At 32.2% G+C, this 144,179-nt stretch overlaps 2 protein-coding genes and 14 long non-coding RNA genes across 63 annotated transcripts in view; 8 read left to right on the top strand and 8 right to left on the bottom strand.

Annotated features, from left to right (window-relative positions):
• LOC127070082 (uncharacterized) overlaps nt 1–795 on the top strand; it is a 61,915-nt gene extending 61,120 nt beyond the window's left edge. For all 9 annotated transcript variants that reach the window (XR_007783983.1, XR_007783984.1, XR_007783989.1 and 6 more), the window contains 2 exons: nt 1–136; nt 521–795. The exon at nt 1–136 is cut by the window's left edge and continues 34 nt beyond it. This is a non-coding gene — a long non-coding RNA (uncharacterized LOC127070082). The remainder of the gene's footprint in view (nt 137–520) is intronic.
• Nucleotides 1–8,228, bottom strand: part of LOC127070081 (uncharacterized) — a 10,253-nt gene extending 2,025 nt beyond the window's left edge. For 2 of the 8 annotated variants that reach the window (XR_007783979.1, XR_007783973.1), the window contains exons 1-6: nt 8,011–8,227; nt 7,580–7,873; nt 6,948–7,239; nt 6,627–6,806; nt 6,309–6,546; nt 1–5,643 (exon numbers count right to left, since the gene is read on the bottom strand). The exon at nt 1–5,643 is cut by the window's left edge and continues 94 nt beyond it. This is a non-coding gene — a long non-coding RNA (uncharacterized LOC127070081). Of the gene's footprint in view, nt 5,644–6,308; nt 6,547–6,626; nt 6,807–6,947; nt 7,240–7,579; nt 7,874–8,010 lie in introns of all 8 variants that reach the window. The other 6 variants (XR_007783977.1, XR_007783974.1, XR_007783975.1 and 3 more) reach the window with 6 other exon arrangements.
• Nucleotides 8,229–9,045: 817 nt separating this feature from the next.
• Nucleotides 9,046–19,969, top strand: LOC127070072 (uncharacterized). 2 transcript variants are annotated; one of them, XR_007783947.1, is made up of 3 exons: nt 9,046–9,474; nt 16,442–16,762; nt 17,137–19,969. XR_007783947.1 is itself a non-coding variant. In XM_051007932.1 (2 exons), exons 1-2 carry the CDS (start codon nt 9,229–9,231, stop codon nt 16,514–16,516), a joined length of 321 nt encoding a protein of 106 aa, XP_050863889.1. In that variant the 5' UTR covers nt 9,046–9,228; the 3' UTR covers nt 16,517–16,780. The 2 variants fall into 2 exon arrangements, 1 of the variants encoding a protein (XP_050863889.1); XM_051007932.1 differs by lacking the exon at nt 17,137–19,969 and having other exon boundaries at nt 16,442–16,780.
• A 92-nt stretch (nt 19,970–20,061) lies between these two features.
• LOC127070085 (uncharacterized) lies at nt 20,062–31,108 on the bottom strand. Of its 2 annotated transcripts, XR_007783995.1 has the most exons (7): nt 30,757–31,108; nt 30,072–30,388; nt 29,527–29,961; nt 29,302–29,447; nt 28,157–28,339; nt 27,943–28,067; nt 20,062–20,226 (listed from the first exon to the last, which is right to left on the bottom strand). It is a non-coding gene; the product is annotated as an uncharacterized LOC127070085 (long non-coding RNA). The 2 variants fall into 2 exon arrangements; XR_007783994.1 differs by lacking the exon at nt 20,062–20,226 and having other exon boundaries at nt 26,005–28,067; nt 30,757–31,106.
• Nucleotides 31,109–34,233: 3,125 nt separating this feature from the next.
• LOC127070084 (uncharacterized) lies at nt 34,234–37,867 on the top strand. 2 transcript variants are annotated; one of them, XR_007783992.1, is made up of 6 exons: nt 34,234–34,408; nt 34,845–34,857; nt 35,817–35,873; nt 36,446–36,570; nt 37,329–37,381; nt 37,469–37,867. It is a non-coding gene; the product is annotated as an uncharacterized LOC127070084 (long non-coding RNA). The 2 variants fall into 2 exon arrangements; XR_007783993.1 differs by lacking the exon at nt 34,845–34,857 and having other exon boundaries at nt 34,236–34,408.
• Nucleotides 37,076–40,054, bottom strand: LOC127070076 (uncharacterized). The gene is made up of 2 exons (XR_007783964.1): nt 39,606–40,054; nt 37,076–39,530 (listed from the first exon to the last, which is right to left on the bottom strand). It is a non-coding gene; the product is annotated as an uncharacterized LOC127070076 (long non-coding RNA).
• Nucleotides 40,055–40,943: 889 nt separating this feature from the next.
• On the top strand, nt 40,944–62,698 carry LOC127070232 (uncharacterized). 19 transcript variants are annotated; one of them, XR_007784397.1, is made up of 17 exons: nt 41,354–41,640; nt 41,759–41,786; nt 41,885–42,212; nt 42,323–42,508; nt 42,592–42,774; nt 42,971–43,032; nt 43,158–43,258; nt 55,522–55,869; nt 55,964–55,995; nt 56,185–56,404; nt 56,484–56,611; nt 57,594–57,765; nt 59,379–60,350; nt 60,596–60,807; nt 61,007–61,198; nt 61,279–61,419; nt 61,900–62,698. It is a non-coding gene; the product is annotated as an uncharacterized LOC127070232 (long non-coding RNA). The 19 variants fall into 19 exon arrangements; XR_007784396.1 differs by having other exon boundaries at nt 41,356–41,640; nt 43,194–43,258; XR_007784404.1 differs by lacking the exon at nt 43,158–43,258 and having other exon boundaries at nt 41,506–41,520; nt 41,615–41,640.
• Nucleotides 46,983–53,695, bottom strand: LOC127070235 (uncharacterized). 3 transcript variants are annotated; one of them, XR_007784415.1, is made up of 6 exons: nt 53,280–53,695; nt 49,984–50,066; nt 49,314–49,565; nt 48,949–49,133; nt 48,727–48,867; nt 46,983–48,301 (listed from the first exon to the last, which is right to left on the bottom strand). It is a non-coding gene; the product is annotated as an uncharacterized LOC127070235 (long non-coding RNA). The 3 variants fall into 3 exon arrangements; XR_007784416.1 differs by lacking the exon at nt 49,984–50,066 and having other exon boundaries at nt 53,280–53,694; XR_007784417.1 differs by lacking the exons at nt 49,984–50,066; nt 53,280–53,695 and adding an exon at nt 49,864–49,977.
• Nucleotides 62,699–62,731: 33 nt separating the features above from the next.
• Nucleotides 62,732–70,021, bottom strand: LOC127070238 (uncharacterized). Of its 4 annotated transcripts, XR_007784424.1 has the most exons (5): nt 69,452–70,021; nt 68,027–68,140; nt 67,478–67,956; nt 66,050–66,301; nt 62,732–65,193 (listed from the first exon to the last, which is right to left on the bottom strand). It is a non-coding gene; the product is annotated as an uncharacterized LOC127070238 (long non-coding RNA). The 4 variants fall into 4 exon arrangements; XR_007784426.1 differs by lacking the exon at nt 67,478–67,956 and having other exon boundaries at nt 69,452–70,013; XR_007784425.1 differs by lacking the exons at nt 67,478–67,956; nt 68,027–68,140 and having other exon boundaries at nt 69,130–70,005.
• A 5,636-nt stretch (nt 70,022–75,657) lies between these two features.
• On the bottom strand, nt 75,658–104,784 carry LOC127070236 (uncharacterized). Of its 4 annotated transcripts, none has more exons than XR_007784420.1 (10): nt 103,813–103,827; nt 103,490–103,751; nt 102,930–103,245; nt 102,753–102,826; nt 78,352–78,610; nt 77,895–78,106; nt 77,477–77,547; nt 77,257–77,397; nt 76,849–77,165; nt 75,658–76,776 (listed from the first exon to the last, which is right to left on the bottom strand). It is a non-coding gene; the product is annotated as an uncharacterized LOC127070236 (long non-coding RNA). The 4 variants fall into 4 exon arrangements; XR_007784418.1 differs by having other exon boundaries at nt 103,572–103,751; XR_007784421.1 differs by lacking the exons at nt 103,490–103,751; nt 103,813–103,827 and adding an exon at nt 104,648–104,784.
• On the top strand, nt 84,520–92,560 carry LOC127070233 (uncharacterized). Its single transcript, XR_007784414.1, has 3 exons — nt 84,520–84,902; nt 89,241–89,488; nt 90,339–92,560. It is a non-coding gene; the product is annotated as an uncharacterized LOC127070233 (long non-coding RNA).
• A 116-nt stretch (nt 104,785–104,900) lies between the features above and the next one.
• On the top strand, nt 104,901–110,276 carry LOC127070237 (uncharacterized). The gene is made up of 6 exons (XR_007784422.1): nt 104,901–105,534; nt 105,610–105,864; nt 106,286–106,682; nt 107,132–107,192; nt 107,284–107,646; nt 108,309–110,276. It is a non-coding gene; the product is annotated as an uncharacterized LOC127070237 (long non-coding RNA).
• A 6,376-nt stretch (nt 110,277–116,652) lies between these two features.
• LOC127070258 (uncharacterized) lies at nt 116,653–118,058 on the bottom strand. The gene is made up of 4 exons (XR_007784445.1): nt 117,819–118,058; nt 117,244–117,497; nt 116,899–117,066; nt 116,653–116,819 (listed from the first exon to the last, which is right to left on the bottom strand). It is a non-coding gene; the product is annotated as an uncharacterized LOC127070258 (long non-coding RNA).
• A 4,016-nt stretch (nt 118,059–122,074) lies between these two features.
• On the top strand, nt 122,075–123,398 carry LOC127070255 (uncharacterized). The gene is made up of 4 exons (XR_007784442.1): nt 122,075–122,230; nt 122,545–122,798; nt 122,976–123,143; nt 123,223–123,398. It is a non-coding gene; the product is annotated as an uncharacterized LOC127070255 (long non-coding RNA).
• Nucleotides 123,399–134,975: 11,577 nt separating this feature from the next.
• On the bottom strand, nt 134,976–138,157 carry LOC127070252 (uncharacterized). The gene is made up of 5 exons (XM_051007982.1): nt 138,140–138,157; nt 137,689–137,758; nt 135,897–136,044; nt 135,397–135,457; nt 134,976–135,305 (listed from the first exon to the last, which is right to left on the bottom strand). The coding sequence occupies exons 1-5, from the start codon at nt 138,140–138,142 to the stop codon at nt 135,207–135,209; spliced, it is 381 nt and encodes a 126-aa protein (XP_050863939.1). The 5' UTR covers nt 138,143–138,157; the 3' UTR covers nt 134,976–135,206.
• A 965-nt stretch (nt 138,158–139,122) lies between these two features.
• LOC127070253 (uncharacterized) lies at nt 139,123–143,052 on the top strand. 4 transcript variants are annotated; one of them, XR_007784436.1, is made up of 8 exons: nt 139,123–139,137; nt 139,219–139,561; nt 139,934–140,213; nt 140,324–140,508; nt 140,588–140,687; nt 141,659–141,775; nt 141,868–142,674; nt 142,743–143,052. It is a non-coding gene; the product is annotated as an uncharacterized LOC127070253 (long non-coding RNA). The 4 variants fall into 4 exon arrangements; XR_007784439.1 differs by lacking the exon at nt 139,123–139,137 and having other exon boundaries at nt 139,399–139,561; nt 141,659–141,793; XR_007784437.1 differs by lacking the exon at nt 139,123–139,137 and having other exon boundaries at nt 139,453–139,631.
• Nucleotides 143,053–144,179: the final 1,127 nt, after the last annotated feature.

Raw genomic sequence — 144,179 nt, 5'->3', positions numbered from 1 at the left:
GAGTAGAAAGGATGACCGATCTGGCAACTGTCCAAATCAATCATTTTTACTTTACAGATAGCGAACGACCGCCATTTCAAAAAGTTTGAAATTTTCATCTGTGGAAAGTGAAGGCAACCTGCAAATTCATTCAAAGGTTCGTTTTTATTGACATTACACGTAGCGATGCAACTCAGATGCAACCACTCTGAGATTAAAATTAGAAATTGTTAAAATTTTAGATTAAAATTATTTCATGTTCCTCGCGCGTTACGATCTACGAAATGTTCAAACGAATTTGTGAATGTGTGTGTATACATACATATACACATATATATATGTGTGTGTATGTATATGTATGCATAGAATCTGTCTGTCGTCTGAAAAGAATAGTGAAAATTTCATTACTGGACGTAGCAAATATAAGGAAAAATTTTATATAATTTTATCTACAACCTGACTTTAAACAATATGTAATGAACTTACAAAGTTCTAAGTGAAAGTTGTTTTATCCTCCTCTATTAATAATTACCTCTTACAGGACTGGCTGTATAATAGCAATAATGATCCCGCTGAATAATCAATTGACACTGGTAAATGAAGATAAAAAAAATTAAAAAATTAAATTAAAATATCTTATCGAGAGTGTTGTTTGAAATGATATAGACGGTATAGTCCATTATCGTGTCTGCGGAGGTGCTTATATATAGTTCCATCTTTTTGTGTCTCCAAGAACCTGTATGGGAGTTGACAAGACTCAGGATCAATATTGTACTCCTATTTAAAGAATTCAATAAATTCAATTATCAAATTAAATTTTGTCACCATTTATTCTGGTCCTCACTGTTTTGCATATATTAACGAGATATTGTGTCATCCGCGATAATCTCCTCACAATGTTACCCATAATAATGGATAGATACGATCTCAAAGGGGAAATTTCTTTTTGGCTATATACTTCTTTTTTCCATTCGATTCCGCTTATCGGTCTTTCTCTATACCTCATCTCTTCCTCTTGATTAGTTTATTTTGTAAACATCGAATTTAGTTTATCTACTTTTCAAGGAGGATCTTGTGTTTGGTACATATTTATTCATATTTATATAATTTTCGTGAAGAGAACGTCGACATTATCAAGAAAAGCAGACTTCCAAAATTGTATTTAAAAGAAAAGCGTATCTGAAAGAAGAGCTTTCTTCCTACAATATTTATTATTTTTACTTTGAGCGATGTCGACCATTTGATCGAACGACGATAGTAAGAAAACAATATAATAGATCTATACTACGTTTGGGGAATGGCCACATTATGTAAATGTTTATTATATGTACACTTATGATCATTCGAGTAAATATTAGAAAAATGCTAAATAAATTTGTCATATTATATTACTAGAAATATAACGAACTCGTTTCTATACTCGGTTATACGTAATGAGAAATAAAAAGATCGAGATAGATAGTATTTTCCGAGAAACTAAATAGTTTGGAGCGTAATATGCGAAATGTTTGACTACTCGAAGTATGATGGATCTTTCTTTGAAATTGTCCAGTCTGGAATAAATTTGTAGGAAAATGTATTCGTTCCTATGAAAGTACTAAATTAGTCGTGATACTTCGATTTGCAAATTAAATAATATATCTAAATATGTAATTAAAATGCACTACTAATATTATTATCGAATTCTCTGCTTGGTTTACTGGGAGGAAAATAAATGAAAAAATACCTTTCTTCTTGTCAAAATAAGGGAGGTGATATACGCATGCACGCCCACAGAACCGCGCACGTAATCCCACCCACATGAACTAGCTCGCATGAGCGAACACAAGAGCACAGGTGCATGGAAAGAGGTAATAACAAATCGTTTAATCGATAAGTACCTGACGATACGTATGGAGAACGTAAGACGTACATGCATTTTCAGTAAAACCCAATCAAAACTTATAAACAAGAGAATTTGCTTTACACAGCAAATTAATTCATTCAAATTTCGATATTACTAAAAAACGTACATTAAATATGATAAATTTTTTTTCATTACATATCGTGAATATTATGGTGTATAATTTGAAACATTGAACTCAAAATTTCTTCTATTTATAATTAGATAAAACAACTACTCGAGTTAAATTGATAAATAACAATGACACTATGACGTAAACATGGAATTAACATTTTTCGTATAATTTAAAAGTATTCTAGGGCTAACATTATTATCTCGAAAAGCGATGGATCTTTATATCGTTTTCGTAGATTTAATTATGTTAGAAGATAAACTTTCCTCAGTTCCATCTGAATTCCACTTTGATTCATGTTCCACCTGCAAAGTCGGACAACCTTTCAACGGCCTATTTGACTCGAATCGATTATACCCTCTAGCTAATGCTCCCCATCTATGAATCCTTTGAAAAAGGTATATTCCGTCTAGTCATACCGCTACTCGAACGAATAATATTTGGCCGAATTAAAAGAGATTGGTCGAGAAATCCATTTCCTTCCAACCGATATCCTTTTCAGCCCATTTGGCCGCGAAACAGGAAATTTTTAGTGACTTGTATAAACCGACGTTCAAATGAAATACGTAAAAGGGAAAAAGATGATATAACGAAAAAAAAAAAAAAAAAAAAAAACATATGGCGAAAGATTTTTTCTGAATCAATATTCCTTATCATTGCGTAATACAAGAAAAGAAATGATAATTTCAAGAGATAAAAAAGGGAGAAATTAATTCTTACTGATAGTCATTCTTAAGCACATAAATATGAAAAAAATTAATTGTTAATCGTCAACATTCTGTAGTTAATTTCAGATTATAAACTGTAAAGAAAAGAAGAAAAAAAAGAAAAGAAGAGGCAAAAGTAATACGTCGAATTAAAAAATATGGTACATTAATAAAACAGAAGTTCATTTTCCCTTAATTAATTTCATTTTTGACCTTTCCGTCCGTGTAAGCAATTAATGTGCGTAAAACGTAATAACCATATCTGCCCTGAGCCTTTCGGACGTCAGCTCTGAACAAATCGATGGAACTTTATCGCGCAGACATGGTATATCAGAATATATATTTTAAAAACACATAATGTATTATAAGGTTGCTTGATTTATGTTAATTCGTAGATATTGAAGAACATATTTTTTTACAAAAAGACAAAAATTTTATCCCTTATTATTTTCTACAAAATCTATGATTAGTTTTGAAGCAATTCAATTACAACATTTTCATCTCTTTCTCCACTGAGATCTCTTCGTTTTCTTGCTAGATGATAAAACTATCACTTCTATCGTTTTCTTCCGGATTAATATTTATTTTGTCTAACGTGACTGTATAAATGCCTTCCTGGAATTCTTCCTCACTACTTATATTTTATATCATGAGACTTGTACGTATTTGGACACTTTGCTGTTCTCCTAATTAAAAAAAAAGAAAAGAAAAAAAATGGAGAAATAAACGAAATGGAGATAATTGCATTTTACGAAATAACGGAATGATACATAACAATAATATAATACTTTCCTGATTTTCTCAGTAATTATTCTAGGGATCTATCATACTACTCGAAGCTTCAATACGAACTGATTTCAGCTCTGAAAATCTGTTTCTCCAGTTTTAGGATCGGTTGTTTACTTCATCAAATTTCACTATATATACAAGTTTCACTTACGAGTCTCCTTAAGCGGATCAGAGAAGGGCTCAGAGTTTGTAATATACAAGGGCTCAGTTGTGAAAGCACTTCCCATGTTCTCTTTCGTGAAATCGACTGATATTCTTTAAATAAAACTTAGTAATTGGACGATTATTTGATTTGTTTTTTTGTGCCACTTCAATAGAAAACTTCAGAGAAATGTATTTCTCAAAAAGTTGCGGTGGAAACAGTGGATTCTCCATAATCATTAAATAACTCTGAGATCCTCACGTTCAAGAAATACGTAAAAAAAAAGAAGGTAATATTACAAAAAGAAAATAAATAGGAGAAAAGATTGTATCTGAAGCCATATATTTTATTACTATTACGTAATAAAGAAAAGGAAGTCTTTGTTAACTTAAGCAATAGGTATTTGTTTACAAGAAGGAAAAGTAATATTGGATACAATGTTTTCAAGGAATGTCGAAGTAGAAAGTACAAAAATTTTTTACTTCCAAAAAAATTTTCCTCTTGTAAAAAAATGTTTTCATCGGAAATTATATTTACTTCCATATTCCGGGAAAACATTTTCTCCATATATCACTTTCCTTCCTTGTAAAAAAATACATATTGACCAAGTTATCGGAGAATTCATTTTCGTTATTGCACAATAATAAAAACATGTACTCGGAGAAAATCTTTCGTCACATTTATGCGTTCCTAATATTACCTTCCTCTTTTTCCCGTATTTCCCCTCCGAGAGAACCACTCAGTTAGTGAATCAAGAAATGGTCAAATTACCAAGTTATATGAAAAGTATATTAGTCGGCTTTACGAAAAAGAAGTACATTCACAATGGTCTGGGGGCTTCACTAAACCACTTAAAGAGAGTGATAACGAATTTTCTGCTAATGGTACGTGAGTACACCCCGTACGAGGTAGTGATATTTGATGGAGTAAACAAGCAATCATAAAACTGAGGAGATTTTGGAAGTTGAACTCGCTTCGTATTGAAACTTCAAGTGAAATAGATAGTTCCCTAAATTAATAAGCCAGAAAATCAGAAAAGTAATATTCTTTTGGTATATATCGTTTCGTGATTTCGTAATATACAATTTGAGACTACCAACGCTTTCAATTACTTATTTCATTTTCATTAAAAGAACGACAAAATATCCAAACACAAGTGAGTTTCGTGTCATAAGTAATACCAAAGAGGAATTCCAGATAGACATTTATATAGATATGTTAGAAAAAATAAATATTATACGGGAAGAAAACGATAAGAGTGATAGTGATGACATCCAACAAAAAAACGGAGAGATCTCATACATAATGCGAGGGATGATAATGTGGAAAGAGAATTGATTCAACATTTATCATAGACATCGTAGGAAATTATAAAGGACAAAATTTTAATTTTTTTGCAAAGATATATGATCCTCCATGTTTCCAAATTCTTCTATTAACGGGTATTGATCGGAATTTAACGATCTGCACGTACGCACTACCTTCTCATCCAGCACCATCATATTAAACGATTTATTATTATCTCTCTCCGTGCACGTGCGCGCTTACGTGCGCGGGTGCAAGTGGGTGGGAATGAGTGGGTGGGTATGAGTAGTGTGTCTGTACATCTCCTATCATGTTTTAAAAACAAAAAGGTTTATTTTCATTAGTTTTCCTCTCATAAAACCAGGCAGAGAATTCGATAATACGATTAGCGTTATAATTCAATTATCCATTTGGCTGAATCCTTTAATTCCCTGGTTAAATCTTTTGCAGATTCAACCATCCACGATTGATTTGATTCTTCTGCATGAACGGGTACATTTTCCTAGAAATTTACTCCCTATCGGAGAATGCAAAACAATGCTCCCATTATACTTACAGGTATAAAATATTTCATATATTATATTCCAAATCAATTTGATGCTTAGAAAATAGTCTAATGCTCTGCAGAATATGTAACCGTCTTATGAAACGATGAATCTTAATAGACAATTGAACTATAGAGCTAATTTCCAATTATCTGCTTGGTCTGTAGATAGGAAAACAAATGAAAACATACTTTCCTTATTATGAAGATAAGACAGGTGTACGCATACATGCATAAATGACCGCGCACTCAATCCCGACCACTCGTCTGACATAGATAGGCTCGCATCAGAGCACACGAAGATGGAGAGAGAGATAATAACAAAAGGTTTAAAACGAGGGTACTTGACGATAAGTACGGGTATCCATTATCATGAAATTCCTTTCAAAACATACCAAAATGGATAATTCGCGCTATGCACCAAATTACTTCGTCCAAATTTCAATATTTATGAAAAACGCTAATTACGAATATTTTTCAAGTACATGTCATGAATATTATGACAAACAATTTGAAGTACAAAATTCAATATTTCTCCATTCTTAATAATATCAATCGGTTCCTTAATTTAAATCGATGGAATAACGATGACGTAAACGTGGACTTTCTATTTCACGTATAATTTAAAAGTATTCCCCTGCTAACATTATTACTTCCAAAAACAGTGAATCTTTTGATCGTCCCTGTATGTTAAATTATTTTGTATGATATATCTCCTTCAGATTCATTTCAATTCCCTTTTGACCCTTGCCCATGGAACGTCGGACGGTCCTTCGACAAATCTTTCTGAGCATAATCGCATATACCTTCCAGCTAAAGCCACTCACCTTTAGATCCTTTGGAAAACGTAAATCCTTCCCATTTCTTCGTACCACCGCTCCAAGCTTTATAAAATAGCGCCATTGGTCTTGTATCGTCAAACACAAATGTTTTTTCTTCTTTTTCCTTTTCCTAGGTATTTTTAATCACATAATGTATAAAAGGCAATAGCTGACGATGTTCCTTTTTTGGTTAGAATTTTCAACTGTTTCTTGAACCACTCTTCTGTTTTCATGATCCAATGCGCTATATTATAAAAGATAAAATTAACATAGTAAAATTAGATAAAATACGTGACAAGTTACTTATATCTGATCTCTTCGTACCTTGTCTATTAAAATTCAATATTGAAGTCGATGGTTGCTATAGTAATGCTATAGCAATGGCAACATGTTTTTTTCCAGATAATTAGATGCCTTTCTCTTCAACTTGGGTTTCATACCATATGGAAGTTTTTTAATGAATTCACTTATCAATAGAAATACATTTGTCGACTTCATAAAATTCTGTGTCAAAATTCAATAAATTATTATAAAGCATACCTATGATAGAGATTTTATATTTCACAATACATTTTAGAACAAAAAATTTATATATTATCTCTAAAATATCTTATCATTCGATAAACAGAGCATTGATTGATTTACCATTTAAATATAAAATTAAAGAGGAAAACGTTTTCGTTTCTTAATCTGGTTGATGATCGGACATTTATATTATCCATGTTGGATGTATCGTCGGATGTAAAGAAGAACAGGAAGTGCAATGTAAATGCGTTTCACTTAGGACGTCGAATGTTTAATTATCACGTTGAGCGTGGTTGAAATTCTCGTATCTTCTCTGGAAGTAATTACAATTCAGATAGCAGTCGATTCTGCTCTTTCGCAATAATTCAAGAATATTGGAACTGCTTTCGCCTCCGTTTCGTCTTCTATATCTCTGGAAGAGTTTGCAATTCGTAGATTAGTCGAGAGTCATGACAGACGCTCAATTGTTCATTTAAATTGTGCAGTCATCAAAGGTAAATCTGGTTACGCCCTTTTAAGCGATATAAAATATCTTCTACGAGAAGCAACAAAATAATACTAAGGATGGCATTGATCACGAAAATCAGTTTCATTTCCGTAATATTGTATTGAAATTTTATAATAAGTTACATACTAACGATTACCGATAAATCTACCTTATATGGATAAGGAACAAAAGACAAGTGAGAATGAAGAAATTTTACCGTTTGGATTGCTTGTAAGTTTCCTCTGGGCGATTATTTACCACTTACTTGCACATTACTCGTTCAAAAATTATTGAAAGGATGACCTTCGAAGGCGAGACTCTTCCCGAAATCGTCACATCCGAACACCCAGCTAATTTCCGAGGCGAGGCTTGGTGGATGGGGTTATATTATCTTCTACACGGATCAATTAATACCACGTATTACACCATATAAAGAATCGAAATGTCATGGGTCCGAAGGAAGTAGATTTTCCTATGATGATCTCATTAACTGGACAAATTATTTTTATTTTCTTGTTTCTGGTTTTTTCTTATTTTCACACCCTCTGTTCTTTACAATCTACAATTAGAAATTAACTAAAGAATTTTGATAATCGGCTATTAATATTTTTCCCATTTTTATCGTTAAAAATGTTTAACAAAAAGTATAATTTGGAGCAAAGAAATATTTCTTGAAAATTTGCTTCATGATATTACCTTCTGTTCTCTTTTTATTGTTTTAGTTAACACGCGTCTCTCTTTCTTTATTACACAGTGGCAAAGTATATGCTTTCAGAGAGAATCATTCGTTATATTTATTTTTCTTTTCGGGTAATTCATTTCAATTTACGCAATACAATCAAAACTTCCTATTCCGCGATCGAAAGAGTCGAAAAGGATATGAGTGGGGGGACACGAGTGTGTCGACCAATCACTTTTAATTCGACCTTCTGTTACTCTTTCTTGTCACCACCATATGAAATAAACCACATTGCATAACTGCATATTGTAAAAAACTCTTTTGATTCGATTAATTCGTCGCGCCCTACCAAAAGATAATATTAAATGAAAAGAAATTAATTTTTTGTTGCTATTTTCTCATAATAAAGATACCATGTGAACGTAATTATACACATTTTTAATTTCCATCTGTCAACCGTCGGTCAAAAATGTTATTTATGCAAACAATATTTTTTTCCAATTTCTTTTTTTCATAATAAAAATTATTATCAACATGAGAAGTATCTAATCGTCCTTTGAAATTTTGTTTTCCCTTATAGTTCATCGCCAGGAACGTGATTCTTTATGTTATAGTTCGAATTTTAAAAAATGAAAAAAGAAAATACATATCCATATATCTCATGCATGGAGAGCACACATTGAATTACGCATAGGACGATGACATTGCATAATTTAAGATTATCAACGTCTTCCAAAACTTTTCTAGTGTTTCTAGGGAATATCATAGATCATCGTGCAGAAATCAATAGCAAGATATTTCCATTTGAAACATCTTATTCTATCTAACTTATCCGTAATACCTTGTTCAATACCATGTTCGTTAGGTGATCGATATTAACCGGAAAGAAACAAAAGGAAGAAAAAATGTATAATTGGCATGACGACGAACCTTCTCGAAATCGATATAGTACTGTTTCACTATGCTACTTTCGAATGGTGGTACGAGGCTAGGGAATATATCCTTTCAAATGATCGAAAGGTATGCAGCTTCAGTAAGAGGATATATTCGATTGCATCCAGATAGGTTCTTCATTCGGATGTGCGACAGTCCTTCATACGGATCGTCGGTCACAGTAGACTTTTTGCTCTATTGAGAGAACATTCCTTCGTAGAAAAGAAAATTTCATCGCGAAATCTTTTTTGATTTTATCTTCTTCTATCCTCTGAAGAATTCAACGCAGTCTAGATAGCAAAATGACTATCAATAATAACGTTACCATTGTTATTGAATATCGAATTAATGTTAATTACGATACCAATTTGAAAATGGTATATATCGTAAGAGTACATATTTCAATGCCACGAGTGAAATTGAGGGCGATAAAGAAGATCGATCTGCGATTAACATTTACACCCAATAAGAAGTTTTTCGAATCAATGTTGAATAAGAAGATGAAGAAGAAGAAGAAGAAGAGGATACAAGAGACAAGGAAGTCGAAGGTGAGTGTAAAGATTATGAGTCCACGCTTGTTTAAAAAAAATCGAAATGAATCTAAGGTTTAACTTTCAGAATGATTAAACCTTTAGACGTAGAAAAGATTTATCGATTTGTTCCACGTTTACGTCACCTTGTCGTCGTTATTCCATCAAGTTAAATTAAGTAATCATTCGATTAATTAAAAGTACAAGAAATATTGAATTAATTTTTTAAATTGTTTGTCATATTATTCACATCGTGTACTTCCAAAATATTCATAATATTTCATTTACGTTTTAGAGTAATATTGTAATTTCAACAAATTAATTTATTACGTAGCCAGAATTCTATAATTAATACATTTTAATAGGGATTTGATGAAAATACATCTACATATAACGATCTCCCCTACGATCGTCAAGTAGTATTAAAGGATTCGTTATTATTTCTGTCCGTCCGTGAGTGCTCTTGTGCGCACTTGAATTTGCTAGTTCAAGCCGAGGGAAATAAGTGTGCGCACATTTCCTGCCTGATTTTGCGAATAGGAAAATTACCATCATTTAATTAAATCTTCTGCACATCGATGTGCCTCAGTTCTTTTATCCGATCGACATTTATTTTCCTAAAAATTTACCTTCTGTTGGACAACTTAAATGAATGATCCAATCGTACTTCTTTTTATCAAATACTTCGTATATTATGTTCTAAACTAATTAGTTCCTATGGAAATATTATATTTCTTCAATCGTTTATTTCTTTTTACATGTAACCGAGTATAGCAGTGATTTTAATATATTTCTCGTAACATAAGATTTGAATTTTCCAAATTTATCATCGGAATGATTTAATTTCTCAATGAGCGCACTTATAACACTGATATAATACTTAGTCAATCACTAATTATCGACATAGTAGAAATCTATTATAATTTTTTCTAGCCATCTTTATTTCATCAACTATCTGACATCGCTCATAGCAACTGGTATAAATGTTGTTAAATGATAGTTTTTCTATGAAATTATCTTCCCTTTTAAACACAATCATCTGAATTGTATTTTTTGTGTAATGCTAACGATCTCTTCTCGAAAAAAGAATAAATGTGGATTAGTAAATATCAAAAAAAATTCGATTCTTAGAAAGTAAAATGATCGGAATCTATGAGTATTAAGAGTGATCGATAGGGGGAATCAAATCGGAAAAAAAGAAGGAAAAAAGCAGAGAAATTAATATCTTTTCGCTATTATCGATCGAAAATTATTGGTAACATTGTGATGAAATTATCTGGGATGTCATATCTCATCAATTTATGAAAAATCGTTGGGATCAAAATAAATGGTGGTGATACCGTGATTCGATACTTGAATTTATTACATTTTTCAAAGACAGTACAAGCTGCTTATTCTGAATCAAGTCATCTTCTAAGCAAGTTCTTGAAAGTTCAAAAAGACAGAAGATCCAGAATAATATATAAGAATAAAAGCTACGATAATGGAATCTGTATCATCGATATCATTTTGAACATCATGCTCTCGATAAGATAAATTGTATTTGAATTTCTTTTCTTTGTTTCGATCTATCGATCTCAGTGCATTAGTCAGGGCTAATGGTTTTTATACACCCAGTCCTATAGAACGTAATTATTAACAGATGGAGATAAAACTATTTTCGTTACTCCTTCGTAAGTTTATTACATCTTGTTTAAAATTAGCGTAGCGATAAATTTATATATTTTTTCTTATATATACCACGTTCATGAAAGGAATCTTCTTTATTCTTTTATATACCAATTCTATATGTATATATATATATATATATATATATATATATATATATATATCACCATATACTAAAATCTAATAACATTTATATACTTATTCGTTTATATATTTGTCTACATGTTGATAAAGTATCTACATGTATTTGTGCATCACCATATGATTCAAAATAAAATTAATAAGAAAATCAAAAGATAAATTGAAATCAAACAAAAAATTTTAAATAAAAAAGGAAGCCATTCAGGAAAAGAGCGGTCAAATATGTATCGGGAAAGTGTACCATCTGAGATCTATTTCATATTTTGATATATTTGCCTGGGATCGGTATGTGTAAACTCGGCGGTTGCTAAATGTCTTCGTCTTTCTTAATTTAACAAATTTTTGTTTTAATTTATGAAGCATGAAAAGATTAAAAAAAAATTAAAAGTAAATGAAGATAAAATTAAAATTAAGTACATATATTCGTATATAATACTATATAAGAGAATAATATTATAATTTCGATTCACCTTATTAATTTTCCTGAAAATGTATAATAAATAATTAACTTCATATAAATCACATTTCAACGTAGCTTTCATTTCTTGAAAGATAATGAGAATAATGATAATGTCAACGCATCAAAGTGAACACTCGAGCATCTTTAAATTACTCCTTTCGATTACTTCGTAGAATAAATTTTAATTACTCCTTCCGATTACTTCTTAGAATAATTATTAGAATTAAACGATTTTCACGTGGACATTAAAGAAATAATGAACCTTAATAAATTTCTATCGCTTTGATGTTTTAATTTTGCAACATATATTTCAGAATTTTCCTAAAATATTAAAAATGTTCAATTAATCTTTTAGTATATTTTCTAAGCGTTCTAATTATTTATTTCAATATTTGACTCAACATGCAGAATTTTATTTCTATCAGAAAAATATGCCAGAATCTCCTTGAAACTCTCTGAAACGGACTTTCGCTTCAAGCAAGAGGAAGTTGCGAGAATTAAAAAACGAAAACTAATAGTAACGAAAACTAATATTAATAATTAATCACAAAAACAAACAATACCAGTTCGATTGCCGATATGTATCTCTCGACAAATCGTTTCTCCATTTAGCTCTTTGTATTTTCATTCTCATTGAATTATGTATCTCTACTCTAAATGATTAACTGACCGATAAGCAAACAATTCAACTAGTATCAGCCAAAAAAATCAACCAATCTGTCGGACTCGTCAATAGGTAGTATTATAGGAATCATGCAAACACGCAATAATATCATGAAATAGTCAACAGTTATGCAACATTTGGCTCTATATACGATTATACGATTAAATCGTATAAACGTCTAAACAAAAATATCCTAAATCTGACAACTCTAATTATACTTTCTTTGTTGAATATTATACAATAGTATACCGAAGAGAAATTGCACAGTATAAAATATAGTGCAAAATAATAATAAAAAACTATACAATTTTCTATAGAATATTATAAAACGGTATGTCGTAATATTAAACACGAAATTGTATAATATGGTCTATAATGTAGCTTCGCGAATATAGGACGAACGAATTATGCGATTGTCTATAACATGGTAAAAAAAAAAAAAAAAAAAAAAATATTAAACAGTATAAAATTCAAATATGATTTATTTATCCGAGAGCATGTTGTCTAAAATAATATAAATAATTTCCATTATCGTGACTAATTGGGATCTTATATATTATTCTGGATCATCCCTCTTCAAAAACTCCTAGAACCGTGCTTGAATGAGAATTTGGACTCCACTCAGAACAAGCAAAAACTATTCAACTACCGGATATAGGCAGTAAGCTCTCTAATTGGTGGAGCGTGCAGTGTTCCCACTTGCTATTTTTCGTAACAAGGGTATCATTCCTAGTAATCCCTTCAAAATGCTCCAAATTATTTCGAATACTAACTACCGTAAAGGGAAGATACACACACACGCCCATAGGATCGCATACTCATTTCATCCCGTCTACTTGAAACATCCCGTCCACTTGATAAGCTCACGCACACGCAAATGTACACACACAATTAAAGAGAGATAATAAAACGTTCGATATGAAGGTACTTGACGATGAATATGGAGGAACGTATTACGCACCTTCAGATCATTATATCTCGAATCAATCGTTAACAGGAGAATTCGAGCTAAGCAGCAAATTAATTGGTCCAAATCCCTATATTATTGAAAATGTACCTTAAATATAATGAATATTTTTTAAATACATGTCGTGAATACTATAATTACCAATTTGGAACATCGAACTAAACGTTTCTTCCCTTTTTAATTATATAAAATAATTCTTTAAACTGACTATGGTAATCAGTTTAATAATTACTTTAATAAATAGTTTAAATAATTATTTAAACTGGTATAACAATGACATGCTGACGTAAACGTACACAGAATATTCAACGCAAAATTTAAAAGTGTTCCCGGGCTAACATTATTATCTCGATAAACGGTGAATCTTTTGATCGTACATGCAGATTTAATCATTTTCAAACATAAACCTGTCTGAGTACCATTTCAATTCCCTTTAATCCAGATTTCATTTGCAACGGCACACAACCCTTCGATAAATCTGTTTCAACATACTCGATTTTATCCTCTAGCTAAAGCCGCTTATTTTTGGATGCTTTCAATAAGATATATTTCGTCCCCTCGTACCACCATTCAAATAAAGTTTTGTAAAAGAGCGCCATCGAGGATCCTCGTCAGCGCCATTATAAACGTTTTGTTCTCTTCTTTCTCTTCTTCCTGGTTAATCTCGATCATATGATGAAGACGGGATGGAACACAATACTACGGATCACGTAAAAATAAGAACGGTGTTTGAAAGCGAAACATCTTCCTTTCAAACCCAGCACGTTGATTCATAGTATCGCTAAGAAGCATTAAAAATGTTTTGGAAGCCGTTGATAATTTTAGAGAATAGAATACCGCCGATCGATATTATGTACTTCATTGTCCGCGCATAAGATATATACATATGAATTTTTTTTCTTCCTATTTTTAAATGCGAGCTATAATATAAAGCGTGAAATCACTATTGAAGAAAAATATGAAAAAACTGAAAATATTAATGCACAACACTTTTGATGATAACACGCGACAACTTCGAAAGTTAAATGCTTAATATTCCATGATAGATGAAGAATCTGTTTTTGACGAAGGTTTCTTCGAAACTATTTTCTTATATATGTATTTGTTCATAGGAAGATACTATATCTAACGATCATAATGAAGAAGCAAATACTTCTCATACTGATCAATTTACCCACGATGTTAGTTTTATTATGATCAGAGAAAATATTGTTTACGTAAACAAAATCTTTGGTCGATTTTGTCAGATAGGAATAAAAAATATGTATATTGACGACTCAAAAGATATTTTCATTATGAGAAAATATCAATAAAAGGATTAATTTCATTTCTTCAATGTATGGTAGGGACAGATCAATAAAAATGGAGCAGAAGCAATCGTCATAATATTCGAATGGTCATGCAATGTGGATTATTTCATATGACAGTTACAAAGGAATCATAATTATATATCGAATTAAAAGAGATTCAACGAGATATTCATTTCCTCCCAACTCATATACTTGTCGGTCATTTCAGACCTGTTGGCCACGTAATAGCAAATTTTAATTGATTTACGTAAAGCACATTGAAATGAAATACATAAAAGAGAAGAAGATAATATAACGAAAAAGAGAAACATGAATATGGCGAGAAATTTTCTCCGAATCCATATTATTTATAATTACGTAATAAAGCACAAGAAATGATATTTTCGAGAGATGAAAAAAAAATTAGAATTTAATTCTCATTGATAGGTATTTTTAAGGATACAAATAAGAAAAAAGATAATTGTCAATTGTCAGCATTATTTAGTTAATTTTCAATCGAAAACTGTAAAGAAAAGATGGAAGAAAGAGAAAATGAAAAAAAATTATTGATCGAATTAAAACAGTTTGGTCGAGATATTCATTTCCCCCTAACTCATACCCATTTGGCCTTTTCGGCTCGTTCGACCGCGTAATAGGAAATTTTAATTAATTTACGTAAAGCACATTGAAATGTAATACGTAAAAGAGAAGAAGATAATATAACGAAAAAGAGAAACATGAATATGGCGAGAGATTTTCTCCGAATCCATATTTTTTATAATTACGTAATAAAGCACAAGAAATGATATTTTCGAGAGGTGAAAAAAAATTAGCATTTAATTCTTATTGATAGGTATTTTTAAGGATACAAGAGAACTGTAACAAAAAACTGAAAATGTCAATGCACAACGCTTTCGATGATAACACGCGACAACTTTGAAAGTTAACTTAAGTGTCAACTTAAATAATCGATAAAGAATAGAAAGTAATATACGAAAAAAAATACAAACAATATTCGTTGCTCAAAATGAATTCTTATTGATATATATTTTTAACGGCAAGAACAGGAAGAAAATTATTTGTCAATTTTCAAAATCCTTAGTTAATATCTAATTTGAAATGGTAAAGCGAAGTAGGGAGGAGAAGAAACGAAAGAAGAGCATAGAAAAAAAAGGATAATGATACATCCAATCAATAGATATCAATATAGAAATTTATTTCCTTACATCTTATGACCTTTTCGGTTCTTTCGATCATATAATAGGAAATATTGATTAATCTACGTAAAACCTTTTGCTGAGGGTGTCTTCTTGGTCGCTAAGTCAATCCAAAGCTTTTTGCAGGGTATTAATACCGCCTGTCAGAAGACGGCGATAAAGTTTTACGTCATTCCTTCGGTGGTTGTCGAATTAATAATATATGAGCAAGTGTTGTACAATAAATATTCGCAATATGTATACTTCATACGTTCCAAAGAGTAGTTTTTCAAGCAGTTCAAGCGGTTGAAACAATATCTTCATTCTCACTAGTCTTTTATTTATTTTATCAATATAAAGTGAATTATTAGAGATTAGTCATTGGTGTGTGATTTATATTAAATTTCAATTATATATTATGGAAATAAAACTGATTTTCATCAATACCATCTTAATTATTGTTTTTTGCTTTTCGGAAAAAGTACTTTATATCACTTAAAAGAGCGTAATCAGATTTATCTTTGATAATTATACAATTACATGATCAATTGTATTTCTATTGCAAGTCTTAACTAATCTACGAATTTTAAATTGTTTCAGAGATATACTGGAGGAAACGAAGGGGAAAGCAGTTCTGATAATCTGAAAGTAGTACAAAATTTTCAAATTAACTAATATTTGAATCTCAATTTTAAAGATGTACGAAATTCAATGGTACTCATCGTGGTAATTAAGTATACTATATCCGAAATAAAATATATTATATTAACACTTCCTGTTCTTCGTACATCCAACAATATATTCTATATGGATACTACATGGATAAATGTCTAATTATCAACCAACTTAGGATATGAAAACATTTACCTTTTTAATCTTATATCTAAATGGTAAATCATTCAATGCTGTGTTTATGGAATGGTAAGATATTTTAGAGATTAGATATAAATTTTTTATTCTAAAATGTAATATGAAATATAAAATCTGTATCATAAATATATTTTATAATAATTTATTCAATTTTGAAACAAATTTTATGAAGTCGACGAAAGTATTTCTATTGAAAAGTGAATTTATTAGAAATCTTCTAAATGGTATGATGCTCAAGTTAGCGAAAAGGGCGCCTAATTATTCGGAAAAAACATGTTGCTATTGCTAGAGTATTACTATCACAACCGTCGATTTCAATATTGAATTTTAATAAATGAGATACGAAGAAATCAGATATAAATAACTTATCCAATATATACTATCTTATCCAATTTTTTATATGAATTTCATCTTTTATAATACAGGGAATTGCATTGTGACAGCAAAAGAGTGGTTCAAGAAGCAGCTGATAAATCTAAGGAAACGAAAGGACATTGTTAGCTATTGTTCATACATTAAATGCTCTTAAATCTTTTGATGTTGTTGTATGCATTATCTGACTGGAAATATCTCGGAAGAGGAAAAAAAAGAAAAATCATTTGTGCTTGATGACAAAGTTTCAAAAGAGCAATATGACGCAGTTTTATAAAGCTTGGAACAATGATACGAGGAAATGAAAGGGATTTACCTGTTTCAAAGCATCCAACCGTGAGCTGCTTCAACTGGGGCGTATATGCGATTGTGCTGAAAAAGATTTGTCGAAGGGGCATGCGGGGCAAAGATCAAAGGGGAATTGGAATGAAAGTGAGACGGGTATGTCATATAAAATAATTTAATATAGAGGAAATTAAATTATGCATTAAATAATATGTCCACGCTCACGTCATCGGTATTTTATCGACTTAAATTAAAGAACCATTCGATATAATTAAGAATGGAAAAATTTTGAATTCTGTTTTTTAAATTATTTGTCATAATATTCATGACATGTACTTAAAAAATATTTGCAATTAGCGCTTTTCATAAATATTGAAATTTGGACGAAATAATTTGGTAACTAACGCGAATTACCCTGCTAATACGTTTTGACAGAGATTTAATTACAGTGGATGTCCGTAATACGTTCTTCTATAGTTATCGTCAAGTACCTTTGTTTCGAACCTTTTGTTAATATCTCCCTCCATCTCTGAGTGTGCTCTTGTATGCGCTCACGTGCACCAGAATGTGAACAGACACGTGATGTATCATTTTGAAAATAAGAATGGAACGTTTTCATTTATTTTCCCCTCATCAAAGCGAGTAAACAATTGGATAATAGGATAAGCAATATAATTCAATAACCTATTTAATTGTATCATTTAATTAGCCGGTTAGGTCTTTTGCGAAACAATAGACTACGTTACCGATTCAATTCTTTCATAGGAACGAATAGGTTTTCCTACAAATGTATTCCTAATCAAAGAATTTAAAAATTCAATTCAATTATATAATATATATAATATTGCATATATAATATTGCATAATATTATACAACATCGCGTGTATCACATTCTAAACTAGTTAGGTCGTATGATAGTATTATATTTCTGCAATCGTTTATTTCTTATTATATATAACCAAGCATGTAGTAGTTATTTTATTATATTTTTAGTAAAATAATATTTGTATTTTCCGAATGCATTATGCGTATGATTTAATTTTTCAATATGCATATAATACAATACACCATTTAACATAGCAAGAATCTATTAGACTTTATATTATATACATATTTGTACTATTACTATATATTAAAATTTAATTATTCATTTATCGTTATTTGACTAACCGATTGACGTGGCTGTAACCATAAGTTATAAATGTTGTAGGAAGATAGTCTTTCCGTAAAATAATTTTTCCTTCTAAATAGAATCTTTTGAATACTACTTTCTTGATGTCAATGTTCTCTTCGAAAGAAATAAATAAATATGAATAAATAAACACCAATGAAAGAAAGAAGCAAACAAATATGTATTGAGAACTCAACTAAGAAATGAAATTTTATTCTTATTTGACTTTTTTCCATGATTAATAAATTTTTGAGAGAATTTCTGAAAAATTAGGAGAACAGTAAATATAGATCAACAATTGGGTTTACATCTACTGCACGCATAAAGAAATATGAAAGTGTAACTATTTGATACACTTTCTGAATATATATTCGTTTGCTTTTTTTTTTAAGACTATTTTGTAACGACTATTTTTCCTTTAATTTCAATTACTTCTTAGATTTTAATTTATGCTTTATTTTTCTTTTTAACCCCTTATACTCAAATGTCCTCTCAGAGAGTTCATCATAAAAATAAGGAAATCTCATAGATAATGATAACAATAAAAATAGTGTACAAAAATTGCTACAAAACTTGTCAAAAATATCGTAAAAAATTATATGGAATAGAATTTCGATTCTATTTCGAAAATTTGGTTCGATTCTATGGAAAGAAGTATGTTACACTATATACCACGTTTGCGCGACTTAGTGCCGCCGTGTTGTTATTAGCTAACGTCCGAGAGGACGCCAAGTACAAAGAATAAATACGGAAGAATATCAAAATAGAAATCATTCCATGCTTTTTATCTCTCTACCTAAAGAACGAAGAATTTGTATCATTTTTCTTGGTAATTTGATAAACTGAATATTATTTTTATAATAATCTTTATAGCACTTCAACTTGATGACTTTTTAGAAATAATATATAATCGATAGATAAAATATTTCCATGATAGTAATACTTAAACGATAGTATACTCGCTTAAACATTAAGCGAGAAAATTGAAGTCCAATGAAACATAACGTAGTTTTAAACGAAAATTTCAATAATTTATAATATGGATCTCGAAGTGGTTGCATCTGAGTTGCATCGCTGCTTGTAATGTCAACAAAAGGAGCTTTTGAATGACTTTGACATTTCTCTCTTTCTAAATGTGCAAACTTCAAATTTAATACTTGTGATATTAGGTACCTCTTTCGCCAACTTGGATTTCATATCATTTAGAAGATTTGTAATGAATTCACTTATGAATAGAAATACCTTCGTCGACTTCATAAAATCTGTTTAAAACTTCAGTAAATTATTATAAAATATACCTATGGCAGAGAATTTATATTCCACCGTACATTTTAGAACAAAAAATTTCTACCTTATCTCTCAAATATCTTACCATTCGGTAAACACCACATTGATTGATTTTCCATTTAAATATAAGAGTAAAAAGGAAGACGTTTTCATATCTTAATCTGGTTGATGGTCTAACATTTCTACTACCCATATAGGACTTATTGTCGGATGTACGCAAGAACAGGAAGTACCAATGTAAATACGTTTCACTTCGAATGTCGAATATTTAATTACCACGTTGAACGTAGCCGAATTTCGTGTACCTTCTTTGGAAGTAATTACAATTCAAATATCAATCCTTTGCAATATTTCCCGGCTATTAAAACTGCCTTCGCCTTCGTTTCATCTGATATATCTCTGAAATAATTTAAAATTCGTAGATTAGTTCCGACGTCCCATCTGTTAAAATCGGCCAAGAATGTTTCTCGTTCAAAAAATATTTTTTTTCCTATTTTTTTTGGTCATATTAGAAATTATATCACGAGTGAATTCACCAGCATGAGAAGTATTTGCTTCTTCATTATGATCGTTAGATATAGTATCTTCCTATGAACAAATACATATATAAGAAAATAGTTTCGAAGAAACCTTCGTCAAAAACAGATTCTTCATCTATCATGGAATATTAAGCATTTAACTTTCGAAGTTGTCGCGTGTTATCATCGAAAGTGTTGTGCATTAATATTTTCAGTTTTTTCATATTTTTCTTCAATAGTGATTTCACGCTTTATATTATAGCTCGCATTTAAAAATAGGAAGAAAAAAAAAATTCATATCTACATATCTTATGCGCAGATAATGAAATACATAATATCGATCGGCAGTATTCTATTCTCTAAAATTATCAACGGCTTCCAAAACAGTTTTAATGCTTCTTAGCGATACTATGGAATCAACGTGCTGGATTTGACAGGAAAGCGTTTCCTTTTCAAACATCGTCCTCGTCTTTACGTGATCCATAGTATTGTGTTCCACCTCGTTTTCATTATGTGATCGATATTAACCAGGAGGAGGAGAAAATGGAAGAGGAAACGTTTATATCGACGGTGACGAAGAACCTTGCGAGATTAATATCGGCGCTATTTTACAAAGCTTCATTCGAATGGTGGTAGGAGGAGATGGAAAATATCTTGTTGAAAGGATTTAAAGATAAGCGGCTTTAGTTGGAGGATATAATCGAGTGTGGTAGGAGAGATTTATCGAAGGGTTGTTCGCTGTAACAAACCGAATCTGGATTTGAATCAACTAATTTGCTACTTAGCTTTTTATTTGTTTTCCTCTCATCAAACCAAACAGACGTTTGGATAATGCGATTACTATCGTATAATGTAGTTATCTACTTAAATGCATGATTTAATTACCCTGTTAGTTCTTTTCAAGAGCGATGTACTACGTTATTGATTTAGTTCTTAAATTGGTCTACATTTTCCTAAAAATTTACTCCCGATTGGAGAATTTAACAAAAGTATCTAATTATACTTCTAGTTATGCAATATTTCGTATACTATGTTCCTTACTAATTAGTTCCAAGCAAAATATTATATTTCTCCAATCGTTTATATCACATTACGTATAACTGAATATAACAGCGATTTTATTATATTTCTAGTAACATGATATTCTTATTTTCCAAATATATTAACTTTAATTTCTCAATGAGCGCATATAACTAACATGAACTACCGCGACCGAGCGCACACAATAGAACACATGCATGGTGGGAGGTAATAACAAATCGTTAAATAGGATACGTATGGAACGATAATTATGAAAGAACATAATGTGTAACACATTTTCATTAAATCCCAATTAAAATGTATTTGCGTTGCGTAATAAATTAATTTGTCCAAACATCTATGTTCTTGAAAAATGTTCATTATATATTATTTTAAAGTACATGACGTGAATATTCTAACAAACAATTTGGAACATTGAACCAAACTCTTCTTCTCTTTTTAATTATGTTAACGATGTATAATGATCACACGGTGAAGTAAACGTACACTGAATATTTAACGCATAATTTAAAAGTGTTCCCGGGTAAACATTATTATTTCGATAAACGGTGAATCTTTTGATCGTACATGCAGATTTAATCATTTTCAAAGATAAACCTGTCCGAGTATCATTTCAATTCCACTTTAATTCAGATGCGGTTTGCTACGGCGAACAGCCCTTCAATAAATCTCTCCCACCACACTCGATTATATCCTGTAGCTAAAGCCGCTTATCTTTCGATCCTTTCAACAAGATATATTCCGACTCCTCATACCACCATTCGAATGAAGCTTCGTAAAAGAGCGCAGATATTAATCTCGCAAGGTTCGTCGTCACCGTCAATATAAACGTTTCCTTTTTCACCTTTTCCTTTTCCTGGTTAATCTCGATCACATAATGAAGACGGGATGGAACACAATACTATGGATCATGTAAAGACGAGGACGATGTTTGAAGAGAGAACGCTTTCCTGTCAAACCCAGCACGTTGATTCATAGTATTGCTAAGAAGCATTAAAATTGCTTTGGAAGCCGTTGATAATTTTAGAGAATAGAATACTGCCGATCGATATTATGTATTTCATTATCCGCGCATAAGATATATACATATGAATTCTTTTTCTTCCTATTTTTAAATGCGAGCTATAATATAAAGCGTGAAATCACTATTGAAGAAAAATATGAAAAAACTGAAAATATTAATGCACAACACTTTCGATGATAACACGCGACAACTTCGAAAGTTAAATGCTTAATATTCCATGATAGATGAAGAATCTGTTTTTGACGAAGGTTTCTTCGAAACTATTTTCTTATATATGTATTTGTTCATAGGAAGATACTATATCTAACGATCATAATGAAGAAGCAAATACTTCTCATACTGATCAATTTACCCACGATGTTAGTTTTATTATGATCAGAGAAAATATTGTTTACGTAAACAAAATCTTTGGTCGATTTTGTCAGATAGGAATCAAAAATATGTATATTGACGACTCAAAAGATATTTTCATTATGAGAAAATATCAATAAAAGGATTAATTTCATTTCTTCAATGTATGGTAGGGACAGATCAATAAAAATGGAGCAGAAGCAATCGTCATAATATTCGAATGGTCATGCAATGTGGATTATTTCATATGACAGTTACAAAGGAATCATAATTATATATCGAATTAAAAGAGATTCAACGAGATATTCATTTCCTCCCAACTCATATACTTGTCGGTCATTTCAGACCTGTCGGCCACGTAATAGCAAATTTTAATTGATTTACGTAAAGCACATTGAAATGAAATACATAAAAGAGAAGAAGATAATATAACGAAAAAGAGAAACATGAATATGGCGAGAGATTTTCTCCGAATCCATATTATTTATAATTACGTAATAAAGCACAAGAAATGATTTTTTCGAGAGATGAAAAAAAAATTAGAATTTAATTCTCATTGATAGGTATTTTTAAGGATACAAATAAGAAAAAAGATAATTGTCAATTGTCAGCATTATTTAGTTAATTTTCAATCGAAATCTGTAAAGAAAAGATGAAAGAAAGAGAAAATGAAAAAAAATTATTGATCGAATTAAAACAGTTTGGTCGAGATATTCAATTCCCCCTAACTCATACCCATTTGGCCTTTTCGGCTCGTTCGACCGCGTAATAGGAAATTTTAATTGAGTTGGCTATAGCATATTGAAATAAAATACGTGAAAGGGAAAAAGATGATATAACGAAAAAACAAACATGAATATGGCGAAAGATTTTCTCTGAATCCATATTTCCTAATATTGCGTAATAAAGCAAAAGAAATGATATTTTCGAGAAATGAAAAAAAATTAGAATTTAATTCTTATTGATAGGTATTTTTAAGGATACAAATAAGAAAAAAGATAATTGTCAATTGTCAACATTGTTTACTTAATTTTTAATCGAAAACTGTAAAGAAAAAATGGAATAAAGAGAAAATGAAAAAAAAGTAATTGGTCGAGAAATTTATTTCCCCCAACTCATACTCTTTTTGGCCTTTTCGGCTTATTCGACCGCGTAATAGGAAGTTTTAATTGATCTTCATATAGCGTATTGAAAGAAAATTCGTAAAAGAGAAAAAGATGATATTACGAACCAAAAATAAATATGACGAAAGGTTTTCTCTGAATCCATATTTTTTACTATTAGCAGAAGCGTTTATTTCAATATGTATTTATGCAATATGTATTTACTCATATGGTTGTTAAAAAGGGATGGTAATAAAATGTCGAATTAAAAGAGATTGAGAAATTCATTTCCTCCCAACCTACATCTTTTTCAGACGCGTAATAGGAAATTTTAATTTATTTACATAAAGCACATTGAAATAAAATACGTAAAAGGGAAGAAGATAATATAACGAAAAAAAAAACATGAATATGGTGGAAGATTTTCTCTGAATCCATATTATTTAATATTGTGTAATAAAAGAAAAGAAATAATTTTAAGAGATGAAAAAAGCTGAGAATTTAATTCTTATCGATAGTCATTATCAAGAATACAAATTAGAAAAAAATTGTCAATTGTCAACATTCTTTAGTTAATTTCAAATTGTAAACCGTAAAGAAGAAAAGAAAAAAAAAAGAAAAATAAAATAGGAAAGTAATATGTCGAATTAGAAGAGATTGTTAGAGAAGTTAATTTCCTATTAATTAATTTCATTTTCGATCTTTCTGTCCGTGAAAACAATTAATGTGCGAGAAACGTAAACGTGCGAAATAACGCTTTCTGCTTTGCGTCCTTTCGGACGTTAGCTCTCAACAAATCAATAGCACTTTATCGTGCAAACGTAATCCTACGACTCACATCATATGATATATGATAACTTTAAAATCAAATAATATATTACAACGATGCTTAATTTATACGAATTTGTAGATTTTGAAGAACATATTTTCTTGTAAAAACACAAAAATTTTATCCCCTATAATTTTCTATCAAATCTATGATGAGTTTTGAAGCAATACTTTTACAACATTTTCGTCTTTATCATTATCTATGAGATCTCTTCGTTTTCTTGTTAGGTGACATCACTATCACTACTATTGTTTTCTTCCAAATTCATATTTATTTTATGTAATGTATCTATATAAATGTCTTTCTGGAATTCCTCTTCATTATTTATATCTTACATTATGAGACTTGGGCGTAATTGGACACTTTGTCGTTCTGCTAATAAAAAAAAGAAAATCGATAAATAAATGAAATGGAGATAATAAAATTTTACGAAATCACGGAACGATAAAGACCAATAATATATTACCTTTCTGGTTTTCTGACTAATTAGTCGAGAGATCTATTTATACTGCTAAAAGCTTCAATAAGAACTGACTTCAGCTTTGAAAATTTCTTTCTCCAATTGTAGGATTGTTTCTTTATTTCATCAAATATCATCGTGTATAGCATACTCGCATACCGTTGCTTCACAAATCCTTCTTAGTAGGGTTAGTACTCTCCTTAAGCGGATCAGAAAAGGGCTTAGACTATCGTGAACGCACTTCCTACGTTCCTCTTCGTAAAATCGATTGATATTCGTTTCACATAATTTGATAATTGGACGATTTCTTGATTTGCTTTGTTGCACCATTTCAACGAAAAACTTCAAAGAAACATGCATTTCTTAAAAAAGTGGAATCAATTGATCCTCCATAAAGAGAAGGAAGTAATATTACGAAGAAAAAATAAACATGACGAATGATTTTCTCCGAATCGATATTTTTCGCTATTGCATAATAAAGAAAAAGAAATCCTTGTTAAGTAATATGTATTTATTTATAGGAAAAGAAGGACGAATTACAATTTTTGTACTTATTATAAGTAATACTTATTGTAAAATTTTCTGTTGTAAAAAAATTTGCTCCTAAGAAGTTATATCTACTTCCATATTCCTTGAAAGCATTTTCTCCGAATATTACCATCTTTAATTTAAAAATAAATGCATATTGCTAAAGTTATCGAAGAATTCATTTTCGTTATTGCACAATGATAAAAAACGTATTCGGAGAAAATCTTTCGTCACATTTATGGTTTCCTAATATTACCTTTCTCTTTTTCCCGTATTTCCCCTCCGAGAGAACCACTCAGTTAGTAAATCAAGAACTGGTCAAATTACCAAGTTATATGAAAAGTATATTAGTCGGTTTTACGAAAAAGAAGTACATTCACAATGGTCTGGGGGCTTTATTAAACCACTTAAAGAGAGTGATAACGAATTTTCCGCAATGGTATGCGAGTACACCCCGTACGAGGTAGTGATATTTGATGGAATAAACAAGCAATCATAAAATTGAGGAGATTTTGGAAGCTGAACTCGCTTCGTATTGAAACTTCTAGTGAAATAGATAGTTCCCTAGACTAATAAGCCAGAAACCAGAAATATAATATTCTTTTTGTATATATCGTTTCGTGATTTTGTAATATACAATTTGAGACTACCAACGCTTTTAATTACTTATTTCTTTTTCATTAAGAGAATGGCAAAATATCCAAACACGAGTGAGTTTTGAGTCATAAGTAATACCGAAGGGAAATTCCAGATAAACATTTATACGGATGCGTTAGAAAAAATAAATATTAATCGGGTAGAAAACGACAGCAGTGATAGTGATGTCATTCAATAAGAAAAAAAAAGAGATCCTATACATAATGAGAGGGGTGATAATATGGGAAGAAAATTGCTTCAACATTTATCACAGACATCGTAGGAACTTATAAAGGACAAAATTTTGATTTTTTTGCAAAAATATATGATCCTCCGTGTCAACAAATTCCTCTGCTAACGGGTATTAATCGGAATATAACGATCTGCACGTACGTAATACCTTCTCTCGTACCTATCGTGAAATACCATCATATAGAACGATTTATTATAATCTCTCTCCATGTACGTGCGCGCTTATGTGCGTCAATCAAATGAGCGGCAATCAATGCACCTGCTAAAACCCCGTAAATCTCCTCTCTTATTCAGAAAACGAGGAGGGTATTTATTCATTGGTTTTCGTCTCATTAGACCAAGCAGACAATTCGATAATACGATTAGCGGTATTATTCAATTATCTATTTGGCTGTATTATTTAATTATCTGGTTGTCTTTTGCAGATCGATATACCACGCCTGACTTAACTCTTCCATATGAACGAATACATTTTCCCAGAAATGTACTCCCCATTGGAGAATGCAAAACAATAATCCCATTATGCCTCCAGTTACCTAATATTTCGTATATTATGTTTTAAAACAATTGATTCCTAAGAAAATAGTCCATTGCTCAGCAAGTTATGTAACCCTGTTATCGAAAGATGAATATAAATAGGCAATTGAATTATACAGCTAATCGTATTCTTCAGTGGTCTCATCAATGATGAGAGGAAAACAAATGAAAGAATACTTTCCTTCTTATACAAATAGGACAGGATTCGTACGTACACACGCACACAGGACCGAGCATTCAATCTTGACCACTTGAACTGGAACAGAGAAGTACGCATCAGAGCATACGCAGATGGAGAGATATAATAACGAAGGGTACAAAAGAAGGTACTTCACGATAAGTGCGGGAGCACGTGCTACATACATCCATTATCACAAAATCCCTATCAAAATGTTTCAACAGGGTAACTCGCGCTACGCAGCAGTTACTTCATCCAAATTTCAATATTTATGAAAAATGCACATTAAATATTACGAATATTTTTTAAATGCGTGTCGTAAATATTTTGACAAACAATTTGAAATGTAGAATTCAACACTCCTTCTTTTTTAATTATATGGGATGGTTACTTAATTTAAATTGATGCAATAACAATGACGTAAACATCGACTTTCTATTTCACGTATAATTTAAAAGTATTCCTCTGCTAATGTTACTACTTCCAAAAACGGTTAATCTCTTGATCATATCTGTATGTGAAATTGATTTATACGATAAATCTCCCTTAGTTTCATTTTAATCCCCCTTTGACTCATGCCCTGCGTGGAACGTCGGATGAGCCTTCGACAAACATTTTTGAGCACAATCGCATATATCCTCCAGCTAAAGCTGCTTACGTTTGGATCCTTTGATAAAATCCCATTTCCTCGTACCACCGTTCCATGCTTTACAAAACTGCGCCACATTGGTCTTTCCAAACTTCGTCGTCAAGCAGGGATGTTTCACCTTCTTTTTCTTCTTCCTGGATATTCTCAATCATATAACGAACACAGTATGAGATCACACAAAGACAAGGAGGATATTTGAAGAGAAAACGATAACTCATAGTACCTTCAAGAAATACTAAAAATGATTTAAGAATCAGTGATGATCTTAAATAATACAATTCTGCCGATCGATACTATGTAATTCGCTGTCCGCGCATAAGACATATGGTATTTTTCTTTCTTTTCTTTTTTTATATTCGAGCTATAATTCAGAGTGTCATCACGGCCGATGAACTGCAACAAAAACCTGAAAATATTAAAACACAATTAGATATTCATACTGATCAATTCACACATAATATAATTTTTATAGTGACAAGGAGAAATCAGAAAGAAAATATTTTTTGTACGAACAACCCTTTTAACCAACGTTTCTTAGAAGTGAATCAGTAATGTGTATATTATCGTGCATAAGATATATGTATTATGGGAAATTAGCAAAAAAAAAATTAATTCCTTTTCATTCAATATTAATCTTTGGTAAAGAACAATCAATAAATACGAGGCAAAAACGTGAATGTGAATCATTTTATATGAGATATTCCAAAAGGTAGTAACGAAAAAATAATAATTTGTCGAATTAAAAGTGTGAAATTAAAAAATTCGTATCCCCCAGCTTGCATCCTTTTCGGCCTTCTCGGCTCTTTCGATCACGTAATAGGAAATGTTGACTGACCATCAAATGAAACACGTAAAGGGAAAAAACTGATATTACGAAAATAAAATAAATATAAAAAAAGATTTTCTATGAATTCCTACTTTTTATTATCGCGCAATAAAGCAATAATAAGAATCTAATGTTAATCGCATACTGCTGTGCATTAGGATATGTATTATGAAGTTGAGGGTCACATTAAATACAAGTAGCATGTGTATACAAATGTTTATATACAAATTACAGTTAATCGAAATAAACTTCTATATAATCCGTATTTAAGGAGTATATACTGCTACGTGCTTGAATTTATAAAAAATGTTCTTTATTAATTCGATAGATTATGATGAACTTAAATTCACAAACAATCTACTTCAATGTACATTTTCTTTAAAGAAATTAATCTCTATGAGAAAATCGGCTACTTTCATTTCCGTTTAAAGTTCTTCATCGGATATAGACCTACTTAGCGAAATTGTAATCCAATCTAGTTTCCAATAAATGAATATATGAATGTAACATACGAAAAAGTGATTATGCATTATTAAACCAACCTCTATAGCAACATCGCGTTGCAGTACATCAACACCAGAAGATTTAAGGGCATTTAATCTACGAGCAATGTACTAACAATGTTTACTCTTTGGTTAGATTTTACAACTGCTTCTTGAAACTTCTTCTGTTTTCACAATCCAATGTGCTATATTATAAAAGATGAAATTAATATGGAAGATTGGATAAGATACGTGACGAGTTACTTATATTGCATCTCTTCATACCTCGTTTATTAAAATCCAATATTAAAGTAAATGGTTGCTATAGAAACACCCTAGCAATAGCAACAAGTTGTTTCCATACACTGCATAATTAAGTGTCTCTCTCACCAACTTGGGTTTCATATCACTAGGAAGATTTGTAATAAATTCGTGAGCAGCATCAGCTTCCTCCGCCGATTTGACGATCTGATACATTAAATGACGAACGATACGTGACGCAAAATCCTTTCAAACAATATTGAAATTTTTATTCATATGTTATTATTCATCTCTTTCATCGAGCGTCTTGCTTTTCATATCTAATATTCTTCATTAGACTAGTAGAAAAATATATAGGTTCTTGATTTATATGCACTAAGAATATCTTTAGCATAGTTTGAGTTAAGAGACCTAATGTTCCACTTATCAGTAGAAATACTCCCGCCGCCATCATAAAATCTGTGTAAATATTCAATAAATAATTATGTTATACATCCATCATACAGATTTTATATTCCATATTACATTTTAGAAAAAAAAATTTATATCTTATCTCTAAAATATCATACCATTCACAGCATGTATCGATTTCCCATTTAAATATAGGACTAGAAAAGAGATAAACGTTTTCATTTCCTAATCTGGTTGAAGGTCGGACATTTGTACTATCCAAGTATGACTTATCCTCGGATGTAAGGAAGAACAGAAAGTACCAATGTAAGTGTATTTCATTTCGGATGTCAAATGTTTAATAATCGCGTTGAGCATAGTTGAAATCCTTTTATCTTCTTTGGTAATTAGAATTCAGATATCGGTCAATTCGGCTCCTTTGCAATACTTCTGAGCTATTGGAACTGCTTTCGTCTTCATTTAGTTTCCTATATCTCTGAAATAATTTAAAATACGTAGATTAGTTAAGACTTAGGACAGACGTTCAGTTGTTCATTTAAATTGTACAATCATCAAAGGTAAATCCGGTTACGTTCTTTTAATCGATACAAAGTACCTTCTCCTAGAAACAACAAAATAATAATTAGGATGCTATTGATCACAAAAATCAGTTTCATTTCCATAATATAGAATTGAAATTTTATAATAAATTATATACTAATCATCACTGATATATTTACCTTATATGAATAAATTAAACAAAAGACTAGTGGAAATGAAGGAATTGTTTGTACCGTTTGGACTGCTTGTAAGTTTCCTTTGGTACGTATGAAGTAAAAACGTGATTATCTAGCACCTACTTACGTATTACTTTCATTTTAATTATTAAAAGAACGACTCCTACAGGCAAGATTCTTCCCCGAACCGTCACATCGTTGGACCAAGCTAATTACCGAGTCGGAACACGGTAGGATGGGTTAGTACATTCGACGCAGGTTAATCGAGACCACGTATTACACGATATAAAGAACCGAAATGAGATGAGGATGACGAGTATCGAAAGGAAATGAATTTTTCAATTGTTCTCTATTAACTGGACAAGTTATTTTCCTTTTTTAATTTCTATTGTTTTCTTTTTTTTCATCCTCTTTTTCTTTACAATTTATAATTGAAAATTGAATAAAGAATCTTGATAACCGGCCATTAATATTTTTCTTATTTTTATGTTTATAAATATTTACAGGTAAGTATTACTTTCGACCAAGAAATACTGCTTGTAAATTTGTTTCCTAATATTACCTTCAATTCTTTTTCTATCATTTAGGTTAACAAAAACCTCCCTTTCTTTATTGTACATTTGCAAAGGAATATGGATTGAGATAATTTATTATATTTATTTTCTTCGTTATATTAATTTAGATTCTTTCCTTTTACGTATTTCATTTGAATACGCTTTACGTAAGTCGATCGATATTTCCTATTCCGCGGTCGAAAGAGCCGAAAAGAAAGAAAAGTATATGAGTGGGGAGAAAAGAATTTGTCGACCAATCCCATCTAATTCAACCTACTATACTTTTTCCTTTTAACTACTGTATAAAATAATCCACATTGAATTGCAGCATATTGTAACAAACGCTTCTGCTTCGTTTTATTAATCGCTCCCTACCAAGGGTTAATATTAAATGAAAAGGAATTAATTTTTTCGATGATATTTTCTCCTAATAAAAGTATCTCGCGAACATTATTATACACATTTTTAATTCCCATTCATCAAACTTGGACGAAAAACATTTTTTACGCAAAAAATATTTCTTTTGCGATCTTTTTCTTTTCATTTGGTCCTACAAAATTTTCAGTTTTTCTTTACAGTTCATGGACAGTGACGTGATGTTTGATGTTGCAGGACTAATTTTGAAAAATGAGATAAAAAAAGATCCATATACCTAATGCATGGAAAACACATATCGAATTACACGTTATCGGTCGATGATTATCTAACTGTATTATGTAAGATTATGTACCTCTTTCAAAACATTTCTAATGCTTCTAGAGAATATTATCAATCAACGTGTTGGAATCAATAGAAAGACATTTCCTTTTGAAACATCGTCCTTGTCTCTAACATACCCGTAATACCTTCTTCTATATCGTGTTCGTCAGGTGATCGATAATAACGAGAAAGAGAAATAGGAACGCAACATTTTCAATGGCCATTTCTCGAGATCGATATAGTATTGTTTTATTTAGTTATGTTCGAATAGTGGTTCAATGCCAGGGAATATATCCTTTCAAAGGATCGAAAGGTACGCAGCTTCAGTAAGAGGATATACTCGATTGCGTTTAGAAAGGTTCTTCATACGGATGTCCGATGGTGCATATGGATCGTCGGTCAAAGTAGAATTTCTGCTCTAATGAGGGAACATTCCTTCGTAGAAAAGAAGATTTCATCGCGGAATCTTTTTTGATTCCATCTTCTTCTGCTCTGTGAAGGATTCAACTCAGTCGAGATGGGAAAATGAAGATCAATAATAACGTTGATAGTGTTCTTGGATATCGAATTAATGTTAATTACGATATCAATTAGAAAATTATATATACCATAATAAAATATATTTCAATGCCATAGGTGAAATTGGGGACGGTAAGGAAAATCGTTGGGCGATTCCAAGAAAGAAGTCCTGCGAATCAATGTTGAAGAAAAAGAGGAAATAAAAGGAAGTACAAGAGATGAAGAAGTTGAAGGTGAGAGTAAATATAATGAGTAAACCCTCGTTTACGATTGAATCGACGTTATATTTTATCTCGACGACGATAATTTCACTGGTAAATTTAGTTCTAATCAAACCGATGTTGGTCTCTGGCCGAACATTGATTTTGTAAAACTCGATTTGAATTCGAAAGTTCCTAACACGGCGTATCGTAAGGATGAAGTCGAATGGATCATCGAGAGATTTCGGGAATAATATTAATAATATGTAAATAACAGAGTATAATATCGAGAATAGAAACGAATGTTAGTTTCGAAAGTTTATTCATGGATTGAGGAATGAGCTCGGAAAACATAGAAATGAAACCAATGTTGGTTTAACTTTCAAAATGATTAAACCTGTAGGGACGACCAAAGGATACACCGATTTTCGATATAATAATGAATAGTTTTAAATCGCACGAGAAATGTTAATTCCACGCTTACGTCACCTTTCCATCTTGATTTCATCGGATTAAATTAAGTAAACATTCAATTAAATTAAAAGTAGAAGAAAGGTTGAATTAATTTTCTAAATTGTATGTCATAATATTCACGTCGTGTACTTAAACGATATTCATAATATTTCATTTACGTTTTGCACAAAAATACGAATTTCCACGAATTTATTTGCTGCGTAGCCAGAATTCTCTCGTTAGTACGTTCTGAAAGAGATTTAATGAAAATGCATAAGCGTATTACGTTCTTCCATACTTATCGTCGAGTACCTTGATATTAAACGATTTGTTATTATCTCATTCCATGCACGTGTACTCTTGTGCGCGCTTATGTGCGCCGTGTACAAGTGGACAAGTGAGCAGGAATGGTTATGCAGTCCTGTTGAATTTAGTATACCTCCCATCTGATTATGAAAATAGGAAACGTATTTTTTCATTTGTCTTCCCCTTATGAAATCATAGAGCAGGTTGGATGATATGATCAGCTGTATAAATCAATTATCTATTTAGCTGCATCGTTTAATTATCTGCATATTTAATCAAGGCTTCTGCAGGTCAAAGTACCACAACTTATTTAGTTCTTTCATACGAAAGACCTCTTTTTTCTAAAAATTTACTTCCTATTGGAGAACTTAAGAAATTATGTAATTATTTTTTAGTTATCCAATATTTCGTATATCATGTTCTATACCGATTAGTTCTTCAGGAAATATCGTGTTTATTCACTCGTTTATTTCTTATTAATTTGAATTATTTTTCGTTCTTATTATTCTGAATATGGTCATTTGAATTTTATTTTCTTGGTAATGTCATCGTTCTCTATAGGAAAAATAAATAAATATGAATAAGTAAATACGTACAAAGATTTCTATTCCCGTAAGAAAATGAAAAGAATTAGATTTTTACAAAGGAAAGTGATCAAAACGATAAGGGTATGGAGAATAACCGATAGGGGAAATCGAAATCAGAAAAACGAATCAAAAATGTATAAGAAGGTTGAAAACAAGCAGACATTTCCCCTTTACCATAGTATCGATCCAGAATTATTGGTAACATTGTGAAGAGATAGTCGGGAATGCTACCCTCGCGAATATATGAAAAGGAGGGAGTAGAACATAACAGCGCATGCTCGACTAATTGTAACAGATTACTAGCTATCCGCAGGAGTTGAAACACTCGTTCATTTCGTATCGAGTCGCCTGTCGAGCAAGTTTCTATGGGGTCTAGAAGAGGAAACACCTAGAATAATATATAAGTTACTGATCTGTCACGATAATGGAAATCATCTTCTTAAACAAGATCCACTCGTTAGGTAAATATTATTTCTATATAATATCGTCTAATATTAACTCAAGGATTTATTTTCATAAGATTTTTTTCTGTATGTACCATGCTGTAGATAACTGTATAATTCTGAGTTATATTAGAGATACCACATTATAGACCATATTATATAATTTCGTGTTTAATACTACGATATATTGTTTTATAATATACTATAGAAACTTGTATAGTTTTTTATTATTATTTTATACTATCTTTTACACTGTGCAATTTGTCTTGGGTATATTATTGTATAATATTAAACAAAGAAATATTATAATTGGAGTTATTTGAATTAAAACTTCGTAAAATATTTGGAATGGTAATATTTGACAGTCTTTTTTTTTAATTACCGGGTTATTATAAAACTGTGTTTCGATCTATCAATCGCAATGCAATATTAATTGTTAATTATTCTCTTACAGGCACTCATGCAAGGTACAAGTACTAATAAAGGGTACTAAACTAATTTCTTTAATATTATTTTTCACTATATTTATAATATTAATCGGAGGAGAAAATCTAATTAAGGTTATTGGAATTAAGGTACTTCTGTTTAGATATTTATACGATTTATTCGGCTAATCGTATATACATTTAATCGTATAGCCAACTGCTGTTTACTAATTCCGCGATATTATTTTGTGTTTACTATCCCGATAATAATATACATTGACGAGTCCAACATACTGGTTGATTTGCTTGCTTGATGCTAGTTGAGCTACTTTTTTCAGTTAAGCAATTAGAATAGTGATACACGATTCCATTATAACAAGAGAAATGAAAAACAAACGGACAAATAGTTTGTCTTCGAGAGACAGATATCGGTTACCGAACTGATATCGTTTGGTTTTGTGATTGAATCTAGTAGTTTTCGTTTTCTAATTATTCTACCTTCCGTTTGCATGACACGAAAATCCAATTCAGAAAGTTTCAACGAGGTTCTGATATTTTTTTCTGTTAAGTATGAAATTCTGAATGTTGACTCAAATGTTTAAATAAATAATTAGGACGCTTAGAAAGTATACTGATAGATTAATTAAACATTTTGAATATTTTCAGAAGATTCTGAAGTATTTCTAACAAAAATAAAAATAAAAAATAAAATTTTTTAAGGATCAAGATATTTCTTAATGGTAATGCGAAAATCGTTTAATTGTAACGATGTATTCGGAAGGAGTAATTAAAAGATATTCGAATATCCACTTTGATATGTTCAAAACTTTTCATGATAATAATTTGCTTAATTACAAATATTAATAGAGAGCGATAGAACTATTTTTCTTAATTTGTCATAAGTTCATTAAATTTGGTTTACAAACAGTTTGCAGATAAACCTACATAATATATTTGCTTATATATACATACGTGAATGTAAGTTTCTTCATTCTTTGCAGGCAGCAGCGAGAGAAATTTCATATTCATTCGTCACAGTACAAGGGAAAGCTGACACGGTAAAACAACGTACAAATCAATCATTTTTCGACTTTACACGTAACGAACAAGCACCATTTCAAAATTTAAGTTTAGCAAAAAATAAATTAAAATTATTTGTTGCTTCGTAGGTGTTCCGTAGCGTGTAACGTTTAACGGAATTTACTATTGCTTAAACAATGGTTTATTTAACTCCTAGTACATCTATATAGTTTAAATGAATTTACAATTATCTGAAGCATTAAGTTTGAATTTTTCACTTTTAGAAAAAGAGGGCAATCGTCAAAGTGAATAAATAGTTCATTTTTGTTGGCATTACACGCAACGACGCAACTCAGATGCAACCATTCCAAAATCAAAATTATAAATTATTGAAATTTTAGTTAAAAATTATCTTATATTCGTCGCGCGTTCCGATATTCGTAATGTTTAAGCGAATATAATATCGTTTAAATATTACGATCATGAAAACAATTCATCTGCCGATTATATATTATTTCTAAGTTGAAATGCTATAATCGTTACTATAGTAATAATAATTTTCAATTTATTAAAGAGCAAGGAAAATGATACAAATTCTTTTTTCTTTCAGTAAACGGATAAAAAGCCTCGAATGATATATATTTTGATATTTTTCCGTATTTACCATATGTACTTCCGTAGTTACCATTTCGTACGTTAATCAGCAGCAACACGGCATTTCGTCTCGCAAATATGGTATATATTATAACATATTATATGGTGATATTTGATTTATATGAATTTATATACAGCGACGAATAAATTTCTTGCAAAAGAAATCAAAATTCTATTACATATAATTTTCTACGATATCCATGATAAGTTTTGAATCAATTCTGATACATCATTTTGTGTTTATTCTTACTTTGTCATAAATTCTTTCTGTAATTAATTAGTTCGGGAAAAAATAAGGGGCAGAGTATCAGAGCATATTGAATTCGTAAGTCATGTGAAAATCTTATTAGTTAATCTTATATGAAATCGTTCCATTTCTTAAATATTTTGTAATCTTCAACACTTTCCGAATACATATTTGGTTGCTTTTTTCTTTAATATTGTTTTTTTTTAATTTCAATTTTTTTTCACTTATTTACGTTTCTTTAAAGTATTATTTTCATTTACTTATATAATATATGATTTTTCCATAGTATTGTTTACGAAGGGATTTTTTGATTTTCTCGTAAATAATAAGTTAAATAAATTTTTTTTAAATTAAGGGAAAAGCACACATTTATTAACAGTCAAGTTTACATTTATCTGTATTGCGTAGATATATGAAAGTATGGAGTCGATATTATTTGGTACACTTTCCCGATACATATTTTGCTTCTTTCTTAATGACATCTTTTTTATTAGTTCAATTTATTTTCCAAGTTTCCCTTTAATTTAATTTTCATTTTTATTTCATTTTTATTACATTTTATTAATCATACTTTATTTTTATATGCTTACAGATGTTCAGATACATATACTTTATCAACACGTAGACAAATATGCGAATAAACAAGTATGTAAATGTATTGGATTTTAGTATACAGTAAGATATATATGTGTATATAGATATGAATATATGTATTTGTGTATATATTTGTAGATTCCGTCTGCCGTGTGAGAAGAATTATGAAAGAATAATGAAAAGATGAGGGAAACATGAAGAAAAATTTTTATCGTTAAGCTGATTAAAGAATTGTAACGAAGATCTAGCGAAAATAGTTATAGGCCCTTCTATTAGTCTTACAGAACTATATAAAAGCAATTGGCACAATAATGAATTCAGAGATCAAAAAAATTCAAAAATCTTTTATCTTGTCGAGTGTATATTGTTTAAAACGATATAGATGATATAGAATTCATTATCATAACTGATTGGTTGTTGATTTATTCTTCTGGGCCATTCTCTTCTCGATCTCTCAGAAGTTGGCTCAAATAACGACTGAATAAACAAACTGTATTCCCTTTAAAAGTATACAATAAATTCTAGTATGAAATCACATTTTCGCTTCTATCTATTTTCTTCCCCACTATTTTTCATAAATTGATGAGATATTATGTCATCCCCGGTAATTTCATCACAATGTTACAAATAATTTTTATCGATACCGATAAGGAGAAATCTTTTTTCGTTTTCATCATTCTTTACAGTTTTTGAGTTTCTTTTTCCCGTTAATATCCCTTATCCGTCATTTTCCATACACTTATATTTTCTATCCTTCTACTTTCTATGTGTTTAGTTTTCGTCGGTATTTACTAATTCTTATTTATTTATTGTTTGTGAAGAAAATGTTGACATTACCGGGAAAGTAGAATTTTGAATATCGTATTTAGAAGAACTGGTAATTTCAATTTCACAGAAAAATTATCTTTCTATTAACTAACATTTATAACTTACACATTGAGCGATGTCGATCGATTGGTCGAATAACAAACCAAGAAAACAATATAATAGATCGCTACTATGTTGGGCGAAGTATTACGTAAATGTTTGTTATATGTGCGCTCATCGAGTAATAACATCATTCGGATAACGGATTCGCAAAATAAAAATATTGTGTTAATTGAAATATAATAAAATAGCAGTTATACTCCATTATACGTAATAAGAAATAAACGATTTAAGAAATATAATACTTTCCAAGAAACTAATCGGTTTGAAACATAATATACTAAATATTAGATGGCTAGAAGTAGAATTGAATCATTTGTTTAAGTTTCCCTATCGAGAAAGAATTTTTAGGGAAGTGTATTCATCTTATAAAAGCATTAAATCAGTGACGTGGTCAATTGCACTGCAAAAGAGCTAATCGGGTAATTAAAGAATGCATATAAACGGCTAATTGAATTACATAACTAATCGTATCGTTCACTGTCTGCTTGCTTTGCTGAAGAGAAGACAAATGAAAAAATTCCTTTCTTATTTTCGACCAAACGAAACAAGAGGCGTACGCACACACGCTCGCAATACCGAGCACTCATTACCGCCCACTTGAATTAGCTTATATTAATGAGCTCACAAGAATACGCATAGATTGAAATAGGTAATAATAAATCGTACTGACGATAACTACGGGAGAGCGTACATGCACATTATTAAATCCCAATCAGTACATATTAAGAGAATTCGCTCTACACAGAAACATCGAAATTCCTACATTTCTACCATTCGTACATTATATATTGTGAATATTTTTGAAGCACATCTCATGAATATTACGATTTATAAATTCAACATTTCTTCTGTTTTTATTACATTGAATGATTATTGATGTATATAATTACGATAACACGATGACGTAAGCGTGATACTATCATTTCTCGTATGACTTAAAAGTATTCATTATTATTTCGGAAATTGGTAAATGTTTTGATCGTCTCTGCAGGTTTAATCATTTTGAGAGTTAAACATACCTTAGTTTCATTTCGATTTTTTTTCTGCTCATTCTTCAATCCATGAATACATTTTCGACTCTCATAATCGGTTCTATTCTCGATAGTATTCTTTATTATTTCCATATTATTATTATTCCCGATAGGTCTCGACGATCCATTCAAGTTCGTTCTTACGATACACCGTGTTAGGAATTTTCGAAATCAAAACGAGATACGCAAAATCAATATTCGGCCAGAGTCCAACATGGACTTGATTAAATAAAATTTACCTGTGGAATGATCAGCGTTAAGATTAAATCTATCGTCGATTAAATCGTAAACGAGCGTGAACTCGTAATCTTTACCTTCAGTTTCCACTCTTTCATCTCCTGTACCTCCTCCTTCTTCCTCTTCTTCTAGAATATTGATTCGCAGATCCTTTATTTCGGTTTCAATGTTAATCGCCCAAAGATTTTCCTTATTGTTCCTAATCTCACCCATGGTATCGCAATAAATATGACTATGGTGTATATAATTTTCTAATTAAGAACTATCCAATTTGATATTAGTTCAATATCCAAGAACACCGTCAACGTTATTATTGATTTTCATTCTCCCATCTGAACTGCGCTGAATTCTCTTGAGGGTGGGACAACATACACCCCATACAGATTCCGCGATGAAATATTGTTTTCTACGAAGAAATATTCTCTCGTTATAGCAAATATTCCTCTATAATCCCCGATTCGTGTCCACCGTCGGACGACCCTTCGACACACCTTTCGGGACGTAATCGATTATATCCTCTTATAAAGCTTACCTTTAGATCCTTTGGAAGGATATATTCCCTAGCCTCGTACCACCCTTCGAACGTAGTTTTGAAAGGCAATATATATGGCACTCGAATAGATTCGTCGTCATGACCATTAAAAATGTTGTTTTCCCATTTCCCTTTTTGGATATTAACGATCACCTGACGAACACGGTATAGAAAAAGATATTACGGTAAATTCGAGACAAGGACGCTGTTTCAAAAGGAAATGCCGTACTATTGATTCCAACGCGTTGATTTATAGTATACTCTAAAAGCACTAGAAAAGTTTTCGAAGACATTGATAAACTCTGATAATACAATATATTAACGACCGAAAATGTAATTCAATGTATGCTCTCCTTGCATGAAATATATGCATATATACTATTTTTCCATTTTTTAAAATTCGATCTATAACATAAAGTAATACGTCACTGTTATGAACTCTATCGAAAAACTGAAAAGTTTTAAGGACGAAATGAAAAAAAGAGAAAAAAAAATATTGTAAAAGACACTTTTGGACGACTTTTGACAGATGGAAATTAAAAATGTTGGAAATGAATGGAAATTGAGATGTGTATAATCACGAGATACTTTTATTAGGAGAAAATGTCACCAACAAAATTAATTTCTCTTCATTTAATATTAATCCTTGGTAGAGAGCAATTAGTAAAACGAAGTAAAAGGGTTTTTTACGATATGCAGTCACGCAATGTGAATTATTTCATATGCTAATACAAAGGAAAAAATAAAAGTACCACGAATTAAGAGGGATTGGTCAACAAATTTGTTTTCCCCCACTCATACCCTCTCTGGACCCATTCGGCTCTTTCGACCGCAAATTAGAAAGTTTTGATTGAGTAGCGTAAAGCGTATTCCAATGAAATACGAAAAAGAAAAAAATAATATTATGAAAAAAAAAGAAAATAAACAGAACGAATGATTTTCTCTGAATCCGTATTCTTTCCTATTGCGTAATGAAGAAAGAGAGCCTATTGACTTAAATAATTGAAAGTGAATAAAAGGTAATATTACGAAACAAATTTTCAAGCAATATTCCTTGCTCGAGATTAGTACTTATTGATAAATATTTTTAACGATAAAAACAGGAAGAATATTAATATTCAAAATTTCTTTATCGATTATCAATGTTTCTTTAGTTAATTTCTAATTGTAAATTGTCAAGAAAAATAGGGTGAAGAAAGGAGAAAAGAACAAAAGGAAAAGAGGATAGTAATCGAGTGAATAGAGCATATTTGAGAAATTTATTTCCTCCAGATCCCCATGACATTTCGGCTCTTTCTATCGTGTAATACGTGGTATAGATTAACCTACGTAAATTGTATTAACTCTTTACACGGAGGTCCGTTTCGCAAATTAGCTTGATCTTCCAACGTAACGATTTAGGGAAGAATGTCGCTTGTAGAAGTCATTCTTTCAATAATTTTTGAACAATTAATACACAAGTAAGTGCTAAATAATCGCCTGTATACTTCATACGATCCAAAGGAAACGTCCACGCAGTCCAAACGATATAAACAATCTCTTCATTCTCCCTAGTCTTTTGTTTATGTTATCAACATAAGGTGAATATATCAGTAGTCATTAGTAAACAATTTGTTATAAAATTTCAATTCTATATGATGGAAATGAAACTGATTTTTGTGATCAATAGCATCCTAATTATTATTTTGTTGTTTCTAGGAGAAGGTACTTTGTATCGATTAAAAAGGTATAACCAGATTCACCTTTGATGACTATTCTTTTCAAGCGAACAATTGAACGTCTGTTCTAATTTTTAACTAATCCACGAATTTTAAATTATTTCAGAGATATAAGAGATGAAGCGGAGGCGAAAGCAGTTCCAATAGTGCAGAAGTATTGCAAAGGAGCAGAATTAACCGATATCTGAATTCTAATTAATTCCAAAGAAGATACACGGATTTCAACAATGCTGAACATGACAATTAAACATTCGACATCCGAATTAAAACAAATTTACATTGGCACTTCCTGTTGTTCCATACAAACAGACGATAGGTCCTACGTGGATAATACAAATGTCCAACCATCGACCAGATTAGGAAATAAAAACGTTTTCCTCTTTTCTAGTCTCATATTTAAATGGTAAATCGATCAGTGCTGTGTTTATAGAACGGTAAGATATGTTAGAGATAAGATATAAATTATTTATTCTAAAGTGTAATATGAAATATAATATCTGTATCATAGTTATATTACATAATAGTTTATTGAATTTTTACCTAGATTTTATGATGGCGACGGGAGTATTTCTATTGATAAGTGGGACATTAGATCTCTTAACTCTAGCTATCCTGAAGCTACTCCATTAGTGCATATAAATCAAGAAACATATATTTTTCGTATATTTTTCAACTAGCCTAATGAAGAATATTAGATATGGGAGGCAAGATACTCAATGAAGCAGAACAGGTGTGCAATAACATATGAATAGAAATTTCAATGTTGTTTCAAAGAATTTTGCGTTACATATCGTTTGTCATTTAATGTATCAGATCGTAAAAGCGGCGGTAGAAGCTGATGCTTCTCACGAATTTATTACAAATCTTCCAAGTGAAATGAAATCCAAGTTGGCGAGAGAGGCACCTAATTATCTGGTGTATGGAAACAAGTTGTTGCTATTGCTAGGGCGTTACTATAGCAACCATCGACTTTAATATTGGATTTTAATAAACGAGGTATGAAGAAATCAGATATTGTCACATATCTTACCCAATTTCTATATATGTATATATATACCCTTCTAAAAAACGTCGGTTAAAAATGTTATTATATGCAAAAATATTTTTTTTCCGAATTCTTATACAATAAAGATTATATCATGCGTGAATTGATCAGTATGAGAACTATTTAATAATGCTTTAACATTTTCAGATTTTTGTAGCAATTCATCGGCGGTAATGACGCACAAAATAATCGCTCGAATTTAAAAAAAGGTAAGAAATTATTCTTCATTTATTTCTCTCATCAATTCAAGTATTTCTTCATTTATTTTCCTCTCATCAAACCAAGCAGATAATTGGAGGATACGATTAGTTGTATAATTCAATTGCCTGTTTAGATTCATCATTCGATAACACGGTTTCATATCTTGCAGAGCAATGGACTATTTTCTCAGGAATCAATTGATTTGAAACATAATGTACGAAATATTAGATAACTGTAAGTATAATGGGACTATTGTTTTGCATTCTTCAATAGGGAATACATTTCTAGGAAAATGTACTCGTTCATGTGGAAGAGTTAAGTCAGGCGTGGTACATCGATCTGCAAAAGACAATCAGATAATTAAATAATACAGCCAAATAGATAATTGAATAATACCGCTAATCGTATTATCGAATTGTCTGCTTGGTCTAATGAGACGAAAACCAATGAATAAATACCCTCCTTGTTTTCTGAATAAGAGAGGAGATTTACGGGGTTTTAGCAGGTGCATTGATTGCCGCTCATTTAACTGGCATACGTAAGCGCCCACGTGCATGAAAAGAGATAATAATAAATCGTTTAATATGATGGTGCTTAACAATAGATATGACAGTAGGTGTTATGTACGTGCAGATCCTGAAATCTCGATCAATACGCGTTAACAAGAGAATTTGCTCTACCCAGCAAATTAATTGCTTTAAATTTCTATATAACTGAAGAACGTATATTAAATATTATGAATATTTTTGAAGGACACATAGTGAATATTTTGACAAACAATTTAGAACAACATCGAACTCAACATTTCTTCTGTTTTCAATTATATTGAATGATTATTTAAATTGACAGGCTGATCTAAACGTGGACTTAATATTTCACGTATATTTTCATGTATTTGACAATATAATATGAATTTTTTGCTCGTCTCGGCAGCTTTAATCCTTTTACGAGATAAACATCCTTGTTCCATTTCGTTTCTTTATTGATCAAGGTCCCGCATGCACCATCGGGCATCCCTTCGACAAACCTTTTCGCACTAAATCGATTATATCCTCTAGCTAAAGCCCACTTCGATTCTTTGGGAAAGGTTTATTCCGTCTCTTCGTATGATCAATCGAATGAAGCATTCTAAAACAGCGCCGTATTAATCTCGTCAATGTTCGTAGGTAGTGCCATTATAAATTTTGTCTTCTTCTTCTTCCTGCTTTATTTCAGTCACATAATGCCTTGCCTTTAAATCTATCACGTTGGTTTATAGTACCTCCAGGAAGCACTAAAAAGTTTCGCAAGAGTTTGACGATCTTAGGTAGCACAATACCGTCGATCGATATGTGATTCAATGTGTGCTTTCCATGCATGAAATATGTCTATATCGTATTTTTCTTTCCTTCGTATTTTTAAATTGGAAGTATTATTTAAAGCGTTATCATCGCCGATGAACTCTAACAAAAAACTAAATATGTTAAAGCACAATTAGTTACTTCTCATACTGATCAATTTGTCTATAATATAAGTTTTATTAAAACAAAAAGAAATTGGGAAAAAAGTATTTTTTGCATGAATAACATTTTTATCCGCGGTTTTTTCTGAAGGGAATCAGAAATGTGTATATTAACGTGCACAAGATATTTTTATTATAAGAGAATATCAATAATAAAATTAATTTCTTCTTTTTCAATATTTATCCTTGCTAGGGAGCGATCAATGAAAATGAAGCAGAAGCGTTTATTTCGATATGCATTTGTGTAATATGAATTTATTTATATGGTAGTTAAAAAGGGACGGTAATAACATGTCGAATTAAAAGAGATTGAGAAATTCATTTCCTCTCAACCCACATCTTTTTCGGTCGCGTAATAGGAAATTTTAATTGCTTCGCGTAAAGCGCATTGAAATAAAATACGTCAAAGGGAAGATGGTATAACGAAAAAAAAAAAAAAAACATGAATATGGCGAAAGATTTTCTTTGAATCCATATTTTTTAATATTGAGTAAGAAAAGAAAAGAAATAATATTTTTACAAGATAAAAAAAACTGAGGATTTAATTCTTATTGATTGGTATTTTTAAGAATACAAATAAGAGAAAAGATAATTGTCAATCGTCAGCATTTTTTAGTTAATTTTCAATCGAAAACTGTAAAGAAAAGATGGAAGAAAGAGAAAATGAAAGAAAAATAATTGGTCGAATTAAAACGGTTTGGTCGAGAAATTCATTTCCCTCTAACTCATACTCTTTTTAGCCTTTTCGATTTGTTCGTCCGCGTAATAGGAAGTTTTGAGTGAGCTTCGTATAGCGTATTGAAAAAAAATATGTAAAAGAGAAAAAGATGATATTACGAACAAAAAATAAATATGACGAAAGATTTTCTCTAAATCTATATTTTTTACTATTAGCAGAAGCGTTTATTTCGACATGTATTTATGCAATATGTATTTATTCATATGGTAGTTAAAAAGGGACGGTAATAACATGTTGAATTAAAAGAGATTGAGAAATTCATTTCCTCTCAACCCACATCTTTGTCGGTCGCGTAATAGGAAATTTTAATTGCTTCGCGTAAAGCGCATTGAAATAAAATACGTAAAAGGGAAGATAGTGTAATGAAAAAAAAAAAAAAACATGAATATGGCGAAAGATTTTCTCTGAATCCATAATTTTTAATATTGAGTAAGGAAAGAAAAGAAATAATATTTTTAGGACATAAAAACAACTGAGGATTTAATTCTTATTGAGTCATTTTTAAGCATACAAATTAGAACAAAATTATCAATCGTCAATATTCTTTAGTTAATTTCAAATAGTCAACTGCAAAGAAAAGAAGAAACAAAAAGAAAAATAAAAAAGGAAAATAATATGTCGAATTAAAAGAGATTGTTAGAAAAGTTTATTTCCTCTTAATTAATTTCATTTTCGAACTTTCCGTCCGAGAAAGCAATCAATAAGTAAAACCCTGTTTACTCGGCGCCCTCTCGGACGTTAGCTATCATTAAATCCATGGCAGTTTGTTGCGCAAACGCAATCTTACGATTGACCACACTATATATTATAACTTTGAAACCAACTAATGTGTTAAAATGATATTTGATTTACATAAATTTGTAGACGTTCAGGAACATATATTTTTGCAAAGAAATCAAAATTTTGTCCCTTATAATTTTCTATGATATCTATGATAAATGTTGAAGCAATTCTCTTCTAACATTTTCATCCCTCTGATTCTATATGAGATCTATACGTTTTCTTGTTGGATGACATCACTATCACTGCTATCGTTTTCTTCCCGATTTTTTCTAATGCGTCTGCATAAATGTCTATCTGGAATTCTTCTTCAGTACTATATATGTCATGAAACTCACTCGTTTTTGGAAATTTTGCTATTTTCCTAACAAAAAAAAAATGAATAAATGAATGGGTTGGGGAAATCTCTTTCCATCTCTAATTGAATATTACGAAACCACGAAACGATATATACCAAAAGAATATTACTTTTCTAATTTTTTGACTTATTAGTCCAGGGATCTATCTATGCTACTCGATGTTTCAATAGGAAATGAGTTCAGCTTTGAAAATCTCTTAATCCCAGTTTTATCAATACCTGTTTACTTCAACAAATATCAGCGTATTAAACGAGGGCTACTCGCATACCATTGCAAACAAGTCCATCTTATCACTTTCTTTAAGCGGTTTAGAGACGCGCTAAGATCGTTCAGAACACATTTCTTTTCCGTAAAACTGACTGATATTCATTTCATGTATCTTGGTAATTAGACCATTTCTTGATTTGCTTTCTTTTGCCATTTCAATAGAAAAATCCAGAGAAACATGCATGTCTTAAAAAATTGCGATGCAATCACTCGATCTTCTCAAATAACTCACAAACTCTGTAGTTCTTTTGAAGGGGAAATACGTGAAAGAGAAAAAGATAATATTGGCAAACGAAGAAATATGAAGAAAGATTTTCTTTGAGTACATGTTTTTTATTATTTTTTGGAATACACATTTTCATTATATAATATTATTGTAAAATAACGGAAATGAATTCTTCGATAACTTAGGCAATATGTATTTGTTTACAAGAAAAGAAGTTTTGTTTACTCCAAAGAATTTGGAAAAAATGTTTGCAAGGGATATTGAAGTAGATATAACTTCCCACGAAAAAATTTTTTTACGACAGAAGATTCTACAATAAGAATTACGTAATACGAAAATTATAATATCATTAATATCTGATAATATTAGAACACTATTTTTAAGCATAACTTGAAACAAGAAAAGAAGAAACATTACAAATTTCGTATACGAATTAACGAATAATTTCATAGCAATCAATTCAATATGACGTTAATAATTACAATAATTATTATTATTGGAATTATCATTATAATAACAATTAATAATAATTAATTATATTATACGTAATTACAGTTTTACGTGATTATTACAATTAAAAACGAGATGAATAATTGTTAATTTCATTAGAAGATTTTCAGATTTATGAGATAATTTCTTGTATACATAGTGGAAATAAAAATATAAGTACATAAATAGGAGAAATTATTCACCGTTCTAGCTAGAGATCTAAAATCTACGAAGCTGGGTTCTCTAATGGGAGGACTCGAATAATTTCGGGATGGGAAGTCATTCCTTCGATGGTTTTTGAACCAGTAATATATGCAAGTTAGTGCCATACGAGAAATAATCTCTAGCCGTAGACTTCATACATCCCAAAGAATATCTTTACAAATAATACAAACGACGAAAATAATTTCATCATTTACAGTAGTCATTCGTTTATTCCATCAATATTTTTAAAATTTAGCAGTACTCATTACTATAAGATTTATTGTAAAATTTCATTTCTATATTTAGGAATTGAAAATGATTTTCTTGATTTATATCATTTTAATTATTATTTTGTTGTGTATCGAAAAAGTTGCTGTAGCATTTAAATGGCATTACCTGATTTATTTTCAGTAATTATACAATTGAAATAAACGAATGACTTAGTTAACTCTTAACCAGTCTACGAATATTGAGTAATATACGAATTTTACATACATTAATGTAGAGATACATGACACGAATTTAAGGTGGAAGCAATTCCAATACCTGAAAATGACAGCAAAGAAGCTGAATTAACCGATATCTTAAATATAATACTTCCAGGGAAAATACGGGTTTTCGCGTACGCTTGGCGTGATAATTAAATATTCGACGATCCAAGTGGAACATATTTAAATTTGTTCTTTCGTTGATCCTCATCCAGTAATGCGTCCTACAAAGAGAGTATAAATGTACGACTATCAAACAAATATAATCCGGAAAACGTTTTTCTTTTTAGTCTTACATTTAATGCTAATCTCATATTGCTGTGTATTATGATATGTATTATGGGTTTGAGGTATTATTTAAGGAGTATATACCAAAGTATATTTAAGGAGTATATACCAATACGTATTTGAATTTATAAAAAATGTTCGTTCTTTACTAATTCCATATATCACGATGAATTTAAATTCACAAAAAATTTACTTTAATGTATATTTTCTTTGAAGAAATTAATTTCGATGAGAAAATTAACTACTTTTATTTCTGTTTAAAGTTCTTTGACATATATTTACTGAGCAAAATTATAATCCAATTTAATTTCCAGAAATGAATCAAACATGTAAAATTGTGATTATTCATTACCAAACCTACCACTATGGTAAAGTTATATTGCAATACATTGATATCGGAAGATTGAAGAGTACTTCATCTCTCAGCAATAAGTAACGGTGCAGTCTCTTTCAATAGATTTTCCAACCACTTCTCGAACCACTCTTCCGACAATCCAATGTGCTATATTATAAAAAAAAGGAAATTAATATTAAAAATTTGATAAGATACGTGATAAGTTAGTTATATTAGATCTCTTCGTACCTCATTTATTAAAATCCAATGTAAAAGTCGATGGTTGCTATAGTAATGCCGTAGCAATAGCAACATTTCGTTTCCATACTCCGGATCATTAGGTGCCACTCTGGCCAACTTAGGTTTCATAATATTTGAAAGATTCGTAATAAATTCACTTCACAATTGTAATATTTTCGTTGATTTCATAAAATCTATATAAAAATTCAATAAAGTATTATAAAATATAGCTATGATACAGATTTTATACTCCACATTACAATTTAGAATAAAAAATTTATACCTTGTCTCCAAAATATCTTACCATTCCATAAATACAGCATTCATTGATTTACCGTTTAAATATAAGACTAAAAAGGAGAATGTTTTCATACCTTGATCTGATTGATGGTCTGACGTTTGTATTATCCATGTAGGACTTGTTATCAGATGTACAGAAGAACAGGAAGACCAGGTAAATATGTTTCTCTTTGGATGTCTCATATTTAACTATCAAGTTGAGCGTAGTTAAAATTCTTGTATCTTCTTTGGAAGTAATTATAATCCAGATATCGGTTAATTCAGGTCCTTCTGAATACTTCCTAGGTATTGGAACTGCTTTCCCTTTTATTTAGTTTTGTATATCTCTAAAATAAGCAAAAATTCGTAGATTAGTTAAGACTTACAAGAGATATTCAATTGTTCATCTAAATTGTGTAGTTATCAAGGTTAAATCCGGTTATGCCCTTTTAATTGATATAAAGTACCGTTTGTTAGAAGCAACAAATACTTATAAAGATGATATTGATCTGGAAAATCGGTTTCATTTACATAGTATCTAACTGAAATTTTATAATACATAATATACTGATGACTACTGAAAATTTACCCTATATTGATAACATGAACAAAAGACTAGTGTAAGTATGAAGAAATTATTTTCACCGTTTGAACTATTTGTAAAACTACCCTTTGAGACATATAATGCATACAGGTAGGGAATATTTATTGTATCACACCCGCTCGCATATTACTAGTCATACAACTATGGAAGGAATAACTTACAGTTTTATTGCCATTCTTTGACAGGTGGAATTCATTCCCCGTATGTCGCATTGGGAGGTTAACATAGGGCCACAGGGCGCCCTCTGCAAAGGGTGTTTACGTTTCACGTAGAATAATCAATATTTCCTATTACACCATAGAAAGTTCCGAAAAGTTCGTAAGATGCGAGGAAATACAATTCTCTATTGATCTCTATTATTCGGATGTATCATCATCCTTTTTCTTCTATGCTCTTCTTTCGCTTCTTCTCTTTCCCTACTACTGTTTACAAATTGAAACTAGAAATCTATTAAAGATTTTAAAAAATTGGCAAATAATTTTCTTCCCGTTCTTGTCGTTAAAAATATATATCAATAAGAATTAATTTCGAGCAAAGAATATTGTTTGACATTTTCTTTTCGTAATATTACATTCTATTCTTTTTCTATTATTTAAGATAACAAGAATCTCTCTTTCTTTATTACCCAGTAGCAAAGATATGGATGCAGAGAAAATCATTCGTCATATTTATTTTTCTTTTTTCGTAATATCATCTGCTCCTTTAAGTATTTCGTACTTCCACTTCATGTTTTACGCATTTGAATACGATTTATTCAAATAAATCCAAATTTCCCATTACGCCATCGAACGAGCCGAAAAGGATATGAGTGAGAGGAAACGAATTTCTCGACAAAACCTGTTTAATTCGATATATTAGATTTGCCCCTTTTTCACTACCGTATGAAATAATCCATATTGCACAAATACATATTAAAATAAATGCTTCTTCTTCATTTTTATTGATCGCTCCCTCCCAAGGGTTAATACTGAATGGAAAGAAATTAATTTATTTCTTGATATACTCTAGTAATAAAAATATCTTGTGAACGTTATTATACACATTTTTAATTTATCAAACGTCGACGAGAAATGTCTATGCAATAAAAAATTTCTTTTCCGATATTTTGATGCCATAATAAAAATTGCATAATAGGCGATAGACGATCGTTATGAGAAGAATCCAATTGTTCTTTAAAATTTTCAGTTATTGTTACAGTTTATCGGCAGCGACATGATGGTTTATATTAGGACGAATTCAAGAAAAGGAAAAGGAAATATACATCCATATATCTCATGTGTGGAGAACAAATATCGAATTACATGTCATCGGTCGCATATATTGTATCTAACATAATCAACGACCTACAAAACTTTCTTAATGCTTCGTGGGGATCTATAAATCAATATCCTGCATCAAAAAGCAAGAAATTTCGCTTTTAAACGTCCTTCTTTTCTTTAAATGATCCGTAATAACATATTACATATCGTGTTCATTATGTGATGAAGAATACCCAGAAAGAGGAAGAAGAAAACAAAATTTATAATGGCGATGACGACGGACCTTGGCGAGTCTTAAATTGCTCCGTTTTACAAAACTACATTCGAGTGGCGGTACGAGGAGATGGACTGTATCTCATTGAAAGGATCCAAAGATAAGCGGCTTTAGGAAGAGGATATAATCGAGTGTGTCGAGATAGATTTATCGAAGGGCTGTTCGATGTTGCAAACGGAATCTGTCATCAAAGTGAAATTGAAATGGTACTCAGACAGGTTTATCTTCGAAAATGATTAAATCTGCATGTACGATCGAAGGATTCACCATTCTCCGCGATGACAGTGTTAGCCAGGGAACACTTTTAAATTCTGCGTCGAATATACAGTCTACGTTTACGTCACCACGTCATCGTTATACTAGTTTAAACAATTATTTAAACTATCCATTAAACTAATTATTAAACTGATTATCACAGTCAGGTTAAATAATTGTTTTATTTAATTAAAAAAGGAGGAAACGTTTAGTTCAATGTTCCAAATTGGTTATCGTAATATTCGCGACACGAATCTAAAAAATATTCATAATATTTAATGTACATCTTCAGTAATATGGAGATTTGGACCAATTAATATGCTGGTTAGCTCGAATTCTCTTGTAACGATCGATCCGAGGTACAATGATCTGCGGATGCGTAATACGTTCCTCTAGAATTATCGTCATGTCCTTTTATATTGAACGTATTATTCTCATTCCTCCTCATCTGTTTGTACAGCTTTGCGCGTGCGTAAGTTTATTCAAGTTATCGGGATGACTCTGCCCTTCTAAGGGCGCGTGCGCATATAACACCTCTCGTATCTCGAAAATAGGACAGGTGTTTTTTCATGTGTTTTTGCTCTTATCGATCCAAGCAAACATTTGGTAAATAAGATTACCTGTATAATTTAGTTATCTATGCAAAATTATCCTGTATAATTATATATCGATGCAAAATTTTATTGTCCTGTTAGTTCTTTTACAGAGCTATGTACCGCGTCACTGATTTAGTTCTTAGATAGGAAAGGCTACATTTTCCTAAAAATTTACATCCGATTGGAGCATTTAAAAAATTATCAAATTATACATCCAGCTATACAGTATTCCGTATGCTGTGTTCTTTATTGATTAATTTCAAGCAAAATATTATATTTCTAGTAACAGATATTGTTGCACTCACATATAGAGGAAAATAAAAACGAATCGTATAATACGAAGATGGATAACGATACGTAGGAAAATTCGTAATACGTACATCCATTTTCATTAAATCCCTATCAGAACGTGCTGACAAGAGATTTCGCGATATGAAGCAAATAATTAGTTGAAATTTCGTTACTTTCAAACGTAAATTAAATATTATGAATAATTTTCAGGTACACAATGCGAATATTATGACATACAATTTTGAAAATGAATTCAACATTTCTTCTATTTTTTATTTGATTGAATGATTACTTAATTTAATTTGATGAAATCAGGATGACAAGGTGACGTAAACGTGGAATTAACATTTCTCGTGCGATTGCAAAGTATTCATTGTTATATGGAAGATCGGTAAACCCTTTGGTCGTCCTTAAAGATTTAATCATTTTGAAAGTTAAACCTACATTAGTTTCATTTCGACTTCTACCGAGCCCATTCTTCAATTCATTATTAAATCCTCCATTATCATCACTTCCTTTCTATCCTTCATACTTATTACTGTTATTTTCATATTATTGTTATTATTCCCGATAGTTCTCGATGATCCATTCAACATCGTTCTTACGATATACCGTGTTAAAAATTATCGAATTCAAGTCGTGATTTGCAAAATCATTGATAGGTCGGAGACCAACGTCGTTTCGATTAGAATTAAATTTGTTTGTGGAATGATCATCGTCGGGATAATATCTATCGTCGAATGAATCGTAAACGATTATGGATTCATAATCTTTAGCCTTACCTTGTTCTTCTTCATCTTCCGTATCTCTTCCTTCTTCCACTTCTTCTTCAACATCGATTAACAGATCTTTCCTTTCCTTATAGTTCCTAATCTCACTCGCTTATATTCTAATACATATTAAGATACATATATAATTTTTAATACTAAATGCAATCAAAATTAACATTATTTCGATATCCAAGAACACGGTCAACGAAATTATTTGATCCCTATTTTTCTTTCTCGACTGCGTTGAATCCTTTCGAGAGTGAAAAAAGATGGACTCGAAAAAGATTCTGCGATGAAGTCTATTCTACGAAGGAATATTCTCTCATTAAAGCAAAAATTCTACTTTGATCCACGATCAGCTTACACCGACAGACGTCCCTTTGACCGACCTTTCCGTACGCAATCGATAATATCGTATTACCGAACCAGCCTAAGCTTGAACCCTTTGAAGGGATATATTCCCTAGCCTCGTACCACCATTGGAAGGTAACTGAATAAAACAGTACTATATCGATCTCGAGAAGATAGGTCGTTATGACCATTATATCTTTTGTCTTCTTATTTCTCTTTCCGGATAATATCGATCACCCGACGAACACGGTATAGAACAAGGTATTACGGTTATGTAGAGACAAGGAAGATGTTTCAAAAGGAAATGCCTTTGAAATAATTCCAGCACGTTGTTTTATAGTATTCCATAGAAGCACCAGAAAATTTTTGAAAGACGTTAATTTTAGATAATACAATATCCCCGACTGATAACTTGTAATTTAATGTGTGCACTCCATGCTTAAGATATATGGATATATTTTCCCTTGTCCTTTGTTTAGTTCCTCCTATAACATAAAGAATCATGTCCCTGCCGATGAACAGGAACAAAGAACTGGACATTATAAAGAACAATGGGATACTTCTCTTGCTGATCACCTATTATGTAATTTTTGTTATAGCAACAAGAAATCGCCAAAAGAGTATTGTTTGCCTAAACAACATTTTTCGTCGACGTTTGGCAGATGGGATTAAAAACGGGTATACTAAAGTTCACGAGATATTTTTATTATGAGAAAGTGTCAACAACAAAATTAATTACTTTTTATTTAATATTAATCCTTGGTAGGGAGAGATCAATAAAACAAAGCAGCAGCGTTGTTTTGATATGCAGTCACGCAATGTGGATTATTTCATGCAGTAGTTGACAGGAAGAAATAATAGTAGGTCGAATTCAAAGGGATTGGTCAATATATGCCTACCCCCCACTTATATCCTTTCACGGAATGTTCGGGTCTGCCTGCGGAATAGGAAGTTTTGAATGGCTTGCGTGAACCGAATTCAAATGAAATAGGCACAAAGAAAAAAAAGAAAATAAACATAACGAATGATTTTCTCTCAATCCATATCCTTTCCTACTGTGTAATAAGGAAAGAGAGATGTCTGTTAACTTAAATAATAGAAAGAGAATAGAAGGTAATATTACGAAACCAATTTTCAAGCAAAATTTCTTGCTGGAAGATAGCACTTGTTGATAAATAATTTAACAATAAAAAGAGGAAAAATATTAATGTCCAATTATCAAAATTTCTTTAGTTAATTTCTAATTGTAAGTTGTCAAGAAAAAAAGGGCGAAAAGAGGAGAAAAGAAGGAAAGGAAAAGAGGAAACTAGTCCAATGAATACCCCACAATTGAGAAATTTATTTTCTTCCGTTCCCCATGACATTTCGTCTCTTTATATTGTGTAATACGTGGTATAGATTAACCTTTGTAGATTGTCTTAGCTCTTTGAACCGTGCTTCGTTTCGGAAAGGAGGTAGGTCTTCCAATGTGAGGATTTGGGAAAAATTGTCGCCTGTAGAAGTCATTTTTTTCAACTATTTTTAAAGACGTAATACACAAGAACTAAATAATCGCATGTATACTTCATACGTCCCAAAGGAATCTTCCAAGCAGTCCAAACGTTACAAACAATTCTTCCTCTCGCCAGTCTTTTGTTTATGTTATCCACGTGAGGTAAATTTATCAGTAGTCATTAGTATATAAATTATTATAAAATTTCAATTCTGTATTATGAAAATGAAACTGATTTTCGTGATCAATTATTCTTGATCCTAATTATTACTTTGTTGCTTCTACGAGAAATTACTTTATATCGCTTAGAAGGGCGTAACCTGATTTACCTTCGTTGACTGTAGAATTTAACGGAACAATTGAACGTCTATACTAAGAATTACCTAATCTACGAATTTTTAATTATTTCAGAGCTAGAAAAGATGAAACGGAGTTGAAAGCAGTTCCAATATTCTAGAAGTATCGAGAAAGAGCAGAATTAGGAATTAGGGATCCATATCTGAGTTCTAATTATTTGCAAAGAAGATAAGTATTTCAATAGCAATTAACGTGATAATTATATATTCGACGTCCGAAATGAAACATATTTACATTGGCACTTCCTGTTCTTCTTACATCAGACGATACGTTCTACATGGATAGCACAAATCTCCGACCATCAACCAAATAAGGATGTGAAAACGTTTTCCTTTTTAGTCTTATATCTTGAGCAGTAAATCAATGAATGCTGTGTTTATGGAATGGTAACATATTTTAGCGGTAAGATATAAATTTTTTATTCTCAAATGTAATATGGAATGTAAAATCCGTATCATAGGTATATTTTATAATAATTTATTGAATATTTACACAGATTTTATGATGGCGACGAGAGTATTTCTGTTGGTAAGTGGGACATTAGGTCTCTTAACTCTAGCTATCATGAAGGTACTCCTTTACTGGATATAAATCAAGACCAGATATAATTTTCAACTAGTATAGTGAAGAATACTATATATATGGAAGGCAAGATATTATATGAAGCAAAGGAGTTTAATAATGATATATGAATAAAGATTACAATATTTTTTCAAGGAATTTTACGTTACATATCGTTCGTCACTTAATGTATCAGATTGTATACGCGACGGAAGAAGCCGATGATGCTCACGAATTTGTTACAAATCTTCCAAGTGATATGATACTTTAAGTTGGTGAGAGAGGCACTTAATTATCCGGTGTATGGAAACAACCTGTTGCTACTGCTTGGGCTTTACTGTAGCACTTATTTTAACATTGGATTTTAATAAACAAGGTATGAAGAAATCAGATATAAGTATCTTGTCACGAATCTTATTCAATCTTCCATACGAATTTCAACTTTTATAATATAGAATTGGATTGTGAAAACAGAAGAGTAGTTCAAGAAACAAAAGAATGAACATTGTTAGGGACTGCTCATAGATTAAATGCTCTGAAATCTTCCGATGTTGATGTTCTGCAACGTGATGTTGCTATAAAGGTTGGTAAGATAATGAATAATCACTTTTTCGTATGCTTGTTTGATATATTGATCATTTGTTGGAAACTAGATCAGATTATAATTTCGCTAAATAGATATATGTCCGTCGAAGAACTTTAAATGGAAACAAAAGGACCGATTTTTTTTTTAGAAATTAATTTCTTCAAAGAAAAGGTACTTCAAAGTACATTTTTTGTGAATTTGAATTCATCGTAATATATCGAAGTAGTAAAGAACATGTTTTTATAAAGTAAAGTACATAGCAATATATACTCCTTAAATAAGGATTATATGGAAGATCATTTCGGTTAACTGTAAGACTACATTTGTCTACAAATGCTACATCTGCTTAATGTGTAGCTCATCTTCATAATGTATATCATAATACACAGCTGTATGCGATTAATATTGAATTTTTATTACTGCATTATTGCGCAATGATTAAAGATAAGAATTTAGAGAAATTCTTTCCTCATTATTATTTTATTTTCCTACCATAAATTTTTTTCTTTTACGTATTTCATTCGAAGGTCGGTCAACATTTCCTATTACTTATTGGAAAGATCCGAAGAGGCCGAAAAGGATATGAGTTCGGGAAAAACGAATTTCTCGATCAATCCCTTTTAATGCGATGAGTTATTATTTTTTCGTTACTACCTTTTGAAATAACTCATATGAAATGATCCACATTGCGTAACAACATATTGCAACAAACGCTTCTCCCTCGTATTTATCGATTACTCTGTACCAAATATTAATATTGAATGAGGAGGAACTAATTTTTTTCTTGATAATTTCGCATAATACATATATCTTATGCGCGTTAATATACACATTACTGATTCGCTTCTAAGAAACGTTGGTTAATAGGGTTGTTCGTGCAAAAAATACTTTTGTTTCCGATTTCTTCTTGTTACAATAAAGATTATATCATGCGCAAATTGACCAGTATGAGTATCTAATTGCGGTTTAACATTTTCAGTGTTTTGTAGTAATCCATCGGCGGTGGTGACGCTCTAAATTGTAGCTCGAATTTAAAAAATGAACAGAAAGAAATGACGACGAAGTTTGGGAAGACCAATGTGGCGCTGTTTTATAAAGCTTGGAAGGGTGGTACGAGGAAATGTTATTTATTTTCATCAAAGGATTCAAACGTGAGTTATAGGATATATGCGATTGTGCTCAAAAAAGTTCGTCGAATGGCCGCCCGACGTTCCACGTTGGCACGGGTCAAAGGGGAATTGAAGTGAATCTGAGGGAGACTTATCATACCTATTAATTTCCCGTAAAGGGACGATCAAAAGATAAACCGTTTTTGTAAGTGATAACGTTAGTAGGGGAGTACTTTTAAATTATTCGTGAAATAGAAAGATTTAAATCAATTAAATGAAGTAACCATTCGATACAATTAGAAAAGAAGTCTTGTATTCTACATTTCAAATTGTTTGTCATAATATGCACGACACGTACTTAAAAAATATTTGTAATATTTAATGCGCGTTTTACATAAATATTGAAATTTGGAGGAAGTAATTGCTGCGTAGCGCGAATCAGCCTGTTGATACATTTAGATAGGGTTTTAATGGAAGTGGATGTACGTAATACGTTCTCCCATACTTACCGTCAAGTGGCTTCGTTTTAAACCTCTCGTTATTATCTCTCTCCATCTGCGGGTGCTCTATTGCGCGCTTACCTCTGCCATTTCAAGTAGGAGGGATTAAGTGCGCGATCCTGTGGACGTGTATACGTACGACTCCTGTCTTATTTCGATAGCAAGGAGACTATTTTTTCATGTCTTCTTCTCATGAAACCAAACAGACCAATGGAGGATATCATTAATTGTATAATTCAGTCGTCTATTTAGATTCATCATTTAATAACTATTAACTTCATCACAAAGTAACACGGATACTTATTTTCCATAGCAATGGACTATTTTCTTAGGAACCCATTGATTTGGAACGTAAAATACGAAATATTGGATAAGTAGAAATATAGCGAGATTATTGTTTTACATTCTCCAATAGGGATTGAATTTTTAGGAAAATGTACTCGTTTATGTGGAAGAATTAAATCAGTCGTGTTACATTGCTTTCTGCTTAATCTCGATCACATAATTAAGACGGGATAGAACACAATACAGCGGATCACGTAAAGACAAGGACGGCGTTTGAAAGGGAAACGCCTTCCTTTCAAATCCAGCACGTTGATTCGTAGTATCGCTAAGAAGCATTAAAAATGTTTTGGAAGCTGTTGATAATTTTAGATAACAGAATACCGCCAATCGACATTATGTATTTCATTGTTCGCGCATAAGATATATAGATGTATATTTCTTTTTGTTCGTATTTTTAAATGCGAGCTATAATATAAAGCGTGAAATCACTATCGAAGAACTGTAACAAAAAACTGAAAATGTCAATGCACAACGCCTTCGATGATAACACGCGACAACTTCGAAAGTTGAATGCTTGTTATTCCATGATAGATGAAGAATCTGTTTTTAACAAAGGTTTCTTCGAAATGTATATCTAACGATCACAATGAAGAAGCAAATACTTCTCATGCCGGTGAATTCACTCATGATATAATTATTAATACGACCAAAAGAAGTATGAAAAGAATTTTTTGCGTGGGAAACACGTTTGTCTGATTTTGACTGACGGAAGTCGAAAATGTGTATAATAACGTTCATAAGATATTTTTATTATGAGGCAGTGTTAACAACAAAAATAATTTCATTTAATTTAATATTAATCATTCGTAGGGAGCGATCGATAAAATGGAAGCAGCAGCCGCTTTTGCAATACGCAGTTATTCGAAATGGATTATATCATATGGCGATTAGAAAGGGACAATAATAATATGTCGAATTGAAAGATGTTCGTCGAGTCCCAATCCATATCCATTGAAGCCTTTTCGATTGGTTCGATCGCGTAATAGGAAATTTTGATCGACTTGTGTAAATCGTGTTCAAATGAAATACATAACAGAGAAAAAGATGATATTACGAAAAAAAAGAATATGACAATTGGTCACTAAATCGATTTTCTTTACTACGGCGTTATAAAAAAGAGAGATGTGTAAAAAAAAATTGAGCGTTAACTTAAGTAACAGAAGAAGAACAGGAAGTAATATTACAAAAAAAAATGATCAAACAACGATTTTTGCTCAAAATTAATTCTTATCGGTACATATTTTTAACGACAAGAACGGGAACAAAATTATTGATCAATTTTTAAAATTCTTTAGCTACCTTCTAATTTTAAATTGTAAAGGACAGAAAGGTAGAGAAAAGAAGGAACGGAAGAGGAACATAGGAGAAAAAGAATAATGATACATCTAATTAATAAAGATCAATAAAGCATTTCATTTCCTCACAGCTTATAACCTTTCGATACAATTAGATTTTCTCGGATCTTTCGACCGTATAATAGTAAAAATTAATCAATCCACATCAAGCTTGAAAACACTTTGCAGAGAGCGCCCTCGTGGTCGCTCGGTTAACCTCCCAAAACGATGTGGAGGGGATGATGACCGCAAGTCACAGAACGGTGACATAGCTTCGTATCATTCCTTCGGTGATCTTCGAAACAGTAATGTGCAAGGGAGTATCGTACGGTAAATAATCTTTATCCGTAGACATCATACATCTCAAGTGGTATCTTTACAAGTAGTTCAAGCGGTGGAAACAATTTCTTCGTTCTCACTAGTCAGTTATTTATGTCATCAATATAAGGTAAATTTATCAGTAGTCATTAGTACATAATTTATTATAAAATTTCAATTATATACTATCGAAACGAAACTGATTTTCCTGTTAAATACCATCTCCATTATTATTTGTTGCTTTTCAGAAAAGGTACTTTATATTATTTAAAAGGCCGCAACCCCATTTATCTTTGATATCTATATAATTTACATGAACAATTGAATATCTATCGTGAGTCGTAACAAATCTACAAGTTTTGATTTATTTTACAGGAATACGAAACGAAATAAAGACGGGTGCCGTTCTCGCAGCCCGGAAGTACTGCAAAGAAACCGAATTGACGGATATGTGACATATGAATATTTCCGAGGAAAATATGCCATTTCAACTACACTGAACGTGTAAATTAAACATCCGACATCCGAAATAAAACTGTTTTAGTTACTTTGTCACCTCCTGTTCTTCCGATGATACATCTTACATGGTTAGTATAAATACCCGACCTTCAACCAGATTAGGATATGAAAAGATATGTTTAAATGGTAAATCAATCAATGCTGCATTTATGGAATAGCAGGATATTTTAGAGACAAGATATAAATTTTTTATTCTAAAATGTAATGTTTAATATAAAATCTGTATCATAAGTATATTTTATAATAATTTATTCGATTTTTACATAGATTTTATGAAGTCGGCGAGGTTGTTATATTGATAATTGAATTCATTTGAAATCTTCCACGTTGACGAGAATCTTCTAAAATTGGCGGGAGAATAATATACATAATTACCTGTTTTATGCAGAAAACGTGACACCATAGGTACGCCATTATTATAACAATCATCGATCTTAATATTGGATTTTAATAAACAAGGTACGAAGAGATCGGATGTACGTAACTTCTCATGTACTTTATCCCAATTTTCTATATGAATTTCATCTCTTATTATATAGCACATTGGATTGTCAGAAGAGTGGTTCGAAAAGTCGTTGGAAAATTTATTCAAAGAAAGTGCACCGTTTCTTGTTACTGAGAGATGATATACTTTTCAATGTCTCCATATCGATGTATTGCAACATAATTTTACCATAGAGGTAAGTTTGATAATCAATATTCACAATTTTACATATTTGATTCATACATTCATTTTTGGAAACTAAATTGGATTATAATTTCGCTTAGTAGGTATATGTCAAAGAACTTTAAACAGAAATGAATGTAGCTAATTTTCTCATCGAAATTTAATTCTTCAAAGAAAATATACATTCAAGTAAATTTTTTGTAAATTTAAATTCATCGTGATATATGGAATTAGTAAGAAACGAACATTTTTTATAAATTCAAATACGTACTGGTATATACTCCTTAAATACGGATTATATGGAAGTTTACTTCGGTTTACCACAATATTACATTTGTATACACATACTACGACGCTTAATATGTACCTCAAATCCATAGTACATGTCAGAATACACAGCAATATGAGCTTAGCATTAAATGTAAGACTAAAAAGGAAAACGTTTTCCGGATTATATTTGTTTGATAGTCGTACATTTATACTCTCTTTGTAGGACGTATTACCGGATGAGGATCAACGAAAAACAAATTTAAATATGTTGCACTTGGATCATCGAATATTTAATTATCACGCCAAGCGTACGCGAAAACCTGTATTTTCCCTGGAAGTATTATATTTCAGATATGGGTCAATTCAGCTTCTTTGCTGTCATTTTCAGGTGTTGGAATTGCTTCCGCCTTTAATTCATGTCGTATCTCTAAAATAATGTATCTAAAATTCGTGTATCCCTCAATATTCGTACAATGGTTAAGACTTAATTAAGTCATTCGTTCATTTCAATTGTATAATTATCGAAAATAAATCAGGGAATGCCATTTAAATGCTACAGGAACTTTTCCGATACACGACAAAATAATAATTAAAATAATATAAATCAAGAAAATCATTTTCCATTCCAAAATATAGAAATGAAATTTTACAATAAATCTTATAGTAATGAGTACTGCTAAATTTTAAAAATATTGATGGAATAAACGAATGACTAGTGTGAATGATGAAATTGTTTGCGTCGTTTGAATTATTTGTAAAGGTATCATTTGAGATGTATGATGTCTATGGATAGGGATTATTTTACGTACGGCTCTCACTTGCATATTACTGTTTCCAAAATCACCGAAGGAATGATGACTCCCCAAATTAAAAGAGTCCTCCCATTAGAGGACCATGCTTCCTAGATTTTATATCTCTAGCTAGAACGGTAAATAATTTCTTCTATTAATTCCAATTATTGTAATTAATAACATTATATTGAATTGATTGCAATAAAGTGATTCGTTAATTCCTATACGAAATTCGTAATGTTTCTTTTTTTTCTTATTCCAAGTTATACTTAAAAACAATTTTCTAATATTATCATATTAATGATATTACAATTTTCGTACTATGTAATTCTTTTTGTAAAATCTTCCGATGAAAAAAAATTTTTTCGTCGAAAGTTGTATCAACTTTCAGATTCCTTGGAAACATTTTCTCCAAATATTACCCTCTTTTTTGTAAACAAATATATATCTTAAGTTATCGAAGAATTCATTTCCGTTATTTTACAATAATATTATATGATAAAAATATGTATTCAAAGAAATAATAAAAAACATGTACTCAAAGAAAATCTTTCGTCATATTTTTTCGTTTGCCAATATTATCTTCTTCTCTTTCACGTATTTCCCCTCCGAAAGAACTACAGAGTTTGTGAGTTATTTGAGAAGATCGAGTGATTGCATCGCCATATTTTTTTGCAAGACATGCAGGTCTCTCTGGATTTTTCTATTGAAGTAGCAAAAGAAATCTAATTCCTAGAATGAATATCAGTCAGTTTTTCCAGATAAGTTTGACAGTTTTACATTCTCAGATAAGATGGACTTGTTTGCAATGGTATGCGAGTAGACCTCGTTAAATATGCTGACATTTGATGAAGTAAACAAGTATTGATAAAACTGGGATTAAGAGATTTTCAAAGCTGAACTCACTTGGTATTGAAACAGATTGAAACAGAAGTACAGATAGATCCCTCGACTAATAATTCAGGAAATCAGAATAGTAATATTCATTTTGTATATATCGCTTCGTTATTTCCTAATCTACAATTTGAGACTACCATACCGTTTACTTACTTATTTCTTTTTCGTTGAGCATGGCAAAATTTACAAACAAGAGTTTCGAGTCATATGTAATGCCGAAGGGGAATTACAGGTATACACATTTATACGGATACGTTAGAAGAAATAAATATTAATCGGGGAGATAGCAGTGATAGTGATGTCATCCAACGAGAAAACGAAGAGATCTCATACATAATGAGATGAATGATAGTGTTGGAAGAAAATAGCTTCAACATTTATCACAGACATCGTAAAGCATTATAAAGGACGAAATTTTGATATTTGACAAAAATATATGATCCTCTATGTCTACATATCACTTTGTTAACTAGTATTGATGGGGATTTAATGATCTCCACGGACGTAATACATTTCCTCGTACATATCGTCCAGCATTATCGTATTAATCTATTAATAATTACCTGTCTCCATACATGTGCGCGCTTACGTGCGGTAGTTCAAGTTCCTAAGAAAATAGTCCATTGCTTTGGAAAATACGTAACTGTGTTACCTTGTGATGATGATAATAGTTATTAAATAGACGATTGAATTATACAGTTAATGATATCCTTCAAAGGTCTGTTTGGTTTGATGAGAAGAAACCAAATGAAAAAATACTTTCTCTCTAATCTAAACAAGACAGGAGTATTACGTATACACGTCCACAAGACCGCTCACGCAACCCCGTCTTTCTTGAACTGGCAGAGGTAAGCGCACAATAAAGCACCCGCAGATGGAGAGAGATAATAACGAGAGGTTTAAAACGAAGCCACTTGACGGTAAGTATGGGAGAATGTATTACGTACATCCACTTCCATTAAAACCCTATCTAAATGTATCAACAGGCTGATTCGCGCTACGCAGCAATTACTTCCTTCAAATTTCAATATTTATGTAAAACGCGCATTAAATATTACAAATATTTTTTAAGTACGTGTCGTGCATATTATGACAAACAATTTGAGATGTAGAATTCAACACTTCTTTTTTAATTGTATCGAATGGTTACTTGATTTAAATCGATGGAATAACGATAACGTGAACGTAGACTTTCTATTTCATGTATAATGAAAAATTATTCCCCTGCTAACGTTATTACTTCCAAAAACGGTTTATCTCTTGATCGTCCCTTTATGGGAAATTAAAAGTATGATAAGTCTCCCTCAGATTCACTTCAATTCCCCTTTGATGCATATACCGCTTGGAACGTCGCACAGTCCTTTAACAAACGTTTCTGAGCACAATCGCATATATCCTCCATATAAACCCGTTTACGTTTGGATTCTTTGATAAAATCCGATTACAGCTTACCAGCGTTACAATCTTTACAAAACTGCTCCCCATTGGTCTTTTCAAACTGCGTTGAAAAGTCGTCGTCAAGTACGAATTTTTTCCCTTCTTTTTCCTCTTCCTAGGTATTCTCAAGCAAATAATGAACACATTATGAGATCACATGGAGACGAGAACGGTGCTTGAAAAGAAATCGATTACTTATAGTACAACGGAGAAGTACTAGAAATGATTTAAAAATCGATGATAATCTTAGATAATACAATTCCGCCGATCGATACAATATAATTCATTGTCCGCGCATAAGATATAAGCATACGTGTTTTTCTTTCTGTCCTTTTCTTAAATTCGAACTACAATTTAGAGCGTCATCACCGCCGATAGATTGCTACAAAAACCTGAAAATGTTAAAGCACGATTAATTACTTATACTGATCAATTTGCCCATGATATAATCTTAGGAGCGTATCAGTAATGTGCATATTAACGCCCATAAGATATATGTATCATAAGAAATTATCAAAAAAAAAATTACTCCCTTTTCATTCAATATTAAACTTTGGTACAAAGCAATCAATAAATAGAAAGCAGAAACGTGTGTTGTAATATGTAGTTACGCAATGTGGATCATTATATTTGGGTTATTTCATAAGTTAGTAACGAAAAAATAATAACTCATCGTATAAGAAGAGATTGATCGAGAAATTCGTTTTTCCTGAAGTCATATACTTTTTGGTCTATTCGGTTCTGTCGACCGTTTAATAGGTAATATGTACTGACCATCGAATGAAATATGTAAAAGAAAAAAATTGATATTACGAAAATAAAATAAATATGAGAAAAGATTTTCTCTGAATTCTTATGTTTTATTATTGCGCAATAATGCAGTAATAAGAATTTAATGTTAATCGCATACTGCTGTGTAAAATGATATATATGAAGCTGAGCTACATATTAAGCAAACGAGGGATGTGTACACAAATTTAGTATTACAGTTAACCGAAATAAACTTCCATATAATTAGTATTTAAGGAGTATATATTGCTATGTACTTGAATTTATAAAAAAATGTTCTTTACTAATTCGATATACTACGACCAATTCAAATTCACCAAAAATGTATTCTATACTCCACATTACAATATAGAATAAAAAATTTATATCTACTCTCTAAAATATCTTATCATATCATCAATACATCATTGATCGATTTACCGTTTAAATATAAGACTAAAAAGGAGCATGTTTTCATACCTTGATCTGGTTGATGGTCTGACGTTTGTATTATCCATGTATGACTTGTTATCGGATGTACAGAAGAACAGGAAGACTAGGTAAATATGTTTCTCTTTGGATGTCTCATATTTAAGTATCAAGTTGAGCGTAGTTAAAATTCTCGTATCTTCTTTGGAAGTAATTACAATCCGGATATCGGTCGATTCAGGTCCTTTGCAATACTTCCTGGGTATTGGAACTGCCTACGCCTTTAATTAGTTTTGTATATCTCTAAAATAAGCCAATATTCGTAGGTTAGTTGAGACTTACGAGAGATATTCAACTGTTCATCTAAATTGTGTAGTTATCAAGGATAAATCGGGTTACGCTCTTTTAAGTGATATAAAGTACCATCTCTGAGAAGCAACAAATAATTATTAAGATGATATTGATCTGGAAAATCGGTTTCATTTCATAGTGTATAATTGAAATTTTATAATGAATAATATATTAATGACTACTGAAAATTTACCTTATATTGATAACACAAACGAAAGACTAGTGAGAATGAAGAAATTGTTCCCGCCACTTGAACTACTTGTAAAACAACCGTTTGAGGTGTAGGATGCATACACATAGGGAATATTCATTGCACTACACCCGCTCGCGTATAACTAGTCATACAACTACCGAAGGGATGATCTACAGTTTTATCGCCGTTCTCTGACATGTGAAATTCGTCTCCTGCACGTCGCTTAGGGAAATTAAAAAGCGTCCGAAAGGGCGACACATGCAAAGAGTTTTTACGTTTCACGTAGAATAATCAGTATTTCCTATTACACGATCGAAAGATCTGGTAAGGTCGTAAGGTGCGAGGAAATAGAATTCTCTATTGATCTGTATTAATCGGATGTATCATCATCCTTTCTCTACTATGCTCTTCTTTCTCTTCTTCTCTTTCCCTATTGCAATTTACAAATTGAAATTAAAAATCAACTAAAGATTTTTAAAAATTGGAAAATAATTTTCTTCCCGTTCTTGTCGCTAAAACTATATATGAATAAGAATTAATTTCGGGCAAAGAATATTGTTTGACATCTTTTTTCGTAATATTAGACTCTATTCCTTTTCTGTAAGTTAAGTTAACAAGCATCCCTCTTTCTTTATTTCCCAGTTGCAAAGAAATGGATTCCGAGAAATTCATTCGTCATATTTATTTGTTTTTTCGTAATATCATCTTCTGCTACTTTAAGTATTTCGCATTTCTACTTCACGTTTTACGCATTTGAATACGATTTATGCAGGTAAATCCAAATTTCTCATTACACGGTCGAACGAACCGAAAAGGCCGAAGTGGATATGAGTGAGGGGAAACGAGTTTCTCGCAAAATCTGCTTTCATTAGACATATTACTACTGTATCTATTTCACTACAGTATGAAATAATCCATATTGCACAAATACATACGGAAATAAACGCTTCTACGTAATGTTTATTGATCGTTCCGTCCCAAGTATTAATATTGAATAAAAAGAAATTAATTTATTTCTTGATACACTCTCGTAATAAAAATATCTTGTGAACTTTATTATACACATTTTTAATTTATCAAACGTCGGCGGAAAATGTTGTCTATGCAATAAAAAATTTTTTTTCCGATAACTTGATGCCATAATAAAAATTGCAAAATGAACGAGATGATCAGCATGAGAAGAATCCCATTGTTCTTAAAAAGTTTCAGTTTTTGTTACAGTTCATCGGCAGTGACATGATGCTTCATCTTACAGGAGGAATTCAAGAAAAGGAAAAGGAAATACACATCCATATATCTCATGTGTGAAGAACAAACATCGAGTAACATGTTATCGATCGATTGTATTATATTATCAACGTCCTCCAAAACTTTTTTAATGCTTCGTGGAGGTCTATAAATCAATATCCTGCATCTAAAAGCAAGGCATTTCGCTTTTAAACCTCCTTCTTTTCTTTAAGTAAGCATTTGGATAACAAGATTACCTGTATAATTTAGTTATCTACTTGGATCCACAACTCTATTGTCCTGTTAGTTCTTCTACAGAGCTATGTACCACGTCACTGATTTAGTTCTTAGGAAGGAACGTCTACATTTTCCTAAAAATTTACATCCGATTGGAGAATTAAAAAAATTATCAAATTTTTGAAATTATGAAGAGTTATCGCATTTAGGATATTTTTGCTTAGACATTTATACGACTTCATCGTATAGTCGTATATACGACCAAATGTTGCACAGCTCTTGGCTATTCCATGATGTTATTACGTGTTTGCTAACACTATGATACTACCTATAGACGAGTTCGACAAATAATTTTGAACAAAATGCAATGAACTTCTGAAGGAGTAGCGAAAATAGTTTCATCTCACTCTGTTAATAATTATGTCTTATAGGACTGGGTGTATAAAAACCAATAACCCAGACTAATGCACTGAGTTCGATAGAAGGTAATGAAATGATGGATTTAAACAGATAATTGAGTTATACAGCTAATCATATTAGCCAATTGTCCGTATGGGTTGATAAGGGGAGAACAAATGAAAAAATACTTTTCATGTTTTCAACATCAAATAGGAGATGTACGCTCCCATCCACACAGGACTGCACACTAATTCCTGTGCACACGAACTGACCCACGAAGCCAAAAGCACTCACAGATGGAGGGAAATAAGAACGTATCGTATAATACGAAGATGGATGACGATACGTAGGGAAACTCGTAATAAGCACATCCATTTTCATTAAATCCCTATCAGAACGTGCTGACAAGAGATTTCGCGATATGCAGCAAATAATTAGTTGAAATTACGTTACTTTAAAACGTAAATTAAATATTATGAATAATTTTTAGGTACACAATGTGAATATTATGACATATAATTTAGACAATTAATTGAATATTTCTTCTATTATTTATTTAATTGAATGATTACTTAATTTAATTTGATGAAATCAGTATGAAAAGGTGACGAAAGCATGGAATTATCACTTCTCGTGCGATTTCAAAGTATTCATCGTCATATGGAAAATCGGTAAATCCTTTGGTCGTCTTTAAAGATTTAATCATTTTGAAAGTTAAACCTACATTAGTTTCAAATCGACTTTTTCCGAGCTCATTCTTCAGTCCATTATTAAACCTTCATAACTTCCTTTCTATCCTCGATATTTATTACAGTTATTTTCATATTATCATTATTATTCCCGATAGTTCTCGATAATTAATTTAACTTCGTTCTTAGGATACACCGTGTTAAAAATCAAGTCGAGATTTGTAAAATCAATGATAAGTTAGAGACCAACATCGTTTTGATTAGAATTAAATTTGTTTGTAGAATGATCATCGTCGGGATAATATCTATCGTCGAATGAATCCTAAACGATTATGGTTTCATAATCTTCAGCCTTACTTTGCTCTTCTTCATCCTCCGTATCTCTTCTTTCTTCCTCTTCTTCTTCAAGATCGATTAACACACCTCTCCTTTCCTTATCGTTATTAATCTCACTCACCGTATTGCAATACACATTAAGATACATATATAATTTTTAATACTAAATGCAATCCAAATTAACATTAGTTCGATATTCAAGAACACGGTCAACGAAATTATTTGATCCTTAGTTTTCTTTCTCAACTGCGTTGAATCCTTTGGAGAGAGGAAAAAGATGGACTCCAAAAAGATTCTGTGATTAAATCTTTTCTACCAAGGAATATTCCCTCGTTAGAGTATAAATTCAACTTTGATCTACGATCAGCTTACACAGTCCGACGTCCCTTTGACCGACCTTTCAGTACACAATCGATAATATCGTATTACCGAACCAGCCTACACTTGGATCCTTTGAAGGGATATATTCCCTAGCCTCGTACCACCATTGGAAGGTAACTGAATAAAACAGTACTATATTGATCTGGAGAAGATAGGTCGTTATGACCATTATATCTTTTGTCTTCTTTTTTCTCTTTCAGGATAATATCGACCACCCGACGAACTCGGTATAAAACAAGGTATTATGGTTATTTTATAGACAAGGAAGATGCTTCAAAAGGAAATGCCTTTGTAATAATTCCAGCACATTGTTTTATAGTATTCCCTAGAAGCACCAGGAAGTTTTCAAAGACGTTGATAACTTAGATAATACAATATCACCGACAGATAACTTGTAATTCAATGTGTGCACTCCATGCATAAGATATATGGATGTATTTTTCTTTATCCCTTTTTTAAGTTCATCCTGTAACATAAAGTATCATGTCCCTGCCGATGAACAAGAACAAAGAACTGGACATTTTAGAGAACAATGGGATACTTCTCACGCTGATCACTTATTATACAATTTTTGTTATAGCAACAAGAAATCGGCAAAAGAATATTGTTTACCTAAACTACATTTTTCGTCGACGTTTGGCAGGCGGGATTCAAAACGGGTACACTAAAGTTCACGAGATATTTTTATGATGAGAAAGAGTCAACAACTAAATTAATTTCTTTTTATTTAATATTAACCCTTGGTAGGGAGAGATCAATAAAACGAAGCAGAAGCGTTTTTATAATATGCAGTCATGCAATGTGGATTCTTTCATTTGGTAGTTTACAGGAAGAAATTATAGTACGTCGAATTCAAAGGAATTGGTGAACATATTCGTTTCCCTCCACTTATACCCATTCGCGGAACTTTCGGCTCTTTCGAACGCGGAATACGAAGTATTGATTCACTTGCGTGAAGCGAACCCAAATGAAATAGGCAAAAAGAAAAAAACGAAAATAAACATAACGAATGATTTTCTCTGAATCCATATTCTTTCTCACTGTGTAATAAAGAAAGAGAGACGTCCGTTAACTTAAATGATAGAAAGAGAATAGAAGGGAATATTACGAAACAAATTTTCAAGCAAAATTTCTTGCTGGAAGTTAGTACTTATTGATAAGTAATTTAACGATAAAAAGAGGAAAAATATCAATGTCCGATTATCCAAATTCCTATAGTTAATTTCTAATTATAAATTTTCAAGAAAAAGGGGGCGAAAAGAGGAGAAAAGAAAGAAAGGAACAAGCAATTGAACGTCTATCCCAAGAATTACCTAATTTATGAATTTTTAATTATTTCAGAGGTAGAAAAGATGAAACTGAAGTGTTCTATATCCTGGAAGTTCTAATATCCTGGAAGTATTGAGAACGAGCTGAATTAGGAATTAGGAATCGATATCTGGGTTCTAATTACTGACAAAGAAGATACACATTTCAACAACACTTAACGTGATAATTATATATTCAACATCCGAAATGAAACATATTTACATTGGCACTTCCTGTTCTTCTTACATCCGACGATACGTTCTACATGGATAGCACAAATCTCCGATCATCAACCAAATTAGGATGTGAAAACGTTTTCCTTTTTAGTCTTATATTTGAGTGGTAAATCAATCAATGCTGTATTTATGGAATGGTAACATATTTTAGAGGTAAGATATAAATTTTTTATTCTAAAATGTAATATGAAATATAAAATCTGTATTATAGGTATATTTTCTAATAATTTATTGAATATTTACACAGATTTTTTGATGGCGACGATAGTATTTCTATTGGTAAGTGGGACATTAGATCTCTTAACTCTAGCTATGATGAAGGTACTCCTTTACTGCATATAAATCAAGACCAGATATAATTTTCAACTAGTATAGTGAAGAATACTGTATATATGGAAGGCAAGATATAATATGAAGCAAAGGAGTTTAATAATGATATATGAATAAAGATTACAATATTTTTTCAAGGAATTTTACGTTACATATCGTTCGTCACTTAATGTATCAGATTGTATACGCGACGGAAGAAGCCGATGATGCTCACGAATTTGTTACAAATCTTCCAAGTGATATGATACTTTAAGTTGGTGAGAGAGGCACTTAATTATCCGGTGTATGGAAACAACCTGTTGCTACTGCTTGGGCTTTACTGTAGCACTTATTTTAACATTGGATTTTAATAAACAAGGTATGAAGAAATCAGATATAAGTATCTTGTCACGAATCTTATTCAATCTTCCATACGAATTTCAACTTTTATAATATAGAATTGGATTGTGAAAACAGAAGAGTAGTTCAAGAAACAAAAGAATGAACATTGTTAGGGACTGCTCATAGATTAAATGCTCTGAAATCTTCCGATGGTGATATACTGCAATGTGATGTTGCTATAGAGGTTGGTATGATAATGGATAATCACTTTTTCGAATGCTTGATTGATATATTCATTTATTGGAAACTAGATCAGATTATAATTTCGCTAAATAGATATATGTCCGTCGAAGAAATTTAAATGGAAACAAAAGGACCGATTTTTTTTTTAGAAATTAATTTCTTCAAATAAAAGGTACATCAAAGTACGTTTTTCGTGAAATTGAATTCATCGTAATATATCGAAGTGATAAAGAACATTTTTTTATAAAGTAAAGTACATAGCAACATATACTTCTTAAATACGGATTATGTGGAAGATTATTTCGATTAACTGTAATACTACATTTGAGTAGAAATGCTACGTTTGCTTAATGTGCAGCTCATCTTCATAATATATATCGTAATGCACAGCGGTATGCGATTCACATTAAATTTTTATTACTGCATTATTGCGCAATAATAAAACGTGGGAATTCAAAGAAAATCTTTTCTCGTATTCAGTTTATTTTCGTATTATCGATTTTTTTGTTTTACGTATTTCATTCGAAGGTCGGTCAACATTTCCTATTACCTATTGGAAAGATCCGAAGAAGCCGAAAAGGATATGAGTGCGGGAAAAACGAATTTCTCGATCAATCCCTTTTAATGCCATGAGTTATTATTTTTTCGTTACTACCTTCTGAAATAACTCATATGAAATGATCCACATTGCGTGACTACGTCTTGCAACAAACGCTTCTGCCTCGTATTTCTTGATTGCTCTGTACCAAATATTAATATTGAACGAAAAGGAATTAGTTTTTTTCTTGATAATTTCTCATAATCCATGGATCCCATGCGCGTTAATATACACATTACTGATTCGTTTTTAAGAAGTGTTGGTTAATAGGGTTGTTCGTGCAAAAAATACTTTATTCCGATTTTTCCGTGTAGAATGTAGACTATATCATGGGCGAATTGATCAGTATGAGGATCCAATTATGCTTTATCATTTTCAGGGTTTTGTAGAAATCCATCGGCGGTGATGACGCTCTAAATTGTAGCTCGAATATAAAAAAAGGGCAGAAAGAAAAATACGTATGCTTATATCTTATGCGCGGACTATGAATTATATAGTATCGGTCGGCGGAATTGTATTATCTAAGATTATCAACGATTTTTAAATCATTTTTAGTACTTCTCCGCTGTACTATAAGTTGTCGATTTTTTTTCAAGCACCGTCCTCGTCGTGATGTGATCTCATACTGTGTTCATCATTTGATTGAGAATACCTAGGAAGAGCAAGAAGAAGGTAAAATATTTATGTTTGACGACGAAATTTGGAAAGACCAGAGTGACGCTGTTTTATAAAGCTTGAAAGGGTGGTAGGAGGAAATGTAATTTACTTTTTTAAAAGGATTCAAACGTGAACGGATTTAGCTATTGGATGTATGCGATCGTGCTGAAAAAAATTCGTCGAAAGGCCGTCGGACGTTCCACGGTGGCACCGGTCAAAGGGGAATTGAAATGAATCTGAGGGAGATTTATCGTACAAATTAATTTCACATACACGGACGATCAAGGGATAAACGGTTTCTGGAAGTAATAACGTTAGCAGGGGAGTACTCTTAAATTATGCGTGAAATAGAAAGTCCACGTTCGCGTCGTCGTTATTCCATCGATTTAAATTAAGTAACCATTCGATATAATTAAGAAAGGAGAAGGGTTCTATTCTACATTTAAATTTTACGTTAATATTGATACTTCGAGGAAGTAATTGCTGCGTAGCGCGAATTACCCTGTTGATACATTTTGATAGAGATTTAATGGAAGTGGATGTACGTAGTACATTCTCCCATACTGATCGTCACGTGGCTTCGTTTTAAACCCCTCGTTATTATCTCTCTCCACCTGAGGGTGCTCTGTTGAGCGCTTACCTGTACCCCAGTTCAAGTAGCCGGGATTGCGTGCGCAGTCCTGTGGACGTGTATACGTACGACTACTTTCTTGTTTTGATTAGAAAGATTCATTTGTTTTCTTCATATCACACCAAACAGACCATTGAAGGATATCATTAACTGTATTATTCAATCGTCCATCTAATAACTATTAACTTCGTCACAAAGTAAGACGGTTACTTATTTTCCAAAGCAATGGACTATTTTCTTAGTAACCCACTGATTTGGAACGTAATATACGAAATATTGGATAAGTAGAAATATAGCGAGATTATTGTTTTACATTCTCCAATAGGGATTGAATTTCTAGGAAAATGTACTCGTTTATGTAGAAGAATTAATCAGTCGTGTCACATTGCAAAAGTTTTAACCGGATGATTAAAGGATACAGCTATATAGTTAATTGTATTATACTGCTAATCATATTGTCGAATTGTCTGCTTTGTTTCACTGGAGAAAAACTAACGAAAAAAGACCTTTTTCGTTTTCGAAATAAGAGAGAAGATGTACGCAACATGCATGCAATATCGCGCCCTGGATCCCGCCAACTTGAACTACCGCACATGTAGGGAGAGAGGTAATAAATAATAGATTAATATGATAAGGCTGGACGATATGTACGAGGGAATGTATTACGTCCGTGCAGATCATTAAATCCCGATCAATACCAGTTAACAAGCTAATTCGTAGACATAGGAGATCATATATTTTTGTCAAATATCAAAATGTCGTCCTTTATAATGCCTTACGATGTCTGTGATAAATGTTGAAGCTATTTTCTTCCAACACTATCATTCGTCTCATTATGTATGAGATCTCTTCGTTTTCTCGTTGGATGACATCACTATCACTGCTATCTCTCCCGATTAATATTTATTTTTTCTAACGTATCCGTATAAATGTGTATACCTGTAATTCCCCTTCGGCATTACATATGACTCGAAACTCTTGTTTGTAAATTTTGCCATGCTCAACGAAAAAGAAATAAGTAAGTAAACGGTATGGTAGTCTCAAATTGTAGATTAGGAAATAACGAAGCGATATATACAAACTGAATATTACTATTCTGATTTCCTGAATTATTAGTCGAGGGATCTATCTGTACTACTCGATGTTTCAATACCAAGTGAGTTCAGCTTTGAAAATCTCTTAATCCCAGTTTTATCAATACTTGTTTACTTCATCAAATGTCAGCATATTTAACGAGGTCTACTCGCATACCATTGCAAACAAGTCCATCTTATCTGAGAATGTAAAACTGTCAAACTTATCTGGAAAAACTGACTGATATTCATTTCATGTATCTAGGAATTAGATTTCTTTTGCTACTTCAATAGAAAAATCCAGAGAGACCTGCATGTCTTGCAAAAAAATATGGCGATGCAATCACTCGATCTTCTGAAATAACTCACAAACTCTGTAGTTCTTTCGGAGGGGAAATACGTGAAAGAGAAGAAGATAATATTGGCAAACGAAAAAATATGACGAAAGATTTTCTTTGAGTACATGTTTTTTATTATTTCTTTGAATACATATTTTTATCATATAATATTATTGTAAAATAACGGAAATGAATTCTTCGATAACTTAAGATATATATTTTTTTACAAAAGAGAGGGTAATATTTAGAGAAAATGTTTCCAAGGAATCTGAAAGTAGATACAACTTCCGACGAAAAAATTTTTTTTCATCGGAAGATTTTACAAAAAGAATTACATAGTACGAAAAGTGTAATATCATTAATATTTGGTAATATTAGAAAACTGTTTTTAAGTATGACTAGGGATAAGAAAGAAAGAAACATTACGAATTTATAGTAGTATAGGAATTAAGGAATCATTCTATAGCAATCAATGCAATATAATGTTATTAATTACAATAACTGGAATTAATAGAAGAAATTATTTACCGTTCTAGCTAGAGATATAAAATTTAGGAAGTTTGGTCCTCTAATGGGAGGACTCGTTCAATTTAGGGAGTTAGCATTCCTTTGGTGGTTATCGAACCAGTAATATGTAAGTGGGTATCGTACGGAAAATAATCCTCACCCGTAGACATCACACATCCCAAATGATACCTTTACAAATAATTCAAACGATGGAAACAATTTCATCGTTCGCACTAGTCATTCGTTTACTCCATCAATATTTTTAAAATTTAGCCGTACTGATTAGTATAAGATTTCTTGTAAAATTTCATTTCTATATTTTGGAATGGAAAATGATTTTCTTGATTTACATCATTTTAATTGTTACTTTGTTGCGTATTGGAAAAGTTGCTTTTAAATGACATTGCCTGATTTATTTTCGGTAATTATACAATTGAAATGAACGAATGACTGAGTTAAGTCTTCACCAGTCTACGAATATTGAGTGATACACGAATTTTAGATACATTATTTTAGAGATATACGACACGAATTAAAGGTGGAAGCAATTCCAACCCCTGAAAATGACAGCAAAGAAGCTGAATTAACCGATATGTGAAATATAATACGTCCTGGGAAAATACGGTTTTTCGCGTACGCTTCGCGTGATAATTAAATATTCGACGATCCAAGTGCAACATATTTAAATTTGTTCTTTCGTTGATCCTCATCCGGTAATGTGTCCTACAAAGAGAGTATAAATGTACGACTATCAAACAAATATAATCCGGAGAACGTGTTTCTTTTTAGTCTTACATTTAATGCTAAGCTCATATTGCTGCGTATTATGATATGTATTATGGATTTGAGGTACACATTAAGCGTCGTAGTATGTGCATACAAATGTAATATTGTAGTTAACCGAAGTAAACTTCCATATAATCCGTATTTAAGGAGTAGATACCAGTACGTATTTGAATTTATAAAGAATGTTCGTTCTTTACTAATTCCATATATCACGATGAATTTAAATTCACAAAAAATTTAATTCAATGTATATTGACTTTGAAGAAATTAATTTCGATGAGAAAATTAGCTACTTTCGTTTGTGTTTAAAGTTCTTTGACATATACCTACAGAGCAAAATTATAATCCAATTTAGTTTCCAAAAATGAATGCATCAATCAAATATGTAAAATTGTGAATATTGATTATCAAACTTACCTCTATGGTAAATTTATGTTGCAATACATCGATATGGAGACATTGAAAAGTATATCATCTCTCAGTAACAAGAAACGGTGCACTTTCTTTGAATAAATTTTCCAACGACTTTTCGAACCACTCTTCTGACAATCCAATGTGCTATATAATAAGAGATGAAATTCATATAGAAAATTGGATAAAGTGCATGACAAGTTACGTATGTCCGATCTCTTCTTACCTTATTTATTGAAATCCAATATTCAGATCGATGATTGTTATAATAATGGGGTACCAATGTTGTCACGTTCTCTGCATAAATCAGATAATTATGTATATTACTATTTTGCCAATTTTAGAAGATTCTTGTCAACGTGGAAGATTTCAAATGAATTCAATTATCAATGTAACAACCTCGCCGACTTTATAAAAGCTATGTAAAAATCGTATAAATTATTATAAAATATACCTATGATACAGATTTTATATTACACATTACATTTTAGAATAAAAAATTTATATCTTGTCTCTAAAATATCCTGCTATTCCATAAATGCAGCATTGATTGATTTACCATTTAAATTTAAGACTAAAAAGGAAAACGTTTTCATATCCTAATCTGGTTGAAGGGTATTATATTATCGGGTATTTATACTTACCATGTAAGATGTATCGTCGGAAGAACAGGAGGTGCCATAGCAACTAAAAAAGTTTTATTTCGGATGTCGGATGTTTAATCTACACGTTCAGTGTAATTGAAATCGCATATTTTCCTCGGAAATATTCATATGTCACATATCCGTCAATTCGGTTTCTTTGCAGTACTTCCGGGCTGCGAGAACGGCACCCGTCTTTATTTCGTTTCGTATTCCTGTAAAATAAATCAAAACTTGTAGATTTGTTACGACTCACGATAGATATTCAATTGTTCACGTAAATTATATAGATATCAAAGATAAATGGGGTTGCGGCCTTTTAAATAATATAAAGTACCTTTTCTGAAAAGCAACAAATAATAATTGAGATGGTATTTAACAGGAAAATCGGTTTCGTTTCGATAGTAGATAATTGAAATTTTATAATAAATTATGTACTAACGACTACTGATAAATTTACCTTATATTGATGACAAAAATAACTGACTAGTGAGAACGAAGAAATTGTTTCCACCGCTTGAACTACTTGTAAAGATACCACTTGAGATGTATGATGTCTACGGATGAGGATTATTTACCGTACGACACTCACTCAGATATTTCTGGTTCGAAAACCACCGAAGGAATGATACGGAGCTATGTCATCGTTCTGCGACCTGCGCTATTCATCCCCTCCACATCGTTTTGGGAGGTTAACCGAGCGACCACGAGGGCGCTCTCTGCAAAGTGTTTTCATGCTTGATGTGGATTGATCAATTTTTCCTATTATACGGTCGAAAGATCCGAAAAGATCATAAGCTATGAGGAAATAAAATTCTTTATTGACCCCTATTAATTAGATGTATCATTATTCTTTGTCTCCTATGCTCGTCTTTCGTTCCTTTTTTCCCCTACTTTCCTGTCCTTTACAATTTAAAATTAGAAGGTAGCTAAAGAATTTTAAAAATTGATCAATAATTTTGTTCCCGTTCTTGTCGTTAAAAATATGTACCGATAAGAATTAATTTTGAGCAAAGATCGTTGTTTGATCATTTTTTTTGTAATATTACTTCCTGTTCTTCTTCTGTTACTTAAGTTAACGCTCAATTTTTTTTTACACATCTCTCTTTTTTATAACGCCGTAGTAAAGAAAATCGATTTAGTGACCAATTGTCATATTCTTTTTTTTCGTAATATCATCTGTTTCTGTGTTATGTTTCTCATTTGAACAAGATTTACACAAGTCGATTAAAAGTTCCTATTACGCGATCGAGCGAATCGAAAAGTCTTAATTGGATGTGGATTGGGGCTCGACGAACATCTTTCAATTCGACATATTATTATTGTCCCTTTCTAATTGCCATATGATATAATCCATTTCGAATAACTGCGTATTGCGAAGGCGGCTTCTGCTTCAATTTTATCGATCGCTCCCTACGAAGGATTAATATTAAATTAAAAGAAATTATTTTTGTTGTTGACACTACCTCATAATAAAAATATCTCATGAACGTTATTATACACATTTTCGATTTCCGTCAGTCAAAATCAGACAAACGTGTTTCCTACGCAAAAAATTCTTTTCATACTTCTTTTGGTCGTATTAATAATTATATCATGAGTGAATTCACCGGCATGAGAAGTATTTGCTTCTTCATTGTGATCGTTAGATATACATTTCGAAGAAACCTTTGTTAAAAACAGATTCTTCATCTATCATGGAATAACAAGCATTCAACTTTCGAAGTTGTCGCGTGTTATCATCGAAGGCGTTGTGCATTGACATTTTCAGTTTTTTGTTACAGTTCTTCGATAGTGATTTCACGCTTTATATTATAGCTCGCATTTAAAAATAGGAACAAAAAAAATATATATCTATATATTTTATGCGCGAACAATGAAATACATAATGTCGATTGGCGGTATTCTGTTATCTAAAATTATCAACAGCTTCCAAAACATTTTTAATGCTTCTTAGCGATACTACGAATCAACGTGCTGGATTTGAAAGGAAGGCGTTTCCCTTTCAAACGCCGTCCTTGTCTTTACGTGATCCGCTGTATTGTGTTCTATCCCGTCTTAATTATGTGATCGAGATTAAGCAGAAAGCAATGTAACACGACTGATTTAATTCTTCCATATAAACGAGTACATTTTCCTAAAAATTCAATCCCTATTGGAGAATGTAAAACAATAATCTCGCTATATTTCTACTTATCCAATATTTCGTATTTTACGTTCCAGATCAATGGGTTCCTAAAAAAATAGTCCATTGCTATGGAAAATAAGTATCCGTGTTACTTTGTGATGAAGTTAATAGTTATTAAATGATGAATCTAAATAGACGACTGAATTATACAATTAATGATATCTTCCATTGGTCTGTTTGGTTTCATGAGAAGAAGACATGAAAAAATAGTCTCCTTGCTATCGAAATAAGACAGGAGTCGTACGTATACACGTCCACAGGATCGCGCACTTAATCCCTCCTACTTGAAATGGCAGAGGTAAGCGCGCAATAGAGCACCCGCAGATGGAGAGAGATAATAACGAGTGGTTTAAAACGAAGCGAGTTGACGATAAGTATGGGAGAACGTATTACGTACATCCACTTCCATGAAATCCCTATCAAAATGTATCAACAGGGTAATTCGCGCTACGCAGCAACTACTTCCTCCAAATTTCAATATTAACGTAAAATTTAAATGTAGAACACTTCTCAACACTTCTCCTTCCTTAATTATATCGAATGGTTACTTAAGTTAAATCGATGGAATAAGGATGACGCGAACGTGGACTTTCTGTTTCACGCATAATTTAAGAGTACTCCCCTGCTAACGTTATTACTTCCAGAAACCGTTTATCCCTTGATCGTCCGTGTATGTGAAATTAATTTGTACGATAAATCACCCTCAGATTCATTTCCATTCCCCTTTGACCGGTGCCACCGTGGAACGTCCGACGGCCTTTCGACGAATTTTTTTCAGCACGATCGCATACATCCAACAGCTAAATCCGTTCACGTTTGAACCCTTTTATAAAAGTAAATTACATTTCCTCCTACCACCCTTTCAAGCTTTATAAAACAGCGTCACTCTGGTCTTTCCAAACTTCGTCGTCAAGCATAAATGTTTTACCTTCCTCTTGCTCTTCCTAGGTATTCTCAATCAAATAATGAACACAGTATGAGATCACATAAAGACGAGGACGGTGCTTGAAAAAAAATCGATAACTTATAGTACAGCGGAGAAGTACTAAAAATGATTTAAAAATCGTTGATAATCTTAGATAATACAATTCCGCCGACCGATACTATATAATTCATAGTCCGCGCATAAGATATAAGCATACGTATTTTTCTTTCTGCCTTTTTTTTATATTCGAGCTACAATTTAGAGCGTCATCACCGCCGATGGGTTTCTCCAAAACCCTGTGAATGATAAAGCATAATTGGATCCTCATACCGACCAATTCGCCCATGATATAATCTACATTGTGACAAGAAGAAATCGGAAAAAAATGTAATTTTTGCACGAACAACCCTATTAGAAGCGATTCAGTAATGTGTATATTAACGCGCATAGGATATATGGATTATGAGAAATTATCAAGAAAAAAACTAATTCCTTTTCGTTCAATATTAATATTTGGTACAGAGCAATCAGTAAATACGAGGCAGAAGCGTCTGTTGCAAGACGTAGTCACGCAATGTGGATCATTTCGTACGAGTTATTTCAAAAGGTAGTAACGAAAAAATAATAACTCATCGCATTAAAAGGGATTGATCGAGAAATTCGTTTTTCCCGAACTCATATCCTTTTCGGCCTCTTCGGATCTTTCCAATAGGTAATAGGAAATGTTGACTGACCTTCGAATGAAATACGTAAAACAAAAAAATCGATAATATGAAAATAAAATGAATACGAGAAAAGATTTTCTTTGAATTCCCACGTTTTATTATTACGCAATAACGCAGTAATAAAAATTCAATGTTAATCGCATACTGCTCTGTATTATGATATATATATTATGAAGATGAGCTATACATTAAGCAAACGTAGCATTTGTAGACAAATGTAGTATTACAGTTAACCGAAATGATCTTCCATATAATCCTTATTTAAGGAGTATATATTGCTATGTACTTTATTTAATAAGAAAATGTTCTTTACTACTTCGATATATTACGATGAATTCAAATTCACAAAAAATGTATTTTGAAGTACCTTTTCTTTGAAGAAATTAATTTGTAAAAAGAAATCGGCCTCTTTTGTTTCCATTTAAAGTTCTTCGACGGACATATATCTATTTAGCGAAATTATAATCTCATCTAGTTTCCAATAAATGATCAATATATCAATCAAGCATACGAAAAAGTGATTATCCATTATCTTACCAACCTTTATAGCAACATCAGGTTGCAGAACATCAACATCGGAAGATTTAAGAGCATTTAATCTACGAGCAGTCGCTAACAATGTTCATTCTTTTGTTAGATTTTCCAACTGCTTCTTGAACCACTCTTCTGTTGTCACAATCCAATGTTCTATATTATAAAAGATGAAATTCGTATGGAAGATTAAATGAGATACTTGACAAGATACTTATATCTGATCTCTTCATACGTGTACGAAGAACAGGAAGTGCCAATGTAATTATGTTTCACTTCTGATATCTAATTATCATGTTAAGTGTAGTTGAAATGCTTATCCTCTTTGCAAGTGATTAGAACTCAGATATCGATTCCTAATCCCTAATTCTGCTCTTCCTGTATACTTCTAGGATATTGGAACTGCTTTCTAGTCTAATCTTTTCTATCGCTGAAATAATTGAAAATTCATAGATTAGTTAAGACTTCGGATAGACGTTCAATTGTTCCTTTAAATTCTAAAGTCAACGAATGGTTACGCCCTTCTAACCGACATAAAGTACCTTCTCCTAGAAGCAACAAAGTAATAATTAGGATGGTATTGATCATGAAAATCGGATTCTTTTTCATAATAAACAATTGAAATTTTATAATAATTTATATACTAATGACTACTGATAAATGTACCTCACGTGGATAGCATAAACAAAAGATTGGCGAGAGAAAGAGATTGTTTGTAACGTTTGCCCTGCTTGGAACATTATTCAGCGCTTACTTGTGTATTACAAAAGAAAAAATAGTTGAAAGAGTGACTTCTACAAGCGACATTTTTCCCCAAATCGTCAGGTTGGAAGAACCACCTGATTACCGAGACGAAGCTCCTTGGAAAGAGCTAAGACAATCTACACAGGTTAATCTATACCACGTATTACACAATATAAAGAGACGAAATGTCATGGGGATCGGAAGAAAATAAATTTCTCAATTTCGCGGTATTCATTGGACTAGTTTCCTCTTTTCCTTTCCTTCTTTTCTCCTCTTTTCGCACTTCTTTTCTTGACAATTTACAATTAGAAATTAACTAAAGAAATTTTGATAGTTGGACATTAATATTTTTTCTCTTTTCATCGTTAAATTATTTATCAATAAGTACTAACTTCCATCAAGAAATATTGCTTGAAAATTTGTTTCGTAATATTCGCTTCTATTCTCCTTCTATTATTTAAGTTAACGGACGTCTCTCTTTCTTTATTACACAGTAAGAAAGAATATGAATTCAGAGAAAATCATTCGTTATGTTTATTTTCGTTTTTTCCATCTTGCCTATTTCATTTGAATTCGCTTCACGCAAGTGAATCAATACTTCCTATTCCGCGTTCGAAAGAGCCGAAAGTTCCGCGAATGGGTATAAGTGGAGGGAAACGAATATGTTGACCAATCCCTTTGAAATCGGCGTACTATTATTTCTTCCCGACAACTACGCTATGAAATAATCCACATTGCGTGACAGCATATTATAAAAACGCTTCTGCTTCGTTTTATTGATCTCTCCCTATCAAGGATTAATATTAATTAAAAAGGAATTAATTTTGTTGTTGACACTTTGTCATAATAAAAATATCTCGTGAACCTTAGTATACCTGTTTTTAATCTCATCTGCCAAACGTCGACGAAAAATGTTGTCGAAAAAAGGCAAACAATACTCTTTTGCCGTTTTCTTGTTGCTATAACAAAAATTGCATAATAAGTGATCAGCATAAGAAGTATCCCATTGTTCTATAAAATGTCCAGTTCTTTGTTCCTGTTAATCAGCAGTGACATGATTCTTTATGTTATAGGAGGAACTTAAAGAAAGGAAAAGGAAAAATATATCCATCTAACTTATGCAAGGAGTGCACACATTGAATTATAAGTTACCTGTCGGTGATATTGTATTATCTAAAATTATCAAAGTCTTTTATAAGTTTTCTGGTGCTTCTAGGGAATACTATAAAATAACGCGCTGGAATTGTTACAAAGGCATTTCCTTTTAAAACATCTTACTTGTATCTAACATAAGCATAATACCTCGTTCTATACCGCGTTCGTCGGATGATAGATATTATCCGGAAAGAGAAAAAAGAAGACAGTAGGTATAATGGCCATAACGACGGACCTCCTCGAAACCGATATAGTACTGTTTTATTCAGCCACCTCCGAATGGTGGTACGAGGCTAGGGAATATATCCCTTCAAAGGGTCCAAGCGTAAGCAGGTTCGGCAAGACTATATAATCGATTGCGTTAGGGGTGGTTGGTCAAAGGGATGTCGGACGGTGTAAGCGGATGGTGGATCAACGTTGAATTTGTGCTCTAACGAGGGAATATTCCTTCGTAGAAAAGATTTCGTCGCAGAATCTTTTTCGAGTCCATATTTTTCCCCTCCGAAGAATTAAATGCAGTCGAGAAAGAAAAATAAGGTTCAATAATTTCGTTGACCGTGTTCTTGGTTATCGAACTAATGTTAATTTTGATTGCATTTAGTATCAAAAATTATATATGTACCTTAATATGTGTCGCAATACGGTGAATGGGATTGGGAACGATAAGGAAAGGAGAGGTGTGTTAATCGATGTCGAAGAAGAAGAGGAAGGAAAAGGAGATACGGAAGATGAAGAAGTGCGAGGTAAGGCTAGTGATTATGAATCCATCATCGTTTACGATTCATTCGACGATAGATATTATCTCGACGATGATCATTCCACAAACAAATTTAATTCTAATAAAAACGATGTTGGTCTCTGGCCTATCATTGATTTTGCAAATCTTTACTTGATTTCGAAAATTTTTAACACGGTGTATCGTAAGAACGAAGTTGAATGAATCATCGAGAACTATTGGGAATAATAATAATAATATGCAAATAACAGTAATAAATATGGAGGATAGAAAGGAAGTGATAAAGGTTTAATAATGGGCTGAAGAATGAGCTCGGAAAAAGTCGAAACGAAACTAATGTAGGTTTACCTTTCAAAATGATTAAATCTTTAAGGACGACCAAAGGATTTACCGATTTTCCATATAACAATGAATGCTTTGAAATCGCACGAGAAATGTTAATTCCACGTTTACGTCACCTTGTCATCCTGATTTCATCAAATTAAATTAAGTAATCATTCAATCAAATAAAAAATAGAAGAAATGTTGAATTCATTTTCAAAATTGTATGTCATAATATTCGCATTGTGTACCTGAAAATTATTCATAATATTTAATTTACGTTTGAAAGTAACGGAATTTCAACTAATTATTTGCTGCATAGCGCGAAATCTCTCGTTAGCACGTTCTGGTAGGCATTTAATGAAAATGGATGTGCTTATTACGAGTTTCCCTACGTATCGTCATCCATCTTCGTATTATACGATACGTTCTTATTTCCCTCCATCTGTGAGTGGTTTTGGCTTCGTGGGTCAGTTCGTGTGCACAGGAATTAGTGTGCAGTCCACTGTGGATGCGAGCGTACATCTCCTATCTGATTTTGAAAACATGAAAAGTATTTTTTCATTTGTTCTTCCCTTATCGAACCGTACGGACAATTGGATAATATGATTAGCTGTATAACTCAATTATCTCTTCAAATCCATCATTTCATTACCTTCTATCGAACTCAGTGCATTCGTCAGGGTCAGTGCTTTCTAGACACCCAGTCCTATAAGACATAATTATTAACAGAGTGAGATGAAACTATTTTCGCTACTCCTTCGTAAGTTTATTGCATTTTGTTTAAAACTAGATTAGCGATAAATTTATATATTTTTTCTCATATGTACTACGTGCATGGAATCTTCTTTACTCTTATAACTATACCGGTTCGGTTGCCAATACGTATCCCTCAATGAGAAATCGTTTCTCCTTTCGTCTCGTTGTACTTTCGTTCCCATTGAAGCACGTATCTCTATTCTAATCGACTAACTGATCGACAAGTAAGCACTTGTACTATTATCAGCCAAGAAAATCAACCAATTTGTCGGACTCGTCGACAGGTATTATCATAAGGTTAGCAAACACGGAATAATATCATGGAATAGCCAACAGCTGTGCAACAGGTGGCCGTATATACGATTAACTCGTATACGATTAACTCGTATAAATGTCTAAACAAAAATATCCTAATTCCGATAACTTTTGATAATTTCAAAAATTTGATAATTTTTTAAATCCTCCCATCGGATGTAAATTTGTAGGAAAATGTAAACGTTCCTACCTAAGAACTAAATCAGTGACGCGGTACACAGCTCTGTAAAAGAACTAACAGGACAATAAAGTTTTGCATCCAAGTAGATAACTAAATTATAGAGGTAATCTTGTTATCCAAATGCCTGCTTGGTTCGATAAGGGCAAAAACAAATGAAAAAGTACCTGTCCTATTTTCGAGATACGAGAGGAGTGATACGCGCACGCGCTCTTAGGATGGCACACTCATCCTCATAACTTGAATAAGCTTACGCACGCGTAAAGCTATACCAACAGATGAAGGGAAAAGGGAATAATACGTTCAATATGAAAGGTCATGGCGTTAATTACAGAGAAACGTATTACGCACCCGCAGATCATGATACCTCGGATCGATCGTTAAGAAGAGAATTCGAGCAGACCAGCAAATTAATTCGTCCAAATCTCCATATTACTCCATACATGTAGATTAAATATTATAAATATTTCTTAGGTACGTGTCGCGAATATTACGATAACCAATTTGGAACATTGAATTAAACGTTTCCTCCTTTTTTAATTATATAAAACAATTGTTTAACCTGACTATGAGAATCAGTTTAATAATTAGTTTAATGAACAGTTTAAATAATTATTTAAACTGGTATAACGATGACGTGGTGACGTAAGCGTACACTGAATATTCGGCGAATAATTTAAAAGTGTTCCCTGGCTAACACTGTCATCCCGAAGAAGGGTGAATCCTTTGATCGTACATGCAGATTTAATCATTTTCGAAGATAAACCTGTCTGAGTACCATTTCAATTTCTCTTTAATCCAGATTCCGTTTGCAACGTCGAACAGCCCTTCGATAAGTCTATCTCGACACACTCGATTTTATCCTCTAGCTAAAGCCGCTTATCTTTGGATCCTTTCAATGAGATACAGTCCATCTCCTCGTACCGCCACTCGAATGTAGTTTTGTAAAACGCAGCAATTTAAGACTCGTCAAGGCACGTCGTCACTGCCATGATAATTATCGTCTTCTTCTTCCTTTTCCCGGGTATTCTCCGTCACATAATGAACACGATATATAACATGTTATTACGGATCACTTAAAGAAAAGAAGGAGGTTTAAAAGCGAAATGCCTTGCTTTTAGATGCAGCATATTGATTTATAGACCTCCACGAAGCAATAAAAAGGTTTTGGAGGACGTTGATAATATAATACAATCGATCGATAACATGTTACTCGATGTTTGTTCTCCACACATGAGATATATGGATGTGTATTTCCTTTTCCTTTTCTTGAATTCCTCCTGTAACATGAAGCATCATGTCACTGCCGATGAACTGTAACAAAAATTGAAACTTTTTAAGAACAATGGGATTCTTCTCATGCTGATCATCTCGTTTATTATGCAATTTTTATTATGGCATCAAGTTATAGGAAAAAAAATTTTTTCTTGCATAGACATTTTCCGCCGACGTTGGATAAATTAAAAATGTGTATAATAACGTTCACAAGATATTTTTATTACGAGAGTGTATCAAGAAATAAATTAATTTCTTTCTATTCAATATTAATCCTTGGGACGGGGCGATCAATAAACGTGAAGTAGGAGCTTAGGGTTTATTTCCATTACTAGGATTTATCTCCATATGTATTTGTGCAATATGGATTATTTCGTACGGTAGTGAAAAAGATGCTGTAGTAATATGTCAAATTAAAAGGGATTTGTCGAGAAACTCGTTTCCCCTCACTCATATCCTCTTCGGCCTTTTCGCCTCGGCCGACCGTGTAATGAAAAATTTGGATTTACCTGCATAAATCGTATTCAAATGCGTAAAACGTGAAACAGAAATGCGAGATACTTAAAGTAGCAGAAGATGATATTACGAAAGAAAACTAAATCTGAGGAATGATTTTATCTGAATCCATATCTTTGCTAATGGGTAATAAAGAAAGAGAGATGCTTGTTAACTGAAGTAACAGAAAAAGAATAGATGCTAATATTCCAAAAAAAGACGTCGAACAATATTCTTTGCTCGAAATTAATTCTTATTGATATATACATTTAACCACAAGAACGGGAAGAAAATTATTTGCCAATTTTTTAAAATCTTTAGTAGATTTCTAGTTTCAATTTGTAAACTGTAGTAGGGAAAGAGAAGAAGCGAAAGAAGTGCATTGAAAAAAAGGATGATGATACATCCGATTATTAGACATCAATAGAGATTTCTATTTCCTCGCACCTTACGAGCTTTCGGGATCTTTCGATCGTGTAATAGGAAATATTGATTATTCTACGTGGAACGTAAAACTCTTTGCAGAGAGCGCCATTTTGGACGCTTTTTAACTTCCCTAAGCGACGTGCGGCAGACGAATTCCACCTGTCAGAGAACCACGATAAAGTTGTAGGTCTATCCTTCGGTAGATGTGTGACTAGTTATACGCGAGCGGGTGTAGTGCAATGAATATTCCCTATGTGTATGCATCCTACATCTCAAACGGTAGTTTTACAAGTAGTTCAAGCGGCGGAAACAATTTCTTCATTCTCACCAGTCTTTCGTTTCTGTTATCAATATAAGGTCAATTTTCAGTAGTCATTAGTATATTATTCATTATAAAATTTCAATTATACACTATGTAATATCATCCTAATAATTATTTGTTGCTTCTCGGAGATGGTAGTTTATATCACTTAAAAGAGCGTAACCCGATTTATCCTTGATAACTACGCAATTTAGATGAACAGTTGAATGTCTCTCGTAAGTCTTAACTAATCTACGAATTTTGGCTTATTTTAGAGATATACAAAACTAATTAAAGGCGTAGGCAGTTCCAATACCCAGGAAGTATTGCAAAGGACCTGAATCGACCGATATCCGGATTGTAATTCCAAAGAAGATACGAGAATTTTAACTACGCTCAACTTGACACTTAAATATGAGACATCCAAAGAGAAACATATTTACCTGGTCTTCCTGTTCTTCTGTACATCCGATAACAAGTCCTACATGGATAATACAAACGTCAGACCATCAACCAGATCAAGGTATGAAAACATTCTCCTTTTTAGTCTTATATTTAAACGGTAAATCAATCAATGCTGTATTTATGGAATGGTAAGATATTTTGGAGACAAGGTATAAATTTTTTATTCTAATTTGTAATGTGGAGTATAAGATACATTTTTGGTGAATTTGAATTCGTCGTAATATATCGAAGTAGTAAAGAACATTTTTTTATAAATTCAAGTACATAGCAATATATACTCCTTAAATACGAATGATATGGAAGTTTATTTTGGTTAACTGTAATACTAAATTTGTGTACACTTCCTACGTTTGCTTAATGTGCAGCTCATCTTCATTATATATATCATAATACACAGCAGTATGCGATTAACATATTACACCATTATTTCGCAATGATAAGACTTGGGAATTCAGAGAAATTCTTTTCTTATATTTATTTTATTTTCGTAATAGCAATTTTTTTCTTTTACGTATTTCATTCGAAGGTAAATCAACATTTCCAATTAAACGGTCGAAAGAATCGAATAGACCGAAAAGTATATGAGTTCGAGAAAATCGAACTTCTCGATCAATCCTTTCTAATGCGACGAGTTCTTATTTTCTCGTTACTACCTTATGAAATAACCCAAATATAATGATCCACATTGCCTAACTACATATTACAATACACGTTTCTGCTTCCTATTTAATGATTGCTCTGTACCAAAGATTAACATTGAATGAAAAAGAAGTAATTTTTTTCTTGGTAATTTCTTATGATACATATATCTTATGGGCGTTAATATACACATTACTGATACGCTTCTAAGATTATATCATGGGCAAATTGATCAGTATAAGTATCTAATCGTGCTTTAACATTTTCAGGTTTTTGAAGCAACCCATCGGCGGCGAATACGCTCTAAATGGTAGCTGATAATCGTATCATCGAATTGTCTGCTTTGTTTCACTGGAGAAAAACTAACGAAAAAAGACCTTTTTCGTTTTCGAAATAAGAGAGAAGATGTACGCAACATGCATGCAATATCGCGCCCTCGATCCCGCCAACTTGAACTACCGCACATGTAGGGAGAGAGGTAATAAATAATAGATTAATATGATAAGGCTGGACGATATGTACGAGGGAATGTATTACGTCCGTGCAGATCATTAAATCCCGATCAATACCAGTTAACAAGCTAATTCGTAGACATAGGAGATCATATATTTTTGTCAAATATCAAAATGTCGTCCTTTATAATGCCTTACGATGTCTGTGATAAATGTTGAAGCTATTTTCTTCCAACACTATCATTCGTCTCATTATGTATGAGATCTCTTCGTTTTCTCGTTGGATGACATCACTATCACTGCTATCTCCCCGATTAATATTTATTTCTTCTAACGTATCCGTATAAATGTGTATACCTGTAATTCCCCTTCGGCATTACATATGACTCGAAACTCTTGTTTGTAAATTTTGCCATGCTCAACGAAAAAGAAATAAGTAAGTAAACGGTATGGTAGTCTCAAATTGTAGATTAGGAAATAACGAAGCGATATATACAAACTGAATATTACTATTCTGATTTCCTGAATTATTAGTCGAGGGATCTATCTGTACTACACGATGTTTCAATACCAAGTGAGTTCAGCTTTGAAAATCTCTTAATCCCAGTTTTATCAATACTTGTTTACTTCATCAAATGTCAGCATATTTAACGAGGTCTACTCGCATACCATTGCAAACAAGTCCATCTTATGACTCTCTTTAATCGGTTTAGAGACGCCCTAAGATCGTTCAGAACCCATTTCTTTTCCGTAAAACTGATATTCAGTTCATGTATCTTAGTAATTAGACCATTTCTTGATTTGCTTTCTTTTGCCATTTCAATAGAAAAATCCAGAGAAACATGCATGTCTCAAAAAATTGGGATGCAATCACTCGATCATCTCAAATAACTCACAAACTCTGTAGTTCTTTCGAAGGGGAAATACGTGAAAGAGGAGAAGTTGATATTGGCAAACGAAGAAATATGACGTATGATTTTTTTGAGGACATTTTTTTGTATTATTTTTTTGAATACATATTTTTATTATATAATATAATTGTAAAATAACGGAAATAAATTCTTCGATAACTTAAGATATATATTTGTTTACAAAAAAAGAGGATAATATTTGGAGAAAATGTTTTTTTTCATCGAATGATTTTACAAAAAGAATTACATAGTAAGAAAATTGTAATATCATTAATATTTGGTAATATTAGAAAACTGTTTTTAAGTATAACTTGGAATAAGAAAAAAAGAAACAATTCAAATTTCGTATAGGAACTAACGAATAATTTTATAGCGATCAATTCAATGTAATGTTAATAATTACAATAATTGCAATTAATCGAAGAAATTATTTACCGTTATAGCTATAAACTGTTCTAGTTATATACCGTTCTAGATATAAAATCAAGGAAGCTTGACCTCTTATGGAAGGACTCGTTCAATTTGGGGAGTAGTCATTATTTGTAGATTTGTTACGACTCACGATAGATATTCAATTGTTCATGTAAATTATATAGATATCAAAGATAAATCGGGTTGCGGACTTTTAAATAATATAAAGAACCGTTTCTGAAAAGCAACAAATAATAATTGAGATGGTATTTAACAGGAAAATAAGTTTCCTTTCGAGAGTATATAATTAAAATTTTATAATAAATTATGTACTAATGATTACTGATAAATTTACCTTATAAATAACTGAGTAGTAAGATCGAAGGAATTCTTTCCATCGCTTGAACTACTTGTAAAGATGCCAATTGAGATGTATGAGGTATAGAGATAGCGATTATTTACTGTACGAGACTCACTCACATATTTCTGGTTCGAAAACCACCGAAGGAATAATACGGAGCTATGTCATCTTTCTTCGACCTGCGCTATTCATCCCCTGCACATCGTTTTGGGAGATTGACCGAGTGACCACGAGGGCGCTCTCTGCAGTATTATCAAGCTTGATGTAGATTGATCAATTTTTCCTATTATACGATCGAAAGATCCGAAAAGATCATAAACTATGAGGAAATAAAATTCTTTATTGACCCCTATTAATTAGATGTATCATTATTCTTTGTCTCCTATGCTCGTCTTTCGTTCCTTTTTTCCCCTACTTTCCTGTCCTTTACAATTTAAAATTAGAAGGTAGCTAAAGAATTTTAAAAATTGATCAATAATTTTGTTCCCGTTCTTGTCGTTAAAAATATGTACCGATAAGAATTAATTTTGAGCAAAGATCGTTGTTTGATCATTTTTTTTGTAATATTACTTCCTGTTCTTCTTCTGTTACTTAAGTTAACGCTCAATTTTTTTTTATACATCTCTCTTTTTTATAACGCCGTAGTAAAGAAAATCGATTTAGTGACCAATTGTCATATTCTTTTTTTTCGTAATATCATCTGTTTCTGTGTTATGTTTCTCATTTGAACAAGATTTACACAAGTCGATTAAAAGTTCCTATTACGCGATCGAGCGAATCGAAAAGTCTTAATTGGATGTGGATTGGGGCTCGACGAACATCTTTCAATTCGACATATTATTATTGTCCCTTTCTAATTGCCATATGATATAATCCATTTCGAATAACTGCGTATTGCGAAGGCGGCTTCTGCTTCAATTTTATCGATCGCTCCCTACGAAGGATTAATATTAAATTAAAAGAAATTATTTTTGTTGTTGACACTACCTCATAATAAAAATATCTTATGAACGTTATTATACACATTTTCGATTTCCGTCAGTCAAAATCAGACAAACGTGTTTCCCACGCAAAAAATTCTTTTCATACTTCTTTTGGTCGTATTAATAATTATATCATGAGTGAATTCATCGGCATGAGAAGTATTTGCTTCTTCATTGTGATCGTTAGATATACATTTCGAAGAAACCTTTGTTAAAAACAGATTCTTCATCTATCATGGAATAACAAGCATTCAACCTTCGAAGTTGTCGCGTGTTATCATCGAAGGCGTTGTGCATTGACATTTTCAGTTTTTTGTTACAGTTCTTCGATAGTGATTTCACGCTTTATATTATAGCTCGCATTTAAAAATAGGAACAAAAAATATATATATCTATATATCTTATGCGCGAACAATGAAATACATAATGTCGATCGGCGGTATTCTGTTATCTTAAATTATCAACGGCTTTCAAAACATTTTTAATGCTTCTTAACGATACTAATGATCAACGTGCTGGGTTTGAAAGGAAGTCGTTTCCCTTTCAAACACCGTCCCTGTCTTTACGTGATCCGTAGTATTGCTTTCCATCCGGTTTTCATTATTTGATCGTGATTAACCAGTATGAGGAAGAGGAAGAAGAGGAAACGTTTATATTGGCGGTGACGACGAAACATGCGAGATTAAGATCGGCGCTGTTTTACAAAGCTTCATTCTAGTGCTAGACGGGGAAACCGATTATACCTTTTCCAAAGGATTGAAACGTGGACAGCTACAGATAGAAGATACATGCGATTATTTCCAAAATGTACGAGAAATAGAAAGTCCACGTTTACGTTATCCTTATTCCATTAATTTAAATTATGTAATCATTCGATATAATTAAAAAAGAACAAATGTTGTATTCTACATTTCAAATTGTTTGTCAGAATATTCGCGACATGTGCTTAAAAAATATTAGAAATTCGTGCGATCTTCATAAATATTGGAAATTGCAGGAAGTTATGTGCTGCGTAACACGAATTCCCTTGCCAATACGTTTCGACAGGCATTTAATGAGAATGCAGGAGCGTATCACGTTCTTGCATATATGTCATCAAGTACAACAATAGTAGACAATTTATTATTAACTCTTTCCATGTACGCGTACTCTTGTGCTGCTTTTATGCGACATTTGAAATGGGCAGAAACGAGTGCGAGATCTTGTATGTATGTTGCGTAGACCTTCTCTCTTATTTCGAAAATAAAAAATGACTTTTTTCATTAGTTTCCCTCTCGTGAAACAAAGCAGACCATTCGATAATACGATTAGCAATATAATTCAATTAACTATGTAGCTGTACCATTTAATCATTCGGTTAAATCTTTTGCGATGTAACACGACTGATTTAATTCTTCTACATAAACGAGTACATTTTCTTAAAAATTCAATCCCTATTGGAGAATGTAAAACAATAATCTCGCTAAACTTCTACTTATCCAATATTTCGTCTATTACGATCCAAATCAGTGAGTCCATTGCTCTGGAAAATAGTCCATTGCTCTGGAAAATAAGTAACCGTGTTACTTTGTGATGAAGTTAATAGTTATCACATAGACGATTGAATTATACAGTTAATGATATCCTTCAATGGTCTGTTTGGTATGATGAGAAGAAAACAAATGAAAGAATACTTTCTTTCTAATCAAAACAAGACAAGAGTCGTACGTATACACGTCCACAGGACCGCGCACGCAATCTCGCCTACTTGAACTGGCACAGGTAAGCGCCCAACAGAGCACCCGCAGGTGGAGAGAGATAATAACGAGGGATTTAAAATGATACCACTTATTACAAAGGCACTTCCTTTTAAAACATCTTCCTTGTATCTAACATAAGCATAATACCTCGTTCTATACAGCGTTCGTCGGATGATCGATATTATCCGGAAAGAGAAAAAAGAAGACAGTAGGAATAATGGCCATAACGACGGACCTCCTCGAAACCGATATAGTACTGTTTTATTCAGCTACCTTCGAATGGTGGTACGAGGCTAGAGAATATATCCCTTCAAAGGGTCCATGCGTAAGCTGGTTCGGTAAGACTATATAATCGATTGCGTTAGGGGTGGTTGATCAAAGGGATATCGGACGGTGTAAGCGGATTGTAGATCAAAGTTGAATTTTTGCTCTAATGAGGGAATATTTCTCCGTAGAAAAGATTTCATCGCAGAATCTTTTTCGAGACCATCTTTTTCCCCTCTCCAGAAGATTCAACGCAGTCGAGAAAAAAAAATAAGGATCAATAATTTCGTTGATCGCGTTCTTGGATATCGAACTAATGTTAATTTGGATTGCATTTAGTATTAAAAATTATATATGTATCTTAATATGTATTGCAATACGGTGAGTGGGATTGGGAACGATAAGGAAAGGAGAGGTCTGTTAATCGATGTTGAAGAAGAAGAGGAAGAAAAAAGAGATACGGAAGATGAAGAAGTGCAAGGTTAGGCTAAAGATTATGAATCCATAATCGTTTACGATTCATTCAATGATAGATATTATCTCGACGATGATCATTCCACAAACAAATTTAATTCTAATCAAACTGATGTTGGTCTCTGGCCTATCATTGATTTTGCAAATCTTTACTTGATTTCGAAAATTTTTAACACGGTGTATCGTAAAAACGAAGTTGAATGAATCATCGAGAATTATCGGGAATAATAATATTAATATGCAAATAACAGTAATAAATATCGAGGATAGAAAGGAAGTGATAAAGGTTTAATAATAGGCTGGAGAATGAGCTCGGAAAAAGTCCAAATGAAACTAATGTAGGTTTAACTTTCAAAATGATTAAATCTTTAAGGACGACCAAAGTGTTTACCGATTTTCCATATAACAATGAATACTTTGAAATCGCACGAGAAGTGTTAATTCCACGTTTACGTCACCTTGTCATCCTGATTTCATCAAATTAAATTAAGTAATCATTCAATCAAATAAAAAATAGAAGAAATGTTGAATTCATTTTCAAAATTGTATGGCATAATATTCACATTGTGTACCTGAAAATTATTCATAATATTTAATTTACGTATTAAAGTAACGTAATTTCAACTAACCATTTGCTGCATATCGCGAAATCTCTTTTTAGCACGTTCTGATAGGAATTTAATGAAAATGGATGTGCTTATTACGAGTTTCCCTACATATCGTCATCCATCTTCGTATTATACGATTCGGTCTTATTTCCCTCCATCTGTGAGTGCTTTTGGCTTCGTGTGTCAGTTCGTGTGGCCAGGAATGTGTGTGCGGTTCTCTGGGGATGCGAGCGTACATCTCCTATTTGATTTAGAAAACATGAAAAGTATTTTTTCATTTGTTCTCCCCTTATCCAACCATACTGACAATTGGATAATATGATTAGCTGTATAACTCAATTATCTGTTTAAATCCATCATTTAATTATCTGCACATTTAATTAAGTCTTCTGCATATCTATATACCACGACTCTCTCAGTTCTTTCATCCGAACGACTGCATTTTCCTAAAAATTTACCTCCTATTGGAGAACGTAAATAAATGATCCTATTCTACTTCTTTTTATCAAATACCATATATTATGTTCTAAACTAGTTAGTTTCTTCGAAAATTTTATATTTCTGCAATCGTTTATTTCTTCTTACGTGTATCTGCGTATAGCAGTGATTTTAGTATATTTCTCGTAACATAATATTTGAATTTTCCGAATTTACTGTCGGAATGATTTAATTTCTCAATGAGCGCACATATAACGCCGACACAATACTATATTTACACAATACTTACACGTGTACTACGTTCATGGATGAAATCTTCTTTATTCTTATAACTATACCGGTTCGGTTGACCGTATGTATCCCTCAATGACAAATCGTTTCTCCGTTCGTCTCTTTGTACTTTCGTTCCCATTGAAGCACGTATCTCTATTCTAATCGAGTAACTGATCGACAAGCAAGCACTTCTACTATTATCAGCCAAGAAAATCAACCAATTTGTCGGACTGGTCGATAGGTAGTATCATAGGGTTAGCAAACACGGAATAATGGAATAGCCAACAGCTGTGCAACAGTTGGCCGTATATAGGATTATACGATTAGCTCGTATAAATGTCTAAACAAGAATATCCTAAATCCGATAACTCTAATTATACTTTCTTATCTGTTCAATATTATACAATGGTATACCGAAGAGAAATTGCACAATGTAAAATATAGTGTAAAGTAATCATAAAAAACTATACAACTTTCAACAGTATATTATAAAACAGTATATGGTAGTATATAACACGAGATGTTACAAAATGGTCTATAATGTCGCATCTCGAATATAACTCATAAATATGTATATAGAATTATGCGATTGTCTATAACATGGTAAATAAAGAAAAAAATCTTATGAAAATAAATTCTTGCATTAATATTAAGCGGTATAATATTCAAATATGCTTCATCTAATTGAGAGCATGATATCTACATTAATGTAAATGTTTTCCATTACCGTGATTAATTGGGAGCTTCTTTATTATTCTGCATCGTTCCTTTGTATAAACTTCTAGAAGTTTTCTCCATTCAGGACGACTCCATTCAGAATAATCGGCTTACTGAACTATTGCATTTAGGCAGTAAGCTCTCTAATTGGTGGTGCGTGCACTGTTTCCGCTCATTATTTTTCCTATATTAACGAGGCTATCATCCCTAGTAATGCCTTCGAAATGTTCACAATAATTTCGCATCGTTACTATCGTCAAGGGGGATTGTCTTTTAGGTTTTAATCTTCTTTTCTCTTTTTGATCCTCTTTTCTTCTTTTGATTCCACCTATTCCTTTCGATCATTTTACTTTGTAAAAATCTAATTTTACATATCTCCTTTTCTGGAGTTGAATCTTCCTTGATAGTTAATTATTCATATTTACATATTTTTCGTGAAGAAAAGTGTAGGCATCAATATTCGGATAATATATTCGGAAAATACAAATATCTATTACTAGAAATATAATATTTTGCTTGGAATTAATTAATAAAGAATACCGTACACGCAATACTGTATAACTGTAAGTATAATTTGATAATTTTTTAAATTCTCCAATCGGATGTAAATTTATAGGAAAATATAGACGTTCCTACGTAAGAACTTAATCAGTGACGCGGTACATAGCTCTATAAAAGAACTATCAGGACAATAAAATTTTGCATCCAAGTAGATAACTAAATTATACAGGTAATCTTCTTATCCAAATGCCTGCTTGGCTCGATAAGGGCAAAAACAAATGTAAAAGTACCTGTCCTATTTTCGAGATACGAGAGGAGTTATACGCGCACGCGCCTTTAGGATGGCACACACATCCTCATAACTTGAATAAGCTTACGCAAGCGTAAAGCTATACCAACGGATGAAGGGGAAAGAGAATAATGCGTTCAATATGAAAGGTCATGGCGTTAATTATAGAGAAACGTATTACTTACCCGCAGATCATGATACCTCGGATCGATCGTTAACAAGAGAATTCGAGCAAACCAGCAAATTAATTGGTCCAAATCTCCATATTACTGCAGATGTACATTAAATATTATAAATATTTCTTAGGTACGTGTCGCGAATATTACGATAACCAATTTGGAACATTGAACTAAACTAAACGTCCTTTTTTAATTATATAAAACAATTGTTTAACCTGACTATGAGAATCAGTTTAATAATTAGTTTAAAGAACAGTTTAAATAATTATTTAAACTGGTATAACGATGACGTGGTGACGTAAGCGTACACTGAATATTCGGCGCATAATTTAAAAGTGTTCCCTGGCTAACACTGTCATCCCGAAGAATGGTGAATCCTTTGATCGTACATGCAGATTTAATCATTTTCGAAGATAAACCTGTCTGAGTACCATTTCAATTTCTCTTTAATCCAGATTCCGTTTGCAACGTCGAACAGCCCTTCGATAAGTCTATCTCGACAAACTCGATTTTATCCTCTAGTTAAAGCCGCTTGTCTTTGGATCCTTTCAATGAGATATATTCCGTCTCCTCGTAACGTCACTCGAATGTAGTTTTATAAAACGCAGCAATTTGAGACTCGTCAAGGCACGTCGTCACCGTCATTATAATCTTCGTCTTCTTCTTCCTCTTCACGGGTATTCTCCATCACATAATGAACACGATATATAACATGTTATTACGGATCACTTAAAGAAAAGAAGGAGGTTTAAAAGCGAAATGCCTTGCTTTTAGATGCAGCATATTGATTTATAGACCTCCACGAAGCATTAAAAAAGTTTTGGAGGACGTTGATAATATAATACAATCGATCGATAACATGTTATTCGATGTTTGTTCTCCACACGTGAGGTATATTGATGTGTATTTCCTTTTCCTTTTCTTGAATTCGTCCTCTAACATGAAGCATCATGTCACTGCCGATGAACTGTAACAAAAACTGAAACTTTTTAAGAACAATGGGATTCTTCTTATGCTGATCATCTCGTTTATTATGCAATTTTTATTATGGCATCAAGTTATCGGAAAAAATTTTTTATTGCATAGACAACATTTTCCGCCGACGTCTGATAAATTAAAAATGTGTATAATAACGTTGACAAGATATTTTTATTACGAGAGTGTATCAAGAAATAAATTAATTTCTTTTTATTCAATATTAATGCTTGGGACGGAGCGATCAATAAACGTGAAGTAGGAGCGTTTATTTCCATATGTATTTGTGCAATATGGATTATTTCATACGGTAGTGAAAAAGATGCTGTAGTAATATGTCAAATTAAAAGAGATTTGTCGAGAAACTCGTTTCCCCTCACTCATATCCTTTTGGCCTTTTCGTCTCGTTCGACCGCGTAATGGGAAATTTGGATTTACCTCCATAAATCGTATTCAAATGCGTGAACCGTGAAATAGAAATGCGAAATGCTTAAAGTATCAGAAGATGATATTACGAAAGAAAAATAAATCTGACGAATGATTTTCTCTCAATCCATATCTTTGCTACTGAGTAATAAAGAAAGAGAGATGCTTGTTAACTTATGTAACAGCAAAAGAATAGAAGGTAATATTACGAAGAGAGGTGTCAAACAATATTCTTTGCTCGAAATTATTTCTTATTGATATATACTTTTAACGATAAGAACGGGAAGAAAATTATTTGCCAATTTTTAAAAATCTTTAGTAGGTTTCTAGTTTCAAATTGTAAACTGTAATAGGGAATTCATTACGAATCTTCCAAATGATATGAAACCCAAGTTGGCCAGAGAGACCCCTAATTATCCAGTGTATGGAGACTACATGCCGCCATTGCTAGGGCATTACTATAGCAACCATCGACTTTATCATTGGATGTTAATAAACGAGGTATGAAGAGATCTGATATAACTAACTGTGTCATGTATCTTATCTAATTTTTTATATTAATTTCATCTTTTATAATGTAGCATATTGCATAGTGAAAGTCGAAGAGTGATTCAAGAAGCAGTTTGCAAATCTAACCAAAGGAAGAACATTGCCAGCTATTGCCCATAAATTAAGTACTCTTTAGTCTTTTGATATCGATATATTGCAACATAATGTTACTTATATAGAAGTAGGTTTGATAATGAATAATCGCTATTTTACATGCTTGATTGATATATTCATGTATTGGAAACTAGATTGGATTACAATTTCGCTAAGTACATATATGTCCAAGAATTTTAAACAGAAATGAAGGAAGTTAATTTTTTTATAAAAATTAAGTTCTTCAAAGAAAATGTACATCGAAGAAAATTTTTTGTGAATTTAAATTCATCGGAATATATAGAATTAGTAAAGAACGAACATTTTTTTGTAAATTCAAATACCTAGTAGTATGTACTCCTTAAATACGGATTATACAGAAATTTTTTCCGGTTAATTGTGATACTACATTTGTATATACATACTATGTGTGCTGAATGTGTACCTCAACTTCATAATACTTATCATTATACACAGCAATATGCGATTAGCATTAAATGTAAGACTGAAAAGAAAAACGTCTTCTTGATTTAATTGGTTTGACGGTCGGTTATTTATACTGTCTATGTAGGACGTTATATCGGATGAGAATCGACAAAAGAACAAATTTACATATGTACCGCTTCGACAGTCACATATTTGATCATCACGCCAAGCGTACCTGAAATGGCGTGTATCTTCTTTGGATGTATTATAATTAAGATATCGGTCAATTCATCTTTGCAATAAATCTTTGCAATATGTTGTTAAGTAACGTGGATCATTTCATATGCGTTATTTCAAAAGGTAGTAATAAAAAAATAATAACTTGTCGAATTAAAAGAGATTGATCGAGAAATTCGTATCCCCTAACTCGCATCCTTTTCGGCCTTTTCGGCTCTTTCGACCACGTAATAGAATATGTTGACTGACTTTCAAATGAAATACATAAAAAGCAAAAAATAATACTACGAAAATAAAACAAATATGACAAAAGATTTTCTCAGAATTCCCACTTTTTATTATCGCACAATAAAGCAATAATAAAAATTTAATGTTAATCGCATACTGCAGTGTATTATCATATGTATTATGAAGTTGAGGGTCACATTAAACACACGTAGCATGTGTATACAAATGTTTGTATACAAATTACAGTTAATCGAAATAAACTTCTATATAATGCGTATTTAAGGAGTATACACTGCTACGTGCTTGAATTAATAAAAAATGTTTTTTATTAATTCGATACATTACAATGAACTAATATTCACAAAAAATTCACTTCAATGTACATTTTCCTTGAAGAAATTAATCTCTTAAAAAGAAAAGCGGCTACTTTCATTTCCGTTTAAAGTTCTTCGACGGACATAAATTTACTTAACAAAATTATAATCCAATCTAATTTCCAATAAATGAATATATCAATGAAGCATACGAAAAAGTGATTATCCATTATCAAACCAACCTCTATAGCAACATCAACTTGCAGTACATCACCATCGGAAGATTTAAGAGCATTTAATCTATGAGCAGTCGCTAACAATGTTCATTCTTTTGTTAGATTTTCCAACTGCTTCTTGAACCACTCTTCTGTTTTCACCATCCAACATGCAATATTATAAAAAAAGAAATTCCTATGGAAGATTCGAGAAGATACGTGACGAGTTACGTATATCTGATTTCTTCATATCTCGTTTATTAAAATCCAATATTAAAGTAAATGGTTGCTACAGTAACGCCCTAGCAATAGCAACAAGTTGTTTCCATACGCCGGATAATTAGGTGCCTCTCTCACCAACTTCGGATTCATATCACTTGGAAGATTTGTAATAAATTCGTGAGCAGCATCGGCTTCTTCCTTCGCATATACGATCTGATACATTAAATGACGGATGATATGAAACACAAAATTCTTTGAAACAACATTGAAATTTTTATTCATAGGTTATTATTCACCTCCTATCCTTCATCAAGTGTCTTGCTTTCCATATCTAATATTCTTTATTAGACTAGTTGAAAAATATATGGGTTCTTGATATATATGCACTAATACAATACCTTTAGGATAACTAAAGTTAAGAGATCTAATGTCCCACTTATCAATAGAAATACTCTAGTCGCCATCATAAAACCTGTGTAAAAATTCAATAAATTATTATGTTACATACACAGATTTTATATTCCATATCACATTTTAGAGAAAAAAATTTATATCTGATCTCTAAAATATCTTACCGTTCCGTAAACACAGCATTGATCGATTTACCATTTAAATATAAGACCAGAAAAGAGATAAATGATTTCATTTCCTAATCTGGTTAATGGTCGGACATTCCTTCTATGGAAGTAGAACGTATCTTCAGTTGTAAGGAAGAACAGGAAGTGCCGATATAAGTTTGTTTCATTTCGGATATCGAATGATTAATTATCATGATGAGCGTAGTTTAAATCCTTGTATCTTCTTTGGACGTAATTAGAATTCAGATATCACTCTATTCTGCTTCTCTCCAATACTTTTGGACTATTGGATAACGTTCAGTCTTAGATATCTCTAAAATAATTAAAAGTTTCTGAATTAGTTAAGACTTAGGACAGACGTTCAATTGTTCATTTAAATTGTGCAGTCATCAAAGGTAAACCAAGTTATGCCCTTTTAAGTGATATAAATTTCTTCCTTCAAGAATCAACGAAAAAGGAATTAGTGTGGCACTGGTCACGAAAATCAGTTTCATTTTCATAATATAGACTTGAAATTTTATAATAAATTGTATACTAATGATTACTGATATATATACTTTATGTCGTTATTATCGCTTGGACTGTTTGGAACTCTCCTTTGGGACGTATGAAGTACACAGGCGATTATTTAATGCTTACTTGATTATTACTTGTTCAAAAATTATTGAAAATATGACTTCTATCGGCGACATTCTTGCACAAATCGTAACATTAGAAGACCGAGCCATTTACCGAGGAAGAGCTCGGTGGGATGGATTAATACATTCGGCCGAGATTAATCGATACCACGTATTACACGATATATAGAGCCGAAATGACCTGGGAATTGGGAGGAAATAAATTTTTCCATTGTTTTCTATTAACTGGACAAGATATATACCTCTTTTAATTTCTGTTTATTTCTTTGTTTTCATTCTCGTATTCTTTTCAATTTCTAATTGGAAAATGACTAAAAAATTTTGATAACCGGCCATTATTATTTTTCTTGCTTTTATGGTTAAAAATATTTATCACTAAGTATTCATTTCGAGCAAGACATACTACGTGAAAATTTGTTTCGTAATAATATCTTTTATTCCTTTTCTATCATTTAGGTTAACAAGCATCACCCTTTCTTTATTGTGCATTAGCAAAGGGATATGGTTTCAGAGAAATTCTTTCTTATATTTATTTTCTTTAGTAATATTAGTTAAGATTATTTCCTTTTGCATAATTCATTTCAATACGCTTTACGAAAATCAATGGAAACTTCCTATTCCGCGGTCGAAAAAGCCGAAAAGGAAGATAAGAGTATGAGTGGGGGAAAAGAATTTGTCTATCAATCCCATCTAATTCGACATACTTTTTTCTTGTTAACTACGATATGAAATAATCCATATTGCATTACGGCATATTGCAACAAACGCTTTTGCTACGTTTTATTGATTGCTCCCTACAAAGGATTAATATTAAATGAAAAGAAATTAATTTTTTGGTGACAGTCCCTCCTAATAAACGTATCTCGTGAGCATTATTATTAACATTTATAATTTTCGTCTGTCAAACTTTGGCCAAAAATGTTTTTTACGCAAAAATATTTCTTTTCCGATCTTTTTTTTTCATTCGGTCCTTTAATATTTTCTGTTTTTCTTTACATTTGATAAACAGTGAAGTAAAGCTTCAAGTTACGGGACTAATTTTGAAAAATGAGCCAAAAAATGTTCCATATAACTTACGCATGGAGAGCACATTTCGATTTACACGTTATCGATCGGTGATACTGCATTATCTAAAGTTATGAACCTCTTGCAAAACTTTTCTAGTGCTACTAGGGAATACTACCAATCAACTTGTAGGAATAAATAGCATTTCCTTTTGAAACATCCACTTGTCTCTATCCAATTACCAAATCCAAATCCAAATCTATCCATTTACCTTGTTCTATACCGTGTTCGTGGGTGGTCGATAATAACTAGAAAGAGATACAGGAAGGCAAAGTTTATAATTGCCATTACGACGAACCTTCTCGTGATCGATATAGTTCTATTTTACTAACCTACATTCGAATGGCGGTGCGAGGCTAGGGTATATCCTTTTAAAGGATCCATCAGTAAGCCGCTTTAACAAGAGGATATAATGGATTGATGGCCGAAAGTTTATCGAGGGGTCGTTCGACGGCGTACGCGGATCGTGGTTCGAAGTAGAATATTTGCCCTTATGAGGGAATATCCTTCATAGAAAAGAATATTTCATCTCGGTATCTTTTTGGATTCAATCTTTTTCCATCCTCCAAGGAATTCAAGGCAGTCGAGGAGAGAAAATGAAGATCAATAATAACGTTGACAGCGTTCTTCAGTGGATATCGAATTAATCTTAATTTGGATTGCAATTAATATAAATATAAATATGTATATATATATATATATATATATATATATATATATATATATATATATATATATATATCATAATATTGATTTACATACCGTTGGTAAGATTTGGAACGATAAGGAAAATCTTATGATGATTAACAATGATTCCAAAAGGAAAAATTTGGGAATCAAAGCTGAAGATGAAGAGGAAGTAGAAGGAGTAACAGGAGATGAAGAAGTTGATGGGGACGGTAAATATTACGAGTTCACGCTCGTTTACGATTGAATCGACGTAAGATTTCATCTCGACTACGATAATTCCACAGGTGAATTTAATTCTAATCAAGCGGATGATGGTCTCTCGCCGATCATTGATTTTGCAATTCTCGATTTGAATTCAAATGTTCATAACGCGGTGTATCGTAAGGACGAAGTTGAATGGATCATCCTGATCTTGCGGGAATAATAATAATAATACGGAAATAACAGAGAATAATATCGACAAGAGAAACGAATAATAGTTTCGAAAGCTTATTCATGGATTCAGGAATGAGCTCAGAAGAAATCGAAATGAAACCAAGGTAGGTGTTCAACTTTCAAAATTATTGCTAAACTTTAAGGACGACCAAAGGATTTACCGATTTTTGATATAATAATGAATAAGTTTACATCGCACGAGAAATGTTAATTCCATGCTTTCGTCACCTTGCCATCTTGATTTCATCAGATTAAATTAAGTTTTTATTCGATTAAATTAAAAATAAAAGAAATGTTGAATTAATTTTCTAAATTGCATGTCATAATATTCACGTCGTCTACGTTAAAGGTATATTCATAATATTTCATTCATGTTTTGCACAAAAATACGAATTTCCACGAATTTGTTTGCTGCGTAGCCAGGATTCTCTCGTTAGTACGTTCTGAAGGGATTTAATAAGATAATACTTAAAGATTTTTGCCCCCGTAAGAAAATGAATAAAATTAGATTTTTACAAATTAAAGTGATCGAAAGGATATGGGTATGGAGAATAACCAATAGATGGATTCGTAAGGAGAAAAAGGAATCAAAAACGTATAAGAAGGTTGAAAACAAGCAGAAAATTTCCCTCTACCATAGTATCGATCATAAATTATTGGTAACATTGTGAAGAGATAGTCGAGGTTACTACCCTCGCGAATATATGAAAAAGAGGGGATAGAACAAAACTGCGCACGCTCGACTCTATGTAACAGATTACTAGCTATCTACAGGAGTTGAAACTCTCGTTCACTTCGTATCGAGTCGTCTCTTGAGCAAGTTCCTAGGACTTACAGAAGAGGAAGCACCTAGAGTTATATATTAGTCACTGATCCAAAGCGATAATGGAAATCATCTTCTTAAACAAGATCCCTTCGTTAGGTAAATTTCATTTGTATATAATATTGTCTAATATTGATTCAAGGATTTATTTTCATAAAATTTTTTTCTGTATGTACCGTGCTGTAGATAACTGTATAATTCTGTGTACATATCTATGAGTTTTATTAGAGATACCACATGATATTCCATATTATACAATTTCGTCTTTAATACTACGATATATTGTTTTATAGTATACTATAGAAAATTGTTATTTTTGTATGATTACTTAACACTTTCTTTGACACTGTGCAATTTGTCTTGGGTATATTATTGTATAATATTAGTCAGAGGAAGTAGTATAATTCGGTTTATTTGGATTAAAACTTCGTAAAATATTTGGAACGGTAATATTTGACAGACTATTTTTTAATTACCGGGTTGTTATAAAACTGTGTTTCGATCTATGAATCGCAATGCAATATTAATTTTTAATTATTCTCTTACAGGCACTCTTGCAAGGCACAATTATTAATAGAGGGAGATGACACTATTTTCGCTACTTACTTGGTAAGTTCATTACGTTCTGTTTAAACTTCGCTTATATATTTCCTCTTTTATCTGCTACGTTTGTGAATGGAATTTTCTTTATTCTTTTTAGAAGGTAGACGGATTCGATGTGTACGTAAATACATATACGTATATATATATATATATATATATATATATATATATATATATATATACACACCTCTTCCTCCGTACTGTGTACTTTCTATGTATTAAAGTCTAATTATGTACAAATTTATTTATGTATTTGTCTACAAAATAACCTACTATCTATATCTATCTGAGGATCATCAATGTTGTAAATCGAAATAACATCAAAAAGAAAATGAATAGATAAATTAAAACGAAAAAGGATATTTAAATTAAAGAAGAAAGGGGATATTGATTAAAATGAAAAAAGAAATTTTTATTAAAGAAGAATGTAGAATCGCCGGTTATATTCTTCATTTTCTTGGTACGTTGAATATTATTCAAATTTTATCACGTCTAACGCATGGGTTCATTTACATAAGATTTTTTTTCTTTATATAGCATGCTACAGAAATTTGCATAATTTTATATACGTATCTATGAGCTGTATTAGAGACGCTGTGTTTTATTGTTTTGTATTGTTTTGTAATATAATATTGAAAAATGTATAGAGAATAATATATTACAGAAAATGTATAATATCTTATTATAATTTCTCGTCCTATTTTACGTTTCTTTATTATCATTTTTCACTGTATTTAACATTTAATTCGTTCGTGATGTATTATTGCATAATATTAAGTTATGCATTAAGTCGAGGAGAGAAAAGAGGAGAAAGTGTAATTAGGGTTATGGAAATTAGGATGCTTCTGTTTAGACGTTTATACGATTTATTCGGCTAATCGTATATTAACTAATCGTATATTCAAAATCCTGTTTATTAATTCCGTGATATTATTCCGTGTTTGCTATACCGATGGTATAATACGCTGACGTGACCAAAATACGGATTGATTTGCTTGCTTCATACTAGTTGAACCACTTTTTTTAATTAATCAATTAGAATAGAGATACACGATTCCATTGTAACAAGAAAACTGAGAAACGATCAGACAAGCGGTTTGTAATTTTCTTCATTCTTTGCAGGCAACAGCGAGAGAGCTTCCACGTTCATTCGTCGAAGTGCAAAGGAAAACTGACACGATAATCGTACAAATCAATCATTTTTTGACTTTCCACGTAGCGAACGAGCGTCATATTAAACTTTAAGTCTAGCAGAAAATAAAACAAAATCCTGGCAGGTGTTCCGTAGCGCGTAACATTTTACGGAATTTACTATTCCTTAAATAGTGGTTTATTTAACTCGTACATCTATATAGTTTAAATTATCTAAAGCATTAAGTTTGAAGTTTCCACCTTTTGAAAAAGAGGGCAATCGGCAAAGTCACTCAAAAGTTCGTTTCTGTTGACATTATGTGTATCTACGCAACTCATATGGAACCACCCCGAGAACAAAATTATAAATTATTGAAATTTTAGTTTAAAATTATCTTATGTTCCCCATGCGCTCCGATATTCGTAATGTTTAAGCGAATATAATATCGTTTAAATATTACGATCATGAAAACAATTCATCTGTCGATTATTTATTATTTCTAAGTTGAAATGCTATAATCGTTAGTAAAGTAATAATAATTTTCGATTTTCTAAAGAGCAAGGAAAATGATACAAATTCTATTTTCTTTCAGTAAACGTATAAAAAGCCCCGAATATTTTGATATTTTTCCGTATTTACCATATGTACTCGGCGCCCTTTCGAAAGTTAATCAGCAGCAACACGGCATTTCGTCCCGCAAACGTGGTTCATATTATAACATATTACATAATTGCATTTTGATTTATACAAATTTATATACATCGACGAACAAATTTCTTGCAAAAGAAATCAAAATTCTATTCCACATAATTTTCTGCGATACCCATGATAAGTTTTGAAACAATTCTAGTATACGATTTTGTTGTTTCTCTTAATTTGTCATAAATTTGTTCATAGATTTATTGCAATTAATTGGTTCGAAAAAAAGTAAGGGCAGAGTAGCAGATCAAATTCAATTCGTAATTCATTTGAAAACCTTATTTGTTAATATTTCATAAAATCGGACCATTTCTTTAATATTTTTTAATCTCCAACACTTTCCGAATACATATTTGGTTGCATTCTCTTTATTATTGTTTTTTTTAATAGTAATTTTATGTTCACTTACTTTGAATTTTGCATTTAATTTCCTGGCAAAAAATACATTAAATAATAATAAATAAAATTTTTTTAAATTAAATGAAAAGCAAACATTTTTCAACAGTCGAGATTACATTTATCTTTGTTGCAAAGATATATGAAAGTATGGAATCGGTGTAAGTTGCTTCATTTTACCGAGAAACATTTCTTTACTTCTTTCTTAATGACATCTTTCGTTGTCTTTCAATTTATTTTTCAAGTTGCTCTTTAATTTCATTTTCATTTATCAACATGTAGACAAATGTGTGAATAAATAGGTATGTAAATGTATTAGATTCTAGTATATAGTAAGATATATATATATATATATATATATATATATATATATATTTATATATATATATATACAGATATGAATGTATGTATTTGTGTATATATGTATAGAGTCCGTCTGCCGTGTGAAAAGAACAATCAAAGTTGCATTCATGAACACATCAGCCAGACCAAATGAAGAAAAATTATTTATCCAAATTTTCACGATGCAAACTTTTAGAATTCTGACGAACGCACGATAATGATTCTACGCCTCTCTATTAATAATAGGACTGGCTGTACAAAAGTAATTGGCATAATGATGAATTCAGAGATAAAAAAAGTATGGTTTATTATTGGTATTAAAATATGGTTTATATTATCGAGGGTATGTTGTTTAAAACGATATAGATGATATAGAATTCATTATCGTGGATGGTTCGTGGCCAATATATTATTCTGGGCCTTTCTCTTCTGTAACTCTTAGGAACATGCTTAAATGACGACACAATAAACAAATTGTACTTCCTTTTAAAGGATACAATAAATTCAAGAATGAAATCACAGTTTGTCTTTCGTCTATTTCTATCCCACTATTTTTCATAAATTGATGAGATATTATGTCATCCCCGGTAATTTCATCACAATGTTACAAATAATTTTTATCGATACTACCGTTAAGGAGAAATCCTTCTTTTTTATCTTTCTTTCCATTTTTTTATTTTTTTTCCCCATTAATATCCCTTATCCGTCATTCTACACACGCATATATTTTCTATCCTAATTTCTAAGCCTCTAATTTTCGTCGGTATTTACCAATTCGTATTTATTTATTGTTTGTGAAGAGAATGTTGACATTACCAGGAAATGTGAATATTGAGTATCGTATTTAGAAGGAATTGTAATCTCAATTTCACAGAAAAGTTATCTTTCTATATCACTTATAACTTACAATTTGAGCGATGTCGATCGCTTCATCAAATAACAGTACCAACAAAACAATGTAATAGCTCGCTATTATGTTGAACGAAGTATTACGGAAATGTTTGTTATATGTGCGCTTATTGAGTAATAACATCATTCGAATAACCGATTCGCAAAATAAAAATATTGTGTTAACAGAAATATAATAACATAGCAGCTATACTCCATTATAAGTAATAAGAAATAGACGATTTAAGAAATATAATACTTTCCAAGAAACTAATCGGTTTGAAACATAATATACTAAATATTGGATAACTAGAAGTAGGACTGAATCACTTGTTTAAGTTTTCCTATCAATAGTGAATTTCTAGGAAAATGTACTCCTTCTTATAAAAGCATTAAATCCGTGACGTGGTCCATTGCACTGCAAAAGAGCTGATCGGGTAATTAAAGGATGCATGTAAAGAGTTAATTGAATTACACAGCTAATTGTATCGTCCAACTCTCTGTTTGGTTTTCTGAGGAAAGGACAAATAAAAAAATTCCTTTCTTATTTTCGACCAGACGAGACAAGAGGTGTACGTACCCACGCTCGCAGTACCACGCAGTCATTACCGCCCACCTGAATTGGCTTGAATTAATAAGCTCACAAGAGTACGCGTAGATGGAGGCAGGTAATAACACGTCGTACTAACGATAAGTACGGAGAAGCGTATTACATAGATTCATATCATTAAATCTCAATCAATACTTATTAACAAGAGAATTCGCTCTACGCACAAACAACAAGATTCCTACATTCTTACAATTAGTACATCGTATATTATAAATATTTTGGAAGCCAACTTCGTGAATATTACGATGTACAAATCCAATATTTCTTCCGTTTTTTTTACATTGACAGATTGTTTATATGTATAATAACGATAACACGATTACGTAAGCGTGATACTATCATTTCCCGTAGGACTTTTATGTATTCATCATTATCTCGAAAATCGATAAATGTTTTGATCGTTTCTGCAGGTTTATTCATTTTGAAAGTTAAACATACCTTAGTTCCATTTCCATTTTTTCTCAGCTCATTCTTCAATACATGAATAAACATTCGACTCTCATATTTCTTTCTATTCTCGATATCAGTTTCTGTTATTTGCATATTGTTATTATTATTATTCCCGATATTTCTCGACGATCCATTCAACTTCCTTCTTACGGTACACCGTGTTAGGATGTTCGAGGTCAAATCGAGATTCGCAGAGTCAATATTGGCCAGAAACCAACATCGGTTTGATTAGATTTAAATTTATTTGCGGAATGATCAGCGTCGAGATAAAATCTATTGTCCATTGAATCGTAAACGAGCGTGAACTCATAATCTTTACCCTCACCATCCACTCCTTCATCCCCTGTATCTCCTTTTTCTTCTTCTTCTACTGCAACATTGACACACAGATCTTCTTTTTCGGAATCATTGTTAATCGCCCGAATATTTTCCTTATCGTTCCCAATCTCACCATGGTATTAGAACAAATATGATTATGATATAAGTAATTTTCTAACTAATAGATGTCCAAATTTACATTAGTTCGATGTCCAAGAACATTGTCAATGTTATTATTCATCTTCATTCTCCCTACACGACTGCGTTGAATCCTTTTGATGGTGGAAGAAGATACCATCAGCGCTAAAATATTGTTTTCTACGAAGAAATATTCCCTCATTATAGCAAATATTCCACCATGATCCCCGATTCGCGTGAACCGTCGGACGGCAATCCGACAGACCTTTCGTAACGATATCGATTTCATCCGCTTATAAAGCTGCTTGGCTTTGGATTTTGTGAAAGGATATAGCCTAGGGCGATCGTTCGAACGCAGTTTTGTAAGAGAATATACATGGAACAGGAGATGCTTCGCCGTCATGACCATTAAAAATGTTACCCTTCTATTTCACTTTCTGCCTCTAACCGATCACCTGACAAACATGGAATAGAAGAAGGTATTACGGATATATTCGAAACCATGGACGTTTTAAAAGGAAATGCCTTGCTGCTGATTCATGTACGTTAATTTATAGTATTTCCTAGAAGCACTACAATAGTTTTCGAAGACGTTCATATTCTCAGATAATAAAATATCACCGACCGAAAACATATAATTCAATGTGTACTCTTTATGCATGAGATATATGGCAGTCCTTTTTTTTTTTTTTAATCGATCTATAACGTAAAGAATCAATTTACTGTCTATGAACTGTAACCAAAAGCTGAGAATTTTTAAGGACGAAATGACAAAAAGAAATCGGAAACAAAATATTTTAAACGTAAGACATTTTTGGCCGACGCATGATAGATGGGAATTAGAAATATGTATAATAACGTTCACGAGATACTTCTATCAGGAGAAAATATCACCAAAAAAATTAATTCCTTTTTCTTTAATATTAATCCCTGATAGGGAGCGATCAGTACAACGCAGCTGAAGCGCTTTAACGATACGCAGTAACGTAGTATGGATTATTCCATGGGGTAATTGAAAGGAAAGAGTAAAAGGAACTCGAATTAAGAGGGATTGGTCAACACTTCCGTTTTTCCCCACTCATACCCTTCACGTCACTTTGGACTCTTTTTCACGAGGAATAGGAAGTTTTGATTGATTAGCGTAAGGCGTATTCTTAAGAAATACACAAAAAGAAAAAACTATATTACGAAATAAAGTGTAGAAACATTCGATTTAATTAAAGCAGGAGTAGTGTTGAATTCTACATTTCAAATGGTTTGTCATTATATTCGCGACATTTACTTAAAAAATATTCGAAATATTTAATGTGCGTTTCTCATAAATATTGCAATTTGGACGAAGTAATTGCTGCGTAGCGCGTATTACACTATTGATACGTTTTGGAAAGGTTTTAATGATAATAAATGTACATAATACGTGCTCTTGTACTTATTGTCAAGTACCTTCATTTAAATCCTTCGTCACTACATCTCACCATCCAGTGCGCGCTTATCTGCGCCAGTTCAAGTAGCCGGGTCGAGTGCGCGATCATGTGTGTGTGTACGTATGACTCCTATTTTATTTTTATAACAAGGAAAGTATTTTTTCGTTTGCTTTCCTCTCATCAAACCAACCAGACAATTGGAGAATGGAGCTGTATACTTCAATTGCCTATTTAGATTCATCATTCGATAATGCGGTTACTTATCTTGCCGAGCAATGAACTATTTTCTTAGAAACAAATCGATTTGAAACGTAATATACGAAATATTAGGTAAGTAGAAATACAATGGGACTATGGTTTGCATTCTCCATCTCTTCTGTTCTCAAGTGTATCGAATGATTATTTAAATTGACAGGCTGATCTAAACGTGGACTTAATATTTCGCGTATACTTTCATGCATTTGACTCTATTCTATGAATTTTTTGAACGTTCCGTCAGCTTTAACCCTTTTGCAAGATAAACAGCCCTCAGTTCCATTTCGAGTCTTCACTGATGGAGGTCCCGCTTCCATGATCGAACGTCCCTTGAAGGAACTTTTTCGCACGCGATCGATTATGTCCCCTAGCTAAAACCCACTTCGATCCTTTAGGAAAGGGATATTCCGTCTCTTCATATCATCATTCGAATGAAGCATTCTAAAAGAGCGCCATATGAATCTGGTCAGTGTTCGTAGTCACTGCCTTTACAAATTTCGTCTCCTTCTTGCTGCTTTATTTCAGTTACATAATGAACAGTATATGGATATTTACTGATAATTTAAAGACAAAGGCGATCCTGCAAAAGGAAATGCTTTGCCTTTAAATCTCTCACGTTGGTTTAGAGTAGCTCCAGGAAGAACAAAAAAATTTCGGAAGACGTTGACAATCTTAGATAGTACAATATCGTCGACCGATAATATGTGAATGAAAATGTGCTTTCCATGCAGGAAATAGGTCTATCTTCTATTTTTCTTTCCTTTCTATTTATAAATTGGATCTATAACTAAGGGCCGATGAATTGCTACAAAAACCTCAAAATGTTAAAGCACGTTTAGGTACTTCTCATACTGATCAATTTGCCTATCATATAATTTTTATTAAAACAAAAAGAAATCGGAAAAAAGTACTTTTTCATGAATAACATTTTTAGCCATCGTTTTCCTGAAGGGAATCAGAAATGTGTATTGGAAATTTTAATTGGTTTGCGTACAGCACATTGTAATGAAACACATCAGAGAAAAGACTATATAATGAAAGAAAAATATGAATATGGGGAAAGATATTCTCTGATTCCATATTCCTTATTATTGTGTAATAAAGGAAAAGAAATGATATTTTCAAGAGAGAAGCAAAAAACGAAAATTTATTTCTTATTGATTGTCATTTTTAAGCATACAAATTAAAACAAAATTGAAAATCGTCAATGTTCTTTTGTTAATTTCAAATTGCTAACAGAAAAGAAGAAAAATAAAAAAAATAAAGACGGAAAGTTATATATCGAATTAAAAGAGATTATTAGAGGAGTTTATTTGGTCTAAATTAATTTCATTTTCGAGCTTTCCTTCTGTGAAGCAATGAATACAGGAAAACCTAACTTGCCGGCGCATTCGCGGACGTTAGCTATCAGCAAATCGATGGCAATTTGTTGCGCAAACGTACTTTTACGATTCACATCATATTATGTATCACAACTTTAAAATCAACGAATGAGTTATTATGATATTTAATTTACATAAAGTTCAGGAACGTCTACAAATTTACATATCTTTGTAATAAAATCAAAATTTTATCCCTTATTATTTTCTACCATAAGTATGATACGATATCTTGTTAATTTGGCCATTGCTTTATTCTGCTATTTCAATAGAAAAATACAGGGAAACATGCATTTCTCCAAAAATTGCGTCACAAACACTCGACCCGAGCAAATTTCTCATTAACACTATGGTTCTTTCGGAGGGGCGATACGTGAAAGAGAAGAAGATAATATTGGGAAGCGAAGAACTATGACGAAAGATTTTCTCTGTATATATGTATTTTATTATTGTGCAATTACGGAAATGAATTCTTCGATAACTTGAGCAATATGCATTTGTTTACAAGAATGGAAGGTAATATTTGTAGAAAATGTTTCCAGGAGTATGGAAATAGATAATACTTCCGACGAGAAAATTTTTTACGACAGAAAATTTTGGAATAAGAATTACATAGTACGAAAATTGTAATATCATTAATATCTGATAATATTAGAATTCAATTTTTAAGCATAACCTGGAATATGTAAAGAAGAAACATTACAAATATCGTATACGAATTATGGAATAATTTTGTAACAATCGATGCAATATAACTTCAATAACTGCAATAATTACTATTATGGGGATTATCATTGCAATAACTATTAACAATAATTAATTATATTAGAAGTCATTAGAATTTTACGTGATTATTTCCACTAAAATGGAGACGAATAATTATTCATTTCATTGCAAGATTCATGAGATAATATCTCGTGTACGTAGAGTATATATAAATATAATTACGGAACTATAGAAAGGGGTCAATTTTTCGTCCCCGTGCGTTCTAGCTACAGAATTAGAATCTAGGAAGCTTGGTTTTCTAACGGGACGACGTGTGATTAATTTCTGGAGGGCATTCACTGAGGGAACCAGTAACAGCAATTCATTGCCATACGCGAAATAATCGCTAACTATATATACTTCGTCCATCCAAAAAGAATATCTTTACAAATAATCCAAACGGCGAAATCAATTTCATCAGTAATACAAGTCATTCGTTTATTTCATCAATATCCTTTAAATTTAGCTGTAGTCATTTGTAAAATATCTATTATAAAATTTCATTTCTATATTATAAAAAGGGCATTTAGAAAGCATTTAAAAGGCATCATATACTTTACGTTCGGTAATTATACAATCAAAACGAACGAATGACTTTGATCAGTCTTAAACAATCTACGCAATTGGACCGGTTTTAGAGATATGAGAAACAAATTAAAGGCGAAAGCAATTCCAATAGGCAACATTTATTGCGAAAAATCTGAATTTACCAATATCTAAATTATAATACATTCATAGAAGATACAGGCATTTCAAGTATATTAATCAACGAGCAATGGCTGCTTACATCTTAGAAATGTTTCTTGAAACGATCTTCTGTTTCCACAGTCTAATGTGCTACATTATAAAAGATGAAATTCACATAGAAAATTGGATGAGATACGTGACCAATTAGTTATATCAGTTCTCTTCGTACCTCGTTTATTAAAATCCAGTATTCAAGTGGATGGTTGCTATCGTGATAGCTTAGCAATGGCGACATGTTGTTTCCACACACCAGAAGATTAGGTGTCTTTCTCGCCAAATGGACTCGAACACCATCCGGAGGATTTGTGATGGTTCAATTTCAAATAGCACATCTTCCCTGAAAAAATCAATACATTATTCTAAAATATGCCTATGATACAGATTTCATAACCCACATTATCTTTTAGAATAAAAAATTTATATCTAGTCCCTAAAATATCTAATGACTCCATAAACAAAGGATTGATTGATTTACCATTTAAATATTAGACTAAACAGGAAAACGTTTTCAAACCTTAATCGGGTTGATGGTCAGACATTTGTACTATCCACGTAGTATGTATCGTCGGATGTACGGAAGAAGAGAAGGTGCCAATTTAAATATGTTTCACTTCGGATGTCGAATATTTAAGTATCACGGTGGCCGTAGTTGAAATTCGTGTATCTCCTCTGAAATGCATTACAATTCAGATATTGCTAAATTCGGATCCTTCGCAATAAATATTGCCTATTGGAAAAACGTTTCCCTTTAAGTCGTTTCGGCCATCCCTAAAATAAGTAAGAATTCGTAAATTAGTTATGACCTACGATAGATATTCAATTGTTCATCTAAGTTATGTAGTTATCAAGGATAAATCGGGTTACACCCTTTTAAGTGATATAAAGTACTTTCTTTGAGATGGAACAAGTAACTATTAAGATGATATTCATTAGGAAATTCGGTTTCATTTCCGTAAGGTATAATTGAAATTTTATAATAAATTATATACTAATGATTACTGACAACTTTATCTTATATTGATAACATTAACAAAAGACTATTGAGATTGAACAAATTGTTTCAACCTGAAGAACTATTTTTATAATTACCCTTTGTGACGTATGATGTATAAAAGTAGAAAATATATATAGTAAGGCACTGTCTGGCGTATTGCTAGTTCCACAGCCACCGAAGGAATGACCAACGGTTTTACCGATAGTCCTCTGATATGAGGTTTTCATCCACCACGCCCCGCAGTCGCTATTGGCGCTCACCTTTGCGTCCGAGCAGGCGCTCTCTGCAAAGGTTTATTATGTTTCATGTTGATTAATCAATATTTCCTATTACACGATGGAATGTTCCGGAAATGTCGTAAGCGGCGAAGAAATGGAGTTTTCCATTCATCTCTATTATCTGGTTATGTCGTCATCATTTTTCAACTATGCTCTTATTTCGCTTCGTCTCTATCCCTACTTCAGTTTACAATTTGAAAGTAAAAATCTGTCGTTAAAAGTTTATGTCAATAAGAATTAATTTCGAGTAAAGTATATTGTTTGACATTTTTTTTGTAATATTACTTTCTATTATTTTTCTATTATTTAAGTTAACATGCATCTCTCTTTATTCTGCAGTAGCAATGATATGGATTCATGGGAAAACGTTCGACATATCTATTTCTTTTTCGTAATATCATCTTCCTCTTTTTTAAGTATTTTGTATTTCCACTTCATGTTTTACGCATTTGAATACGATTTGTGGAGGTAAATCGAAATTTTCCATTTCGCGGTCAAACGAGCCGAAAAGGCCGAAAACGATTCGAGTGAGTGGAAACGAGTTTCTCGATAAATCCCTTTTAATTCGTCATATTAATACTGATCCTTTTTCAATACCGTATGAAATAATCCATATTGCACAAATACATATTGAAATAGACACTTCTGTCTCATGTTTCTTGATCGCTTCCTACCAGGGAATAATATTGAATGGAAAGAAATAAATTTTTTTGTTAATGAAAATGTCTTGTGAACGTTATGAGACACATTTTTAATCCCATCTGCATGGGCGACATATCGTCGTCGTCGGCGAAAAATGCTTTCTATGCAAAAAATATTTATTTTCCGATTTCTTCTTGCCACAAGCATAAAAATAGCATAACAGGCGAGATGATCGGCAGGAGCAATATGCAATTGTTCTTTGAAATCATCAGTCTTTTGTTACAGTTCATAGACAGTGACATGATGCTTTATGTTATAGGACGTATTCAAAAAAAGGAAATGGAAATGTACAGTCATATATCTCGTGTATAGAGAACACACATCGAATTACATGTCATCGGTCGATTATATTGCATTATCTAAGATTATAGGTCCTCCAAATGTGTTTTAGTGCTTCCTGGGGATAATAAATAATAAATCAAGATGCTGCATCTAGATGCAAGGCATTTCGTTTTTAACCATACTTCTTGTCTTTAAGCGATCCGTAAGAACATGTTACATACAGTGTTCATTATGCTATCGAGAATACCCAGGAAGAGGAAAACGAAGACAAAATTTCTAATCGCAGGGACGATGAACCTTGATGTGTCTTACATTGCTCCGTTTTACAAAGCTACTTTCGAATGGCGCTAGTGGGACTATGTGGGCGCGCTAGATAATGTGGGCGGGGATACGTGCGCAGTCTTGTAGGCATGCGTGCGTGTATCTCCTCCCTTATTTTGAAAAGAAGAAAGAAGAAAACTTCTTAATTTATCTTTCTCTCGTGAAACTAGGTATATAATTCGATAATACGATTTGCTTTTTCGCTGCATCATTTAATTTGTAAATCGATGTACCACCACTAATTTAGTTCTTTCATACGAACGGGTACTACCGCAGTCTCATATATGTAAACACGATTGTTGATAAATGTTTCCTTTTCCTTTTTTGTAAAAAAAAGTTGTTTACTTTATCATTTACGAGAAAATTAAAAGATATATTCGAAGGAAGAAAAAAGAATTTGTATCAATTTCCTTGCTCTTCGATAAATTAAATATTGTTATTACTATAGTGACGTTTCTAGCATTTCAAATTATTGTCTCTTTAGAAATACTATACAATCGACAGATGAATTGTTTTCATGATCGTAAAATTTAAACGATATTATATTCCCTTAAACTTATTATCCAAACGTCTGCTTTGTTCGACGAGAGGAAAACAAATGCAAAAATATCTGTTTTATTCCCGGGATACGAGACTTATACGCACACACGCCCTTTCAAAGGGATACCTCTACGTACACTCATCCCGTTAACGTGAATAAGCCCACGACCATGCAAAGGTATACGAACGGACGGAGAATAGCAAGAATAATACGTTCAATATGAAGGGATATGACGATAATTATAGGGGAACGTATTAGGCACCTGCAAATCATTATACCTCAATCGTTAACAAGAGGATTCGAGCAAACCAGCAAATTAATTGGTCCAAATCCCTATATTCCTGATGATGTCTATTAAATCTTATGCATATTATTGAAGTACCTGCTGTGAATATTATGATAACCAATTTGGAACATTGAATTAAACGTTTCTTCCCTGTTTAGTAATATTCAACAATTATTTAAACGGAGTGTGATAATCAATTTAATAATTAGTTCATAAATAGTTTAAATAATTATTTAAACGGGTATAACGATGACAGGATGACGTAAACGTACACTGAATATTAAACGCATAATTTAAAAGTGTTCCCGCGCTAACACTATTATATCGAAAAACGGTGAATCTTTTGATCGTACATGCAGATTTAATCATTTTCAAAGATAAACCTGTTTGAGGACCATTTCAATGCCACTTTAATCAAGAATCCATTTGCAACGTCGACCAGCCCATCCACAAATCTGTCTCGACGCACTCGATGATATGCAATGGCTAAAGCCGCTTACCACTCGAACCTTTCAATAAGATATATGCCGTCTCCTCCTACCTCCATTCGAATATCGCTTTGTAAAGTGGATCAATATGAGACACATCAAGGTTCGTCGTCCCTACCATTAGAAATTTTGTATTCGTTTTCCTCTTCTGGGGTATTCTCGATCGCGTAATGAACACTGCATGTAACATGTTCTTACGGATCGCTTAAAGACAAGAAGTATGGTTAAAAACAAATGCCCTGCATCTAGATGCAGCATCTTGATTTATTATTTATTATCCCCAGGAAGCACTGAAACACATTTGGAGGACCGATAATCTTAGATAATGCAATATAATCGACCGATGACATGTAATTCGATGTGTGTTCTCTATACACGAGATATATGAATGTACATTTCCATTTCCTTTTTGAATACGTCCTATAACATAAAGCATCATGTCACTGTCTATGAACTGTAACAAAAGACTGATGATTTCAAAGAACAATTGCATATTGCTCCTGCCGATCATCTCGCCTGTTATGCTATTTTTATGCTTGTGGCAAGAAGAAATCGGAAAATAAATATTTTTTGCATAGAAAGCATTTTTCGCCGACGACGACGATATGTCGATCATGCAGATGGGATTAAAAATGTGTCTCATAATGTTCACAAGACATTTTCATTAACAAAAAAATTTATTTCTTTCCATTCAATATTATTCCCTGGTAGGAAGCGATCAAGAAACATGAGACAGAAGTGTCTATTTCAATATGTATTTGTGCAATAAGGATTATTTCATACGATATTGAAAAAGGATCAGTACTAATATGACGAATTAAAAGGGATTTGTCGAGAACCTCGTTTCCACTCACTCAAATCGTTTTCGGCCTTTTCGTCTCGTTCGACCGCGAAATGGAAAATATCGATTCACCTCCACAAATCGTATTCAAATGCGTAAAACATGAAGTGGAAGTACAAAATACTTAAAAAAGAAGAAGATGATATTACGAAAAAGAAATAAATATGTCGAACGTTTTCCTCTGAATCCATATCATTGCTACTGCAGAATAAAGAGAGATGCATGTTAACTTAAATAATAGAAAAATAATAGAAAGTAATATTACGAAAAAAATGTCAAACAATATTCTTTACTCGAAATTAATTCTTATTGATATAAACTTTTAACGACAAGAACGGGAAGAACATTATTTGCCAATTTTAAAAATTCTTTAGTAGATTTTTACTTTCAAATTGTAAACTGAAGTAGGGATAGAGACGAACCGAAATAAGAGCATAGTTGAAAAATTATGACGACATAACCAGTTAATAGAGATGAATGGAAAACTCCATTTCTTCGCCGCTTGCGACCTTTCCGGAATTTTCCATCGCGTAATAGGAAATATTGATTAATCAACATGAAACGTAATAAACCCTTGCAGAGAGCGCCTGCTCGGACGCGAAGGTAAGCGCCCATAGCGACTCCGGGGAATGGGGGATGAAAACCTCATATCAGAGGACGAGCGGTAAAACCGTTGGTCATTCCTTCGGTGGCTGTGGAACTAGCAATACGCCAGATAGTGCCTTACTATATATATTTTCTACTTTTATACATCATACGTCACAAAGGGTAATTATAAAAATAGTTCATCAGGTTGAAACAATTTGTTCAATCTCAATAGTCTTTTGTTTATGTTATCAATATAAGATAAAGTTATCATTAGTATATAATTTATTATAAAATTTCAATTATACCTTACGGAAATGAAACCGAATTTCCTAATGAATATCATCTTAATAGTTACTTGTTCCATCTCAGAGAAAGTACTTTATATCACTTAAAAGGGTGTAACCCGATTTATCCGTGATAACTACATAACTTAGATGAACAATTGAATATCTATCGTAGGTCATAACTAATCTACGAATTCTTACTTATTTTAGGGATGGCCGAAACGACTTAAAGGGAAACGTTTTTCCAATAGGCAATATTTATTGCGAAGGATCCGAATTTAGCAATATCTGAATTGTAATGCATTTCAGAGGAGATACACGAATTTCAACTACGGCCACCGTGATACTTAAATATTCGACATCCGAAGTGAAACATATTTAAATTGGCACCTTCTCTTCTTCCGTACATCCGACGATACATACTACGTGGATAGTACAAATGTCTGACCATCAACCCGATTAAGGTTTGAAAACGTTTTCCTGTTTAGTCTAATATTTAAATGGTAAATCAATCAATCCTTTGTTTATGGAGTCATTAGATATTTTAGGGACTAGATATAAATTTTTTATTCTAAAAGATAATGTGGGTTATGAAATCTGTATCATAGGCATATTTTAGAATAATGTATTGATTTTTTCAGGGAGGATGTGCTATTTGAAATTGAACCACCACAAATCCTCCGGATGGTGTTCGAGTCCATTTGGCGAGAAAGGCACCTAATCATCTGGTGTGTGGAAACAACATGTCGCCATTGCTAAGCTATCACGATCGCAACCATCCATTTGAATACTGGATTTTAATAAACGAGGTACGAAGATATCTGATATAACTAATTGGTCACGCATCTCATTCAATTTTCTATATGAATTTCATCTTTTATAATGTAGCACATTGGACTGTGGAAACAGAAGATCGTTTCAAGAAACATTTCTAAAATGTAAGCAGCCATTGCTCGTTGATTAATATACTTGAAATGCCTGTATCTTCTATGAATGTATTATAATTTAGATATTGGTAAATTCAGATTTTTCGCAATAAATGTCGCCTATTGGAATTGCTTTCGCCTTTAATTTGTTTCCCATATCTTTAAAACCGGTCCAATTGCGTAGATTGTTTAAGACTGATCAAAGTCATTCGTTCGTTTAAATTGTATAATTACCAAACTTAAAGCAAATGATGCCTTTTAAATGCCTTCTAAATACCCTTTTTATAATATAGAAAGGAAATATTATAATAGATATTTTACAAATGACTACAGCTAAATTTAAAGAATATTGATGTAACAAACGAATGACTAGTATTACTGATGAAATTGATTTCGCCGTTTGGATTATTTGTAAATATATTCTTTGGGACGGACGAAGTATATATAGTTAGCGATTATTTCGCGTATGGCACTCGATTGCTGTTACTGGTTCCTTCAGTGAATGCCATCCAGAAATTAATCACACGTCGTCCCGTTAGAAGACCAAGCGTCCTAGATTTTAATTCTCTAGTTAGTACGCACGGGGACGAGAAATTGCCTCCTTTCTATAGTTCCGTAGTTATATTTATATATACTCTACGTACACGAGAAATTATCTCATGAATCTTGGAAGCTTCCAATGAAATTGACAACTATTCGACTCTTTTTTACTGGAAATAATCGCGTAAAACTCTAATTACTTCTAATATAATTAATTATTGTTAATAGTTATTGCAATGATAATTCCCATAACAGTAATTATTGCAATTATTAAAGTTATATTGCATCGATTGCTACAAAATTATTCCTTAATTCGTATAGGATATTTGTAATATTTCTTCTTTTCCAATTCCATGTTATGCTTAAACATAGTATTCTAATATTATCAGATATTAATGATATTAGCATTTTCGTACTATGTAATTCTTATTCCAATGTCTTTTGTCGTAAAAAAATTTTCTCGTCGAAGATTATATCTACCGCCATACTCCTTGAAAATATTTTCTGCAAATATTACCTTCTTTTCTTGTTAACAAGTCCTTATTTCTCAAGTTACCGAAAAATTCATTTCCGCAATTGCACAATAATAAAATACATGTATACAGAGAAAATCTTTCGTCATAGTTCTCCGCTTCCCACTATTACCTTCTTCTCTTTCACGTATCACCCCTCCGAAAGAACCACAGAGTTAGCGAGTAATTTGGTAGGGTCGAGTGATTGGGACGCAATTTTTTGAGAAATGCATGTTTCCCTGGATTTTTCTATTGAAATAACGGAATAAAGCAAATCAGGAATGGCCAAATTAACAAGGTATCGTATCATACATATGGTATAAAATAATAAGGGATAAAATTTTGATTTTATTACAAAGATATGTAAATTTGTAGACGTTTCTGAACGTTCGGTAAATTAAATATCATTGTAACACTTTAGTTGATTTCAAAGTTATGATACATAATATGATGTGAATCGCAGAAATGCGTTTGCGCAACAAATTGCCATCGATTTGCTGATAGCTAACGTCCGAGAATGCGCCGGCAAGACAGGTTTTCACGTATTGATTGCTTTCACGGACGGAAAGCTCGAAAATAAAATTAATTCTCTAACAATCTCTTTTCATTCGACATATAACTTTCCTTTTTTATTTTTCTTTTTTCTTCTTTCCTTTTCAGTTTGCAATGTGAAATTAACAAAAGAACGTTGACGACTTTCAATTTTGTTTTAATTTGTATGTTTAAAGATGACAATCAATGAGAAATAAATTCCTGTTTTTTTCAGATCTCTTGGAAATATCATTTCTTTTCCTTTATTTCGCAATAATAAAGGAAAATGGAATCAGAGAACATCTTTCCCCATATTCATATTTTTCTTTCATTATATAGTCTTTTCTCTGATGTGTTTGATTTCAATGCGCTGCACGCAAACCAATTAAAATTTCCTATTACACGGCTAAGGAGGTTGTGGGTTGGAAGGAAATGAATTTCCCAACCAATCTCTTTTAATTCGACATATTATTACCGTCCCTTCTTAACTACCATATGAATTAATCCATATTGCACAAATACATATTGAAATAAATGCTTCTGATTCATATTTATTGATCGCTCTCTAGCAAGGATAAATACTGAAAGAGAAAAAATTAATTTTCTTATTGATATACTCTCATAATGAGAATATCTTGTGCACGTTAATATACACATTTCTGATTCCCTTCAGAAAAACGATGGCTAAAAATGTTATTCATGAAAAAGTACTTTTTTCCGACTTCTTTTTGTTTTAATAAAAATTATATGATAGGCAAATTGAGCAGCAGGAGAAGTAACTACTCGTGCTTTAACATTTTCAGGCTTTTGTAGCAATTCAATCGGTCCTAAGTTATAGCAACAATTTAAAAATAGGAAGGAAAGAAAAATAGAATATAGACGTATCTCCTGCATGGAAAGCAGATATTCACTCACATATTATCGGTCGGTGGTATTGTACTATCTAAGATTGTCAACGTCTTCCGAAACTTTTTTAGTGCTTCCTGGAGGTACTATAAATCAACGTGATAGTTTTACGGACAAATCATTTCCTTTTGAAGAATCGCCTTTGTCTTTATATACTATATATATAATATACTATATATATATATATATATATATATATATATATATATATATATATAAAGCAGGAAGAAGAAGGAGACAAAATTTGTAAAGATATCGACTACGAACATTGACCAAATTCAGATGACGCTGTTTTAGAATGCTTCATTCGAACGATGATACGAAGAGACGGAATATCCCTTTCCTAAATGATCGAAGTGGGCTTTAGCTAGGGGACGTAATCGATTTCGTTCGAAAAAGTTTCTTGAAGGGATGTCCGACCATGCAAGCGGGACCTTCATCAATGAAGACTCGAAATGGAACTGAGGGCTGTTTATCTTGCAAAAGGGTTAAAGCTGACGGAACGTTCAAAAAATTCATAGAATAGAGTCAAATGCATGAAAGTATACGCGAAATATTAAGTCCACGTTTAGATCAGCCTGTCAATTTAAATAATCATTCGATACACTTGAGAACAGAAGAGATGGAGAATGCAAACCATAGTCCCATTGTATTTCTACTTACCTAATATTTCCTATATTACGTTTCAAATCGATGTGTTTCTAAGAAAATAGTTGATTGCTCCGCGAGATAAGTAACCGCATTATCGAATGATAAATCTAAATAGGCAATTGAAGTATACAGCTAATCGTATCCTCCAATTGTCTGGTTGGTTTGATGAGAGGAAAGCAAATGAAAAAATACTTTCCTTGTTATAAAAATAAAATAGGAGTCATACGTACACACACACACAGGATCGCGCACTCGACCCTGCTACTTGAACTGGCGCAGATAAGCGCGCACCGAATGGAAAGATGTAATAACGAAGGGTTCAAAACGAAGGTACTTCACGATAAGGATGGGAGCACGTATTAGGCACATCAATTTCCATTAGATCCCTATCAAAACGTATCAACGGATTAATCCGCGCTACGCAACAGTTACTTCGTCCAAATTTCAATATTTTTTAAGTACATGTCGTGAATATTATGTCGAACAGTTTGAAATGTAGAATTCAACACTTCTCCTTTTTTAATTAAATCGAATGGTTACTTCAGTAAAATTGAGGGAATAACGATGACGTGGACTTTCTATTTCACGTATAATTTAAAAGTATTCCCCTGCTAACGTTATTACTTCTAAAAACGTTGATTCCTTTGATCGTCCCTGTATGTTAAATTATTTTGTATCATAAATATCCCTCAATTTCATTCCCATTCCCCTTTGATCCATGTATCGCTTGGAACGTCGGACGGCCCTTCGACAAACAATTCTGAGCACAATCGCACATATCTTCTAGATAAACCCGCTTACGTTTGTATCCTTTGATAAAATCTGATTTCCTCTTACCACCATTGCAATCTTTACAAAACAGCTCCTCATTGGTCCTTCAAAACTCGGTCGTCGTGTACAAATGTTTCACCTTCTTTTTCCTCTTCCTAGGTACTCTCAATCGCATAATGAACACAGTATGAGATCATATAAAGACAAGGACGATGTTTGAAAAGAAAACGATGATTCATAGTACCTCCAACAAGTACTAAAAATAATTTAAAAATCGTGATTTATCTCAGATAATTCCGCCGACCGACACCACGTAATTCATTGTCCCCAAATAAGATACATGGATATGTATTTTTCTTTCTGTCCTTTTTTTAAATCCAAGCTACAATTTAGAGCGTCATCACCGCCGATGGGCTGCTACAAAATCCTGAAGATATTAGAGCACGATTAGATACTTCTCATACTGATCAATTCGTCCATGATCCAATCTTTACTGCGATAAGATGAATTCGAAAAGAAATATTTTTTGCATATAACAACATTTTTGATTGACGTTTTTTAGAAGGGACTATATACATATATAGTATTGGGTAAGATAGGTGACAAGTTACTTATATCTGATCTCTTCATACCTCGTTTATTAAAATCCAATACTAAAGTAAATGGTTGCTACAGTAATGCCCTACCAATAGAAACATGTTGTTTCAATACAAAAGATAATAATATTCCTCTCTAACCAACATGGGTTTCATATCACTTGGAAGAATTGTAATAAATTTGTCAACAGAATCAGCTTTGGACGTCCAATGTTTAATTATCAATTTCAACATAGTTGAAAGCAGTGTATCTTCTTTGGAAGCTATTACGACTCAGATAAAGGTTAATTCTGCTATTTTGCAATACTTCTGGACTATTGGAACTGCTTTAGCCTACGTTTCATCTCTTATATCTCTGAAATAATTTAAAATACGTAGATTAGTTAAGACTGAGGACAGACGTTCAATTGTTCGTTTCAAAAGGTCAGTCATAAAATGGTAAATCCTGATACACCCTTTTAACTGATATAAACTTCCTTCTCCAAGAAGGAACAAAACAATAATTAATATGGGGTTGATCACGAAAATCAGTTTCATTTCCATCATATAGAATTGAAATTTTATAACAAATTGTTTACTTATGACTGCCGATATATTTACCTTATGCCGATAACATAAACAAAGGACTAGGGAGAATGAATATATCGTTCGTATCGTTTGGGCTGCTTGGATGTTTCCTTTCGGTACTATGAAGTATCGGGCGATTATTTGGCACTTATTTGCGTATTACTTGTTCAAAAATAATTGAAAGAATGACTTCTACAGGTGACATTCTTCCCCAAATCGTGCTAATTTCCGAGACGGAGCTCCGTGTGAAGAGTTAATAGAATCTACGGAGGTTAATCTATACCACGTATTACACGAAATAAAGAGCCGAAATGTCATGGGGATCCGGAGGAAATAAATTTCTCAATTGTGCTTTATTGAGTGGACTACTTTCCTCTTTTCCTCTTGTTCTTTTCTTCTTTTTTCTCCTTTTTCACCCTCTTAATCTTTACAATTTACAATGAGAAATTCACTAAATAATTCTGATATTCGGCTATTAACATTTTTCGTGTCTTTATCATTATAAATATTTATCAATAACTACTAATTACGAGGAAGAAATATTGCTTGAAAATTTATTTCGTGAAATTACCTTTTATTCTCTTTCTATTATTTAAGTTGACAAGCATCTCTCTTTCTTTATCACGCAGTAGCAAAGAATATGGATATAGAAAAAATCATTCGTTGTGTTTATATACTTTGTTTTCGTAATTTAGTTTTTTCTTTTTGTGTATTTCTTTACGCAAGTCAATCGAAACTTCCCATTCCTCGTGCGAAAGAGCCGAAAGTGCCGTGAAAGTGTATGAGTGGGGGAAAACGGAAGTGTTGACCAATCTCTCTTAATTCGAGTTCGATTTACGCTTTCCTTTCAATTACCATATGGAATAATCCATACTACGTGACTGCGTATCGTTGAAGCGCTTCTGCTGCGTTTTACTGATTGCTCTCTACCAAGGATTAATGTTACATAAAGAGAAATTCATTTTTCTGATGACATCTTCTCCTAATAAAAATATCTCGTGAACGTTATTATACATATTTTCAATTCACATCTATCAAGCGTTGGCCAAAAATGTCCTTTACGCTTGAAATATTTTTTCCGATTTCTTTTTGTCATTTCGTCGTTAATAATTTGCAATGTTTCGTTACAGTTCATAGACAGTGACGTGATGCTTTATGTCATAGGTCGAACTTAAAAGAAAAGAAAAAGTACATATCCATACATCGCATGCATAAAGAGTACACATTGAATTACATGTTTTTTTTTTTTTTGGTGATATTGTATTATCTGAGATTATCAACGTCTTCGAAAACTTTTCTAGTGCTTCTAGGAAATACTATAAATTAACGTGCTTGAATCAGTAGCAAGGCATTTCCTTTTGAAACGTCCTGGTTTCGAATTTACCCGTAATAGCTTCTTCTATATCATGTTCGTGGGGCGATCGATAATAACCAGAAAGGGAAATAGGAAGGCAACATTTTTAATGGTAATGACGACGAATCTTCTCGAGTCCCATGTATATTGGCTTACAAAACTACGTTCGAACGGTGGTACGAGGCTAGAGAATATATCCTCTCGAAGGATCCAAAGGTAAGCAGTTTTATAAGAGGATGTAATCGATTGTCGATGGGTCGTCCGACGGTGTACGCGGATCGGATATCATGGAGGACTATTTGTTGTAATGAGGGAATATTTCTTCGTAGAAAAGTATATTTCATCGCGGTATCTTTGTGGAGTCTATCTTTTGCCACCCTCGACCCAGTCGAGAAGGGAGAATGGAGATGAATATTAACGTTGACAGTGTTCTTGCATATCGAACTGATGTTAATTTGGATATAGCTATTAGTCAGAAAATTATATATATCATAATCATATTTATTTCAATGCCATGGATGAGATTAGGAACGATAAGGACAATCTTCGGACGATTAACAATGGTTCCGAAAAAAAAGATTTGTGAGTCAATGTTCAAGAAGAAGAGGAAGAAAATGGTATAGTTGATACGAATCGATAGATAGAAGTGCAAGTTGAGGGTAAAGATTACGTGTTCACGCTAGTTTACGATCCAATCGAGGATAGATCTTATCTCGACGCTGATCATCCCACAGATAAATCTAATTCTAATCAAACCGATGTTGGACTCTGGCCGAATATTGATTTCGCGAATCTTGATTTGACCTCGAAAATTCCTAACACGGTGTTTCGTAAGAAGGAAGGTGAATGGATCGTCGAGACCTATCGTGAATAATGATAATAATATTATGGAAATAACACAAACTAATATCGAGAATAGAAACGAATGTGAGAGTCGAAAGTGTATTCATGGATTGAAGAATGAGCTGAGAAAAAATCGAAATGGGACTAAGGTATGTTTAACTTTCAAAATGATTAAACCTGCAGAGACGATCAGAACATTTACCGATTTTCGAGATAATAATAAATACTTTTAAATAATACGAGAAATGATAGTATCACGTTTACGTAACTGTGTTATCGTTCCTACATCAGTTTAAACAATCACTCAATGTAATAAAAACAGAAGAGTTGAATTTGTACATCGTAATATTCATGAAATGTGCTTCAAAAATATTCATAATATTTAATGTACAATTTGCAGAAATGTAGAAATTTTGAATTATCCTTTCTGCGTAGAGCGAATTCTCTTGTTAATATGTATTGATTGAGATTTAATGATGTGTATGTACGTTATACGCTCTCCCGTAGTTATTGTCATTACGATTTATTATTATCTCCTTCTATCTACGCGTATTCTTGGGAGCTTATTGATACAAGCTAATTCAAGTGGGCGGTAATGAATGTGCGGTATTGCGAGCGTGTGTGCGTACACCGTTTGGTCGAAAGTAAGAAAGGTATTTTTTCATTTGTCTTATCCTCAGCAACCAAACATAGAGATGGACGATACAATTAGTTGTGTAATTCAATTAGCTGTTTACATGCGTCCTTTAATTCCCCGATTAGCTCTTTTGCTGTGCAATGGACCACGTCACTGACTTAATGCTTTTATAAGGAGGAGTACACTTTCCTAAAAATTCTTTCTCGATAGGAAAACTTGAAGAAATGATTCAATTGTACTTCTAGCCATCCAATATGTAGTATATTATGTTTCAAACCGATTAGTTTCTTGGAAAGTATTATATTTCTTAAATCGTCTATTTCTTATTACGTATAATGGAGTATAGCTGCTATGTTGTTATATTTCTGTTAACACAATATTTTTATTTTGCGAATTTCGTTTATCCGAACGTTATTACTCAATGAGCGCACATATAACAAACATTTGCGTAATACTTCGCCCAGCATAGTAGGGATTTATTATATTGTTTTCTTGCTACATTTACTCGATCAGGCGACCGACATCGCTCAAAGCCTAAGTTATAAATATTGTAGAAAGATAATTTTTTTGTGATATTGAGATTACCATTCCTTCTAAATACGATATTCAAAATGCTTCTTTCCTGGTAATGTCAACAGTCTCTTCACAAACGACAAATAAATATGAATTAGTAAATACCGACGAAAATTAGACGCTTGGAAAGTAGAAGGATAGAAAATATATGCGTATGGAGAATGTCGAATAAGGTATATTAAAGGGAAAAAAATCAAAATGTGTAAGGAAGGATAAGAAAGAAAAAAGATTTCTTCTTAACGATAGTATGGATAAAAAGTGTTTGTAACATTTTGATGAAATTACCGGGGATGACATAATACCTCATCAATTTGTGAAAAATAGTGGGATAGAAAATAGACGGAAGACAAACTGTGATTTCATTCTTGACTTTATTGTATTTTTTGAAAGGGAGTACAATTTGGTTATTCTATCGTCATTTATGCAGGTTTTTAAGAGATCCAAAAGAGAAAGGCCCAGAATAATATATAAGCAACCAACCAGTCACGATAATGAATTCTATATTATCTATATCGTTTTAAACAACACACACTCGATAATATAAAACATACTTAAATTTTTTTCATCTCTCAATTCGTTATTATGCCGATTGCCTTCGTAAAGCCAGTCCCATTATTGATAGAGAGGCGTAGATAATTGTAAAAGTTAACTTAACGAAAATTTAGATACTTCATTTTTCGTCATGTGTTTCGCCTGATGTGTTCCCGATTAATTGAATTTGATGCAATCTTGTATATTCTTTTCACACGCCAGACCGATTCTATACATATGCACACAAATACATACATTCATATCTATATATATATATATATATATATATATATATATATATATATATATACATATATATATATATACATATAATCTAATACATTTATATACCTATTTATTCACACATTTGTCTACATGTTGATTAAGTATTTATATCTATCTGAACATCTCTAAGCATGTAAATGAAAACAAAATTAAAGAGAAACTTGAAAAATAAATTGAAATAATAAAAGAGATGTCATTAAGATAGATGCGAACAGCTATCTATCGGGAAAGCGAACCAACTCCTACGAATTCCATATTTTCATATATCTGCGCAAGACACATAAATGTAAACACGACTGTTGATAATTGTTTGATTTTCCTTTAATTTAAAAAGAATGTTATTTAACTGATTATTTACGAGAAAATAAAAAAAAAAACATTCGTAGATGATACTATGGAAAAGTAATATAATAAATTGGTAAAAGAAAATAATTTTTTAACAAAACGGAAAAAAGTGAAAAAAATTGAAATTAACGAATTATGAATATCAGACTGCGCGAGGAACATAAGTTAATTTTAAAGAAAAATTTCAATAATTTATAATGCTGACCTTGGCGTGGTTGGACTGCGTTGCGCCGCTGCGTGGAATAACAAAAAAAATGAACAAAAGTTCAATGGCTTTTACGATAACGGCCTCTATTTCTAAAGGTGAAAACTTCGAACATCAAACTTCAGATAATTGTAAATTCATTTAAACTATATAGATGTACGAGTAGTTAAGTAAACCACTGTTGAAGCAATAGTAAATTCCGTTAAACGTTACACGCTACGGAACACCTACGAAGCACAAATAACTTTAATTTATTTTCTGCTAGATATAAATTTTCAAATGGCGCTCGTTCGCTACGTGTAAAGTCAAAAAATGATTGATTTACTGTATTGGTTACTGTATCAGTTTTCCTTTGCACTCCGAGGAATGGAAGCTCTCTCGCTGTTGCCTGCAAAGAATGAAGAAAATTATATTCACGTACGTATATACAAGAAAAGGTATTATGTAGGCTTATCTGCAAACTGTGAGTAAACAAAATCTAATGAACTTATGACAAATTAAGAAAAATAGTTCTATCTCTCTCTATTAAAAATTGTAATTAAGCAAATTATTATTATGAAAGGTTTTGGACATATCAAAGTGGATATTCGAGTATCTATTAATTATCCCTTCGTAATACATCGCTACAATTAAAAGATTTTCACCTTGGTAAGAAGAAAGCTCCTGATCCTTAAAAAATTTCGATCCGTTAGAGACGTTATTGTTGACAGATATACTTTAGAATCCTCCAAAAATATAAAAATGCTCAATTAATCTATCGATAAATTTTCTAAGCGACCTAATTATTTATTTAAACATTTGAGTCAACATATAGACTTTCATACTTATCAGAGAAATGTCAGAATCTCGCTGAAACTTTCTCAAATGGAATTTCGTATCATGCAAAGGGAAGGTAGAATAATTAAGAAACGAAAACTACTAGGTTCGTTCATAAAACCAAACGATCGTTTCGGTTACCGATACCTGTCTCCTCGAAGACAAGCCGCTTATCCGTTCGTTTCTCAGTTCTCTTGTTAGAATGGAATCGTGTATCTCTATTCTAATCGATTAACTAAAAAAAAGTAACTCAAGCGAGTAATCAACCAGTATGTTGGACTCGTCAGTAGGTAGTATCATAGGCATAGGAAACGCAGAATAATATCACGGAATTAGTTAGCAACAGTTGGCTGTACAATTAGTTGTATATACGATTAGTCGAATAAATCGTATAAATGTCTAAACAGAAGTATCCTGATTCCGGCAACCCTAATTAGACATTCCCCTCCGGTTAGTATTATGCAATAATACGTCAGAGCCGATTCAAACGTTAAATACAGTAAGTTCGGCGAAATATTATAATAAGAAACTATACAATTTTCTATAGTATATTATAAAATAACATAAAATAGTGTACAACATAGCGTCTCTAATATAGCTCATAGATACGTAAATAGAATTATGCAATTTTCTGTAGCATGCTATATAAAGCAAAAAAATTTGAATATGATTCAACTTACCAAGAACATGAAGAATATAACCGGCGATTCTCAATATCGATTCGAGATAGTGCGGGCAATTTGCAGATATTACGATTTGTATGCTCATCGTCTTTCTTCCTTGGAATTTCGTCGCTCTGGCGAAACACAGGCTACCGTCTCGATTAAAAATAAAGTTGGTCCAAATTTCCTCGAGCTTTTAGTTTTTTGGTTTCTTTTGAATTCTTTTTTTGATATTCCGAAACAGCGAATATTTATCAATAATCGAGTTTCCATTTATCTATCCCACACAAATATATGAAAATATGACATTCGTAAAAGTTAATCCACTTTCCGGATACATAGAGGTTCGCTTCTTTTCTCGATGTCTCCCTTTCTTCTTTAATTTAGATTTCTTTTTTCATTTTAATCAATGTTTTCTTTCTCCTTTTATTTAAACTTCCCTCTCGTTCCAATCAATGTTTCCTTTCTCCTTCAATTTAAATTCCACTTTTCGTTTTAATTTATCTAATAATTTTCTTTTCTATGTTATTTCGATTTACGTCGTTGACGATTCTCAGATAGATATAGATAGTAGGTCATTTTGTAGACAAATACATAAATAAATATGTACATAATTAGACTTTAATACATAGAAAGTACACAGTACGGAGAAAGACGTACATATATATACACATATATATACATATATGTATTTACGTATACGTCGAATCCGTCTACCGTCTAAAAAGAATATTAAAAATTTCATTCACAAACGTAGCAGATAAAAGAGAAAATATACAAGCTAATTTTACCCAGAACGTAATAAACTTACCAAGTAGGTAGCGAAAATAGTGCCATAGCCCTCTGTTAATAATTGCGCCTTGCACGAGTGCCTGTGAGAGAATAATTAGAAATTAATATTGCATTGCGATTGATAGATCGAAACAGTTTTATAACAACCCGCTAATTAAAAAAGAAGTCTGTCAAATATTACCATTCCAAATAATTTACGAAGTATTCCTTCAAAGCAGCCGAACTATACTATTTCCTCTGTTTAATATTATACGATAATATACTCAAGACAAATTGCACAGTGGAACAGAAAGTGTTAAATAAAAATAAAAAGCTAACAATTTTCGTATAAAACAATATATCGTAGTATTAAACACGAAATTGTATAATATGGTCTATAATGTGGTATCTCTAATATAACTCATAGATATGTACACAGAATGATACAGTTATCTACAGCACGGTACATACAGAAAAAAATCTTATGAAAATCAATCCTTGAGTTAATATCGGACGATATTATATAGAAATAATATTTACCTAACGAGTGGATCTTGTTTAAGAAGATGATTTCCATTATCGTAACAGATCGAAAACTTATATATTATTCTGGGTGTTTCCTCTTCTGGACTCCGTAGAAACTTGCTCGACAGACGACTCGATACGAAATGAACGAGTGTTTCATCTCCTGCGGATAGCTAGTAATCTGTATCAATTAGTCGGCTTTAGCGCTGTTTCGTTCTACACCCTCCTTCTCGTGTATTCGCGAGGGTAGCTTCCCCTACTATCTCTTCACAATGTTACCCATAATTTTGGATCGATACTATGGTAAAGGGGAACCTTCTGCTTGTTTTCAAGCTTCTTATACATTTTTTCTTTCTATCGTTTATTCTCTTTACCCTTATACTTTCGACCACTTTACTTTGTAAAATTCTAATTTTATTCATTTTCTTATGGGGCAGAAATTTTTTACGTATTTACTTATTTAAATTTATTTATTTTTTGTAGAGAAAACGTTGACAGTACCAAAAGCGTAAAATTCAAAAAACCGTATTGGGAATGTAGAGTAATTTTATGGAAAAGCTGCCTATAGCATTTATAACTAATGTTTCGAGCGATGTTTACTATTATATACTATCGAGTAGATCTCTACTATTTTGGGGAGAGTGTTATGTCAGTGTTGTATTATATCTGAATCTATTGAGAAATATAATACAATCGCCGTTATACTCTGCTACACGTAATAAGAAATAAACGAGTGAATAAATACGATATTTTGTAAGGAACTAATTAGTATAGAAGATGATATACGAAATGTTGGGTGACAAGTAATTTGATTAGATAATTTCTCAAGTTCTCATAATTAAACGATGCAGCTGAATGGATAAGTGAGTTATACAGCTAATCCTATCATTCAATCTGCTCTGTGGTTTCGTAAGGGGCAGACAAATTAAAAAATATATTTCCTATTTTCATAATCAGACGGGAGATATACTAAACGCGCACAGGTCCCCGCACCCATTACTGCCCACTTGCATTGGCGCATATAAGCGCGCACAAGAGCACACGTGCATGGAGCGAGATATTATCAAATCGTTTCATACTCGACGATACGTTTGGACGAACGTAATACGCTTATGCATTTTCATTAAATCCCTTTCAGAACGTACTAACGAGAGAATTCTGGCTACGCAGCAAATAAATTCGTGGAAATTCGTATTTTTGTGCAAAACGTAAATGAAATATTATGAATATCTTTTAAGTACACGACGTGAATATTATGACATACAATTTAGAAAATTAATTCAACCTTTCTTCTACTTTTAATTTAACTGAATGTTTACTTAATTTAATCCGATGAAATCAAGATGGAAAGGTGACGTAAGCGTGGAATTAACATTTCTCGTGCGATTTAAAACTATTCATTATTATATCGAAAATCGGTGTATCCTTTGGTCGTCCCTATAGGTTTAATCATTTTGAAAGTTAAACCTGCATAGATTTCATTTCTATTTTTTCCGAGCTCATTCCAAAATCCATGAACAAACTTTCGAAACTAACATTCGTTTCCATTCTCGATATTATTCTCTGTTATTTCCATATTATTAATATTATTCCCGAAATGTCCCGATGATCCATTCGACTTCATCCTTACGATACGCCGTGTTAGGAACTTTCGAATTCAAATCCACTTTTACAAAATCAATGTTCGGCCAGAGACCAACATCGGCTTGATTAGAACTAAATTTACCAGTGAAATTATCGTCGTTGAGATAGAATATAACGTCTATTCAATCGTAAACGAGGGTTTACTCATTATGTTTACCCTCACCTTCAACTTCTTCATCTCCTGTACTTCCTTTTACTTCCTCTTCATCTTCAGGCTTGATTCCCAGATTTTCCTTTTTGAAATCATTGTTAATCGTCATAAGATTTTTCTTATCGTTCCTAATCTCATCCATGGGATTGAAATAAATATTATTATGGTGTATATAACTTTCTGACTAATTGCTATAGAAATTAACATTAGTTCGATATCAAAGAACACTGTCAACGTTATTATTGATCTTCATATTCCCTCCTCGATTGCGGTGAATCTCTTCGAGGGTGAAAAAGACGGAATTCAAAAGGATACCTCAATGAAATATTATTTACTACGAAGGGATAATCCCTCATTAGAGCAAATATTGCACTTTGATCCACGAGCCGCGTCCACCGTCGGACGACCCTACATCAAACCTTTCCGAACGCAATCTATTATATACTCTTATAAAGCTGCTTACCATAGGATCCTTTGAAAGGATATATTCCCTAGCGTCGTACCACCGTTCGAACGTAGTTCTGTAAGCCAATATACATGGGACTCGAGAAGGTTCGTCGTCATGACCATTAAAAATGTTGCCTTCCTTTTTCTCTTTCTTGTTATTATCGATCACCTGACGAACGCGGTATAAAAGACGGTATTACGGTAAGTTTGAGACAAGAAGATCTTTCAAAAGGAATTGCCTTGCTATTGATTCCAACACGTTGATTGATAGTATTCCCTAGAAGCACTAGAAAAGTTTTGGAAGAGGTTCATAATTTTAGTTAATGCAGTATCACCGATCGATAACGCGTAAATCGATATGTGCTCTCCATGCCTGAGGTATATGGAACATCTTTTATCTCATTTTTCAAAATTAGTCCCGTAACGGCAAGCATCACGTCACTGTCTATGAACTGTAAAGAAAAACTGAACATTTTAAAGCACCAAATGAAAAAAAAGATGGCAAAAGAAATATTTTTTGCGTAATAAATGTTTTTGGCCTAAGTTTGACGGATGGGAATTAAAAATGTGTACAATAACGTACACGAAATACTTTTATTAGGACAAAATGTCATCAAAAAGTTAATTCCTTTTCATTTAATATTAATTCTTGGTAGGGAGCGATCAATAAAGCGAAGCAGAAGCGTTATTTGCAATATGCCGTAGCGAAATATGAATTACTTCATATCGTAGTTAAAAGGAAAAAAGTCCGTCGAATTTAATGGGATTGGTCGACAAATTCTTTTCCCCCCACTCGTACTCTTCTCTTCCGTTTCGGCTCTTTCGACCGCTGAATAGGAAGTTTCGATTGATTTGCGTAAAGCGTACTGAAATGAAGTACTCAAAAGGAAATTATCTAAACTAATATTACGAAAGAAAATAAACATAATAACTTTCTCTGAATCCACATTCCCTTGTAAATGCACGGTAAAGAAAGAGAGATGCTTGTTAACCTAAACGATGGAAAAAAAATAGGTAATATTACGAAACAAATTATCGAGCAGTATTTCTTTGTCGAAAGTAATACTTACAGATAAATATTTTTAACCATAAAAGCAAGAAAACTATTGATGGCCGGTTATCAACAATTTCCAATTGTAAATTGTAATGAAAGAGAGGATGAAAAAAAGAATACAACTCCTATTTAAAGTAACTAAAAAAGGAAAATAACTTGTCCAGCGAATAGAGAACAATTGAAAAATTTTTTTCCTCCGGATCAGCATGACATTTCGACTCTTTATATCGTGTAATACGTGGTATCGATTAACTTGCGTCGAATGTACTGACTCATCGCACCGTGATCCGCCTCCGTAATTTGCTCTGTTGTAGGGTGTGGCGGTTTGGGGGAGAATCTCGTCTGTAGGAGTCGTTCTTCTAATAATTAAAATGAAAGTAATACGTAAGTAGGCGCTAGATAATCGCGTTTTTACTTCATACGTACCAAAGGAAAGTTACAAGCAGTCTAAACGGTACAAACAATTCCTTCATTTACGCTAGTCTTTTGTTTAATTTATTCATATAAGGTAAATCCATATCAGTGATCATTAGTTTATAATTTATTATAAAATTTCAGTTCTGTATTATGAAAATGAAACTGATTATCGTGACCAGACCCACCCTAATTCTTATTTCGTTGCTTCTTGGAGAAGGAACTTTATGTCGCTTAAAAAAGGGCGTAACCGGATTTTCCTTCGATGACTGCACAATTTAAATGAACAACTGAACGTCTATCCTAAGTCTTCACTAATCTACGAATTTTAAATTATTTCAGAGATATACGAAACTAAATGAACGCAAAATCAGTTCCAATAACCCAGTAGTATTGCAGAGGAGCCGAATTGACAGATATCTGAATTCTAATTACGTCAAAAGGAGATACAAGGATTTCAACTATGGGCAACGCGATGACTAAACATTCGACATCCGACGATACTTCCTACTCGGGTAGTACAAATATCCTACCGTCAACCGGATCAGGAAATGAAAACGTTTCTCTCTTTTCCATTCCTATATTTAAATGCTAAATCGATCCATGCTGTGTTTATGAAATGGTATGATATTTTAGAGATAAGATATGAATTTTTTTTTCTAAAACGTAATATGGAATATAAAATCTGTATGATGGATGTATAACATAATTATTTATTGAATATTTACACAGATTTTACAAAGTCGGCGAGGGTGTTTCTATTGATAATTGAATTCATTTCAAATCTTCCGCGTGATATGAAACCCAAGTTGACGAGAGACGAACGTAATTATCTGGTGTATGGAGACAACGTGACGTCATTGCTAGCGCATTGTTATAGCAATCATTGATCTTGATATTGGATTTTAAGAAACGAGGTACGAAGAGATAGGATATAAGTAACTCGTCACGTATCTTATCCAATCTTCCATATTAATTCCATCTTTTATAATATAGTACATTGGATAGGGAAAACAGAAGAGTGTTTCGAGAAGCAGTTGGAAAATCTAACCAAAGAACGAACATTGTCAGCTATTGCTCGTAGATCAAATGAGAGGTTGGTTTAATAATGGATAATCACTTTTTCGTCATGCTGCATTGATATATTCATTTATTGGAAACTAGATTGGATTAGAATTTCGCTAAGTAGCTCTATATCCGACGGAGAACTTTAAACGGAAGTGAAAGTAGCCGATTTTCTCATAGAGATTAATTTCTTCAAAGGAAATGTACATTGAAGTAAATTGTTTGTGAATTTAAGTTCATCGTAATGTGTCGAATTAGTAAAGAACGTTTCTTATAAATTCAAGCACGTAGCAGTATATACTCATTAAATACGCATTATATAGAAGTTTATTTCGATCAACTGTAATACTCCATTACTATTCACGTGCTACATGTGTTTAATGTAACCCTCAACATCGTAATACATATCATAATGCAGTGTAGTATGCGATTAACATTAAATTTTTATTACTGCTTTGTTGGTCGATAATATAAAGTCGGAATTCAGAGAAAGTCTTTTGTCATATTTATCTTATTTTCTTAGTATCAGTGTTTTCCTTCTACGTGTTTCATTTGAAGATCAGACCACATTTCCTATTACGTGGTCGAAAGAGCCGAAAAGGCCGAAAAGGATGAAAAGGACGCGAGTTGGGGGATACGAATTTTTCGATCCATCCCTATTAATACGGCAAGTTTTTACTTTTTCGTCACTACCTTTTGAAATGACTCATTTGATCTACATTGCGTAATTAATATTGCAAAAAACACTTCTGCCCCGTACTTATTGATTGCTCTGTACTAAAAGTTAATATTGAATGAAAAGGTTTTCTTAATAATTTTGAATAATATATATATATTATGGGCGTTAATATGCACAGTACTGATACGCTGCTAAGAAACGTTGGTTAAAAGCGTTGCTCGTACAAAAAATGTTTTCTTTCCGATCTCTCCTTGTCACTATAAAGATTATATCATGTGCGAATTGATCAATATAAGAATCTAATTGTGCTTTAATATTTTCAGGTTTTTGTTACAGTTCACTGGCCGTGATGTCACCCTGAATTACAGCTCCAATTTAAAGAAAGAATAGAAAGAAAAATACGTATGCGTATATCTTATGCGCGGACTATGAATTATATCGTATCGATCGGCGGAATTGTATCATCTAAGATTTTTAAATCATCTTTAATACTTCTTCGAGGTACTATAAGTTATCGTTTTCTTTTTTTCAGCATCGTCCTCGTCTTTATGTGATCTGATACTGTGTTCATTATGCGATTGAGAATACCTAGGAAGAGGAAAAAGAAGGTGAAACATTTATGCTTGACGATGAAGTTTGGAAAGACCAATGTGGCGCAGTTTTGTAAAGCTTGGAACAGTGGCACGAGAAAGTGAGATTTTATCAAAGGATCCAAACGTAAGCGGCTTTAGCTAGAGGATATATGAGATTGTACTCGGAAAGATTTGTCGGAGGGCCGCCCGACGTATACCGAAGCGGTATATGGATCAAAGGGGAATGGGAATGATACTGAGGGATATTTCTGATACAAAATAATTTAACATACAGGGACGATCAAAGGAATCAACGTTTTTAGAAGTAATAACGTTGGCAGGGGAATACTTTTAAGTTATACGTGAAATAGAAAGTCCACGTTTACGTCATCGTTATTCCCTCAATTTAACTGAAGTAACCATTCGATAGAATTAAAGAAGGAGAAGTGTTGAATTCTACGTTTCAAATTGTTTGTCATAATAATCACGACATGTACTTAAAAAATATTCGTAATATTTAAAGTGCGTTTTTCATAGATATGGAAATTTGTTCGAAATAATTGTTGCGTAGCGCGAATTACCCTTTAGATACATTTTGATGGGGATTTAGTGATAATGCATGTATGTAGTACGTGCTCCCGCACTTATCGTGAAGTACCTTCGTTTTGAACCCTTCGTTATATCTCCCCATCTGCGTATGCTCTGGTGCACGCTTGTCTGCATCAGTTGAAGTGGCCGGGATTGAGTGCGCCGTCGTGTGAACGTTTGTACGTACGAATCCTCTCTTATTTGGATAATAAAGGGAGCATTCTTTCATTTGCTTTCCTCTTATTAGACCAAGCGGACAATTGGACCCAGCAGGACTTGGAATTAATATGGAAGTTTGGATAAGATACGTGACGAGTTACTTATATCCGATCTCTTCGTACCTCGTTTAAATTTAATATCAAGATCAATGATTGCTATAAGAATGCGCTAGCAATGGTGTCACGTTGTCTCCATACACCGGATAATTACGTCCTTTTCTCGCCAACTTGGGTTTCATATCACGTGGAAGATTTGAAGTGAATTCAATTATCAATAGAAACACCCTCGCCGACTTTGTAAAATCTGTATAAAAAGTCAATAAATTATTACAAAACATACCTATGATATATATTTTATATTAAATAATGAAAATATCTTACCACTCGATAAACACAGCATTGATTGCTTTAGCATTTAAGTATAAAAGTAAATCTGGATGAAAACAACAGTAGTGATAGTGATATCATCTAACAAGAAAATCGGGAGATCTCGCAGATAATGATAGGGACGAAAATGTTGGAAAAGTATGGCTTCAAAATTCATCATAGATTTGATAGAAAATTATAAGTGATAAAATTTTGGTCTTTTTGTAAGAAAATATGTTCTGCGACATCGTTATAATATGTCATTCGGTTTTGAAGTTGTGATATATTTATTATTTGATGCGAGTCGTAGGACTACGTTTGCGCGACAAAGTATCGATTTGTTGAGAGCTTACGTGCGAAAGTGCGCAAAGCAAAAAGCGTTATTACGTTTGTTGCACATTGGTTGCTTTCACGGACGGAAAGATCAAAAATGAAATTAATTAATAGGAAATAAACTCCTCTAATAATCTCTTCTAATTCGACATATTACTTTTCTCGTTTATTTTTCTTTTTTTCTCTTTTCTCCTTTACGGTTTAGAGTTTGAGATTAACTGAACAATGTTGACGATTGACGATTTTTTTCTAATTTGTATGCCTAATAATGAGCATCAATAAGAATTAAATTCTCAGTTTTTTCATCTGTCGAAAATATCATTTCTTTTGCTATATTATGCATTATTAAAAAATATGGATTCAGAGAAGACCTTTCGCCATACTCATGTTTTTCTTTTCCGCTTTATCATCTTCTCCTTTACGAATTTCTTTTTAATGCGCTTTACTCGGATCAATTAAAATTTCCTATTTCGCGGCTGAAAGGATAGAAACGATCGAAAAGTATATGGATTGGAAGGAAATGAATTTCTCGATGAATCCCTTTTAATTCGACATATTATTACGATTTTTTTTAACTACCGAATATAAAATAATCCACATTGCATAACCGAATATAGAGACGAATGTTTTGACGGATCTCCCTACCAAAGATTCACATTCCATGAAACAAAATTAATTCCTTTATTAATATTCTGTCATGATAACGACTTGTGGATCAGTAATATATATGTTTGTGATTCCTATCTGACCAAATCGGCCAATGAACT

The sequence above is a fragment of the Vespula vulgaris genome, chromosome 17 (assembly GCF_905475345.1).
Source record: "Vespula vulgaris chromosome 17, iyVesVulg1.1, whole genome shotgun sequence".
Lineage (NCBI taxonomy): Eukaryota > Metazoa > Arthropoda > Insecta > Hymenoptera > Vespidae > Vespula > Vespula vulgaris.
The sequence above is the reverse complement of the archived record's forward strand: the minus strand, read 5'-3'. Positions and strand labels throughout refer to the sequence as shown.

What these genes read in the sequence shown, in the direction of transcription:
- LOC127070072 (XM_051007932.1), top strand. Translation starts at nt 9,229, where the DNA reads ATGACTATCAATAATAACGTTACCATTGTTATTGAATATCGAATTAAT. An exon ending in AAGAGACAAGGAAGTCGAAG is followed by an intron (nt 9,475 to 16,441) that starts GTGAGTGTAAAG and finishes AAATTGTTTCAG; the next exon opens with AGATATACTGGAGGAAACGA.
- LOC127070252 (XM_051007982.1), bottom strand. An exon ending in AGGAGATGAAGAAGTTGAAG is followed by an intron (nt 136,045 to 137,688) that starts GTGAGGGTAAAC and finishes AGCTATCCGCAG; the next exon opens with GAGATGAAACACTCGTTCAT. An exon ending in CTATTTTCGCTACCTACTTG is followed by an intron (nt 135,306 to 135,396) that starts GTAAGTTTATTA and finishes TATTCTTTTTAG; the next exon opens with ACGGTAGACGGATTCGACGT.